The sequence below is a fragment of the Bufo bufo genome, chromosome 4 (genome assembly GCF_905171765.1).
Source record: "Bufo bufo chromosome 4, aBufBuf1.1, whole genome shotgun sequence".
In the NCBI taxonomy this organism is placed as follows: domain Eukaryota; kingdom Metazoa; phylum Chordata; class Amphibia; order Anura; family Bufonidae; genus Bufo; species Bufo bufo.
Genome location: NC_053392.1, coordinates 602,038,805 through 602,182,983, shown reverse-complemented (window position 1 = coordinate 602,182,983; position 144,179 = coordinate 602,038,805). Strand labels below are relative to the sequence as shown.

Here is a 144,179-nt window from a genome sequence, read left to right as displayed (position 1 = left end):
GACACTACTGTGTGTGGGGGGCAGTGTGGGGGACACCACTGTGTGGGGGGCAGTGTGGGGGACACTACTGTGTGTGGGGGGAAGTGTTGGGGACACTACTGTGTGTGGGGGGAAGTGTGGGAGACACTACTGTGTGTGAGGGGCAGTGTGGGGGACACTACTGTGTGTGGGGGGCAGTGTGGGGGACACCACTGTGTGGGGGGCAGTGTGGGAGACACTACTGTGTGTGAGGGGCAGTGTGGGGGACACTACTGTGTGTGGGGGGCAGTGTTGGGGACACTACTGTGTGTGGGGGGCAGTGTTGGGGACACTATTGTGTGTGGGGGGCAGTGTTGGGGACACTACTGTGTGTGGGGGGGGGGCAGTGTGGGACACTACTGTGTGGGGGGCAGTGTGGGGGACACTACTGTGTGGGGGACACTACTGTGTGGGGGGGGGCAGTGTGGGGGACACTACTGTGTGTGGGGGACACTACTGTGTGTGTGGGGCAGTGTTGGGGACACTACTGTGTGTGGGGGGAAGTGTGGGAGACACTACTGTGTGTGAGGGGCAGTGTGGGGGACACTACTGTGTGTGGGGGGCAGTGTTGGGGACACTACTGTGTGTGGGGGGCAGTGTTGGGGACACTACTGTGTGTGGGGGGCAGTGTTGGGGACACTACTGTGTGTGGGGGGCAGTGTGGGGGACACTACTGTGTGGGAGACACTACTGTGTGGGGGCAGTGTGGGGGACGTTGCTATTGGGGAGGCACTGTTGGGGCCATTCTATTATTTCTGGGGACACTATACAGGGATTATTACCTGGAGCACAGTATAGGGTGGTATTATTACTGGGGGTCTCTAGGGGACATTATAACTGCTGTGGACACTATAGGGACATTTGGGGTAATTTATTAAACTGGTGTAAAGTAGAACTGGCTTAGTTGCCCATAGCAACCAATCAGATTCCACCTTTCATATTTGACAGCTCTTTTGGAAATCCAGTTCTACTTTACACCAGTTTGATAAATGACCCCAATTATGTCTATTAGGGTCACAATTTTTTCACCAGTATATTACCTGGGGGAATTGGGGGGCACGATGGGCACAGTATTGGGGGTGGCAGCAGGATGACACTGTGGGGACACCAGGATGGGGAGGTTGATGGAAAAATTTTGAAATCTAACATGTCTGTGTTACAAACTCTGTAGAGACGAGATGCGGCTGAAAGAATTTCTCATGGCGGTCTAACAGAGGAGAAGAGGAAAGAGAAGGACTACATGACAGGAGATGTCCCTGGATGTAAGAGGTATGTGGTCAAGTATTGGGGGGGGGTGCCAGAGAAATGACCCGCCCCGAGTGCCAAACACCCTGGGCACGCCACTGTATAAGTATATCACACCTATCGATAACACACATATACCAGTCCTTAAAAGGACCTTTGTGGCCCTATTAGCTAGCATTTGGTGTCCCTAACTGTCCCTGCTCCAAAATGCAACCTCTCCCTACACTGGCAAAACACATAATGTAAAATGGCTGCCAGATCGGGTTCTCTTATAGGGTTGGGGGTGTGTCCATGTGCTGAAATGTCTCAATTGGCTGTCCTGTCCCACCTGATGGATGTGTCATGGGTCAAAGTTTTGCGCTATGCAAAAAAATATGTTGCGTGCGAATATAGCGAGCAAAGTTCGCTGCGAAACGACTGCCGGGCGAACCACAAGGCCATCTCTATTTAGGAGTGCCGGGACACGAATGGATAATTGATATAGAATTGTCCTTATTCACTAGAAGCCTTCCGGGATATATTGGAAAAATAAAACCTGAATTCTTCAGGAGAGCATCCTGCAAATAATGTAGCAGAAGACTGATGCTGCCACCAGGGAGAACGCCCTTATTGGATAGCTCAAGATAAATAGAAAACAGTATATTTAGTACCAGAGTGCTATAGTTTGGAATAATTACAGAAGTCTGTAAAGTGTCAGCCTTAAAGAGAACTCCTCAACTGACAATTACCTAAACCTGATCAAAGGAATACTACTGAACCTATTTCTGAGTCATCACTCATGCCATACAAATGAATTGTATCTGTACTGACTACCTGAAGACAATTGATTCGGTAACTGTTCAACTGTTTGATTACAACCGACTCCTCATCATTTCTACTACTACACTCAACATTTGCACCTTACGGTGCTGGTGTCACGAACACAAGGGCCCAGCCACCAAAGCACCTTAAACACCTATACCATCAAGGGCACCTCAACTTCTCCCTGGCTAGTGTTCCCTGCAATAGAGAGTGCCCCGGAGGATTTAGTGCTGTCTTCCCGGCCCAGGGAGGCTCTGCGGACCGGCTCACTGCAATTTGCTAAAAGTTGTTCCTTTAGAGGGTAGAGTCCATACATACATTACATTACTTATCCTGTACTGATCCTGAGTTACATCCTGTATTATACTCCAGAGCTGCACTCACTATTCTGCTGGTGCAGTCACTGTGTACATACATTACATTACTTATCCTGTACTGATCCTGAGTTACATCCTGTATTATACTCCAGAGCTGCACTCCCTATTCTGCTGGTGGAGTCACTGTGTACATACATTACTTATCCTGTACTGATCCTGAGTTACATCCTGTATTATACTCCAGAGCTGCACTCACTATTCTGCTGGTGCAGTCACTGTGTACATACATTACATTACTTATCCTGTACTGATCCTGAGTTACATCCTGTATTATACTCCAGAGCTGCACTCACTATTCCGCTGGTAGAGTCTCTATGTACATACAGTGTCTCACAAAAGTGAGTCCACCCCTCACCTTTTTGTAAATATTTTATTCTATCTTTTCGTGGGACAACACTGCAGATCTGACACTTTGATACCATGTACAGTAGTCAGTGTACGGCTTGTATAACAGTGTAAATGTGGTGTGCCCTCAAAATAACTCAACACACAGCCATTAATGTCTAAACCGCTAGCAACAAAAGTGAGTACACCTCTAAGTGAAAATAGCCAAATAGTGCCCAATTAGCCTATTTCCCTCCCCGGTGTCATGTGACTCGTTAGTGTGACAAGGTCTCAGGTGTGAATGGGGATCAGGTGTGTTACATTTGGTGTTATCGCTCTCACACTCTCTCATGCTGGTTACTGGAAGTTCAACATGGCTCCTCATGGCAAAGAACTATCTCAGGATCTGAAATAAAGAATAGTTGCTCTACATAAAGATGGCCTCGCCTATAGGAAGATTGGCAGCAGCCTGAAACTGAGCTGGAACTGAACGGTGGGCAAGACCATACAGCGGTTTAACAAGACAGGTTCCGCTGAGAACAGGCTTCGCCATGGTCAACCAGAGAAGCTGAGTGCGTGTGCTCAGCGCCCACATCCAGAGGTGGTATGAGTGCTGCCAGCATTGCTGCAGGAGGTTACAGGGATGGGGGTCAGCCTGTCAGTGCTCAGCGTCATATCCAGAGGTGGTATGAGTGCTGCCAGCATTGCTGCAGAGGTTACAGGGGTGAGGGGTCAGCCTGTCAGTGCTCAGTGTCATATCCAGAGGTGGTATGAGTGCTGCCAGCATTGCTGCAGAGGTTACAGGGGTGAGGGGTCAGCCTGTCAGTGCTCAGCGTCATATCCAGAGGTGGTATGAGTGCTGCCAGCATTGCTGCAGAGGTTACAGGGGCGAGGGGTCAGCCTGTCAGTGCCCAGCGTCATATCCAGAGGTGGTATGAGTGCTGCCAGCATTGCTGCAGAGGTTACAGGGGTGAGGGGTCAGCCTGTCAGTGCTCAGCGTCATATCCAGAGGTGGTATGAGTGCTGCCAGCATTGCTGCAGAGGTTACAGGGGTGAGGGGTCCGCCTGTCAGTGCTCAGCGTCATATCCAGAGGTGGTATGAGTGCTGCCAGCATTGCTGCAGAGGTTACAGGGGTGAGGGGTCAGCCTGTCAGTGCTCAGCGTCATATCCAGAGGTGGTATGAGTGCTGCCAGCATTGCTGCAGAGGTTACAGGGGTGAGGGGTCAGCCTGTCAGTGCTCAGCGTCATATCCAGAGGTGGTATGAGTGCTGCCAGCATTGCTGCAGAGGTTACAGGGGTGAGGGGTCAGCCTGTCAGTGCTCAGCGTCATATCCAGAGGTGGTATGAGTGCTGCCAGCATTGCTGCAGAGGTTACAGGGGTGAGGGATCAGCCCGTCAGTGCTCAGACCATACGCCGCACACTGCGTCAAATTGGTCTGAAGAAAGAGCCTCTTCTAAAGATGATGCACAAGAAAGCCGCAAACAGTTTTCTGAAGACAAGCAGACTAAGGACATGGATTACTGGAACCTCGTCCTGTGGTCTGATGAGACCAAGATAAACTTATTTGGTTAAGATGGTGTCAAGCGGCTTTTATTAAACATTTTCAGCTTCTTTCTCTGTACAGTCGTGAGATTCTCTGGTACCAGGCTCTGTGTTTATACGCTTTCCCATCAGGTAGCTCAGCTGATGGCTCCTTTTCGCTGCTCTCCTGACCTCATAAACACTCAGTATAGCTCAATTATTTTCTTACAGATAAGAATATGGCTTAAATATTTTTTTTTTTGAGCTGTTGGTAGATAATGGCTCAAAGTGAAAGTGAAAGCAAGATGCTCACAGCTAGGCAAAGAGTTAACCCTTTGTGACCAAAACTGCTGAAAATGTTTAATAAAGACCAATTGAAAAAAAGATTTTTAGGCCAAAATGAGTAAAATGCAAATATATTTTAAAAACAATTTACCCAAAGGTGTTTATGCCCTTTAAGTCCTAGAAATAATGTGGACCCCACACCCTATTGGGAGGGAACACCAACAGAATATACCGCACAGGGCATCATCCAACCGGCCCTGCACTATACTTACAATTTCCATGTGACCCAATGATCCAGATAATTTGATAGCCCAGTACCCATTAGGGCCCGTTAATGGGGGATTAAAGGAATTTTACTGTATTAAGCTTTATAAATGTTGTACTGCTGTCGAGTCGCAGCTCGGTTTATACTCCACTCACATCCAGAGCAGCATACAGAGTCATGCTAGTTTTCTCTCACCAAATGGATGATGGGGATTCAAATGACAGGCTTGATGCACACAATAAAAGTGTGTGCTCAGACCGTGTACAGGAGCAAACAGAGTCCGTAAATCTCCATCTTCATGGAATTCGGAGGTACATTAGAGGCCCATCAGTCTGCGGGTCACGTGTCTCAGGTCTATAAGATGACCATGGGCACAGAACTAAGGTGTAAAGTCACATTAGTGACTGAAGAAGATCAATTGCCACCTGAAGGATTCTGAACGTATGTAGCTTTGGATGTAACCAGAGCATAAGAATGTAAAGTCTTCCAGATTTATGTCATATTTTATGTACATTATTTTAATCTATTTTGTTCTTAATGTAAATTGTTGGAGCACGTTACGTTTGTCCAGCTTTACAGATGCTTTGATGTCTCCTTGGCATGGGCTGTCTACCGTCATTTATAATGGATATAAGGCCTCGGCACTCCGGATGTTTGGACAGAATATGGACAATCTGCTCTTCGCAGAGATGAAGTCCTTCTTCCTGTGTTTGAAGTTCAGAACGTATTGATCGCATATTATAGCACTCGAGGGTTTTATGGCAATTCTTCTTCACAGCTATTTATACCTCCCGACTCAAAAAGGGCAATCTCATTAGTGGCACGTAGCAGCCCGCCCGTGACTTTCATCATGACTTTGAGAGGGCGAGATCTTTCTCGTTTGGAAAGCTCATTTTCGGATACCCTATCTTTCTGTTGTCTTCAGCTTTGGTGCATAGACAGAGACAGAATGAACAGAGTCATCTCATTAACATAAGAGCGTAGGTGATTTAGAGGGGTTGTCTAATGAACCTCTTTTTAGGGTAGGGGTCAACCACGTCCTCATGCACTCCAGATGTTGTAAAATTATAACTCCCAGCATGCTAGATTCAATGCCATAGGAGTACCGAGAATAGCTGACCAAGTCTACATGCTGGGAGTTGTAGCCCCACGAGAGCTGAACTGCTGGAGGTTTGATATATTGCAGTTTTTACACTAGCCACTATGACAGACACATATTTCCCATGTTCTTCATCTCACTTGTCAGCTGGGCTGCGTAGACAGAGACAGAATGAACAGAGTCATCTCATTGCCATAAAAGTGTAGGGGATTTAGAAGGGTTGGCTCATGAACCTTCTATTTGGGTAAGGGTCAGCAACCTCCTGCACTCTAGCCGTTGTAAAACTACAACTCCCAGCATTCTTGATTCAGTTCTATGGGAGTTCCTGAGAACAGCTGAGCGAGTGTGCAGGCTGAGAGTGTAGTTCGACGACAGCTGGACTGGCAGAGATTTCTGACCTTTCTGTTAGAGCAGATGAGGGAACTACCACACTCAGTACCCCGTACTTCCTCTATGAGGTAAAATGGATAGCCAAATCTTGTTCTGGAGGACTTTAGTCCTTCTTCAATTGAATGGCCACACGACCAACTTTTTTTTTGCGGTCCGCAAATTGAGGATACGGAAAACACAGATTCCGGCCGAGTCCATTTTTGTTTTTCAAAATCCACAAAACAGTCAAGAATAGGACTTCTTCTTCTTCTTCTTCTATCATTTTTGAGGGGCCATGGAACGGACGGTGTGCTGTCCTCCTCTTTTGCTGCCCCATTGAAAGGAATGGGTATGTATCTGATCCGCAAAAATACGGATCAGATGGGGACCGAAAATACGGTCAAGTGCATGAGTCTAATACTACATTTCCCCTGCAGCGGTGACTGCAGGAGGAATGCCTGGCTGGTCATTGATTGCCACAGCAAAATCAGCTGTTTGCTGGGAGTAGGGGGACGTGATATTTGGCGTGCAGCTGCCGATCATACTCTAAAAGGGGTTATCTGTGAAGAGACCACTCTCTGTTCTCTGGGGGAGGGGCTTTACTCCATCATTTCCTGGACACTGTCATAATCTATGACATTTCACACCGCAGCTGCCATAAAGCACGTATCCTACTGCCTATACAGACAATACAGGAAGTCTGTCCCTCCAATATGGCCGCCAGAAAAGAGTTTATAGCTACAACCTTTTTTTTTTTTTTTTTTGTTACTCATTATTTTTCGTGTACAGTCTGGCAGCTAATGATGAAACTAAATTCACATTCATGAGACATTTCCTTTAAGTGCAGCACTTCTACCATCAAACAGTGGTGTACATAGAGACATAAGGGCTCCATAGCAAGGATCAAACCAGGCCCCCCTCACAGGACAGAAGGGTTTCTGCCTAAACACTTTTCAATGGCCCTTGGGCCATTTTTCCACTGCCTCATTTGCTAAAAGTTGTTCCTTTAGAGCAGTGGTTCTCAACCTTTCTAAAGCCGTGACCCCTTAATACAGTTCCTCATGTTGTGGTGACCCCCAACCATTACATTTTTTTCCTTGCTACGTCATAACTAATTTTGCTACTGTTATGAATTGTAATGTAAATATCTGATATGCAGGATGTATTTTTATTGCTACAAATTGAACATAATTAAAGCAGAGTAATTAATCACAAAGACATCCACAGATCCCCCCCTAAACAGTGCCATCCACAGATCCCCCTTAAACAGTGCCATCCACAGATCCCTCCTCCCCTAAACAGTGCCATCCACAGATGCTTCCTCCCCTAAACAGTGCCATCCACAGATGCTTCCTCCCCTAAACAGTGCCATCCACAGATCTCCCACCTAAACAGTGCCATCCACAGATCCCCCCTAAACAGTGCCATCCATAGATCCACCCTCCCCTAAACAGTGCCATCCACAGATCTCCCCCTAAACAGTGCCATCCACAGATCCCCCCTAAACAGTGCCATCCACAGATCCCCCCTAAACAGTGCCATCCACAGATCCCCCCTCCCCTAAACAGTGCCATCCACAGATCTCCCCCTAAACAGTGCCATCCACAGATCCCCCCTAAACAGTGCCATCCACAGATCCTCCCTCCCCTAAACAGTGCCATCCACAGATCTCCCCCCTAAACAGTGCCATCCACAGATCCCCCCTAAACAGTGCCATCCACAGATCCCCCCCCTAAACAGTGCCATCCACAGATCCCCCCTCCCATCATGGCACTGTTTAGGGAAGGGGGGATCTGTGGATGGCACTGTAGGCGGATCTGTGGATGGCACTGCCATCCACAGATCTCCCTCCCCGACGCTCACAGCAGTATATTTATAAACTAATCAGTAACTACTTTAACTTTAATCATTGCTCATTGCTGAGCTCTTTACTTGGATTATAATTTATTTGGATATGGGATATCTTACTTTGTCTTAGCTCCGGTAATAGCAGGCGGTGCGGGGGGCGGCGCTCACTCACTGACGTCACGCGCCTGCGCCGCCTAGTGGGAGGAGCAGGCGCGTGATGTCAGTGAGTGAGCGCCGCCCCCCGCACTGCCTGATATTTCCGGAGCTAAGACAAAGTAAGATATCCCATATCCAAATAAATTATAATCCAAGTAAAGAGCTCAGCAATGAGCAATGATTAAAGTTAAAGTAGTTACTGATTAGTTTATAAATATACTGCTGTGAGCGGCGTGGCCCTGTATATTCTAACCCCCAGGCAAGCGTCCCTGTCACCATGGGAACGCCTGGGGGTTAGAATATACCATCGGATTTGAGTTTTTACGATCTCACTGAGCTCGTAAAACTCAGATCCGATGGTATATTCTAAACCCTAGGCAAGCGTCCCCGTCACCATGGGAACGCCTGGGGGTTAGAATATACCATCGGATCTTCTGAGTTACTCAGCCGCAAAACAAGCACCGGCTCTGCTTGGCCAGCTCGGGGCCCCAACCAGCTCAGGGCCCCAAGCAATTGCTTGTTTTGCCTGTCTGTTAGCGACGGGCGTGGACCCACAATAGGAAGCCTCGGGCGACCCCCCGGAAAGGGCCGATCGACCCCCAAAGGGGTCGCGACCCCTAGGTTGAGAACCGCTGCTTTAGAGGGTAGAGTCTTGACCTAGTTTTCATCCCCAGTAGAAGAGGAGATGATCCCAACTGGGCCCCCTCTTGCCCTGGCCTCCATAGCAGTCGCATGGTCTGCCGCTATGGTAGTTACGCCCCTGCCAGGAGGACATTGTCTCAGAATCAACATCTGCATGGGGTTTATATGTTCTCCACACGCTCACGTGGGTTCACTCCCTCCATTTACCAAGATACGACATTGGACCTCCTGACTGAGTGCCCTAGTGGTGGGCGAGCATAGCATCAATAAATGCATTCTACATAGGGCTGCTGAGCACAGATAAACATGGGACATGACATCTCTGCTCTACTTATTAGTTGTGCTGTGGCCATGTTTTCCCGAACTGGTTTTAATTTATTTGTAGATGGGAGACAGAACAAAGAAAAGGCTCCTTCCAAGTTTTCTCATTATTTTCTTCTTGCAGTTCAGATCCCACCCGCTTTTTGCAGACTTATGCCAGCGGACCACTGGAGTCTCAAGTTGCCGGACTCAGGGGAACTTCATGGCTGATGCTGTGATCTTCTCTGTGGAACAAGATGTTCCTCACACTACACAATGCATTCGCATATGTACCAGATATCACTAGGAGTGAACACTGAATCCAGAGTGTTCCAATATGGCGGTCGTGAGGAATGAGCAGATGTAGTGTATTAGCTGCCACCTACCAGATACTTCATTACGTCTTCCAAGTGTCTTCTGCTGGCTATGTCTCACAAGGTCAAGACACATGGGACAATGAAAGAGACACGGCTGAAATGTTGTGACTACATTATTCCATAACGCAATATGTACTGCCGTAATTCTGCAGAATTTGGTGATTTATTGCATTCACTAAAATATAGTGCATCCCTCCTGGGGTTCTGTGCACTGTCCATGGTTCCGGACAGTTTTTTGCCTGGTTGCACTGTGCATGCGCCATCCATTGACCTGCGTAGTAGAAAAGAAACTGGATGAATCTTGTGTCCATCTTTGTTTTGCTGCCATTCCCTTATTCGTTGGAGTCCTGTAGCTCCAGGTCCTCCTCTGCAACCCAAGCCTGCCGCAATCCATTGGAGGAGCCAACAATGGTCCAGATCGAGCCTGTGGTCTCAAGCTGAGCAGTAAGGCTACCATATGAGGAAGGAGGGGAGTTGTGGAAGCTGTGCACCTCAGCGAGAACTTAGACCCCAGAATTTGGAGCCTGGGGTCTGACTTTTATTGGGGTCAAAATTAATGGGGAGTTCTGACAAATGGGACCTGAATCAATTTTGCTGTGTCTTGGGTATTACTTGTTTGAGACCTTTTTTTCTCTTTAGAAAAGGAATATTTGGTTGGGGGTCCTAGAGATGAGGATTTTTTTCCCCCAGAGGTTCCCCAGTGCCGAAACAGTTGAGAAACCTCGGCTAAAGGTATGAATAGATACAAAGACTGTGAAGAAATGGTACCCACGAGGAGAGCAGTGAATGGTGCAAATGTTTCATCTGTAGCGTTGTGTAGAACATTGATGTGTTTTTTTTAATTAGATTTTTTATTTATTCTAAAATGACAACAATTTTGGCCAAAATTTGTACCTATTTGCCCCAGGTATGAAGATGGCAGGAATCACCCTGGAGTCTTACGTAAGTGTCCACCTATAATAAGATGGCAGAGCTACTAATATCCTTAGTGCTTTGTATGAGTTCCCTGGACAAACAAAAAAGAAATGTCCGTTATTCTTCATATTTATTAAAACCAGATGACAGGGGGGCTATAGATTTCACAGAAAGGAATGCTGCAGGAAGTCACGATCTGAAAGCTGTAGGATAAGAGCAAAGTGCACAAGGGAACAGCGCGTCTACAAATGTGGTTTATTACATGGTGAGAGGAAATATCTACAGTATTATATATATACCAGTATAGTGGCATGTTGGGCACTCCTGGTCCAAATTACTGTTACTCTGAACAGTTAAGGGGTTAATCCAGGAAAGGATATATAGAATGTCCATCAGGATAGGTCATCAATATCAGATCTATGGGGGTGCGACACCCAGGACTCCCCCCAATCAGATGTTAGAAGAGGTCTTGATCATCGCAGCCTCTTCCTAAGCCAGTGACATCACTGTACATTGGGAACATGGCCTAGTTGCAGCTCAGGCCTATTCAAGTCAATGGGTCTGAGCTGCAATACCGAGCACTGCCACTATACGATGTACGGCGCTGTCCGGTGAGCACAGCGGCTCCCTGAAACAGCTGATAAACGGGGATGTCGGGACTTGGACTCCCGCTGATGTGATAATGATGACCTACCCTAAGGATAAGTCATCTTTATCTTTTCCAGGATAACCCATTTATGCAAGTTGAAGATGAAATAATCTCCAAAAGGTATAAAGTTAAGGATGAAACACCTTTCAACTTTTTAAGCAATATCAGTGTATTATTTTGGTTTTGTAGAATTTTAGAGTGAAAAAAGGAAAAGGAGTATCTTGCAAAATTATGGGAACCCAAGGAGATTTGCACGCTCAGATAACTTTGACCGAGGTCGCAGACCTTAAATAGTCTGTTAGGGTTAAGGCCTGTTCATAATTAGTGATGAGCGAAGCGAGCTTCGGATACTACATCTGAAGTTGCTTCGTTCAAAACTTTGGATTAATACTGTACGGAGATCTTGTCCTGCTTCCTGCCAAGGGAGGGGTTGTAGGGAGCTATAGTTAGAAGAGAGGGAAGTTGAGAATTGGAAGGAGAGCAGACATGTTGCAGTGAGGGGAGCGCCCCTCCTCCTGCAGCAGGAGTCTCCCAAGAGAAGCAGCTTGCAAAGCACCCTGACCCCTTAAAGACAGAGCATTATGAGGGGGTCAATGGCCAAAGGCACCCCGCTCAAAGGTACCAGAACTGTCAGAAAGTCCAGCTACCAGACCGAAGCTATCTGGAGCCAAGAGAAAGACCAAATATTGTCTGAATGCAAGTGTATTCAAGTAAAGCTATTGAACTTTTACCAAGTCTCGCAGAACTGGAAGACGTCTGCAAGGAAGAATGGATGAAAATCCCCCAAACAAGAACTGATAGACTCTTGGCTGCTCCAAAAAGCATTTACAAGCTGTGATACTTGCAAAAAGTAGTGCTACTAGGTACTAACCATGCAGGGTGCCCAAAGTTTTGCTTCAGACACTTTACCTTTTTTGTTGTTCTGAAAAAAAAAAAAAAAATTCTTAAAATAAAAAGGGAATTTATATATATATATATATATATATATATATACAGTACAGACCAAAAGTTTGGACACACGTTCTCATTCAAAGAGTTTTCTTTATTTTCATGACTATGAAGGCATCAAAACTATGAATTAACACATGTGGAATTATATACATAACAAACAAGTGTGAAACAACTGAAAATATGTCATATTCTAGGTTCTTCAAAGTAGCCACCTTTTGCTTTGATTACTGCTTTGCACATTCTTGGCATTCTCTTGATGAGCTTCAAGAGGTAATCCCCTGAAATGGTCTTCTAACAGTCTTAAAGGAGTTCCCAGAGATGCTTAGCACTTGTTGGCCCTTTTGCCTTCACTCTGCGGTCCAGCTCACCCCAAACCATCTTGATTGGGTTCAGGTCCGGTGACTGTGGAGGCCAGGTCATCTGGCGCAGCACCCCATCACTCTCCTTCATGGTCAAATAGCCCTTACTTTCAAAGTTTTCCCAATTTTTCGGCTGACTGACTGACCTTCATTTCTTAAAGTAATGATGGCCACTCGTTTTTCTTTACTTAGCTGCTTTTTTCTTGCCATAATACACATTCTAACAGTCTATTCAGTAGGACTATCAGCTGTGTATCCACCTGACTTCTCCTCAACGCAACTGATTGTCTCAACCCCATTTATAAGGCAAGAAATCCCACTTATTAAACCTGACAGGGCACACCTGTGAAGTGAAAACCATTTCAGGGGACTACCTCTTGAAGCTCATCAAGAGAATGCCAAGAGTGTGCAAAGCAGTAATCAAAGCAAAAGGTGGCTACTTTGAAGAACCTAGAATATGACATATTTTCAGTTGTTTCACACTTGTTTGTTATGTATATAATTCCACATGTGTTAATTCATAGTTTTGATGCCTTCAGTGTGAGCCGGTAGACTCCTCAGGCACCAGGGCCCAGATGCAACAATTATCTATACTGCTGGATCCCTATGTGATGTATGGACATGTTGGGTACTCCAGAGTCACTTTCTGTATTTATTCTCGGTTAAAGAAGAGGGTCCTAAACTGGGAATCTCTTTCTATTAGGTCAGAATTCCCAACTAGACTGTAAGACAACCAATTTTCTGTACCAGTCAACCCCTATAGCATTGCCTAATTGGCGTGGGTGTCGAAAGTTGCATCACATGGGTCATCAGTATAGAAGACCCAGAAAACCTAACACCAGAATGCAAATGTGCATGGAGCCTAATGCGATTGTAGTCCTTCACGGGCCAATGCACCCCATAAGGGTTTACCAATATGTGACCCATCGGTGCCACCTATAGTCCCCTACCATGGTTTATGCACCACACAAGGGCCATAGACACTTCAAATACTATCCATTTCTTGCAGGCCCAGCTCAATATCATGGAAGTTTTCCTCGGGAAGTCCTTGAAGTAGCAGCCATGTGACCTCCCTGGAACCTCTCCAGGATCAACTCCCATAATTAGATATCATAATAATTCGGCTGTCGTGATTTATTATAAGTCCTCCTGGATATTTTAACAAGTCTGATGTGTGTGTTTAAGGATAACGCTTAATTGGAACCTCTCACGTAGCATGTGCGTCCTGAGCGGGACGCGGCGCTCACATGTGGAAGACATTTGCTGCTTCTTACCTACCGTCAGCAAAGCGGATTAAGGCAAAGCACATTTTATTTTAAACTGCTAAAATGGTTAGACGATCTCGCCAACGGCTTTTTTGCAGGATATTTTATTTTTGTTTAACTAAAAAAGGTTAGCAGAAGAGAGGGCTAAGGGTATCCTCTAATGGCAGACTTTCAAAAAAAAACATTAAGGAACTTTGTTGCAGATTCTGCACCAAAAAAGCCAGTGATGGCCGTGCGTTATAAGGCCTCATGCAAACCACGGACCCTCAAAACATGGATACCGGCCATGTGCGTGCAGCCATTTTCTTTCCTCCTTCATTTTCTGCAAAAACGGACAAGTATAGGACATGTTCTATTTGTTTGCGGCTCGGACATACGTTGCGCTTTGCGCATTTTCTGTGGCCCCGTTGAAATTAATGGGTCTCCACCACAACAACCTAAGGGGTTAAAACTGGAGTTGGCTTCTGCTTCCCATGTCATCACGCTGCAGAGGTGGGTCAGTAATAACTTGCATCCATCGGCAGATGTCAGGAAAGGGTTAACAGTAATGTAGAAAACAGGAGCTGCGGGGAGAGAGGACTGCTTCATGTCAGCCGGACCCCTCTTATCAGTAATACCGAAATCCATCTCTAATGAGGTGAAGGCTGAAAAATGGAGACAGGCAGCCCTGGACAGACACACCACATTCCTGCGCTGTGGATACGTTCATCCTGATCCTCCTGGTTCACAGACAAAATGCACTGATGGTAAATGAGTTTCAGCGTGGATAAATATGAGGTCATGGATTTAGACCAAGTATGCAAATGGCAAAAAAAAGTGGTCACTGATGGGCAGTCACTTAAAGGGGTTGTCTCCTCTAAGATATAGGGGGCATATCCTAATGTCAGATCGGTGCGGGTCCCACCTTCGGGACCCTGTACAGAATGAGACCTCCGAGCCGAGAGTCGGCTTGGTTATTTCAGGCAGTCCCATAGAAGTGAATGGAGTGGTGGTTGCGCTTGCGCTGCGTGCTCTCCATTCATTTCTATGGGACTCCCAAAGAAATTAATGGAGAGCGTCCCCGCGCCATGCCGCGCAGTCCTTCGCTTTCGGGGGCCTGTTTTAGAAATAGGTTCCTATCGCACCTATCTGACTTTGATGGAATATCCTAGCGATAGATCTTCAAATTCCCAGATAACACAACTCCTGCAACTTTAGTGACCAATGCCAGGCAGCTGCTGCCAAGGCCAATAAAATAATAGGACGCATCAAAACACGCTCATGACATAGTTTTGCCTCTATACAGACCACACACAGTGCGTTCAGTATTTGAGGTCTGCCTAAATGATACAAAGTACCAAATCCTCTGCATAAAAAGAGTTCAATGAATGAATTGTATGTCCGCAGTCACCACTAGGGGGAGCTTACTGCATGCTGTTGATACATTGAACTCAGTACTAACATAGTAGGTAGCTCCCCCTAGTGGTGACTGTAGGCTCCAGGATTTAGGTTTTATTTGGCTAGTAAAATGAACTACTTAGGCCTCATGCACACGACCGTTGTTGTTTAGCGGTCCGTTTTTTCCGTATCTGAGGGTTTTTTTTTCTCTGATTTAGGTCTGATTTTATTCCACAAAACATATCCGTATGGTTTCCGTATGCGATCCGTTTTTTGTGGAGCGGAAACGGAAACAGTAAATTATTAATCACCAAAAACATGAGCAATATGGACTGGGCATAACATTTCTACAGTATGGATCCGGAAAATACGGATGACATACGGATGTGTTCAGTGTGCATTCTGTGTTTTTTGCGGACCCATTGACTTGAATGGGGCCTCGGACCGTGATTTGCGGACAATAATAGTGCATGCACACGGAAACGGAATGCACACGGAGTAACTTCCGTTGTTTTTGCGGACCTATTGAAGTGAATGGTTCCGCATACAGTCCGCAAAAAACGGAACGGAAGCGGAACGAAAATACGTTCGTGTGCATGAGTCCTTACAGTATTTCATGTGTTTTTGCAAGTGTTTTTTTTTCAGATTTTACCATGCATTTTTCATGTACTTGGAAAAAAAAAATTAAAAAAATCGCCATATCTGGAGCGTGCTGCAAAAAAAAAAAAAAAAATCTTAATTGAAGAAAAACTATTGTCTTTCATCTTTCTTTGTGTCAGCCTTCGTTGCAATCTTGGCAGTCAGGAGGCTCAGGATGAACAGTTTTCTAAGCACCAGCCCAGGAATGGCACAAAGAGCGAAGTGAAATAGTGGCGCGCGCCTCTGCCCCAGTACACACCGCGCGGTGAGCTGGAGCGAGCCCTGGATATGCCGCCTCTTTCTTTAACCACTTATCTTCCGGAGAGTTTCATCTACTATTATAAATTGAGATGAGCGAAGTTTGCGAAAATTCGATTCGGCTGCTTCATCGACGTACACAAAGAAATTCGATTCTTGACGAATTACTCCGTCACGCATCACATTCCACTGAATGGAATCGCACCGTCCCCCGTCACTTAACCTCTCAGATGACGCGTTGAACACTGATCGCGGCATCGGACGGTCACATTTAGGCCTTTCAGGGGTATGAAAAAAATATATATACTCACCTCATCCATTTACTTATGGAGAGGCCATCGCGGCCATCTTGAAGAAAACGCGCACGCGCTGCCATGTGACATCGTCGCGGTGGTTGGACGCAGTGATGTCATTACTGATTACGTCACCGTATCCGGTCAGTGTGGTGACGTCACATGGCAGCGCGCAAGATTTTGCGTGCTTTCTTCAAATTAAGATAGCTGCGACTCCGCGAGCCAATGGATGAGGTGAGTATATATATATATATTTTTTTTTTTATTACCGCCATTTCAGGAAAAATTGATTCGGTCCCACAAAGCTCCAGGAAATTTGGCTTTGTGGCGAATCGACGTTTTCCTGAAATTCGGATCGAAGTCAATTCTCTCTACGCTAATTAGAAGTCATCCCCCCTGCAGTATATATATATATATCACCGCAGCGCAGGGACTTGGGTCACGTTCAGTTCAGCGGTAATGGAGCGGCCCCACGCGCCGCGCAGCTTCTGGGAGGAATTTATCATCTCCTGCTGGGCAACATCAGCCTGCAAGGAATGTGAGGAGAATAAACAGGGAAGGAGACGTCTTCACTCCCAGGAGCCGCTGCTGCCGGTGCAAACCGGAGCAAGGCTGCGGCTCAGACTCCCCCTTTATCTTCAGACCGGTCATGAATAATCATGTCTTCTCCCCCCCCCCCTGTACCCTGGACTACAGACCCCCAAAAAAGTGGGAGAGTTATTCAGGGGTCTCTGTCTTGATTTATGAGGTTTGTTCCGGGGACCCTATTTATTCAGGGTTCTGTATTTATTAAATTTCTGACATTATGGGTGTTACCAGTTGGGAGTGTCTAACAAAGCAATGGGTCCAGATGGCGTTCACCCCAAAGTCCTTACAGGACTCTGATCTGTGGTTGCTGCTCCTCTTACTGACTGGCAGGGGATGTTTCTGACGATTGGAGAATGGCCAACGTTGTACCTATCCACATGAAGGGTAGCAGAGAAGACGCTAGAAATAACTCTGGATCATCTATTCTTAAATCTCTATGTTGTGCCATTCCTCTATTATTCCTGATAGAATTTATGAATGAATTATTAGCAGCTTGCAATGAAGGTTCAGATGGGTGTTACCAGTTGGGGGTGCGACCTGCTATTTGGACACTATCCAATCAGTGCTACCAGTTTCAGGCTTTGCAGGGACACCCCCCCAACTTGTAACACCCATCTGTACCTTTACTGCAAGCTGCTGGCAATTCATTCATAACTGCTAGTAGGAATAACAGAGGAACTGCACAACACAAAGTCATAAGAATTATGCCTCATTCACACATCAGTGTTCGGTCAGTGATTTCCATCAGTGATTGTGAGCCAAAACCAGGATTGGAGTATATACATTCATAAGGTATAAGGGAAAGATCTGCATCTGGCCTGTGTGTAGAGCCGCACCTGGTTTTGGCTCAAAATCACTAATGGAAATCACTGACCGAACACTGACTGTGTGAATGAGGTCTTAGATGTTCCAGAGTTCTTAATATATGAGGAAAGTCTTTAAGGATGCTACCTATGTATTATATAAAAGAGGCACCATTTTGGGGTACATACAATGCACTGAAAAACTTTTTTTATTATTTTTTTTTATACATGGAGGTGGAAAAATTCGGCACTTTTTGGGTTCTGTTCATCGTGCAGTATCATGCGGTTTATTCTGTGGCCAATATGATAACAGCAAAAACACAATTTATTTATTTATTTTTCACGTCTTTCTACTTTTAGAGAATAAAAACACACAGAAGAACGGTTTGTGCCGGCAGCGCTGTAGTCTGACATCCATCATTTTTTATTTTTCCGTGGATGGAGCCGTGTGAGGCTTGTTTTTTGCAGGAGGAGGAGCTGAGGTTTTCAGGTGGCACTTTCAAGTTTTTTGTAACTTTTTGCTTCCTTTTTGTGAGATGAAAGAAAAACAGCAGTTCTGTCATTGGTTTGTACGGTGTTCCCTGCGGGGGTTAAATAACATGATCTGGTCTTACGGACACAGGTCTGGGGTCTGTATTTATTTAGGGGGTCTGTATTTATTTAGGAGTCTAGGGTCTGTATTTAGGGGGTCTGGTCTGAGGTCTGTATTTATTTAGGGGTCTGTATTTATAAAGGGGGACTGTATTTATTTAGGGGGTCTGATCTAGGGTCTGTATTTGGGGGTCTGCATTTATTTAGGGGGTCTATTCATATAGGGGGTCTGATCTGGTGTCTGGATTTATTTTGGAGGTCTGCATTTATAAAGGGGGGTCTGAATTTATTTAGGGGACTAGGGACTATTTATTTAGGGGGTCTGATCTAGGGTCTGTATTTGGGGGTCTGATCTGGGGTCTGCATTTATTTAGGGGGTCTGTATTCATATAGGGGGTCTAATCTGGGGTCTGGATTTATTTAGGGAATCTGATATGGGGTCTGAATTTATATTGGGGGTCTGGTCTGGGGTTTATATTTATTTAGGGGGTCTGGTCTGAGGTCTATTTATTTAGGGGGTCTGTATTTATTTAGGGGATCTGATCTGGGGTCTGTATTTATATAGGGGGTATGATCTGGGGTCTGGATTTATTTTGGGGGTATGATCTGGGGTCTATTTATTTAGGGGGTCTGATCTGGGGTCTGTATTTATTTAGGGGGTCTGATCTGGGGTCTGTATTTATTTAGGGAGTCTGGTCTGGGGTCTGTATTTATTTAGGGGGTCAGATCTGCTCTAAGATCTATACTTGGCAGTCTAGTATGGGGACTATTTATTTGTGTCTATTTTGGGGTCTGGTCTGTATTTATTCAGGGGGTCTCTTTATTTCAGTGCATTTTGGGGGGGTCTAGTCTAAGGTGTGTATCTATTAGTAATAGTATAACCGTCTAATTTGCTTGTACATTTTCTTTTATTTTGGAGTATACTGACATGCCAGCCTGGCGAAGTACACTATTTTGGCAGGATAGGTGGATTACAACAATGGGAACGGGCAGTACCGCTCTCAGCCATCGCCATCAGTCCCATAGAGGAGTATGGGGAGGTGGTCACGCCTGTGCGCTACCACTTTGCTCACACAGGGGAATCTGAACTGTGATCGTCCCAGAGCTCAATTTATCAGTAAAACATCACTTATCCCGTGGGTGTTCGTGGACATCCCCTTTAAGTGTATTTTGAGGGCTCAGTTTGGAATATCCCCATGACGCTGAAGTGAAGAGGACAAGGACGGCTTCATTTATTTTTAAAATATCGCTCTAGCGTTTCCATGCAGCACAAGTCCTACTTACACTCGCCATAAAAGCGCACTGTCACTAATTGCTGCCTTTGAACGTCGCTGCTGACCACACGGGACCATTAATTGGCCGCGGCGGATCGCTAAAGTCACCACTTACAGACTGGAAGCTCTTGTGTTAGTGGAGAAGGGAGCAGCCAAATGTTACGGCACAAAAGCCCTCATTGTCACACAAAGGTCAGTACACAACGCGTCTTCACAGAGGCCAAATGGAAGGGCCACGAAAATATCCCGGGTCCATAACGTGCTGTAAACAGGACGTGGGGGAACATTTATAAAGGCCAACATATTCTGGGCTGCAGGAAAACAACCACAGCTTCATTTTTAAAACCATGTTACCAATCTGATTTAAAGGGGAACTCTGGTCAAACCCATCCTTGGATATTTCAGATGACAGGTCAGAGCAAAAGGCGACATCCGAAGAGCTTTTACTTAAAAAGTCATTAGAAAAACTGTGATTCGATAACTACAGATAGGCATTTTTGTAATTAAATACTGCCCATTAAGTGCCTACATAATGCCGTCATATGACGCTCAAATAGCACCTTAAAGGAATATTCCCCTGCTATAAAGTGATGGTCAATCACTAGGATTTGTCATCACTTTGTGATGCTACGAGGGGTGGACCTGGTTTTGTAGACAATGGTCCCCTGGCTGTACAAGGACCTATTTACTTAAAAGGTGTCATACAGAAGTTCCCTGCACAGGAAGGTGGCACAGAGCTGAATTCATAATGCAGCCTTTCAACCTGCTGTATAACATTATCAGTTCTCTTATATTTTTTGGAAAAGTATAAAGAATAATTATTGTTTAATAAATTTAGATATCACATCAAAAAATGTCTTGTACGTAGGAGGCGGCATTATGGCAGTTTTATTCCTGTACATAGGAGGCAGTATTATAGTAGTTATATTCTTGTACATAGGAGGCAGTATTATAGTAGTTATATTCTTGTACATAGGAGGCAGTATTATAGTAGTTATATTCCTGTACATAGGAGCAGTATTATAGTAGTTATATTCCTGTACATAGGAGCAGTATTATAGTAGTTATATTCTTGTACATAGGAGTAGTATTATAGTAGTTATATTCTTGTACATAGGTGCAGTATTATAGTAGTTATATTCTTGTACATAGGAGCAGTATTATAGTAGTTATATTCTTGTACATAGGAGCAGTATTATAGTAGTTATATTCTTGTACATAGGAGGCAGTATTATAGTAGTTATATTCTTGTACATAGGAGACAGTATTATAGTAGTTATATTCTTGTACATAGGAGCAGTATTATAGTAGTTATATTCTTGTACATAGGAGGCAGTATTATAGTAGTTATATTCTTGTACATAGGAGCAGTATTATAGTAGTTATATTCTTGTACATAGGAGCAGTATTATAGTAGTTATATTCTTGTACATAGGAGGCAGTATTATAGTAGTTATATTCTTGTACATAGGAGGCAGTATTATAGTAGTTATATTCTTGTACATAGGAGGCAGTATTATAGTAGTTATATTCTTGTACATAGGAGACAGTATTATAGTAGTTATATTCTTGTACATAGGAGCAGTATTATAGTAGTTATATTCTTGTACATAGGAGGCAGTATTATAGTAGTTATATTCTTGTACATAGGAGCAGTATTATAGTAGTTATATTCTTGTACATAGGAGCAGTATTATAGCAGTTATATTCTTGTACATAGGAGCAGTATTATAGCAGTTATATTCCTGTACATAGGAGCAGTATTATAGCAGTTATATTCCTGTACATAGGAGCAGTATTATAGTAGTTATATTCTTGTACATAGGAGCAGTATTATAGTAGTTATATTCTTGTACATAAAAGCAGTATTATAGTAGTTATATTCTTGTACATAGGAGCAGTATTATAGTAGTTATATTCTTGTACATAGGAGCAGTATTATAGTAGTTATATTCTTGTACATAGGAGCAGTATTATAGTAGTGATATTCTTGTACATAGGAGCAGTATTATAGTAGTTATATTCTTGTACATAGGAGGCAGTATTATAGTAGTTATATTCTTGTACATAGGAGCAGTATTATAGTAGTTATATTCTTGTACATAGGAGGCAGTATTATAGTAGTTATATTCTTGTACATAGGGGCAGTATTATAGTAGTTATATTCTTGTACATAGGAGCAGTATTATAGTAGTTATATTCTTGTACATAGGAGCAGTATTATAGTAGTTATATTCTTGTACATAGGAGCAGTATTATAGTAGTTATATTCTTGTACATAGGAGCAGTATTATAGTAGTTATATTCTTGTACATAGGAGCAGTATTATAGTAGTTATATTCTTGTACATAGGAGCAGTATTATAGTAGTTATATTCTTGTACATAGGGAGCAGTATTATAGTAGTTATATTCTTGTACATAGGGAGCAGTATTATAGTAGTTATATTCTTGTACATAGGAGCAGTATTATAGTAGTTATATTCTTGTACATAGTAGGCAGTATTATAGTAGTTATATTCTTGTACATAGGAGGCAGTATTATAGTAGTTATATTCTTGTACATAGTAGGCAGTATTATAGTAGTTATATTCTTGTACATAGGGGGCAGTATTATAGTAGTTATATTCTTGTACATAGGAGGCAGTATTATAGTAGTTATATTCTTGTACATATGGAGCAGTATTATAGTAGTTATATTCTTGTACATATGGAGCAGTATTATAGTAGTTATATTCTTGTACATAGGAGGCAGTATTATAGTAGTTATATTCCTGTACCTAGGAGCAGTATTATAGTAGTTATATTCTTGTACACAGGAGGCAGTATTATAGTAGTTATATTCTTGTACATAGGAGGCAGTATTATAGTAGTTATATTCTTGTACATATGGAGCAGTATTATAGTAGTTATATTCTTGTACATATGGAGTAGTATTATAGTAGTTATATTCTTGTTTATAGGGGTCAGTTAAAATATTTGTTATATTCTTTTGCATAAGGGTTAGCATTGTCTCCTATAACTGTACAGAATGTCGATAATCATACACTACAGCAATGTTGCACAGTCACAGTCTATATGTAACATTACAGTGACATCAGTGGCACGTCCTCCACCCCTGGTATTGTGATGGCAATGGAAGTCCACTGACAAAATAATGCCACAAAGAAAAATTATATCCTGTTGTTTGGACATATCTTGTCTGCTAGAGTCGGTAATCAGACAATGACATCGGAAGGAAGGTTCCAACATGAAGTTAAATGAGTCTGCAAGGAAAAGTGCTGTCATATGGACGCTGCTGCAGGATCAAGATAACATCTGGAATATTTGCATTCAACAGGAAGCAGAGATGTTTGGCATAAATAGAAACCAAAGATACGATAAGGAAGTTTCCTCCCACGGTCACAAGAATGAAGTTTATAAATAACAATATATATTGGCACAAAGGCAACTGAATGGTCAGTCCAGTAATGTACTGCCAGATACTATCTATCCATCTCTCGTCTGTGTGCTTCGTCTTAATATCTCTGCTTGTGTCCTCTAGACCAGGGATGCTCAACCTGCGACCCTCCAGCTGTTGCAAAACTACAACTCCCAGCATGCCTGGACAGCTTACAGCTATGAGCCTGCAGCAGGGCATGGTGGGAGTTGTAGTTTTACAACAGCTGGAGGGCCGCAGGTTGAGCATCCCTGCTCTAGACAATGCTTCTTGCTCCTATGATCACCATAGACAGCAGGTAATGATGATGAGGATGCCAAGTTGTCAGAGCAGAAGAAGGCATAGAGTTGTCATGGGGGACACAGACACGGTGGTTTGTAATTTCTCCAGATGATACGGCTGTTTGGTTACTTCTAATACTTTTTGGGCCTCATCTCCATGATGTCTCCCACTGCGGTTGCGCACGTTCTGAGACCTTTCTCTACTACGCTCTTCTTTTACCTCCTCTTCTCACTATCTTCTGGGCAGATGGAGTTGTCTTCCATCCAAAATGACAATCTGTGATATGTGATCTGCAACATGATATATTGTGATACTCCTCAAATTAGATCTTGGTTTATAAATATATCATAATTTTTTATTTATTTTTTTTAAATAATTTTTAATGGCGCCCTGCCTCTTCCATGTTCACCTAGCAATTTGTCTTTTTCTCCCGTCATATACCTAGTCGGCTTTGTACTTTTACTAGACGCGTTGTCTTAGGTGTTTAGTTCAGTTTATATTATTTTGCAGATGCTCTGATCCCTGTACTGGTTTTTGGTTTTATTTGTATATATTAAAGGCCACGAACAAAGGTCCAATTAATGCGACCAAAACACTAGCGTCGGCCGTTTTCATGTATATTTTGGAGCACCTTTAACAGAGACTAAAGACACTGGGGGTCATTTATCAATCTGGTGTAAAGTAGATCTGGCTTAGTTGCCCATAGCAACCAATCAGATTCCGCCTTTTGTTTTTGACACCTCTTTCGGAAAATGAAAGGTGTATTCTGATTGGTTGCTATGGGCAACTAAGCCAGATCTACTTTACACCAGTTTGATAAATGACCCCAGCGTTTGCTTCTAAGAGAGTGTCATGGTGTTTTGATTTAACTTACGACGGATGATCCCTAACAACCTATCCGGGGCGCCTTCCAGTCTTTTCCTATAGGATAATATATGTCAGGGTATCACTGGACTGGGGTTTCTTGAGTCCAGCAAAATAGACGATTCTGAGGACCCTCTTCTAGCTACTTCACCCCCCCGTACTTGGCTGGTCCGCTGCGCTCCATGGATGTAAACTTCCTGTTTGACGGCGCCGCAGTCAATCACTGGCCACAATGGTGACCTGCTCCCCTTGTGCAAAATTTACAGGTCACTGCTGTAGCCAGCGATTGGCTGCAGCGGCGCCAAACAGGAACTTTACATCCATGGAGCGCAGCGGACCAGCCAAGCCCAGGGAGAAAAAATGCCAGGAGCCAGCGTCGGGAAGCAGTAAGTATGCTTTCCTTTGCAGGTCTGTCCAGGAGGGGGGAGTTTACAACCTCCTCTACCCCCCCCCCCCCCAAAAAAAAAAAGTGCACAACCCCTTTAAGACACTTCCCGATCCCCCCTCCCCTTTCTCAGTTTCCTGGTCCACACACAGAAAATGACCGTTGAGCCAATCAGTGGTCACAGCGTGGGACTGGGAAGCATCGGAACAGGAGTGGTGGGGGATTCATTTTCAGATTCATGGGGGGGGGGGGGGGGTTAGAGTTATGCCCCTCCACACACACTGATAAGAATATAGTGTATTATAGCAATATTCCATAGAACTTTAATACCTTTTAAAGGGACTCTGTCAGCAGTTTTGATAATACTGACAGCAGTAAATAGGGCCTGTGGACAGCAGTATAAACATACCTATGGTGAAGCTTTTCTCATCAGGAGTAGTGTGAATATGAACTTTTATTCTGCCAGATTCTGCTCCTGCAAGTGCCCAGGAGGCGGAGCTTCACTGTGAAGTGCTCTCTGCATTAAGCTATGCGGTGAGCGACAACTATAGTGGTCTCCTACTTGGAAGCTACACCTGTTACTCAGAGCAGAGGAGAGGGGCTGTGAAGCAGCTCAATACAGAAAGCACTTCACAGTGAAGCTCCGCCTCCTGGGCACTTGCAGGAGCAGAATCTGGCAGAATAAACATTCATATTCACACTACTCCTGATGAGAAAAGCTTCACAATAGGTACGTTTGTCCTGCTCTCACACACCCCTATCTACTGCTGCCGTCAGCAGTTTAGCACGGTCAAAACTGATGACAGACTCCCTTTAAGTTATATTCCTATCTTTAAATGCTATGGAATATTGCTATATCCTATGCTCACTTGCTATAGAAGTAAAATCACCCCCACATCAGTATTTCCTCATTAAGCAGAACTCTGAAGCATATTTTCTTAGGACAAATTTATGAATAAATGATAACTGGGTGTAACTATATACAAAATATCAGCGGCTCACCCCAAACACTCCCAAAGGACAAGGTGCTCACTCCACGGATCCACCCAAATCCAGAAAGAGGGATGCAAAATGTGTAAACCATTGGAGGGCACTCAATAGTGTAACTATTGTAAATAGTGATACACCTAGCGATTTGTGGCTCCATTCCAAAGAAAAAAAACAACAACTTTTAATCGAAAGGCAAATGAGAAGTGCACTGAGGGCGGGCCTAACACACTCTGTGCACCCTAGCCCCTTCTGCTAGCCCCTCCCTCTCCTCCTTCATTAACAGGTCCAGGTGAGATGGCCATGAATGAACCTGCCCCTGCCAATCAAGGGTGCACAGTGTTCATTGGGCCCGCCCTCGGTGCACTTAGCGGCTCATTTGCATATGGATTAAAAGTACTCTCTCTCTCTCTAAAATAGAGCAACGGATCGCCAAGTGAAAGGTTTCTATACATTCTGCTGAGGTAGCCCTAGGAGGCATTGTGCCTGGTTTATCAGTGAATTTCCTGGCGACTCCCTTTCCAGGTCCAGAAAGAGAGAAAACAGTTTGGCTTTACATTTGCAAAAAAATAAATAAAAATAAAAAAAAAAACATACAAAAACACAGTAAAAATACACAATACTCTATATGGTTTTATTGTCATAAACTTTGATATCTCTCTTAATACAGCAGGCACGTCGGCATCAATGTTTGGCATAAGACAATCACTCAATACAATTGCACTTGACCATGACAGAGTTACATCACTTGGTGGGTTGTACAGATTTAGTGTCAGGTTCCCGACATTGTGGCCTAAACAGACATTCAGAATTGAAATGCGAGGGACAATGTACATTACTGTTGCTCTGAAGTGCTATTTGATTTTTGCGCACGTTCCGTCTCCCCCTACACTCACGTCCTTCTAGGAGCATTGCTTTTATGGGCTGAGCAGGCAAAAACAAAAAGATACATGTAAAAAAAAAAAAAAAAAAGTAAAAATTAAAATGGTAAAAAAATTCTAAGTATCACCATAGTGTCACTTGGTTATGCTGGCTCTTTATGGTCAATTCAGATGCCAATAGCACTCTAAGGCCCTGCACTAGATTTAACTAAGCGTGGGGGCGGAAACAGGTAAAATTCTACTACCCGCCCCTGGCCACCCTCAGTGAAAAGCCTTTGAAGAGTGCCACATTAGTCCATGGGTTGTGTCTGGTAGGATAGCTCAGTTCCCTTATAGTGAATGGAGGCAAGTTGTAATACCACACACAACCTGCGGACAGGTGGGGCACTGGTGGGTAATCTTATAGTACATGCCACCTTTCACTCAGCTCAGATGATGGGCATCATATTATTGATGATTAGGTTTCACCAGGCAATTCCAGAGTGTGAGCCAACTAATGGCTACAGAGCTGGACATGAAGCAAGGATGGGGATGCAGTAAGCAATGGACCACGCAGGCATATGTAAGGCTAGGCTGGTCCAAGAACATACAGTCTGCCAAGACTGTTACAATACCGTGTACAATTTGTAAAGGGTGCAGACGCAAAACTGTGCGCGCAAAGAATATCTCAACAAGTTCCTTGCAGCGAGTTGTCCCTCACGATGTGCTACTGTTATGTGACGCTAGAGGTTCCAGTTCATAATGTTCATGTTCCACTTCCGACTTTGTACCTCGTGTGTCTAACTGATACTTATTACTGTGGTTCGCCTTGTTCTGTCCTCTTTCGGTCGCGCTTGACGATAAGGCTTGTGAAAAGGCTTTGAACTGCAACTTTTTTGGCAAAGGAATCTGACCACAACTTCCCTGCGGCCCTAGACAACGGCACATACATTGGAAGAAGAAGGTAGCAAATGCCCAGCTAATGCACATAATCAACATCATGAAGGTACCCAACTGGGTGTAGGCCAGAACAGTTGAAGGCATCATCATTGCTCCGGCCACGAAGGTCGTCAGTGCAGCCATGGCTATAGCAGAACCCATGCGACTCAGAGAGAAGACAACTTTCCCTTCTCGATCTGGATCTGGAGCAAGACGATAGGCGACGCCATAATGTACGGCAAAATCCACAGATAGACCGACAGCAACGGATATTGTGACAGATTCTAGAACGTTGAGTTCCCATCCGAGAAGAACCAAGGAGCCAACAGTAACAAATATAGTGCCCGCTATGGAAACTATGGCGTACAGACTTATAAGTATGTTCCACGTAGTAAGGAGCATGACGCTAAAGGCTACGGCAACAGATAATCCCATGGCAATCAAGGTTCCATCAGAAAGGCTGTCTTGGAGATCGTAAAATTCAAGGTTGCTGACAAACCATCCGTTGCTAAGACCAACGGGAGCCGACTGGAGTTCCTTTGAAATCCAGGCGTCAACCTCCTTGTAGAAGTGGTGCATCTTTTCATAGGCAAAGGTGAAAAGGTAAGCACTTTTGAACTGTAATACTACAGCTCTGATGGTGTCATTGATGTCAAACCGCGGGCCAGGGGTCTTGCTGTCTAAATGGTAACCGGTGCTCCTTTCGAGCTCCATGATAGCTCTTTTGATACAGAGCTCAAACACTTCCTGCTTATAAGGAAATCCTGACTGGCTGCAACAGGGGTAAAGTGAAGGTTCGTCACAGTCTTGATTTTCCATCCACTGTTTGAAGGTCTCGATGAAGCAACTGGTAAAGTCCTGTTCATTCGTTTGATAGTAGAAAGTTTGGTTTTTCAACTTATGGCAAAAATTCAAAATCCACTGTTGTGAGGCAGGGCTGGCAATATTAAAGCTACTGTCCAGTTTGAGCTTGCCTTTGCTTTTTGGATTCAAGGGATCTCCATTGTCTTCTGGAGAGATTCCCCAGATGATAGTAATGGGCATATGGAGCTCCTCCCCATGATGGACCCGCTCAAATATAAACAACTTTTTGTACTCTGCATCGTATCGCTCAAATGGATGGGAAGACCTAAACACTTGGAATTCCGAAAGTTCTAACGATGGGAGTTTCATCTTTGGATTGACACATACAATATAGGCTCCACCAATAGTTATGGCCAGAAAGGCAAAGACCCAAACATATCTGAATTTAATGACAATACATGGCAATACTTTCTCAAAGAAAATCCTTGATGCTTCGGAAACCGTGAAGAGAAACTCCTGTAGCTTCTGGCACATTACATTCCAACAGCTTTTGTTATTATAAGGTCGTTGTGGACTTTTCAAACAGTCAAAAATATTCAAGAGGTAACGTTCATGAAGGACAACTACGGCAGGTAACCACGTAACCATGAGAAGATAATTAACCAATATGGCAGTGCCAGCATAGACTCCGAAACATCTGATCGCGGTGATATTGCTGACGTAGTTGGCGTAGAAGGCCGCTGCGGTGGTAAAGCTGGTGACAAACATAGAAAGAGCAGCATGTTGAAGGGTGATGCTGACCGTCTCCGAGGTCTCCGCATGAGGTTTGTCAAATTTTGTGTAGTTCCAGACATCACACAAGACAAAAGCATCGTCCGCCCCGATTCCGACGAGAATGATCAGTGCAGTGAGGTTCATGAAGGGGAAAAACTCAAAGTTAAATACGACACGGTAGAGGAAATAAGATACAATCAGTGAACTAATTATGGCGAACATGGTCATCAGTGTGATAAACATTGATCTTGTGTATATACACATGACCAAGAGGACAATTAATATGGCGATTGCCGGATACACAGTATCCATTAAGAGATAGTCTTGAAATAAGCTATGTTTGATTCCAAACTCAATTCCCGTGACGGTCGTTACACCATCAGAACAATTCCAGTTCTCAAAATGATCTAGATAAATGTTCATCATCGACTCCCCTTTTTCGGTCGGGGAGAAGAGCATACTGTGCCTCAGAACTGGACTGGAGATATCCACATTCTTTGGATTGAAGAAGTCTTTATCTACCAAGTAATGGAGAATCTGGTACACAGCATTATACTTGGTACATTTTCGAGGCACATTTGTACACTTCAGCTGGTCCTTCCTCTTGGCCACCATGTCCCAGCAGTCTGGTCCCAAAGTTCCATTATGATAATATTTGGCACAGTTACGAATTAGTTTCAACGTGTGAGACACGTCACGTTCTACAATCTTATGGCATGACGATCTGTTGTTAAGAATGGCAATGTAGTTTCCTAAGGTCCAGCTGGGGCAACATGAAGCTGCGGTGGTCCTCTGGCACAGGTCTGAAAACTGATGGTGGGATCTGATCTGTAGGGCGGAAAAAAAATAAAAAAGAGAAGAATGAGAAGGAAATTTCAAACACTCAGTCTTAAGGTTCCTTTATATGGGCCAATGATCAGGGCAATTATCAAGTTCTCCTTCCTGATAATTGCAGTGTAATGGTTCTGCCAATCACCCAGTAAACGAGTAAATGATCACCAGTTGAAAACACAGCTAGAGCAGTCAACTAATCATAAGATGACAATTTATCTGCCGGAGAACAAAAGGATTGAGCAACTGAAATCCAACACGTCCAAAAATCTCCCTCAACACCTGCCATCGGGAGAGAGTCAGCCCCCATAAACCTTACATGGTCAGCAGGTTGGGCCAACAAACATCTGATGTGTTTGAAGGCCTCCATACCCATATCATTAGTCATTTTCCATGGGATCACCTGACTATCTAATGTTTATGGGGAGCTTCCAACTCTCCCCTTACAGATCATATTGGGGGGACACAATAAATTTTAATGCCCAAAGAGAGATGCAGCTACCAGAGATATCTGCCCATGTTTTTTTCTCCACTTACTTTACTGAAAAAGCACACACAGTCAGCCATTGAGAGAGATAGAGCTGCTGAAGCTACTTAAGGTGTATGGGACGTTTATAACATGGGCGACTGCCGCCCTCCCCAAAACATTATCCCGTCTGCCAACCCTGCTGAAATAAGTGGGTTTAGCAGAATTTTATCTAATCTGTACTAAGCATGACTGGCAAAAGTGACCATAAAAAGATGGAAATCTGTCCAAACTATTGGCCCTATGGTTGTAGTTTTGACCCAATTCCCTACAAAAATGTCACACCATGTAGAGCCAAAAATAAATCTAAAATATCAGGACTTCCTCCCAAACAACAAGTGATGATAAGTTCAACCGTTACCATAAACTTCAAAAGCAAGGTCCACCTAACAAAAACCCAACACAGCAGGTCAGACAACTATACGATATAGGGTGTAATCAGTGGCCACAGTTCTGGCAAAGCGGGATTTAAATGCTGAATGATGATTGAGAACTTCTCAGCCATAAAAACTCCATTACTTGCTCGGTACTCGGACGCTGCCGTCACGTTAAGTTACTGTACAAACGAGGGGGTTTAACTATGTCGTCCATAATTAGATTACGGCTCCAGCGCTCTCGGTAATGAGGTCGCTTTTACGGCTTGGCGTGAACCATAACTAAAGGGCCTGAGCAGTTGGTATTACATGTCTAATTGCCTGTGTGTTCTACAGTGATTAAGAAAAGCTAAATTAGGAATGGTCTGCGTCTGAATTCCATTAGTCACTCGCCCATAATTACCCGGGAACACAAGCCTGGGAATTGAGTGGTTTCTTCTTCTTGAGATGAACTCCTGCCCGCTTTAAATCGTTTAGAAGGAAAATGAACCCGAAGTGAAGTTCGGATTAGAAAGATACTAAAAGCTGGCCATTCACATAACACTCTCCCTTGAGGAGAGAAAGATCGGGAAGTTGGTTTTCAACATGCCTGATCACCATGTTCTCAGGGAGATAAGCCACTGGCGGAGCCTTTCTCTCCTCTCCCCATTCAGAATGCATACACGTTGGGCCAAACACATGTATGAAGGGTAAGGAGAGATAGCCAAAAAGGTGTTTTATTTATATTTAATTTTTGTCAAAAATGTAACCCTGAATAGGTTTTACTTTAATTTAGCACACATGGAACTAGAAAGGTTCTGGATTATCTCACACTCCAGATTATCAGTATGGTTTGGAGACGTCTTTCCCAGTGGGTTAAAGGGGTTATCTGAGACTTTGATAATGATAGCCTATCCTCAGGATAGGTCATCAGTATCTAATTGGTTGGGGTCCGACTCCCAGCCCCCCGCCAATCAGCTTTTTGAAGAGGATGCGGAGCACCGGTGAGCACTGCGCCCTCTTCCTAGGTCAGTGACATCATGTTAATTGGTCACATGGCCTAGGGAGCTGAGCTGCAATACCAAGCCCGGCCGCTATCCAATGGATGGTGCTGTACTCACCAGAGCGCCACAGCCTCCTCAAACAGCTCACCCCCGCGGATATGATATAGATGACCTATCCTGAGGATAGGTCATCAATATCAAAGACCAGAAAAAACTCCTTCAACTGTAATCTTATTGGCCCAAAGGGTTACAAAATTATTTGTAATTTTATTTATATTTTTTTTATTATTTACTTTTTTGCCAACATTTTATTGCTTTGTATCATAAGTGACTCTTCCCCAGCCCCCAGCTTTGCCCTAGGGAATCACTGAGGAATGCCGCATCCTAGTGTGAATTTTCAGGATTTCAGCAATTTAAATGGGATTCCCCAAATCACGGTGGGAATGACACGTTTGTCACTCAGCTCCCATTCCTACCCCGGAGACATACAGGAAGATTTGTAAAGGAAGCTGACACCAGCCCTACCCCCCTGTTGACTCTCAAACATTATTCATGTTCCCCATACAAATACGGTAGCTCAGCTTAGAAAGATTGCTGCCTCTGGTATTCTGAATGTGATGTCCTAGCAAGAGACTTATACAAATATCCCACCCCACCCCCTGGATACTCACTGAAAGAAAACACTATGACTAGGAGATGGGGTGTTTGTTTCAGAATCTCGAAACTTAATTTAGAGAATTTCAGGAATGCCTCAAATATTAGAAGTTTTTTGGACTTACCCTTATATTGTCTATATTGCACATGGACTTGATGGCTTGCAAGTTCCACAGACTCTGTCCATTCACAGAGGTAAAAACAATTCGGGAATAGTGGTCATCTGAAAATAAAAAATACAAATAAAAATGAGAAAAATAGTAAAAAAAATAGGAGCAAATGTTATATTTATTGAATTTTGCATCATAATACAGCCTTTAAACCTTTAAAGCCCTCTCACAACAGAGGTTAAATAAAATGCAGCGCCACCTGGTAACAGATTATTGCCTGTTTAAGGCTACTTTCACAGCTGTGGCATGGAGATCAGGCCGTCTGATCCGGCAGAGAATGCCGGGAATCGGCCGGACACAAACCACAGCAATTTTATACTTAATGGGGCCGGCGGGCATTCAGTTTGCATCCGGCAGTGCCGGAATTCGATGCCGCAAATGTGAAAGTAGCCTAACTTTGGGTTAAAAAAAGCAAAAAAAATAAAAAAAGTCAATTATTTTTTTTCCCATTTTATATGTGTCCGCTGGTTTTACCTATCACTTTGATGTTAACCATCAGCGTTTTCTAAACCTCATCATTCCCAAGTGACCAACCTGGACCGGAACCATTCCCTTCTAAGAGACTAATGATAGCCAACTTTTACACCATATGGGAATATTTTACCTGGAAAACATTCTCCCATCCTGAAGAACCACAACTGATTTTTATATTCCCTCTTATAAAACTGTACAATATAACAGTGGTCCAAATTGACAATGCTGGGCCAACACAAATTGACGTAGCATTTCCTACATGGATCATCGAAGCAATGCCCTCGGAAGTCATGGCAGGAGAGTTCAGTTGAGTTAACCTAAGTATATTTGCAAGTTGTGATGTACACAGTTCCATACATCTCGGCAAAATGTTTTGTTTTACCCCAGGGCAAGGCTGGCCATACACAAAATACCCTATGAGCATTCAGCCAAAAACTCTCTCTCCTGATCCTCAGTACACAGGTAGGCTTCCTTACAAATTCAGTGTTCAAAATCGGTGGGTTTGGCCAACATACGCTTGACACTTAAGAGATCCAAACATGGAAGACAGACTTACTTGGCACCTCACAGAAAAAGCTATCCTTATGGAAGTCCCAGTCTACCTGTCTTTTCTCCCTTTCGTAGTGATCTTCTGACCATCGGTCGGCCTGTTGACTGTAACAGAAGACAATACGATAAATACATGTTATCAGAAAAATATCAAACTAAACCATTAATGTTCATTTTATCCTGTATGGCCAGAATGAGATATAATAATGCGTCTCCATCACTTCTATAGTCTTCAAAAGAGAAATTGTCCACTTCAACCCAGAACTTGGTTCAGGAAGGAAAGTTAAAAATGTGGTCAGTTTCGAAACCGGTACCAGTGATGGGGTTTGGTAGGAGACTTTTTGGAAATGTTGTTGTATTTATAAACTCTTGCATACCCTGGAGAGGGGAGCGGTTGATGTCTTTGTTCTCTGTTTTGGCAAGAAGCTTTTGTTTGCCCTTGGGCAGTGTTCTCCTTGTTTTGAGAAGCTGCCCCCCTGCTGATAGTCACAAGAGTCTCTTATTGCAAGACTCAGCATGAATCGCAAGGCACTGAAAAATCATTGATATGGATGAACGTGGACTACAAAGAGGGAAATTATCATTATGAATTGACTTTGCATCTCATGCCAGAGAAATCTCAGGAGTCAAGAAGGCGGAAGCTGCTGCCAGAGTCCTCTGGCAGTGGTCTATCGTCCCAATAACAAATGTGTATGGCCTGCTTAATAGAGTTAAGAACTAGAAGTAGTCCAGATGCATGACAATACCAATGTTGGCCGGAGACTCTGCTGGTAGACCAGGCAGTATGTGATCAGGGCCACCTCTCAGGCAAAAATCCTACGTAGGAAAGGCTTGGGCGTTGTATGATTGCTTCAGCATATTAAAACCATCCAATGCCAAATATAAAAAGTGTATAAAAAAATATAAAAAAACATTAAAAAGATGATAAATAAAAACGACTTAACTATTTTTTTGCTTGCTCATCTGCATACTTGAATGGATAGTTGGCCAGTGTTGCCTTGTATCCCGTGTTCTCCACCATGTTGTTCCAGGTCACTAGTCTTTGGCCAATGGCAGTCCCCCTAGGCTCAAACCCCTGGAAGATAAAAGAAATGTCACTGATGACAACAAAAGAATCACAAACAAGCTAATGCACAGAAAGAGGTCAGAGCACAAAGGTCATGGGTTATGGACTCCTAACAGGTGGGTGACAACTGATGACTCCAGGCTGGAGATTAAGTGCTCAGTAAATGCCTGGGGCTACAACTGCTCATCATCTAAAATGCTTATTATGCTAACTTGAACGTCTACTCAGTCAACACCCCAAGGACATACTGTAGAAGATTTCACCATCATCTGAAGTCCACCTATCAAGCCCTACATAAAATACACCCACAAGAACCACACTGAAAAACATAACCAACAAGCTCAAAAACATCTGCTCATCACCAAAGAACAGCTCAAGAATCTGATTTCTGTAGGTTGTCTGATTCTGAAACGATTATTCTTTCAATATATTTTGAGGTAATTGGTCACCTTCATCAAATGTTTCTGGCCAATTAATAGGTGGCCATCCATGTTACAAAGCTGTCAGCTTAATGCTTGGTTGGCTGCCATTTCTCCTTACCTCATACAAGATGAGACTGCATGCATTCTCAATAAGGAGAGTGGAATAAGCCTTTGCCAGGGACCTTTAGCACTGGCTTATAAAGGATTGAACATGCTGAACACAAACATGGCCGATCCTTCCTTCCCTCTGAAATCTGCTGTTGTGGGAAATTTGGGACAACACCACCGACGCTTGTCTAATGTGTATGGCCAACTTTAGGCCAGTCTAGGATTGTTACAGGCAAGAGTGTCAAAGAGGCTATATCCAATTGGGGTCTCCTCTATTCTTCTGCTCTCTCTCTGCTGCCCTTTTAATGTGCCAACGATCATACAGGTAAATACAGATTGGCTCGATAATGCGAACCTGAAAGGGCTCACTGGTCGGCCGCACATCTCCGCCTGTAAACAGAGGATGTGCTACCGGCAAAGTGTAAAATTATGGTGGATGAACCAACAAGCGTAGTAATGATCGTTCGTCCCCATGCACTTTCCGTTGGCCTGTGTAAAAGCCTTTCAAACAAGCACCAATCAACTGGTTTGATCGTTGCTTGTTCTGGTCCAGAATCGGGCTGTGTAATATCACCACTTCACAATGTGACTGGCGGATGGGAAAAAGCCACCTCCCGGTCAACCCAACACAATGGCACGTTGTGCCACTGATGTGGTAGGGACAAATATTTAAAGTTCTGCCAAATATACCCATCTATTGGGAGAACAAGGGTCCCATGAACAAGCGTGCTTGGCTACTTCCATAATTCCAATAGAATTGCATGGGGGGAGAAAAAAAAAAGGTTGTCAGAAGTTTGAAAAATTTCTACACGTAAATGGACCTTAATGGGGAGGTACAGCGTTAGGAAAACATGGCTGTTGTCTTCTAGAGCCAGCGCGAACCTTGTCCATGGTTTGTGACTTGTATTGCAGCTCAGCATCATGTAATCATATACACAAACCATGGCCAGGGGTGGCGCTGTTTTTGGAAGGCAGCAGCCATGTTTTTCCAGCCTTGCATCTCCTGTTACAAAATACAAGAAAATAACAAAATTCAAGAAATATTGCAAGATTTTCATTCCAAAAAGTTTTGGCCAAATAATTTTAATTTATTTATAATTTCTAGTTTCATTTGTCTCAAAGCAAACAAATTCCACCTATGATCAGTGGTGTAGCCATAGGAAGGGGGGGTGAAGAGGAAGCAGTCGCACCGGCGGCACCTGGGCCCTACTCCCACATAAGACGACACTAGTAACAAGTCTCATGCACACGACTATAGGGGTTTTGGGGTCTGCGAGTGCATGCTACTATTTTTATTTTCACTCCTGTAGAACAGTCCTATCCTTGCCCTCAAAACGGACCAGAATAAGCCATGTTCTATCTTTTTTGTGAGGCCGCGGAACAGACATACGGATGTGGCCAGCGCACGGTGTGCTGTCCGCATCTTTTGCGGCCCCATTGAAATGAATTGATCTCTGCATCTGATCTGCTAAAAACGTGGATTGGATGCGGAACGAAAATACGGTCGTGTGCATGAGCTCTTATAAATAGGTTAGGGACCCTATTACAGATTATTGCATTGGGGCCGGGGAGCTCATGCTGGCATATTGTTCTACATGATATAAGCTGCCGTGTTATAACATATAAATGGGAATTTCTATGTAAAAATCAGGATTTTTTTTTTAGACATCAGAAACACAGGCGATATAAAATTATCATCTACTGTACACATTGAGGTATCGGTGGCAATGTGTACAGACATACGTACCAGGAGCGGATCAGAAAAGTCTGGGAGATCAGGCACGAGGATGCCAATCAGGGCACAGACGACGATCAGCACGGTGCACATCCCGAGAACCACCACGGGCCAGTCTGCTATTAAAGCTGCATAACTAGAAGAGAATAGATGATGTCATCAAATGTTTAGTCTATCTGGCCAACTAAAAATGTTACATTTAAGGCGCCCCATCTGAAAACCCCACTGTCTATGACCTATTAGGGTATATGGACGTCATGGAAGGGGGGCAGCTACTCAGGACTGCCCTCTTGGAGTCACTGGAAAGAGGTCCCAACTCTAGTGGGTTCAGTATAACCATATATTACATGCTCACTATTTTATTCTAATGGCTGCCGTGTAATGAGCAACTCTAAAGAGCTTCCCCTAAAATCAGGGCGGCGCCATTCCATTAATCAACAGGATCCGCCAGGGACGGGAACGGTTCTGGCCCCATCCACAGTGGAAATGACGCCCTGTCCATAGTCTAGACTGGAAACCTGGTAAAGGACGTAACGTCGTGGAAGATGGATTTTCAGAAGAGGAGCGTCACATGACCAGAAGGCTGATCCATGCAACCTCAGAACGGTAAAGTATATTACAAACTTTCTCCTAGAGGCAAGTTATGTGTAATTAAGGGGTCCCAGAAAACCCCTTTAAAATGCAGCACCTGAGAAATAAGTGTAAGAGGTGCATATGATGGGTTTTCTGAATACTAAAATGACCCCCGCCTTACGTCAACCCAGTTTTGGAAAACAACACAAGCTCAGGGCTTTGCAATAACTTGGCAATAGCTTGTCGGTGGTGATCTCATCCAAGGGATTGAGTGTACGCTGCACCGCTCTAATACAGACATTTATTAAGTAGACAGAGGTGAAAGCTACAAATTCCAGATGATTGAAATGTGAGGATGGAGCAGCCAAAGTACAGATCAGACCGTTCACAATGTGAGACCCAAATATAGACTATTCAGTAAGCAGCAACTCTGGATGGAGCGCAGACACGGCTTATTCCGCAGTATGGGTTCTCCGACATGGATGGAAGGATAAACTGATCGATACGACATAATTCTATAGGACATAAATCGATATGACAGAGGACGGCCGGAGAGACAGAGGGCGGGCACAAAGACGGAGGGCGGGCACAAAGACGGAGGGCGGGCACAAAGACGGAGGGCGGGCACAAAGACGGAGGGCGGGCACAAAGACGGAGGGCGGGCACAAAGACGGAGGGCGGGCACAAAGACGGAGGGCGGGCACAAAGACGGAGGGCGGGCACAAAGACGGAGGGCGGGCACAAAGACGGAGGGCGGGCACAAAGAGGGAGGGCGGGCACAAAGACGGAGGGCGGGCACAAAGACGGAGGGCGGGCACAAAGACGGAGGGCGGGCACAAAGACGGAGGGCGGGCACAAAGACGGAGGGCGGGCACAAAGACGGAGGGCAGGCACAAAGACAGAGGGCAGGCACAAAGACAGAGGGCAGGCACAAAGACAGAGGGCAGGCACAAAGACAGAGGGCAGGCACAAAGACAGAGGGCAGGCACAAAGACAGAGGGCAGGCACAAAGACAGAGGGCAGGCACAAAGACAGAGGGCAGGCACAAAGACAGAGGGCAGGCACAAAGACAGAGGGCAGGCACAAAGACAGAGGGCAGGCACAAAGACAGAGGGCAGGCACAAAGACAGAGGGCAGGCACAAAGACAGAGGGCAGGAACAAAGACAGAGGGCAGGCACAAAGACAGAGGGCAGGCACAAAGACAGAGGGCAGGCACAAAGACAGAGGGCAGGCACAAAGACAGAGGGCAGGCACAAAGACAGAGGGCAGGCACAAAGACAGAGGGCGGGCACAAAGACAGAGGGCAGCCTTGGGGGAGAGGGAGGGTGGCCAGGGAGATGGAGTGCTACTAGCAAGACAAAGCACTTCCCCTTCCACTTTGATTGACTCTGCTTGGCTTTTCGAACGTGTAGACTACAGATCCATAGAAAGTATATGCGATCCATATTCCACAGACTCTAAAAACCGAGCAGAGCTGATGAAAGCCTAAGAGCTGGAGTGCTCCAATGCTTCTGCCCTTTAATTTTCAACAAAAGTTTAGTTCCCCATTAACTGTGGATCTCCCGAGTTGCGGAGAACAGATCCTCCTCCACGGCCAACCCTCTTTAATGCATTACTGTGCTTTAAAGTTTAAGAAACTTTTTCAATCCTACCAACTTTGAGAAGCTGTTGAGTCAGTGGATCTCAGTCTACTCTACACACAGCCCTTTGTTATATATAGGCCACAAGCTTCCGATCGGATCCCACACACTGAGCTCGGAGAACAGACCCGGCAGTCACAGCTTGTAATCGCCTTCTTCTCTACAAACGGAACAATTTCCATTAGGAAGCGACATGGATTCAGATCTATAAATAAAATGGAGCAAGAGACGTCCAGAAGCGTGACGGAAAAAAGTGACCGCACCTCTCTCTTCTGAATGAAGAGCGTCTATAATATACCTGTGTTTTTGACGGATGCACTAATTTCAGGACCACATTGGCTGTAGGAGACAGGGGTGGTCCGTCTGCTTAGGCAATGCCGGAAACATTAAAATGAAGAGTCATTAAAAACTTTACTTATACCGACACAGAGAACCTCATCAATGGTGAAGGTTGTGTACTTTTTAAACATTTCCACAAAATGAGTTGAACACAGGTTGCGTTTGTAATCCCTACAATTATCTGTAATCTACGTGGGATCGGTAATCAGTGCTCAAATTCCCTGCAGCGCCAAATATTCCATTACATGGTGTCCATGGAAATGAATGGTCTTTCTAAGAAATGTAAGGACATGATGGGTCCTCCAGAAAGAGACCCTCTTTGTAGTCACTGATAACCGTCCTGAATGGAGTTGTACAAATTGTAATCTATTTAATGCTTCAGCTCCGTACCTTTCTATGAACGTTCTTGTTTGCATATGTATACATGGCCAGTCTTCCCTGGGTTCGCCTGCAGCCTCATGGGGCATGGACAGTGTCAAGAAATGAGCTGCCGTGCCAGGTAAGGAGATCCCAGCCACCACAATAGAAGGAGAGTGGAGGAAGCAATGGCGGGTTACCCGGGCTGGTGGCGGCCTACCAGATGCCAGGAGTGGAGTGAGTGGAAGGAACCTGTGAAGAGTGGATGGTTCGGTTGGACAGAGAAAGGGGTGTGATGGGAAGTGCCGTGGAGGTGTTGGGTCAGAGGGAGATAAAGTCAGGACCCTCTTACTACCAGAGAGCAGTGAAGGATTCTGGGGCAAAACTGATGGGCTTCGAAAGGGACAGGCAATATGGAAAGGTGTTGCCGGAGGGGCCCTCACTCACCAAGCCCACAGGTACCATGGGGGGACTAGCCTCTCACAAGGGGGGCTGATCTGGGGTCTGGATATATAGGAGTATATCATACAGTGGAGGTCTAGGGCCTGTATACAGGGCTAGGATCTGCATACATGGAATCTGACCCTGGGGTCTATATCACTATTGAGGAGGTCTGGTGTGTGGTCTGTATCCATTCTGAAGTCTAGTGAAGGGGGTCGTACAGTATGTACTAATTGTGATTCAAATGCCTTCATCTCAGCCCAAGATGGCTAACCTCCGACACTCCAGCTATGGGAAAACTACAACTCCCAAGATGCACACTTGCTTGGCTGTTCTCAGAACGCCATAGAAATGAATGGAGCATGCTGGGAGTCGTAGTTTCACCACAGCTGGAGTGCCGGAGGTTAGCCATCACTGCTCGAGGGTGTGTCCTATATAAATGGATAGGGCCTATTGAAAATAAATTCTGTATAGTGCCGGACCGGTCATACAACAGACACTGACAGGTCCCAATAACCTAGGCCATATCAGTTTTGTGGTCCGCAAAGCACAGATTTCCTTATACTGTAGAAATGTCAATTCTTGTCCACAAAATAGACAAGATTAGGACATGTTCTACGTGTGGCGACCATATTTTTTTTGTAGACCCACAGAAATAAAAATGGACCTATGTGCGATCTGCAAAAATAAACACATCAGCGGCAGCAGCGGCTACAACGTATCAGCCTGTAGTCCAGCACTGTCCACACCGGATGCAATGTATCAGCCTGTAGTCTAGCACAGTCCACACCGGATGCAATGTATCAGCCTGTAGTCTAGCACAGTCCACACCGGATACAACGTATCAGCCTGTAGTTCAGCACTGTCCACACCGGATGCAATGTATCAGGCTACTTTCACACTAGCGTTCGGGGTTCCGCTTGTGAGTTCCGTTTGAAGGCTCTCACAAGCGGCCCCGAACGGATCCGTCCAGTCCTAATGCATTCTCAGTGGAGGCGGATCCGCTCAGAATGCATCAGTCTGGCTCCGTTTGTCCTCCGCTCCGCTCAGCAGACGGACACCTGAACGCTGCTTGCAGCGTTCGGGTGTCCGCCTGGCCGTGCGGAGGCGAACGGATCCGTCCAGACTTACAATGTAAGTCAATGGGGACGGATCCGTTTGAAGTTGACACAATATGGCTCAATTTTCAAAGGGATCCGTCCCCCATTGACTTTCAATGTAAAGTCTGAACGGATCCGTTTGCATTATCATGAACAAAATAAAAAAATAAAAAATGTTTTTTTTTTTTTTTTTTTTTGTTCATGGTAATGCAAACGGATCCGTTCTGAACGGATCCAAGCGTTTGCATTATAGGTGCGGATCCGTCTGTGCAGATACCAGACGGATCCGTACCAAACGCAGGTGTGAAAGTAGCCTCAGCCTGTAGTCTAGCACAGTCCACACCGGATACAACGTATCAGCCTGTAGTCTAGCACAGTCCACACCGGATACAACGTATCAGCCTGTAGTCTAGCACAGTCCACACCGGATGCAACGTATCAGCCTGTAGTCCAGCACTGTCCACACCGGATACAACGTATCAGCCTGTAGTCCAGCACTGTCCACGCCGGATACAACGTATCAGCCTGTAGTCCAGCACTGTCCACACCGGATACAATGTATCAGCCTGTAGTCCAGCACTGTCCACGCCGGATACAACGTATCAGCCTGTAGTCTAGCACAGTCCACACCGGATACAACGTATCAGCCTGTAGTCCAGCACAGTCCACACCGGATACAACGTATCAGCCTGTAGTCTAGCACTGTCCACACCGGATACAACGTATCAGCCTGTAGTCCAGCACTGTCCACGCCGGATACAACGTATCAGCCTGTAGTCCAGCACTGTCCACGCCGGATGCAAAGTATCAGCCTGTAGTCTAGCACAGTCCACACCGGATACAACGTATCAGCCTGTAGTCTAGCACTGTCCACACCGGATACAACGTATCAGCCTGTAGTCTAGCACAGTCCACACCGGATACAACGTATCAGCCTGTAGTCTAGCACTGTCCACACCGGATACAACGTATCAGCCTGTAGTCTAGCACTGTCCACACCGGATGCAATGTATCAGCCTGTAGTCCAGCACTGTCCACGCCGGATACAATGTATCCACTTCTCTGTCCGAGAACATAGCCTTGTACAGGTTTACCGCCTCTGAATGGAAACAACAGTCTTCTCATTCACTGACAACAAGAAAGATGTAGAGCTGAATTTACATAAAACCAGGATTTCCAGACCCCCAAAAAATTTCAGGATAATTCTGAGTCTTTTAGGCCGAAAAAAAAATAATTGTACCTCAAGTGACAACTTGACGGGATAAGTCAGACCCATCCTGGAAAAATGATGACAAATGCTGAAATAACATTACAACTCAGCGGTGTAATGACACGACCAAGTGTGAATTCCGGCGGGACGTTACCAGTTCCCACATAAAACGCTCAGCTGTGACGCCCGCTCATGGGGGGAGACTCTCAGCTGACATTTACAGGCTACGCTGGTTATGTTAGTCACAGATCAGCGGCAGGCAAAACATAGCCCTGAATGGCTCTAAGTCAATATTAGCCTGACTCTCGCATAAGAAAATATCTTTAGGTGATGGAGTGGAAGGCATCGCAGGGGAACGCCACAGACCAGCGCTCCCTCCAGCTGTGAGGATGGAATTTGCAAAAGCTGGAGAAACTCAGGTTGGGGGGGGGGGACGCCGAAAAATCAAGCACAACGGACAGGCGGTGAAAAGGACAGGCGTCTCCCCCACTGTAGTATTTATTTATTTATTTTATGCACTTCTATAGCGCTACTATATTCCGCAGCGGTTTACAGACATTAGCATCCAGCTGTCCCCAATGGGGCTCACAATCTAAGGTCTTTGGAGTGTGGGAGGAAACCGGAGAACCCGGAGGAAACCCACGCAAACACGGGGAGAACATACAAACTCCACGCAGATGTTGTCCTTGGTTAGATTCGAACCTAGGACCCAAGCGCTGCAAGGAAACAGTGCTAACCACTGAGCCACCGTGCATCTGCTCTATGTGGAACTGCAGCATCTGCACTACGTAGAGGGCCAAAAGCTGCAGGCCGACAGGCAGTGGAGAGAATAGACTAGAAGAAAGAGGCGCTGCAGCATCTGTGAGATGTAGAGCCGTGCACTAGCAGTTCTTTCTACAATAATGAAGACAACTGGGTGACAATTTGGATGAACGGAAAGCGATCAACAAGGATATTTACTAACAAATATGTGAACCCCAGCGACACTCCGCAGCAATAAAAAACTGCGCAGGTCCACGATACGTTTAGCGCCACCATTGCTTAGCCACACCACTTTTATTAATGTAACTTTAGTTTTTTTATAAGGGTACGTTGTAAAGATCCGGCAGGATAGCATTTGTAGACTGATCCGGATGCAAATCCGTCTAACAAATGCATTGAAACGCCGGATCCGTCTCTCTGGTATCCTCCGGAAAAACGGATCTTTTTTTTTTTGCATTTTTAAAAGGTCACGCAGACCGGAAAACCGGATCCGGAATTAATGCATTTTAATGGAAAATAATGCCGGCATTCCAGCAAGTGTTCCGGAATTTTGGACTGAGAAAATACCGCAGCGTGCCGCGGTATTTTCTCCAGCCAAATACCGTAAAAGTGACTGAACTGATGCATCCTGAACGGATTGCTCTCCATTCAGAATGAATTTGGATAAAACTGATCTGTTCTTTTCCGGTATTGAGCCCCTAGGACGGAACTCAATACCGAAAAGTGTGAAAGTGCCCTTAAATAGGTCATACACCTCACAGCGCGAGTTTAAAAACGCTGCACATCTCATACAAACATGGCGCACGATACCTAATTGCCACATTCTTTTGGAAGTCGAATCACCCGTTTTATATGTTGCTCTCTGTGAGTCGGGCAGACCCGAGGTCAAGCAAGATGTGGCTCTCCTTGGGGGCTTGCCTTTAAAAAGGGGATAGGAAATAAGTGTCTGATGAGCTTGTGGTCGGACCGCTGGGGCCCTTGCATTTTACCATTTGCACGGTGCAGCGGTCATGCATGGTCGCTGCTGCTCCATCCAGCTCTTGGGGACTGACGAAGATCATGAGGCGCTCGTATCAGGCTCTCTCACAGTCCCATACAACCGATTGGAGCAACAGCACACATGTGTGACCGCTGCTCCATTCAGTGACACCGATCCCGGCACTCGCCCTTCTTCATTCACCGATATACTTCATCCAGTGTCCACTGACATCAGGTATAGGACGCGTTTCGGGCCATCCTTAAGCCTGGCTGAGAGGCTGAAGATGGGCCGAAATGTGTCCGAATACTGAATATAGTATGATAGGACACATTTTGACCCATCCGGAATCTCTCAACCGGGCTAAGGATGGCCCGAAACGCGCCCTATCAGAATTGTCAGTGGATACTGAATGAAGTATAACGGTGAATGAAGACGAGCGAGTGCCAGGATCTGTGTTACTGCAAGAGACTGGTGGGAACCTATCCCGTCCATGTGCACCGCCACTCCGAGTGCCTAGAAAATCATTGCACCTCATTGCCGCTCCAAACAGCAGTCAGAGGCCCATCAATTGGACAATCAGCCCCTATCCTGTGGATAGGGGATACATATCAATAAGGTGACGACCCCTTTAAAAGAACTGGTGCCAACTGGAAGGGAAGACGGGGGCCAGGACAATAGCCCACAATTGTGTGCGTTACTAAACAGGTTTAGAAGGGTCTGGGCAACAAATAGGGGAAGGATATTCATAATCTGGGTAAGGTTGTGACAACAGAATGAATGTCGCCATAAATAAAATGAAGGAACACAAACTTTTACCTTTTGGGAAGCTGGAATGGTTTCGCAGTTCTGTGAAGAAAAGACAAAACTAAAATCAATATAAAATCCTACAAATATACAAAATTACTGTAATTACTGTCATCACAAACAAAAACACTAAACGAAATTATATTCACGATCTCCAGGACCAGATTTAAAGGCGTTTTTCGAAAAAAACATGGCTGCTTTATGCCAGAAACCAAAACGCCAAACTTGTCCAGCTCCGTTGGAGTGAATGGGGATGAGCTGCAGACAGGTGTGGTGGCGTTTTTGGAAGAAAGCAGACACATTTTTCTAATCCTAGACAAAGCCTTTAAAGTTGGTGGAGCCCCGGTCCCACCCTTAAACCAGGCCCATCATGATTCCATAGCCCAGACACATATGGCACGCGTGTGCCCTCTCCGCTGAAGTCTATGAGACCCATGCACTCCTTCTATCCCATCCGTGAGGGAGCTTGTACCCTATACGTGAAAGATAAGGCCCTCAAAATGGATCTTGAAATCAGCATCGTGTGACCCTCCCACCCCTTCACAACATTCAAAGGGAAGATAACACAAAGGGTTAACCAGGCATCTGCCACCAATAGATATTATGCAGCTTGTTAAAGTCATCCAATACCGTGGAAAGTTTTTGCAAATGTCATTTGTGCTTCACGGCACCAGTCACCAATAAATCCCAGCTGCCTTCCATGTCACAAACCTGTTGTGTTCCCAGCAACAAATGGAAGGTCGCAGCCTGGGAATGACATTGTGTAATTATGTGACCCCCTCCCCCCCCCCCCCTTCCTTTCCCTGGGACTTCAATGCAAACAAAACAACACGCTAGTAAACCAAGGGAGAACCTGGAAATGTGCCCTCACGTGCCAGGCTAGTAATCTGCATGGGCACCGGATCAATGGCGGCCACTCGTTACACAGGTAATAAAACAGACAGCACATATGAGATTCATAACCATACGGAATAACCCCGCAGAGAGCACAAACCCCTTTGAAGATTTCAGGGAATTTGCCAACAGATGTTAAACAGCTTTAGGTGGAACTGGAGGATCTCGTTTCTCCTAATCATTTAAGTTTCCAAACCTAAGCACTTTGTAGAAGATCCAAATGGCTACTCGTGTGCAGATTATGCCATTAGTTCTGCAATCCCAGCGGGGCGGCTCGTCCAACGGCACGGAGCAGTCACATCGTCATCAAATGCCTCCAGACAAGTCAAACTAATATAAAAATATTATCTGCAGTTCTATGTAAAAAAAAACAAAAAAAAAACTAACACAATCAAATATGAGAAGCTCAGCCCTGATACGTCGGCATATTCCTTTAATCTGGCACCCAACAGTCCAGAAATCCAATCCTGTTGGAAAATCAGCATTTACCGGACCTTAGGCGGCAAAACAAGTGGAGGCTGGACAGGAAATAAAGCCAAACTAGCATTCTACAAGGAACCAGGGTCAAGATCTGACCAATGTGTACCCAATCAGAACTATACCGGTCTAATACGTAATAGTCCATTGCACGGTACGCTGCCATATTCCTATAACTGGAGACCCAACAGGCCAGAAATCCAATCCTACTGGAAAAGCAGCATTTACCAGACCTCAGGCGGCAAAACAAGTGAAGGCTGAACAGAAAGTAAAGCCAAACTAGTATTCCACAAGGAATTGAGGTCAAGATCTAACCATGTGTTAATGGTCCATTGCACGGTACGCTGCCATATTACTATAACTAGAGACCCAACAGTCCAGAAATCCAAAAAGCATCAACAACTGGAAAACCAGCGTTGCACTTCCTGGACCTTAGGTGGCAAAACATGTGGAGGCTGAACGGTAATTGGACCTCAGGCAGCAAAACATGAGGAGGCTGAACGGTAACTAAAGCCAACATAGCGGCCGACGAAGAATCAGAGGTCAAGATCTGACCAATGTCTATCCAACCACACCGATACCACTCCGATTATTAAATGGTCCATTGATCAGACTGAAATCTGTCAAATCTTGGGACTGCTATCGCTAGGCAAAGATCTCCCGTCAGGTAGAAGAAGCTTTTCCAATAATCGTACGGATAGAAAACGCCCATCGGATTCTCAAAACCACTGATTTACCAAATTCTGCATAAAAAAACACTTCTTGCACAAGACAAGATCTCAAGAAGAAAATTCTATATGGACAATAAAACAGGTCACTGCATTTTCTATCTATTGGGTCAGACCCTATTTTGGCCCCCAAAAAAACATATATCTGGAACTGCCATAAACTTTTAAAGGAACTTTCCACATTGAACATTATGCCATCTCTGAGCGGCAGCATATAGAGCGGGAGGAGCTGAGCATAATGATATATAGTATGGTGGGAAAAGATTCAGTATAATTTGTAATTATTTTCATTTAGGAGTCCAGTGGGCGGGCTGACAACGACTGACAGTCCTCAGTAAGACCGCCCACTGGACTTCACCACCCCAAGTGATCAGGGATTTAAATGAATGTATTACAAGTCATACTGAAGCTTTTCGCACAAAACTGTATATCAATCTGCTCAGCTCCTTCTGCTCTATAACATGCTGCCCGCTAATTGGACAACATGCCAGGTTCCTATTAAAGAGTTTCTACTGATGTCCTAACCTCAGGAAAGGTCATCAGTATCTGATCGGTGGGGGTCTGACTCCTGGCGCTCCTGTCGATCAGCTGTTTGAGTAGGTTGCAGTGCTCCGGTGAGCGCCGCAGCCTGCACACAGCTTACCCAGCACAGTGCTGTCCATTGTATAGTGGCTATGCTTGGTATAGACCATGTGACCAATGAACGTGTCATCACTAGCCTAGGAAGAGACCGAAGCCCTCTGGCCTCTTTAAACAGCTGACTCGCGGGGGTCCCAGGTGTCGGACACCCACCAATCAAATACTGATAACCTCTCCTGAGGATAGGTCATCAGTATAAAACACTCAAAAAACTCCTTTAATCATGGCCCCTTCCAACAGGTACACAAAACGTGTCAGAGTATCATGGTCTATCCTTTCGATCACAGATATTTAACGTTGATTCTGGAAACATTTTGGGGTTCTAGAACCTTAGAAAGCCACAGGTTGCAGCCTGAAACAGTACACGAGCAGTTTCTGCATTTGACTTCACACACAACATTCAATAAAAGCAGATTATACAGATGCCACCACAATCAAACAAAATTACAGGGCTCAGAGCAGAGTGTAACCGAGATCTAAATCTACAAAACCACCCGTGACACTGCAAGAAAACCCTCCGAGAGATAAATACTGTTTTGCTTTACATTTAATCAGAGCTTTAGCGTTCTGGGATTTTTTATTTTTTTTTCACTGCATTTTATTTCTGGGAAAACAACAGAAGTGGAAGAGACATGAGACGAGAACGTCAACTTCTACAGTTTCCAGAACACTGTCCCTGTAGTGTAAGGACGAGAGCTCAGACATCAATATCCGACTGCTGGACGGGGTCCAAGTGGTGGAGCGGCTGGAAATCTTACACTGATATTCCCACTGATTCCCGCAGAGAGTAATGGCCAAATGATGGACTACAGAGGTCATACCATGAAGATAAGTGGTCAGAGGTAGTTTGATTTCAGCAGTATCCATAATACACATCCACATTTATATTACATTACAGGGTTCTTTTTAATTTTAGGTTCCAATTTGACATGTCAAAAGGAAAGAGAATAAAGGGCTGAGGGATGCTAACAATTTCTGACCCTTCAACTTCAATATGTAGGTTCTCCATAACTTTTAAGAGGACCATATTCTTGAGATTCCAGATGGCTGTTTTCTAGATGATTTTTGATTACGGTTGATTTGTGACGGTTCTCCTTCTGGACCGAAACCATGGCTGATCAATCTCTATCGTGATACATAAACAAAAGCCTTTTGTAGTCCCATCTTAACTGGTATTCCAGCATTCTCTATGGTGCACATCTGTCATATGGCATAAAAAAAACTTTCTAAGAACGCCAATGACTACACCCAACAACAACCAAATAAAATCCAACATGATAGACCTTTGGGTAGAATTTTCCACAAGCATCTACCAAGGTCTTTCAAGTCAAAAAACATTGTATGCATCATAACAAAGGGTCCGTGCAAGGCTTGACAAATCCTAGGAACCACATGGTCAATGTGCCACGTACATTGCCGATGGCACCTAACTTTTGGGTTCTTTTTTTTTTTTATTATTGTCTATGGCAGTCTTATTGCCTGACAACATGTTAGATCCTTGACCGGTACAACCTGCTTCCAAACATTTTGGCCATCTCCGGTCTAAGGTATTTTCTCAGTGTCTGGAACTAGATGTTAAGAGTACATTCATAGGACAGTGAAACACGTTTTCAGAACAAGGACCATCTACGGTAGTATTTACAGGTCCGTTTTTTAATTGACCGTGAGTGTCGGCTGTTGAAAAATAGGACGTGTCCAATTTTGTTTGTTTTCATGGACCAACAGTCCCTATACAATTCAAGGGGCTTTTTTTTTTTAAGAAAGGGGTCTATAAAAAAATGGCTATCAAAAATATAACCTTTTGCCGTTTGAATGGCCATCTCCATTGTGTGAAGTCCAAAGCATGAATCAACTTCATAAATATAGCTAAAACCTGCGCTGTGCTGACGAGGCCAAGACAGTTGTGACTGCCACACCACTACAACGTAGACGACTTGCGGGTAAACACTGAAGAGAACACAGCTCTCACACAAGAGAGCCACAGCTCCTTCAAACTGCTGCTCATGGGGGTGCCGAGGGATCACGTGTTGCATAGTAGCCTCATGTTAGGGATGTCCTCAACACTAATTAAATGATCCCAACCGATTGGCAACAAGCAGAATTATGAATGCAGCTTTGGATGGAGTGAAAAACGTACAAGCAAGTTCATTATCAATGTTTATTTCAAGTCCATCCACATTAGCTGTGAGATTCAAACATCTGCACGCTACAAGCTAAAGGGACAAAAGTGCTAAGGGCGTCTTCATCGTAGAGAGTCCGGACCCCCACCTATAGGTGATGACAACTATATTGCGGATGTTTGCTCTGGTGATCCTCATTGACATGTTGTGAGGAGCACCCGGTCTCCACCACTGTAACCTGTATGTTATAGATTAGAACAAGCCCTGACACTAGACGCGGGGTCAGAGGTCACACCTGCTATCGTTAAAAATTTTTGCTTCTAAAAGGACGCATAACAGTATGTGCGCACCAAAGGCATTCCAGTCGAGAAACCAATCCCCTGCAGCTGTTATCATGAGGCCTGGACGATGCCGCTCAATGAGGAATATTATCCCCTGAAAACATCTCGAGAAATTATTTTGCTATGCTCTTAGGCTGAGAAATGCAAAGCAACGTCCGTCTCCTCCTCCTGCACAATTGAGAAATTTCCATTGGGGAAGGGGGAAGTACGGGCAACCCGGCAATTTGGCTTCCGGTAATTTTGGAATTAGCGCCTCTGTGAGTCCTCGCTCATTACAGATCTATTTAGGACATGAGTAGAAGGGAATGACACCAGATAAATGCTACGGGAAACGTGTTCGCTAACGACTGTTTTACAGCAGGCCGCCATAGTAATTTACGGCAAGAATGCACTACTTAGAAGGACTTGCCAGTGTTCGGCATGTCAGAAGGTTATATCTGTGGGAGTCCAGGAACAGGAACCCCCCCACACATGCCCTTCACATCGGTTCCTGGTACACGGACAGACCTCTAGACCTGGGTTTTATAGGAATTTGGATGGGTGTATTCACAACTTAAGGTCCTACAGAGGCACCTGCTGCAGATTTCAGTGAAATCATGGTGATCTTTCAACAATTTTATGAAAATTGCCCCAAAGCCTATGACATCGCCATAACATATTATCACAGGCAGTGGGTGTGGACCCACTGTACCAACTAATCGGTATGGCTTTGGGATAATTCGTTATTATGGTGGTTCCCTGGTTTTCGCCCTTTAACCCCTATATAGGGATCTAGTCTTTGCTGCAGGGAACTCACCAGGATGGGATAGTCCTGGTGTAGTTGGCGGCTGACCCAAGAAGGTCTGAGACACCAGTGTGAAACATCGAGGGGTCAGACAATACATACGTAGTCAGGAGACAGGCCTAGGTCAGGGAGGACAAAGCGTTAGAGGTTAGAGAATTGGCTGGAGTCATTTGTCAGGCAGAAGTTGAGGACACAGGCAGTCAGACCGAAGAATGAACCTTCACTTTTTAACTAGAGATTAGGAACCTAAAGCTCAGGCATCCTCCCACTGGGGAAAGTGCCCTAAATACCCGTGGGTAGCCAACCATAGGTTGGGGGAAGGATTTGAATGTGCATTTACTGGCCCTTTAAGAGGCTGGGGACGAGCGAGCGCAAGCCCTATACGACACGCCCAGCGGCCTACACAGTGAACACAGACTGCAGAAGACACAATAGACACTGGTGGCTGGTAGAGGAGTGCATATGGGACTGGGCCAAGGGCTGACTGGAAGTCGGCTGGATGAGTAGCACACGCATGTGACATGTGGTCGTACCCTTAGTAAGGGGTCGACAATGAGCACACGAGACCTGTGTGCCGAGGAGAATTATCTGTGCTCCACACTGAGACATAATGGGACCAACATAACAAAAACCTCAAAGATTAATACATTTTAAAAAAAAGGATTTTTATTTACTGTGCATTTTCGAAACGTTACCGCATCTTTAATGTATGGGGGGCAGTCAGGTTACGTTTGAGAAGTCTATTTCGCTTTCAGAAAAAATAAATAAATCTGGACCCCGGGACTAGGAGGCCAAACTGTCGGAAAAAATAATGTAATGATCTAATATACCTTAATGTATAGCTGCTAAGCGAGCATTACATCATGCTGCGCGCCAATGCCAAGTCCCCGCTGCCTCGTGTGAAAAGATTGCATTGCGACATCTCACACATTTTTACGAGCTGTGAACAGGCCACATAAACCAGGTTTTAGCCTCTCGCATAACATGACATTGTCCCAGAAACTGGAGGCTCCTCAAAATCTCCACCTGTCAGGACCCTCGTTACATCTGGTGGGAAAACCATTCCCCCCTTCCATGTCTCTGGATCTTGAGAAGTCTGCATGGACAGCAGATTGAGTCCTATCGGTCTGGTCAAGCATCACTGACCCAAAATCTTGAGGACAAAAAATTCTTAAAGGGAATGTCCACTTTGAACAAAGCCTTTCATTCTGACACATTCTTCAACAATGATCACTGAATTCTTGCCGTAGGAACCCACCACAAACAGCTGCGGGAAGCAACCGGACCATCCTTATTTCCTAGGCAGCAACTCAAACTGTGCAAGCCCTTAAAAAAAGCGTCTGTCAGCAGGATTAACCCTATTAAATGGCTGGTTTAATGGGGTTGATCCTGCTGGTACGTGCTATTTAACTGCCAGCCCGGCATTCAGATGGATGACTTCTATTACATGTATTACATAGATGGGCCAGGTCCATCAGAGCTCAGCTTCACCCAACAGTGGGGGCACAGAGGGGATAACATGACCAAATAGGACACGGAAAGGGGTCATCTCCCAGGGACAACCAATTTAAGTGATGAGAAAGCACCTATCATTGTTGGCACCGCAGAAAAATCTGCAGTGGGACTATCCTCATCACATGTTTGTGCCAGGTGACCCCAGAAGACAATCTATCAAGCCAATCCTATCATCATACTGTTCACAGCATAACAGAGTATTTCAGGAGTCTGGTGAGTTTGTGGGAGCCAATGATGAGTCCACTTGTGACTACAAGGCCCATTGCGACAAGGGAGTACTTATTAAGTGGTCCAGGATAGAACAATTTGTAGGCAATCAAGCCATGATGATGAGGACGATGATGAGGACAGCAGCAGGAGAAGAGTGTGGCGATTTGGAGGAAGGCAGTGACCTGTCCACCTGTGACTAGAAGGCCCATTGTGACAATGGAATAGCTATTAAGTAGGCTGGGTCAGAACATCTTGTAAGCAATCAGGCCATGATGATGAGGACAGCAGGAGAAGAAGAGTGTGCTGATTTGGAGGAAGGCAGTGACCTGTCCACTTGTGACTAGAAGGCCCATTGTGACAATGGAATAGCTATTAAGTAGGCTGGGTCAGAACATCTTGTAAGCAATCAGGCCATGATGATGAGGACAGCAGCAGGAGAAGAAGAGTGTGCTGATTTGGAGGAAGGCAGTGACTTGTCCACTTGGGGATTAAAGGCTGATTAAAAAAGTTGCACTAACAATAAAGGGGTTGTCTCATCATGGACAATGGGGGCATATCGCTAGGATATGCCCCCATTGTCTTATAGGTGCGGGTCCCACCGCTGGGACCCGCACCTATACCAAGAACGGAGCCCCGCAAGGTGGTGGCTGGAGGACTCCGGTCTGGCCACCACCAAGCCGGCTCCCCATAGAAGTGAATGGGATTTGTTTCTATGGGGCTGACGGAAATAGCCGAGCCGGCGCATGAGCAGCAGCCCTCCTTCACTTGCGGGGCTCCGTTCTCGATATAGGTGCGGGACCCCCACCTATAAGACAATGGGGACATATCCTAGTAAAATGCCCCCATTGTCCATGATGAGACAACCCCTTTAAGTTGGCAGGGGCAGACCACTTTGTAACCAATTAGATTATGATCAGAACAGCAGGAGAACAGTGTGCTGCTCTTGCGGGAGGCAGTGACTAGTCTACCTGTCATTACAAGGCCGATTGTGACTGTGGACATAATACTGATGACTGCAGCAGGAAAGCAGTGCGCTGACCATGTGGGTATTAAGTGGACATGATGTAGTCAATTAGATACTAATGGCAGCAGCTGGAGAGCATTGTGCTGATCTTGTGGGACACAGTGACCTTTCCACTTGGGACTACAAGGCCCATTGAGACCATGACATAAATCATTAAAGCGGGGTTAGAATTTATTGTAACTGATCAGATGAGGAGAATGATGACAGCAGAGGGGGAGCAGTGTGCTGATCCTGACAGAGGCAGTGACCTATTAGTAAGAACAGGCCACATGTAACATGGTCATGATATTAGGCCAAAGGCTCATCCACGATGAGAACAAATGGAGGCACCTTTAACCAGAAAAGGCACAGATAAAAATCGAAGATCATAACCGCTTCTGCCACAATAGTCAAATCCCGCCAGCGACCCAACACATACATCACAGTTCCATGCATGTTCAGATCAAAAAACACATTTCCAGTAAGGCCACTGAGTAAAGTTAGAACGACTTAGGCCTCTTGCAGACGACCGCATGGCTTTTTCAGTATTTTGCGGTCCGCAAATACGGAACGGAACAGCTGGCTCCTGATAGTACTACCCTTGTCCGTTATGCAGACAATAATAGGACATGTTCTATCTTTGAACGGAAAAACGGAAACGGAAGGCATACGGAGTACTTTCCGTTTTTTTTTTTACGGATTCATTGAAATTAATGCTTCCGTATACGGAACGCAAAAAACGGAACCTCTATTATGAATATATAGTCGAAAAAGGTCCCCCCCAAAAAAAGTCAAAAAGTTGCTAAGCTTAGAATTCACCATTGCGGACAGTCAGCTGTCACATTCCTTGCCATGCCCCCAAAAGCACTCTTCCTTTCCTACCCTTTGGCATCAAAGAGCTCAAGCTAAATTAGAGGGACAGAAATGCGAGTTTCTAAATTAAATTCCTTGCGAGCAGCGAGCCTGAGGCGACCATAAACTTTTGTTTACAGGTTGAATGGTCACAGCAAGACGAGCAGAGGGGATGAGATTACACAATGCGGGATCAGTCCCAGGATTACGCTCCTTCTCCTCTTCGATCACCACATGGTTTTCATTTGCTTATGTTTTGGGTTGTCCCACAGTATTGGAAATATCAGTACATGTGGGACCCAATCTTCTCATCTCATCATCTGGGCCGTTTCAGAGGCGGCGGAGTGCGATCACAATCGGCCAAGGTGTGGGTGGGTGGTGAGGCCCTTGGTGCCAAAAGTTCCTGATATTGGTCTCCAACAGGAAGCGCAAAAGTATTGATACCAAGGAGGGGGACATTTAATTAATATCAGGCATATGACAATTGGTAACATCTGATAATCTGGGGTGGTGGGAGGGCGGGGGGGGGCGTGGAGACATACTGTAGGTCTACATAGGGACTGCAAACACAAAATGACAGGCGATTTTTAAATCCAGACTATTTCATTTTTAATTTTAGACGCATTGGAGTCATAAAAAGAAAGCTTGCAAGAGTTCTTGCCCTTTTATGAACATACGGTTATTCTTAAGGGGACTGTAATATCTAAAAAGCACTCTCTTTTATCCTGAAACTGCCACCATACGCCCCCCCAAGCATCCCCCGCCAATATAAGAATTATTTCTATTCTTTACATTTATGTGCACAGAGAAAAGTTTCATATTTCAAAAAAGGGCTGAAAATTTATACCGCACATTACAGAAATGTTTCAGCGAGCGGCGCTGACAGGCTACACAAGAGGCAACTTTTTGGCTTTGTCTAAAATTGTCCAATTTAAGTGAGTGCACAATAAGAGAGTGTTACGTGCCAAACTCCCCTGCAATGCAGCAAGCCCGTGTTCAGACAAGGACAGAATGACAACACACCAGGAATGACTAAACCGAGCGAGGCGCCGCATTAATGTAGAAGCTTCTACAGGAGGCCTGCACTTACTGATGTTTTTAATTAAATATATAGTTAAAGTATGTATGGGAGATGTAGAATTTAAATGAAATACTAAACTGGGTTCTTGGATAGTCTGGACTTTAGGATACTACTTTATAAGGTAAAAAAAAAAAAAAATATTGCAGTCCCCTATGTACAAGAATATAACTACTATAATACTGCCTCCTATGTACAAGAATATAACTACTATAATACCGCCCCCTATGTACAAGAATATAACTACTATAATACTACCTCCTATGTACAAGAATATAACTACTATAATACTGCTCCTATGTACAAGAATATAACTACTATAATACTGCCTCCTATGTACAGGAATATAACTACTATAATACTGCCTCCTATGTACAAGAATATAACTACTATAATACTGCTCCTATATACAAGAATATAACTACTATAATACCGCCCCCTATGTACAAGAATATAACTACTATAATACCGCCTCCTATGTACAAGAATATAACTGCTATAATACTGCTCCTATGTACAAGAATATAACTACTATAATACTGCTCCTATGTACAAGAATATAACTACTATAATACTACCTCCTTTGTACAAGAATATAACTACTATAATACTGCCTCCTATGTACAAGAATATAACTACTATAATACTGCTCCTATGTACAAGAATATAACTACTATAATACTGCTCCTATATACAAGAATATAACTACTATAATACCGCCTCCTATGTACAAGAATATAACTACTATAATACCGCCCCCTATGTACAAGAATATAACTACTATAATACTACCTCCTATGTACAAGAATATAACTACTATAATACAGCCTCCTATGTACAGGAATATAACTACTATAATACAGCCTCCTATGTACAGGAATATAACTACTATAATACTGCTCCTATGTACAAGAATATAACTACTATAATACTGCTCCTATGTACAAGAATATAACTACTATAATACTGCTCCTATGTACAAGAATGTAACTACTATAATACTGCCTCCTATGTACAAGAAAATAACTGCTATAATACTGCTCCTATGTACAAGAATATAACTACTATAATACTGCTCCTATGTACAAGAATATAACTACTATAATACAGCCTCCTATGTACAGGAATATAACTACTATAATACTGCCTCCTATGTACAAGAATATAACTACTATAATACTGCTCCTATGTACAAGAATATAACTACTATAATACTGCTCCTATGTACAAGAATATAACTACTATAATACTGCCTCCTATGTACAAGAATATAACTACTATAATACTGCTCCTATGTACAAGAATATAACTACTATAATACTGCTCCTATGTACAAGAATATAACTACTATAATACTGCCTCCTATGTACAAGGATATAACTACTATAATACTGCTCCTGTGTACAAGGGTATAACTACTATAATACTGTTCCTATGTACAAGAATATAACTACTATAATACTGCTCCTATGTACAAGAATATAACTACTATAATACTGTCTCCTATGTACAAGAACATAACTACTATAATACTGTCTCCTATGTACAAGAACATAACTACTATAATACTGTTCCTATGTACAAGAATATAAGTACTATAATACTGCTCCTATGTACAAGAATATAACTACTATAATACTGCTCCTATGTACAAGAATATAACTACTATAATACTGCTCCTATGTACAAGAATATAACTACTATAATACTGCTTCTATGTACAAGAATATAACTACTATAATACTGCCTCCTGTGTACAAGTATATAACTACTATAATACTGCCTCCTATGTACAAGAATATAACTACTATAATACTGCTCCTATGTACAAGAATATAACTACTATAATACTGCCTCCTATGTACAAGAATATAACTACTATAATACTGCTCCTATGTACAAGAATATAACTACTATAATACTGCCTCCTATGTACAAGAATATAACTACTATAATACTGCCTCCTATGTACAAGAATATAACTACTATAATACTGCCTCCAATGTACAAGAATATAACTACTATAATACTGCTCCTATGTACAAGAATATAACTACTATAATACTGCTCCTATGTACAAGAATATAACTACTATAATACTGCTCCTATATACAAGAATATAACTACTATAATACTGCTCCTATGTACAAGAATATAACTACTATAATACTGCCTCCTATGTACAAGAATATAACTACTATAATACTGCTCCTATGTACAAGAATATAACTACTATAATACTGCTCCTATGTACAAGAATATAACTACTATAATACTGCTCCTATGTACAAGAATATATCTACTATAATACTGCCTCCTATGTACAAGAATATAACTACTATAATACTGCCCCTATGTACAAGAATATAACTACTATAATACTGCTCCTATGTACAGGAATATAACTACTATAATACTGCTCCTATGTACAAGAATATAATTACTATAATACTGCTCCTATGTACAAGAATATAATTACTATAAGGCCTCTTTCACACTGGCGTGTGCACCCCGTGGCGGTATTGTGGGCCGCAATGCACGAGCAAAGTCCGTGGGGCAGCCGCAGCGCATTGCGGGCCCATTCACTTGAATGAGTCAGTGATCCGGCCGTTCCGCAAAAAGATAGGACATGTCCTATCTTTTTGCGGAGCGGAAGTACGGCACGAAACACCACGGAAGCACTCCGTAGTGCTTCCGTTCCGTGGTTCCGTTCCGCACCTCCAGATTTGCAGACCCATTCAAGTGAATGGGTCCGCATCCGTGATGCGGAATGCCCACGGAACTGCACCCGTGTATTGCGGATCCGCAATACGGCAACGGGCCGCAAACGCCAGTGTGAAAGAGGCCTAATACTGCTCCTAACTACAGGAATATAACTGATACAATTCTGCGCCACACAAGAAAAAGTAGCCAGATAGATAGGAAATACATTTCACTGTAATAAACTATATAAATAATCTACAATGTTACAATTCTCTCATTGTTTCCTGTATTTCCACCAGAACTAATGTCACGTAGTCTCAGGGGAAACTGATAAAACAAAGTGCAGAAGATTAAGGAAACGGACATTTGCTTCTTGTCACTTCTCAGACCCAGACGTCACTGGCTGTAAGTCCACACAGGAATGTTCCTCTTCTAAAACACTTTGATTTCAACGGGAAAGCTGCTTTCTGCTTCGAGATTCAAATAAAAGCTTTCAGAAGGAACAATAAAAAAAAAGCCTTTTTAAAATGCCTCCATGAGTCACTTTTTGAAAAGAAGCCAAAAACTGGAGCAGAGGGCAACGTAGCACCGGCAGAATCTTTCACAATTTACAGTAAAAAAAAAAACAAAAAAAAAAAAAAACACTCAAATCTTGGACTTATCCAACAGAAATGAAACCCTGCATGACGAGGTGTGCGCTCTGTGCAACAGATCTGTTTAAGATCAGGCGCAAGTTGTAAGTAGATATTGTCAAGAGAAAGCCCCGAGGATGTTCTACTAACTAAACCATCCCGACGGGAGGCCAGAACGGGTCGTAGAGAGTTGGGATGGTGCGTAAATAAAACTAAAAGGGGTGTATTTAAGTATGGCGCTTAAATCCAAACCTATATCAGGGATGGCTGAACTACAACTCCCAGCATGCCCAGACAGCCTACAGCCATCAGCAGGGCATGGTGGGAGTTGTAGTTTTACAACAGCTGGAGAGCCGTAGGTTGGCCCATCCATGAGCTATATCGAACGGTCATCCCATTCAAGTCTGACCAACTTGTCCAACTTTTTACATCTCGAAGGCCACAAGGTATCGGCACTAATCTACGGATATTGTAAAGACCAATCACTTGGCCACAATGATGCTCCTGGCCCAGATCACTGGAAATGAACTTTCAAACCACCCATTTGTTGACCATAAAGAGGGTCTTTTGCAAGTTGAGTGATATGACCATTCTTCCTGGCTGGCTCACCAAAAATAAAGGATTAAAGGATCGTTCAACTGACCCCAGATGTTTTCTGAATAGATTTGCCAAGAAAAGTCTACAGTCTATGGGCGTCCCGTCTGACACAGACATTGTTTGATTTCTGCAGCCAATCAACCCTCATCCCTCCTCAAAGTATGCCAGGTTCCAACATCTTCCATCTTCCGTGGAAAAGAAGGATCAGTCAACATGTTGTATTTCAAGGTTTTATGGAGTTTTATGGATTATCAGTGTTACGGATCAGCGATTGTGGACCCACTCTGCCAACTTTTTCCGGAGCTCCCCTGGTATTCACCCTTTAAACCTTGTACAGGGATCTGGCCTTCATTGAAGGGAAGCAACCGGACTGCTACCTCCTGGGATAGTCCTGTGTAATTGGCAGGAGCTCTGGATGCCTTCTCTGCTCCATTTACCCGCACGCCGCAGCAATTGCAGTGGTGAGCAGTGTACTTACAAGTATGGCGTCCCCATTCACTTTTACGGGACGGCTCCTTCCTTTGCACTTGAACGCACCCTTAAAGCTCAGGCGCCCTCTGCATGGAGAGAGCACCTTCAACACTCAGGGACCCGCAGGATTTGGAAGAGCACACTGAAGGTGAGGGCACACCGACACTAAGGCGATGGAGGCAGTACATCTGTGCCCACAGCGAGGAGCAGGGAAGCGGCGGGCTGCAGTCCTAATAATCAGGACTTCCAGACTATCGGTGGTAGAAGATTTAGTAGAAGTTCCTTGTGGAGCAGAATTATGGGAAGAAAACGCCTTTAAAATCGGATCATTCCTCTAACAAGTCCACAATTACTGTAACGTTACAGGACTGGATATCTGACCCTCCTAATTATCACTGCGCCGTCTGTTACTCGTCTGCCAGGATAATTGCGGTACAAGGCTTGGACGACAACCAACAAGAGGATTCTGCTGCAGCAGATGGAGAAATGGAGATCTTCTACCATATTAGGTTCCTAGTAATCTCAGAGGGACATTATCCCAGGAGCCGGGTCATCCGCCCCAGGCTCTGAACAGATAAATATCAGGTCTGTTTTATTTGTATTCACCCATGGAAAAAACAATTCTACTTTGTGTTTTTCCTCTATTATTCCTCTTGGAAATGTATAAACTGCCAACTGAACCTCCTCATGAATGGTTTGGTCTGATCCTGTAGGCACTGACTGGACAAGGTCAGACTGGGTAGGGACACGAGGGGAATGCCTCCCCCAAAATCAGTTTGAAAAGGTAAACATACCGCCAAAAGGTTTGGGGCTGCTCCGTTAGGGGCACCTGGCATCGCCCGTGCCATTGCTACCAGCTCTGAAATCTCGGGGGCTGTCAAACAAGGGGGAGGCTCTGGGCTGTGTCACTAGAGGAGTGACGGTGCACCTGATTTTCATAGAAATAAAAAAAGGCATTTCCTAAAATTATTTTAAAAATGGTTATGTTTCATGGAACCTAGGCTACACGGCGGCGTGTTTACAGATTGGAAATTATTTTGAAGGCGACAGACTCAGTTTAGCCTGTTCGTACATTTCCTGGAGGAGCAACAGAGGATTGACAGATCACAGAGTTAAGAAAACATGCAAATATTTACTAATCCAGACATGTCAGGAGAGTTATTGATCCTCTTCTGGGATAAGTGATATGGCATATTCAGTGTCGGACTTGGGTACTTAGGGCCCCCCAGTGTAACTGATTCTGGGGGCCCACCGTAATGCTCCTGCACACTAATTTTAATTTTTTTCCATGTCTGTACTGTTCACTTCAACGGGGCCGCAAATTATTATTTTTTTTAAATGACTGACCCCTTTAAGCATAAATGTCTGGCATGAAATTTACCAAATCTTAACCTCCTCAAATTGTACATAATCTACATTATAATTAAAAGGGATGTCCTACCTATTGCCCATCTACAGGATAGGTGATAAATGTCAGATTGGTCGCAGAATCGGACCCCACTAATCATAATTATGCCCTATGGTGTGGAGAGGATAACTTGAAAACCTGGGTAACCCCTTTAAATCCTTCACCACTCCACCTCCACTATCTCTTTACATGGCAGCAGTGATGCCTGTAAATACAGAATATCCTCACTGCCGCTATGTAAACCGTACGTGTCAATACTGGAGAATGTGACGCACTGTGCAGAATTTTTCAGTCATAAGGTCAACCCCCTTTGCAGGTCACAACCTTTAACAAAGCCCAAGCAATGGCGCTAGAGGAGCAACGTGAGCAAAGGGCACAAACGGAGGGTCATAACTGAAACAGAGGCATTAGGGTCACCTGAGGCAGGGTAATAGTGGGGATCCTGGAGCAGAGGTATTAGGGGGGGCCACTGGAGAAGAGGCAATATTAGGGGTGCATTTAGAGTGGGGGCATTAGGGGGCATCAGAGGAGTCCTTCTCTCCAGCGACCACAGTTTTCTGACAGCAGGGAGGGCAGGAGGATGGCCAGACATGTTCTCTCCTCCTTCACAGCCAGCAGCCCTAGAAGTCTAGAAGATACTGCGGGGCCTCCTGTACAATTTACACAAGTAGGAGGCTGCATCACTGTGCCATAATGCCACCAAGTGGCTTAAATAATTCTCTCTCCTGAGAAACGAGAGATAATTACTCCTCCATCTTATCTCCGGGCACAGGAGACTGGGGGCCTATCGAGGAATCCCCCACCTCCCCAGTGGGCCAGTCTGAGCTTGGGCATATTTGGAATCCATATTTGCAGGACATTTTTATTTCCTCCCCTCCAAATGGTCTGGTAACGCCCCTTTTTAAATGCAAATATCCATAAGCCCCTCCTCTCTTATAGTCCTGGGGGAAAAAACAAGAATCTTGGCGGTTATAGGTTACGTAGAGCAGATGGGTGATAACACTACGGCGGCCATGTCGGTTGTGGCCTACTTTTCTTAAAGGGGCGCATAACTAAGAAATGGCAGAACTTGACGCAAGAGGGCGACTCTGGGCGATCTGTAGGGGCTAGATGCTGTGGGTTCAGGCCCGGCTGCCTATTCTCATATCATTAAGGGTTTCTTCTCTACCATAATGAAGCTAATGAGTGGACATCCTCCAGGAATGATCCCGTTCTCCGGGGGTGGGGGCATCACCCGGCAGACGGTTCCTCCAGCGAGGACATATCTATTACACAAAGGATCTGTTAACATATTTTGTGTACTGTAACCGGAGGCACGGGATTGTACCTCTCCACGCTTCACAAAAGCCCCATTACTAATGGTCCTGAGAATTCCCAGAGCAGGAGGAGGACGGAGGAGCAGGGAGGCCTCGCCCACACAGGGCAGGATCGGGACTCCTCAAAGAGCGGGATCGGGTTATCTGGAGCTTTGTTCAGGGAGAATGAAGTGAAATCCGATTTTAACTTGTAATTATCCGAAAGAAAGTCTTGGCCTCAGCGTCTTACAGGATGGGAGGGAGCAGAAGGAAGCAGGGTCTGAAGAGCGGGTGTTATCTTCTCGAGAAGACATCAACCTGACAGCAGAGGCTTCTCCAAGGGATGAAGATGGGGAACTAAAACCACTCGCCCCCAATCAGCAGCACATCCCCTGGTTATACAGAAACTGCCATCTCTAATTGGTCAGAATGTGCGCAATTCATTCATAAACGTCTAGTTGGAATAATAGAGGAATAGCACAGCACCTATTCTTATTCTAGGGTGTGACATTCCTCAGAATGTGCCCCCAATCCTCCAACTAGTAACACCTCCCCCGCCCCCCCAAACTGTGTCCCTACCCAGGCTGACATTATCCAATCAGCGCTGCCAATGTCATTCTGTACCAGGACACACATCCCCAACTGGTAACACCCAGATGGACCTTCATTGCAGACTGCTGGAAATTCATTCATAAACTTCTAGTAGGAATAATAGAGGAAGAGTACAACAGAATCATAAGAATTATTATCACAAGGGGAACCTCTAAAGGTATCACAACGTAACCAGTAAGACAAACACATTCTCTCTTCTATGGTTACCTCTATTTTACTTTATAAAGTGCATTACACAGCAGGGGGCGACAAAGAGCGCGGTGGAAAGCCCCTCCCAGGACGAAAACGCAGAATCTGCATTTGAGATGACAATTTACAAGATGAAATACCTGTCTGTAAGGCCTATGCTCTGCAACTTCACTACCACGCAACCTGGAAAGGATATCTGTGCGATATACATGAATACGGCCCATAAATGGAACTGCCCTTTAAATTCGAGACATGCTGGTCAACCCCCATAGACCACCGAGGCAGCAGAGTGTGAATACGGTCATGAACCCTGTCAAGAAGGAACGAGCTACTGACCTGATGTTCACCAAGTGAGGCGGCACTTGCTGGTGCTGAAAATGGTCGCGCCACTGGTGGAGGCAGAAGGAGGTGGGTGGCTGCACGCAGCAGACGGGGTGATACACGGGTGGATGGTTGGGACAGACGGAGGTGGGAGAGAAGTCTGAGTGCTGCTGGGAACAGCCCGAATTCAGCGCGCAAGGCACGGTCCCTCCGTTGCGGGGGGCACAGTCTGGCCGGCTGGTCAGAGGAGGATGATAGGAGCAGTGGTGGCAGCACTGGTGGACAATCGTCGGCCTCTGGTGCTCCGGGAACACAGGGCCAGGTTTGGCGGCACCATTGTGAGAGATGCATCCGTTGGGGCTCCCTTGAAGTCTTGGTTCCTCGGTGGTCGGAGGAGTCTGGTCTCCATCGCCGGATGGGGGTTGACCCGTAGAATGCGTATTAGATGGGAGGCTACCATTGCCGAGGGTCACACAGTCGCTGTTCCTGCTGTTCACCGCCATCATGTCAACGCCGTACAATCATGGAAGAGTCTACGGAGGAGGGAGAAAACAAAGACGACATTAACAAGAAGTACTGGGGATAGGCATCGCGTCTTATGCACAAGTTACATCCAGAGCTGCATTCATAATTCTGCACTGCGTTTACAGAAAGGGCACAGGGTTTTGGTGCATTGTGGTATATGCTGCTTTCTTGCATTAGGACACTGTCCTGCTGTGAAGCAGGGAACATACAAGATCCAGCAGACAGAGCTGACAACAATGCAGAAGAATCTTGAATGCTGCTTTGGCAGTGACTGGAGAAGAGGACTTTATGTAGAACACATTGCTACCTGTCCCTTCAATGGTCCCTGTCCCCCTATCCTCTGGACAGGTCATCAGTATCTGATTGGTGGGGGTCCGACACCTGGGACCCCCGCCAAACAGCTGTTTGGAGAAGGCTGCAGCACTCCTGCGGGCGTCGCGGCCTTCTCGCAGCTTACCTCCGACACTCCAGCTGTGGTAAAACTACAACTCCTAAGATGTACACTTGCTTATCTGTCCTCAGAACTCCATAGAAATGAATGGCGCATGCTGGGAGTCGTAGTTTCACCACAGCTGGAGTGCCGGAGGCTAGCCATCACTTCCCCTAGCCCATGTGAAGTCACATTTATCGGTCACATGGTCTAGGCGCAGCTCTGTCTCATTCAAGTAAATAGGACTGAGCTGCAATACCATGCATGGTCAGTATCCAAAGGATGGTGCTGTGCTTGGTAAGCTGCGAGGAGGCAACGGCGTTCAACCAGCTGATCAGCAGGGTTCCCGGGAATTGCACAACCACTGATCAGACGATGACAAATCCAGTATAAAAAAAAAAAAAAGGTCAGGAAACCCCTTTAACCACCCCCTCCCCACCTATTTCTAGCAATTTTCCTATCCGCAAAGTATAAAAACACTAAAACAAAAGCAAATTCTAGAACAGAAGCGATAAAATGTGCGGGGATCGGGGAATGCCAAGTATGTCCACTTTAAGGGCAAATGGAGAAACAGCGCACTAGGACATACCCCGCATTCCTGATGGATGTGCGGCCGTCTCCCACACCCCGCACCAAACACCTGTTATCCTGCAAACTTTTACAATGCAATAATACCCAAAAAACACTACTTTCCCAGGATTCTGCGGTGGTGACGGGTCCCAGCCGCAACTAAGCGGGGGGTATCCTATGTAAGCAGAAGGTTTGAACTAGCAGGTCATCCTGTCCATAGGGGGCAGCAGTACGGGAGTCTATCTAGTCCAGTCGATGGCTGAATCCACGCAAACTCTGACATCTATTTCCCTAAACTAGAAATTAGTCTAAGGCCTCATGCACCCGACCGTTCCCTTTTTCGCGGTCCGCAAACCGCCGATCTGCAAAAAAACGGAAGCCGCCCGTGTGCCTTCCGCAATTTGCGGAACGGAACGCGGGGCCCCTTGTAGAAATGTCTGTTCTTGTCCGCGAAACGGACAAGAATAGGACATGTTATATTTTATTTGCGGGGCCACGGATGAGGACAGCACACGGAGTGCTGTCCGCATCTTTTGTGGCCCCATTGAAGTGAATGGGTGCGCATCCGAGCCTGCAAAAAACGCGGCTTGGATGCGGACCACAACAACGGTCGTGTGCATGAGGCCTAAGGCAGTTGTCAGTTCCCTTCCCCCCACTTATTTCAGAAGGACAATGAGCACAGAAAAATTAAAATGAAAGTTGCGCTCTGTCCTAAAGTATGATGGGGGTGATGGGAGATGCTGGTGTAGTAGTATCAATAGATGAAAATGAAAGCTGACGACTTCGGCCACGTTCTGACATGTATGGAAACAGCCGCGCAAAGATAAAGAAAGATGGGCCTCGATGAGTTAATCTAGCAAGGGGGGAGATTTATCAAAACTGATGTAAAGGAAAACTGGCTTAGTTGCCCCCAGCAACCAATCAGATTCCACCTTTCATTTTTCAGAGCTCCTTTGTCAAATGAAAGGTGGAATCTGATTGGTTGCTATGGGCAACAGAGCCAAGGGAGACAGGCAGTGCTTGATGTGTCAGGCAACCGCTTATCTCCCGACTCCACTGAGACGAGCAGGCATGCTCAGCTGATCCAATGCTTGCGGGGGAGTCAGGAAGGCTAGCTGCCAGCCAAAACGAGGGCCGACGGCTACGTGACGGGCGTATAGAAGTGTCATTTAATATTTTTTCCACTTATTTTTGGGTGAGAAGGGGACACCTCCCGGTGATGATGATGTCCCTGTGGGCGTAAAGATTCAGACATGACAAGTCGCCCAGACGTGTGGGCGGGCGGGTCCGAATTTGTGTAATCTGCAATGATTTAGAAGCCAGGGCGGACACATCCCGAAGCCAGAGAGAAATCGGAACGCACTTCTGAACGGTTCCTGGATTTTACACGGTACAATGGACGCTCGGGTCTACGAGAAGAGCCGAAAACCTTCCGATGCAAAGAACGGGGGTTCAGATCCCCCGATGGGTGTGATAGTTCACAGAACTAGACTTAAAGGGGTTGTGTTATCTCAGACCTTGATGACAGATCGCTACGACAGCGCTGAAAATGGCAGAGCCCTCAGCCGTTTACGGAACTGAGCATGCAGCGCAGGCGCGGCGTGCTCTCCTTCACTTTCGGAGGGTTGCTCTGGAGATTGAGAGGGGGAACGTGCACCTATCTCCAGAGCGACCCTCCGAAAGTGAAGGAGAGCACGCCGCGCCTGCACTGCATTTCCGAAAAACAGCCGAGGGCTCAGCCATATTCTCTTCCATAGAAATGAATGGACGGCAGTCGCACGTGTGCAGTTGCTCTCCACTCTCTTCGGGGGTCCTGTTCCGTAGATCGCTGTGGTTCCCAGAGGTGGGACCCGCACGAATCTGACATTGGTGGCACATCCTAGCGTGTCTAAGATGAGACAACCCCTTTAAGGAGGGAACTGAAAAACTCAAGATTGAGTTAGTGTGATCGTCCCTTTTAAAAGAGTAGCTCGCACCTCTACTGACATGTCCGTTTTATTAACCACTCGCATCCCCCAAATATTAGCAATCCTGGAGCATCTATTCTTATGACTCTATGTTGTGCAATTCCTCTATTATTAGTGCTAGAAGTTTATGAATGGCTAGCAATTCGTTAATAAACTTCTAGTAGGAATAATAGAGGAATGACCCAACATAGAGTCCTAAGAATAGATGCTCCATAATTGCTATTACGAGGGGGATGCAGGTACCTCCTAAAAGAGACATGTCAGGAGAAGTGAGAGCCCCTCTTTAATTAAAAGGGGACGGTCACATTAACTCAAGGATGAGTTTTTCAGAAGCCAAGGAAGAACTTTCAGTAAGAAAACCAATAACCTCACCCGTGACATTTCTAGGCTCGTCAGCATTTTGGCTCCGAGGATTTACCCCCCCCCCCCCCCCTCCCTCCCCGTGCTTTATAATATTCTTTATTCTATTTGGCCAGGAATGGTACAAGGGAGATCAGCCGGTACTGGAGCTGAGCATTGGTGCCAAAGTGCAATACCAGACTATGCCTGTAGACAAAAGTGGCGCTGTTTTAGGAGGAAAAAAAAAAAGTCAATTTTCTGCAATCTCAAACAATTCCTTTAATTGGGGCTGGGGGGGAAGGTCTTCTAGGTCTATCTAACAAGACAACTTTTAGAAGGATGTCATCTTTAAGTTAAACATGCACGTCCCTTTAAAAAAAAGGATCTGCCACTTCTCCTGACACGTCTGTTTTACAGTCAGTACTTGTGAGATAATAATTCTGGAGCATCTTTCCTTATATTGCACAGTTCCTCTGTTATTCCTCTAATAAATGTATAATAAAATGTGACCACTGTGTGAGTGGGGGGCAGAGTCCAACACAATGTAATCAGTGCTGGCTGCAGCGCGCTATATAGGAGCAAGGGGACTGGTAATGCCCTGCGGTCGAGTTATGTATGCATTTCTAGGAGGAATAACAGAGGACTGGCACAACAGAGAATTACAAGAAAAGCTGCGGTTTGTAACCGAGGGTTGATGTGCTCGCTCCCGGCGACAGTGAATGCAGGGCAGTGTTGAGTTGCTCCTCTGGACGATACGTGTTTGTTCTGCGCACAAGACGCGAGCACATTCCTGTCTCAGAAATGAATGGGGTTTCTGTAAGGGAACGGACGAGCGATCTCCGGGTACACGTCTGGCCTCTTTCAAGTGAGAAAATCTCCTCGCAGCCATCGGCCTGAGCAGACTTATAGAGAAGTTACCTTAAACCTTACATCTCCTCCTGGCGCCGCGCCAGCGCGTCTAGTGCTTTAAAATGATTTAATTTCCTTCACTGGCAGCCAGAAGAAAACGCCAAGACCTATGACGGGGAGTTTTCCGTAGAAAAGAAAGATCCCGCAGCGTCTCCAACCCACTGGAGAAAATCACCTTAAAAAAATAAAAAAATATCACATTTACGTATGCGATGTGTATTTTTAAGGCTTGCGCTACAAAGTTAGTAAAATTGTGGTGAAACCACGAGCCGTGGCTTCTATGTTTTCAGATTGAAAACCATTCCATAGGGGGACACTGAGGCTGCATCATTACAGGGACCACGTATTGTAACCCCCCCCTAGCCAAAAGGGAATTCACCCCCAGACATTAAGGTTTGCAGCCCTGAAGTGCACACTGGGGTAAAGGGAGTATTCAGGCAATCCATGATACTGCTTTGTGGCCCCTGAGGAAAGCTGTACGGGGCCCCGAAATGGTAGAGAATCAACCCAAGGATCTTGGAAGGGGTGCACCTAAGGCCTCATGCACACGAACCTTGTTTGGGTCCGCGTCCGAGCCGCGGTTTTCGCGGCTTGGATCCGCATCCGTTGCTCCGCAAAAAAAAAAAAAATATATAACCTGTCCTATTCTTGTCCATTTTGCGGACAAGAATAGGCAGTTATATTAATGGCTGCGCGTGCCGTTCCGCAAATTGCGCAACGCACACAGACGCCATCCGTGTTTTGCGGATCGGCAATTTGTGGGCCGCAAAACACACAACGATCGTGTGACTGTAGCCTAAGGGCGAGGGAATTGCTGTGGCACCCCGCATCTCCATATACCGCCCTGCATGTACTGGATGCAGAGGCGGCTAATCTCCAGGTATGGGAAGATTTAGATTTCCATTCACTGAAAGCAAACAGACATATTTACAGATTTAGATGTTGATCTACAGTATGTTCATGATTTTTCGCAGGAATAGGAGCATCTGAAGATCTAAAGGAGATTTGTGATTTGATATTTTGGCCACTGATGTCTGTACCTCACATGGATCCAGAGATCTCCACATTCATTGCACCATGTCTACTCCTCTCTTCAGGCTGACAGCTCAGGGGGCTACTCCTTTCTGCTGCACCTCTCTCTATGGATAGTTAAGGGGTGTGTCCTTCCTGCTGCAGCTATCTCCCTATGGCAGCTCAGGGGTGCATGTGCTTTCTGCTGCAGCTTTCTACCCATCACAGCTCAGGGGATGTGTCCTTTCTGCTGCAGCTCTCTCATCACAGCTCAGGGGATGTGTCCTTTCTGCTGCAGCTCTCTCATCACAGCTCAGGGGATGTGTCCTTTCTGCTGCAGCTCTCTCATCACAGCTCAGGGGATGTGTCCTTTCTGCTGCAGCTCTCTCCATCACAGCTCAGAGAGTGTGTCCTCTCTGCGGAAGCTTCCTCCTTATCTAGGTCTAACAGTAGATATGGCTGGTGGCAGTTAAATGACGGAACTAAGCACGGGCGGCTATGCTGATCCAGCTCAGTAGGTGGGCGTGCAAGAGAGCATTTTCGTAACAGAAAGTAAACTACAAAAGTAACTATTTTTCATCCTAAATTACATCAACATTTAATGGTGGCAAAACTACTTTAAAGTAAATTTTGTGTCTGTGCGTCTCCATTCACTGTAGTGTTAGGAAGCGAATCGGAAAAAGAGAAGAGACTAAAACTGGCTGCAAAAACAAATAAAACGGATCATTTACTTCCAGCAGCAGCTCAAGTGACTCAGCGCCAAGACGAAGGAGAGGAATCTATAGACGGATCCTAAAGACGAAGGAGAGGAATCTATAGACGGATCCTAAAGACGAAGGAGAGGAATCTATAGACGGATCCTAAAGACGAAGGAGAGGAATCTATAGACGGATCCTAAAGACGAAGGAGAGGAATCTATAGACGGATCCTAAAGACGAAGGAGAGGAATCTATAGACGGATCCTAAAGGAGGAAGGAGAGGAATCTATAGACGGATCCTAAAGACGAAGGAGAGGAATCTATAGACTCATCCTAAAGACGAAGGAGAGGAATCTATAGACGGATCCTAAAGATGAAGGAGAGGAATCTATAGACGGATCCTAAAGGAGGAAGCAGAGGAATCTATAGACGGATACAAAGACGGAGGAGAGGAATCTATAGACGGATCCTAAAGACGAAGGAGAGGAATCTATAGACTGATCCTAAAGACGGAGGAGAGAAATCTATAGACGGATACAAAGACGGAGGAGAGGAATCTATAGACTGATCCTAAAGACGAAGGAGAGGAATCTATAGACGGATCCTAAAGGAGGAAGGAGAGGAATCTATAGACGGATCCTAAAGACGGAGGAGAGGAATCTATAGACTCATCCTAAAGGAGGAAGGAGAGGAATCTATAGACTGATCCTAAAGGAGGAAGGAGAGGAATCTATAGACTGATCCTAAAGGAGGAAGGAGAGGAATCTATAGACTCATCCTAAAGGAGGAAGGAGAGGAATCTGAATTCCTTATGTATTACTACAGTAACAATAATAAATGTATCATTTCCAGCTCATCGAGTCTTAGTAACCTGCAGCCACTTAGAAATCTACGGCCGTGTGCGGTGTAGAAGATGTGGCATTAAAGGAAGTATTAATAAATAAACAAATCCAATTAGCGAATTCCCAGGATCTCACAGGACCGCGCTCAACTCCACATTATGTTACATGCAGGGAAAAAACTCACACACAAGAACAGCATAAAATTCTTTCAAACTAATTAAACAAAAAAAATCATAAAATAATTCTGTAAATGTTGTTGATGATGACAGTATAATTGGGGAGGGGGGGGGGCAGGACTCTAGTTCAAGGGATCTTCCTCTAATACACCTCGGAGATATAGAAACAGAGAGAGCGAGGAGCACAGACTGGCAGCAGGTACAGAGCGCAAGTGTGGTGGAAGAGAGTCTAGAGAGCAAAAAAGTTCTAAAAAGATAATTACAGTAAATTATCATTTCTTTATGTATATACAGGAGAGAGAGTGATATATATATATATATATATATATATAGCGAGAGATATATAGAGAGCGAGAGAGAGAGATATAGATAGATAGATATATATATATATATATATATATATATATATATATATATATATATATATATATAGCGAGAGAGCGATATATAGAGAGCGATATATATAGAGAGAGAGAGATAGATAGATATATATATATATATATATATAGAGCGAGAGAGCGATATATAGAGAGCGATATATATAGAGAGATAGAGCTATAGATATTAGATAGATAGATAAATATATATATATATATATATAAATAATAGATAGATATGAGATAGATAAATATATATACACACACACTGCAGCCCCCCATTCTGCCCCATATATATATACACACACACTGCAGCCCCCCATTCTGCCCCATATATATAGATCTCTAGAATAACCCTCCGTCTCCTCCCCCCCCAGCAGAGGCAGAATAATACCAGTGCAGCCAGTACATTCCTGAAATCTTTCCCCCTTGGCTGCCAGCAATCCGGGGTCTGCTCCTGGCCGATCCTGGGATACAACCCCTCAGCTACACAGTGGTCGTACCTTGGAGAGCCCCAGCGGCGGGCGGTCAGGGGCCCATCCTCCAGAGGGGTCCCATAGTCAGCCCTGCAGAAGTGCGGTGTCTTCCTCCTCTGCAGCCGGACTGACAAGCACATGCTGAAGCCACAGGCTGGTCATGGAGGGATGGAGAATTGGAGGCGACCAATGGGGGCGCAGAGGCCGGCCTGCTCTCCAGAGGAGCCCGGGGGGCTGTGCGCTTAGTGGTAACAGCTGGGAAGAGCCTCCTGAGAGCACAGGGTCACCCAGCCAGGATATGGAGGTGACATGTCATTTCTAGTCTCTTCCTGCTCCCAGAGAGGGGGGTCCGCAGAGCTGCTTGGTGTGATTTTCTGCCTTTGATCTGTTTCTCTACAACATTTCATTTTCAGAGTTTCCCCCAAATGTGAAGATCCAATGGGCGGCCAGAAAATGATAAATCCCCGGGTCCCCTGGGTGACAGCCCCCAGCAGAAAGTTGGGTTATATTTGCAGATGCCCAATGGGCAGGGCCGTAAGTCTAATTCATAGGGCCCCAAGGAAAAATAAGATGGGCCCCACCAACTAGTGCAAAAAAGAAATAAAACAGCAGCAGAAATGAAAAAAGGGATGAATAATAATAATAGCACCAGATTTCCGAAAACCCACTTTATAGCAAAAAGATACAAGGGGAAAATCTGCAACAATTCCGTGACCAAACTGCGACAAGAGCCGACGCGTTTCAGGTTGAAAAATCCGCCCCACCGTTCAGTCAGGCTGAATGCACACGATCAGGATTGCGTGCGGATTTTCCGTGCAGAATATCCGCAGCGTAGGTCACGTACATTGTATTCTATCAGAATTTGAAATTCTCAATGCACACGATGCAGAGCGTTTCCGAGCGGATTTTCTTCATTCACTTAGTAAAATCCGCACCGATTGAAGCGGACTGACCGCACGGATTTGCCTGCGAGCACCTGCGGATTCTCTGCACACGAATACTCAACGTGCGCATGTACCCTTAAAGCGACTTTACGCAGCGTGCGGAGGAGGTTAACTAACATCTCCTCCACATGGCAGCTACGGATTTTCAGAAATCCACAGTGATCCCTTAATGTGTGAACAAGCCCGCGCCCAGGGTGAAGGGGGCCCGCGCCCAGGGTGAAGGGGGCCCGCGCCCAGGGTGAAGGGGGCCCGCGCCCAGGGTGAAGGGGGCCCGCGCCCAGGGTGAAGGGGGCCCGCGCCCAGGGTGAAGGGGGCCCGCGCCCAGGGTGAAGGGGGGCCCGCGCCCAGGATGAAGGGGGGCCCGCGCCCAGGATGAAGGGGGGCCCGCGCCCAGGATGAAGGGGGGCCCGCGCCCAGGATGAAGGGGGGCCCGCGCCCAGGATGAAGGGGGGCCCGCGCCCAGGATGAAGGGGGGCCCGCGCCCAGGGGGAAGGTATCACTGTAACCTCTATACTGCGTATCATCAGGTGCAGCATCTCATGTATATCATACAGACCCATGCCATCTGCTGGCGCTGGTACTATGCCCAGGGGGTGTTACCTGTATGACTTCAGAAGGACCTCCTGACAGCTACAACAAGGGCTTTTCACCCGATCAGAACCTGGTCTGAACCGACGAGGGGCAAGACCCCCCTCTACAGATGGGCGTCTACAGTCAAGTTTGACGGCTCCTATATCCACCAGACACTGATTTGCAGGGCAGCTGCCTGTGGGGGGCACTAGAGAGGTTTCCTTCCTTCCCTCTAGAGGAGAGCTAATTTGCATAACCTTTCCCAGGTTGCATTGCTCCCTGCATCAGCTGGTGGTCTCCACAAGACATAACACATAAGACGGAGTCACTCCCTGTGTTTTGTGTGTTAATCCCGCTGTGGCGCCCCCGGCAGGGCACTGACTGGCGCTGGGCTCCGCAGTGAGACGCTCCACCTGGCAGAGGGTGTCAGATTCCAATTAGTGACCAAAGCTGGAAGGAGCTCAGGACGTTCCTTCACCCAGAGCTCAACTTGGGAGGTGATGTTTGTCCGGTGGGAAACCAACAACATGAAACCACGGGGGATCTCCTCGAGACACCAACAGAGCCACGTCATCTGTCCCCCCCAAAAACAGCAGCACAGAGGAAGAGAGTAAAACCGTCCTGCGACGCAAGTCATGACCCCACTGCGGTGACAGTATAGCAATGATTATCTATTAGAAGCAGCGTAACCGATCTATCCTGAAGGTTTGTTACAATGTATCAGTGCAGCTATTTAATACACAGATTTCCCATACAAGATGCAACTGTATCAAACCCTCTGCTGTGAGGTGTGTAGATCTTTAAGGCTAACTTTCACACTAGCGTTTTAGTTTTCCGATACTGAGATTTGTCATAAGGGCTCAATACCGGAAAAAAAACGCTTCAGTTTTGTCCCCATTCATCGTCAATGGGGACAAAACTGAACTGAACAGAACGGAATGCTCCAAAATGCATTCCGTTCTGTTTAGTTGCGTTCCCAGACCGCAACGTGTTGTATTTTGCTTTCCGTCCTGGGAAAAAATTAAAAAAACGGATCCAGCATGACCCCCAATGCACGTCAATGGGGACCGATCAGTTTTCTCTGCCACAATAGAAAACGGATCCGTCCTCCATCGACTTTAAATGGAGTTCATGACGGATCCGTCTTGGCTATTAAAGATAATACAACCGGATCCGTTCATAACAGATGCAGACGATCGTATTATCAGTAACGGAAGCGTTTTTGCTGAACCCTGCCGGATCCAGCAATAACGCTAGTGTGAAAGTAGCCCAAATCCTCCCCAGACTTTTTTAATAAAAGCTTCCCATTCCCAGGCCTCCTGCACACGAACCCGGTTGCCGTATTGCGGACCCGCAATACACGGGCGCCGTTCTGTGGGCATTCCGCATCACGGATGCGGACCCGTTCACTTGAATGGGTCCGCAAATCCGGAGATGCGGAACGGAAGCACGGAACGGAACCCTACGGAAGCACTACTGAGTGCTTCCGTGGGGTTTCGTCCCTTATTTCCGTTCCGCAAAAAGATAGGACATGTTCTATCTTTTTGCGGGACGGCCGGATCGCGGACTCATTAAATGGAATGGGTCCGCAATCCGCTGCCCCACGGACGGTGTTTGTGCATTGTGGCCTGCATTTTGCGGGCCGCAGCACGACCACGGGAACGCACACGTTCGTGTGCATGAGGCCTTACAACTACATTCTGCTTTCCCTCTGTTATTCCTCCTGGAAACGTGTGGAGAAAACGGACAACAGTGCACCATCATTCCATTCATCAATAGGGGACAGGGTCAGACTGCGTAGAAACCACTCGCCTGTGGGTTAAAACAAGCGCGATGCCATTCAGGCCTCATGCACACGACCGTTGTTGTTTTCCATTCCGCGAAATGGGGTTCCGTTGTTCCGTGATCCGTTTTTGTTTCAGTGTGTCTTCCGTTTTTTTTTTTGACGGACCGCCATAAAAAAGGAAGGTAAACAAAGTGTCATTTTATTATCCCCACCCAGGATACTGATTCTACAAAAAACGGACGCGGACGACAGACGGTTGCGCATCCGCACTTTTGGCAGTCCCATTGACTTGAATGGGTCCGCGAACCATTTTTTGCGGACAAGAATAGGACGGGTTATATTTTTTGGACGGACTCTGGAACCACGGACGCGGATAACAAACGGTGGACTATCCGCATTTTCAACGGCTCCATAGAAATGAATGGGTCCGCATCTGAAACGCTAAAAATCGGCGGAACGGACGCGGAAACAAACAACGGTCGTGTGCATGAGGCCTTACTGAAAGCAAGCAGAGTTCTTGAACATAAAGAGGAAATGTCACACAAAGATCTGCAGACCCATGGATCCCCACACCCGGCCATGTGGTTGTTGTCGCCGGTTTCTCACGTACACAGCGGTTCACACCACAAGCCCCATCCATCATTGTCTACTCCAAACACATCCGAAGATACACAAGGCGGGGGGGGGGGCTCACATCTACGTCTTGTGAGGGGCTTCAGCTACATGTGGCAGAGGCTTGTAGGAGACGTCGCATTCCTCTCTCCTCCGCCATTGTTGTGTCCCTGGTAAATATTGATCCTCCCCGATTGCCCTGTGTACTGGAGATGCCAGGAGACCAGTGGTCACACGGCCGGGGGGGGGGGGGGGGGGGGTATTCACAGGAGATTCCTCTGCCCCATCCCCCCCCACCCACCCAAAAAACACTAAGTCAATACAAACAAAGCAACATGGAGGCAGCAAGTATCTGGGCTACAACCTGAGATAATACCGCAGTATCCTACGGTTTTATCTCCGTTCAAAATTCCGGAACACTTGCCGGAATGCCGGATCCGGCTTCTTTTCCCATTGAACACCCCGAGTGTTCCGGCAAAGCGGATCCGGCATTGCGGTCTGCGCATGATCAGACCGCAAAAAATTTGAAAAACAAATGCCAGATCCGTTTTTTCCGGAAGACACCGGATAGACGGATCCGGCATTTTCAATGCATTTCTCATGCAGATCAGGATCCTGATCCGGCTGGAATCCTCTGCCGCGAGTGTGAAAGCAGCCGAAGCCGACACCTGGGTGTTACCGGCGAGTGTCCCTACGCAATCCAATCAGGGTCGTCAGCGCCAAGAGGAATAGTAACAACCTCTGTCAAAATAATCAGACATTTCCCAAGAGGAATAAGAGAGGGACAGAGCCATAACGAGTTCAGGGATAGCAGCCGTTTATGGGAAATACAGGAAGCGGTTCTATAACGGACAGGTCAGGAGCAGGTATGGGGGGGGGGGGGTTAGATTAATATAAATAGTCCTGTATGGAAGGTGCAGGAGGAGCGGTAGAGGAGAACCCCTCCGGATATAATGAGGTGCTGCCAGACGTAAATCCTTAGGCTGCGAGATCAAACGCTGACCTGTGACCCCGTAGATCAGATATTGTGCGATGATACTTCGCACCTATTACCCGGCTGCTCATTAGGAGGCGCCGCTTCTCTCCACTAAATCATTTTCCTTTACCTTTTAGATTACATTTTGTAAAAATTGATTTTGGTTACAATATTTCACCCTTCTTATTCCCCCCCCCCCCCCCTTCCCCAAAACTGATAACAGATGTTAGTGAATACGACCACAGCGGCAGTGGAGACTGGCACTGCATGCGCTTTATTAACCCCGTAATGTCAGCCCAGACAAACACAATGTGGTTTTGTTACACTGCACCTCTGCTGCTGCAAAACATATCAAGTGAATGGGCCCCTTACCCGAGCTACACCCTGTATAATACTCCATTCACTTCAAGAGCTGCATTCAGAATTTGGCTACTTTTTCAGCTTTGGAAACTGTCTGCGGCCCCCATGCTGCCACTATACAGCACGACAGACTGTACTTCATAATAGGAATTCAAGAAGCAACGGTTAGATTTTTTTTTTTTTTTAACACAGCTCTGGATGTGAACAGAGTAAAAGATATGACATAGCCCAAAAGTACTGTTACATTTTTGACAGCAGCTTTGGAAGTGAATAGAGTAAAAGACACGACGTAGCCCAGAAGTACAGTTCGATTTTTGAATGCAGCGCTGGATGTGAATACAGTAAAATACATAATATAGCCTACAAGTACGGTTAGATTTTTCAGTGCAGCTCTGTATGTGAATACAGTAAAATACATAATGTAGACTAGAAGTACTGTTAGATTTTTGAATGCAGCTCTGGATGTGAATACAGTAAAATACATAATATAGCCTACAAGTACGGTTAGATTTTTCAGTGCAGCTCTGTATGTGAATACAGTAAAATACATAATGTAGACTAGAAGTACTGTTAGATTTTTGAATGCAGCTCTGGATGTAAATACAGTAAAATACATAATATAGCCTACAAGTATGGTTAGATTTTTCAGTGCAGCTCTGTATGTGAATACAGTAAAATACATAATGTAGCCTAGAAGTACTGTTAGATTTTTTTTTGTAATGCAGCTCTGGATGTGAATACAGTAAAAGACAATGTAGCCCAGAAGTACGGTTAGATTTTTGAATGCAGCTCTGTATGTGAACAGAGTAAAAGTTATGTTGTAGCATCTAATGCATCTACTGTTAGATTTTTCAGTGCAGCTCTGGATGTGAATAGAGTAAAAGACATAAGGCATAGGAGAATATATAAACGGGCCCCTCAATAATTAAGAGCCAGGATAAGGATGGGGGGGGGGGGGGGGGGGGGTCAGAAAGCTGCGATAAGACCCATTATAGGATTAGTAGGATGAGGTCACTATGACAACTATGCTGGATCGGGCCTGTGATAAATCTTACTACTCATTTTAAAATTCTTCTTAAAGGGAACTATCATCTTTTAGAAAAAAAAAACACACGCTGACAGATGAGGGCCGACCACACATGGGGCTCGCATCCCAGGATCCAGACAGACAAGGATTCCTGCCTCTGCCCCGAATACCGTACTACTGCCCTCATAAAAACAAACATCACTTAAGGCCCATGGACTTCTATACTTCCTAAGACCCATAACAGGAGGTAGGCATTTTTTGGGGGGCTCCCAAAAGGTAGTCAACAACACACCCCTTGTGGCATATACTGGTAGGTGCTTTCTACAAAATTTGTAACTTGTAGTACCACTTTCCACCACTGCCAGAGTCAAAACATTTTCACATAGGCATCCATGGAACAGCGCCCCCATTTACATTTAGCATGAAAAGAAGATTGATAATTCAGTAAATTTGGAAAGAGGCACCTCTTGTAAATGTACGGTGTCCGGTATAACGTTTTTATGGATTTTATATACATACACACAAACAATTAAATGACAAAAGGAGGTGTTTGGGGACATGATTCTAATTCTTTTTGGACGGACCTAATGAACCACATATTTATTTAGCAGCGTTTTGAGGGCAGCTACTTTGCCCCCATTTCCTCTCGCCAAAACCTGTCTTCAATTGCTGGTAAACCATATGCATGAAGCCAATACCATGAAATTATACACATCTGCGAGCCAAGAAATCTCTTATTGTGAATTTTTACTTTATTCTCAATTATTTACAGCTTGCAAACTTTTCCGAAACCATCCCAAAGGGCGAGGGGAGGGGGGGGACCGCGGTTTAGCGAAAACGCTTTGCAGCATTCTGTCCGATGTATTTCATTAGCATTCACTTCAATGCCACATTGACCTTGCTCGCAAGTAGTATAAAAGCCATACATAATAGGTTAAGCATGTTCACCCGCTGCCGGAGGAAGAACAAACCCAAGACACGATCCAGCTGCTTCTTGTCTCCGCCTACTTGTAGAAGGCTTTTATTTCTTTTTTTCACTTAAAAAGGTCAATAATCAGCTTTACCAACCCTATTAAACCAGATATATAGCTTGGTAGGGATGATTCTGCTGATTAAAATGATACCTGTCTTATGAAAATCGGTTGTAGCGTTCCCAAGAAATAAGACTGTTAGGCCCCTTTCACACGGGCGAGTATTCCGCGCGGATGCGATGCGTGAGGTGAACGCATTGCACCCACACTGAATCCGGACCCATTCATTTCTGCACACGAGCGGTGATTTTCACGCATCACTTGTGCGTTGCGTGAAAATCGCAGCATGCTCCTCTTTGTGCGTTTTTCACGTAACGCAGGCCCCATAGAAATAAATGGGGTGGCGTGAAAATCTTAAGCATCCGTAAGCAAGTGCGGATGCGGTGCGATTTTCACGCACGGTTGCTAGGAGACGATGGGGATGGAGACCCGATCATTATTATTTTCTCTTATAACATGGTTATAAGGGAAAATAATAGCATTCTGAATACAGACTGCATAGTAAAACAGCGCTGGAGGGGTTAAAAAAAATTAATAAAATAATTTAACTCACCTTAGTCCACTTGATTGCGTAGCCCGGCATCTGCTTCTGTCTCCTTTGTTGAATAGGACCTGTGGTGAGCATTAAGTACAGTTACAGGACCTTTGATGATGTCACTCTGGTCATCACATGGTACGTCACATGATCTTTTACCATGGTGATGGATCTTGTGATGGACCATGTGATGAACGCAGTGACGTCATCAAAGGTCCTATTGCTCACAGATGAAGACAGAAGAGATGCCGGCTGCGCGAACAAGTGGATTAAGGGGAGTTAAATTATATTTAAATTTTTTTAACCCCTCCAGCGCTATTGTACTATGCTTTCTGTATTCAGAATGCTATTATTTTCCCTTATAACCATGTTATAAGGGGAAATAATACAATCTACACTACAACTAACCCAAACCTGAACTTCTGTGAAGAAGTTCGGGTCTGGGTACCACAGTCGGTTTTTTATCACGCGCGTGCAAAACACATTGCACCCGCGCAATAAAAACTGAACATCGGAACGCAATCGCAGTCAAAACGGACTGCAATTGCATACCTACTCGCGCGGGTTTGCCGCAGCACACCGGGACGCATCCGGACCTAATCCGGACACGCTCGTCTGCAAGAGCATGTCCGGATAAGGTCCGGATGCGTTGCGGCAAACCCGCGTGAGTAGGTACCCAATTGCAGTCAGTATATCGCACGGGTGTTTATATCGCACGGGTGCAATGTGTTTTGCACGCGTGTAATAAAAAAACGACTGTGGTACCTAGACCTGAACCCGGACTTCTTCACAGAAGTTCAGGTTTGGGTTCGGTGTGGGGTAGATGTTATTATTTTCCCTTATAACATGGTTATAAGGGAAAATAATAGCATTCTTTAATACAGAATGCTTAGTAGGTGGTCAATTGAGGGTTAAAAAATAAAAAACAATTAACTCACCTTCTCCTCTTGATCGCGTAGCTGCCGGTCTCTTCTTACTTCTTTAATCATGAGCTGCCGGCTAAAGGACCTGTGGTGACGTCAGATCACATGGTCCAATCACATGGTCTATCACCACGCCCCTCAGTGCAGTGAAGCCCTGACTTGTAGAAAGAACAAAAAAGTCTTTTTTCTCGGGAACCCCGCAATCGATTTTCACAAGACAGGTATAATTTTAATTAGCAGGATCAACTCTACCAGGCAATATATCTGGTTTAATAGGGCTGATCCTGCTGACAGCTGCTCTTTAAGGGGTATGTGGTGGAACTGTGGAGCAGCGTATTACAGTACCCAAATAGCAGATGATTGTTCATGGTTTATGCAGCGGATTTGATCCCTTGCTCTGGAAATCCACCAGCGAAACCGGATGTAAACTGTGCGCATTTGTCGTGGATTTTTCCAAAACGAATTCTGGCGGATAGATCTGTGATGGTAGTCAGACCCCCCCCCCCCCCCCCACTAATCAGATATTGATGAGCTATCCTGAGGATAAGGCTACATGCACACGAACGTTGTTTGTTTCCGTGTGCGTTCCGTTTTTTTTTTTGGCGGATAGGATGCGGACCCATTCATTTCAATGGGTCTGCAAAAAATGCGGACAGCACACCGTGTGCTGTACGCATCAGTATGTCAGTCCCGTAGCCCCGCAAAAAAAATATATCATGTCCTATTCTTGTCCGTTTTAGGCATTGTTACAATGGATCTGCAAAAAACAAACAAACAAAAGAAAAACGGATGGCATCCTTTTTTTTTTTTTGCGGACCCCAAAACACACACGGTCGTGTGCATGTAGCCTAAGTCATCAATATAGGAGGAAATGAAAACCCCTTTAAGAAATTCAGCAGAGAAAGGATCTTCTATTGTAATCTCAAAAGGGGTGTGTCCTAATTTAAAGGGTGTGTCCTAGCTTGCCTGGTCTGCACTGCAGGCAGAGTACTGAGGTAAGGCCTCTCCTGTTGCTTTCTCTATGCCAAACATGGCTAAGTCCGTGTCATATTTTAGGAACTGCATTAGCGGTGGAAGAAAGAAATATGGAGGGGCGGGGGATGGGGGGCTGATATAAAATGGACGGGGTCCTGGAAACATATGGAGATAGCCTGCATGAAGATAATTATGTATGTGAGGTGCACAAGAGTCAAAAAAACAAAAACAAATCAGATCCAATCGGAGGAAAAATTTTAAAAAAAGAAGCCATACTCACCCTCACCGATCCCCCACTGCTGCCGTTGCGATTCTGCTCCGGTCCCCGCTGCTCTCCACTTCCTGGTCCTGGCCAGAAAGGATGGGAAAAGCCAATTATCCAATCATTGGCCGTAGTGGTGACTCGCCAGAGCCTGTGATTGGCTGGACAGGTCTTTCCTGGCATTTCTGGTGTGTAGAGCCAGGACCAGTGAGTGAAGAGTAGCGGAGACCAGCGCAGCATCGAAACGGCAGCAGTGGGGGAGCAACGAGGGCGAGTATAGCTTCTTTTTTATTTTTAAACCCCCTTTAAAAGAGGGTCCCTACTGCTTTCTTCCAAAAACAGCGCCACTCTTTTCCACAGATTGCTTGTTGTATTGCAGCCCAAACCTTTTCACTTCGACAGTGCTAAACTTCACTGCGCACCCCAACCCACAGACAGGCGCGCGCCCAACCCACAGACGGGCGCGCCCCCAACCCACATTCCTGTAAGAAAGCAGCCATGTTTTTGAAAACTTGCTCTACCCCTTTAAATAGGACTCGTAAGAGTTTTAAAAAAAGAATGGTTACTTTGTTCCAGCGCCTCTCTTATCCTCAGGCTGGCTCTGATATTGCAGTCTGGTATTCACTTAAAGTCCATGAGTAAAAGTTCTAACATTCTTACCCATTTTTTTTTAAACTCATAGGACCCCTTTAAAACAGAGGTGTGACCATGAATGTGTAGACCTCAGCACTTCTCTGGGCTGTCCTCCTATGTAGCATGACATCATCAATGGCACACTTAGCAATATTCGGGGCCTCTAAAACTCACCCCCAGAAACACCACGACTCCGCCCAGTAACACCCGTTTATGGGTGATGTCAATGCTGGCCCCGCACAGCCCAAAATTGCCGAGTCAGTCTCTGAAAATCGGGGACAGTCCCGTAAATTCAGGACAAATTCAAGCAGGAAGAACATGTATCCATCACTGAATCATGTGATCCTTTTTTTATGCAAATTATACAGAGGGTCACGCCCCTGAGGAAACCAGTCGAGACAGCCAATGAGATGTAATCATCACAGGTAAGTTTTTCGCACTGCAATATCACCTCTAACCCAATAAGACAACATTGCTGATATGCAAAAGACGAAAACGGCGTATTTAGATACCGTAGTCACTACAAAAACGTATTAAAGAGTCCGAGTGGCTAGCCCTTCCCCTTCTCTTTTTGAAAAAAAAACAAATCAGGCTTTTGTTCAATACTCGGAGACCATCTCTAATTAGTTAAGAATATTATTTTGCCGGCACAAATTGTAACATTTGCAGAACATTAGCGTTAGACAAACAGACATTTGTCAGGGGGCCAGCTTTATTTTCTCAGTATTGCGCGGCTCGGCTGGAGAAAGATTTAAGCGGTGTTCGCCGGGTAATACCGAGCGCCTGCCAAATCCTCCGAGACGTTCTATCCAGCACATCCCAACCCTGGAAACCCATCGCGCCTTTATTTATCAGACTTATCAGAGACACAAAAGAACAATGACTTGACAGACGCAGACACGAGACGCGTTTCAGCCATCTCCACAATGGCGACATGTTCCAGCATCGCACATTCTACCGAATCTAATCGAAGGGACCTTTTCTTTTTAAATTTTTATTATGACAACCATTCAGTCCGAGGAATTCACAACAAAGGAGACGGAGAGGAAAAAAAAAGTTTTCACTTTTGTAACCTAATCCTTTTGCCTTGCAGCAAACTGGGAAAACACAAAAAAAAAAAAGCTGAGCGCTCACTAAACACTCCGTGTCAGAGCATCTGTTCGCGGCGGCGCAAGTGGAGGGGATGGAAAAGATGCGGCCCTCGGGGAATTAGCCAAAGTCAAAAGTTGTATTTGATATATCTGCTTACTGTATTATCCAGCACAGCGCCGCTCCTGTGGCTGGGTCCGGTACTGCAGCTCAGCACCATTCACTTAAAGGGGGTATTCTGGTACATTACGTTATCCCCTATCCACAGTCCTACCACTGGGACCCTTAGCGATCACGAGAACGGGGGGCCACATCCCCCTGAAATGAACGGAGAATCCGGTTGGGCATTCACGTGGCCGCTCCATTTATTTCTACAGCGCTCACCTACCATAGAAATGAAGGGAGCGCCCGCAAGCATGCCCAACCAGCCGCTCAGTTTACTTCAGGGGGTATGGGGCCCCTGTTCTTGCGATTGGTCTGGGTCCCAGCGGTCAGACCCCCACCGATCTAATAGTTATCCCCTATCCTGTGGATGGGGGGATAACTTAATGTAACCAGGATACCTCCTTAAAGGCTATGGAAACCTTCAGGGCAATTTTTTTTACGATTGCATTTTACTAATTTTGGGCTTAAAAATAATTACAATTTTATTAAAAATGTTCAACTAAAAGTAGTTAAAAATCAGTCCGTTTGCAAGTTGTCACAGTCTCTTTTCTTTGAATCCCATCATCTGACAGCTCATGTGTAGCTCTGATCTCCTGACCTCAAACACTCATTAGAGCTCAGTTCTTATCAAACTGATATAAATATATGGATTAAATAAGTGTTTATGAGGTCAGGAGATTACAGATAAGAGCTACACATGAGCCGTCACATGACGGGATTCAAAGAAAACATACTTTGACAGCTTGTAAACAGACTGATTTTTAACCCCCCGTCTCTCAGAAAGGGCTGAATGATTTGTTGCCCGAAATGAGTAAAAAACCATTATAAAAATACACCCCTGAAGGCGTCCATAACCTTTCATGGAGAAAGGGACAATCACGCAGACATGGACGGTTACTGCAGGGACATGTAGCACTTTGGTCTATGTTTTATGGGCCCCATAGATGAAGGCCTCCAATATTAACACTAGAGGACTATGCCCATCTTAGGCAATCAAAGTATTCCCAGTGGGAGTCCCACCTCCGGTACAGCTGTAGAAATAAGGGGCCATGTGTCTTTCATTTACGCACACAGCGCCACTCCTGTTCTATGTGTGGTACTGCAGCTCAACCTGAAATTGGGGCTGGGATGCAGTAGCGTCCGCAGCCACCTCAAGGGTGCTGTACCAGTTGGTGCAGTAAATGAGGGGAAGCATTTTGTACTGGTAATCAGTGGTGGTACTAAAAGGATGGACCCCCACAGCTCACATATTGGGGGCCAATCATAAAGAGGCAATCCATGCTACCATTAATGACTGCTTTACTGTAGTACGCAACACAGCGCCACTCCCATTGATGTGTCTGTGTGTGGTACTGCAGCTCAGCACCATTCACTTAAAGGGGTTGTCCCATGACTAATGTAAAAAATAAAAAGCATATATAATCTAGCACATGACAACCTCTTTCTAACAAAGCTAGGACCAGCCCTGTGCCTCACATGGATCCAGAGATCTACACGTTCATTGCTCTGATAGATTTATATCTGTCAGCTTAGCGGCATGTCCTTTCTGCTGCAGCTCAGGGGGCGTGTCCATTCTGCTACAGCTGTCTACCTATTGCAGCTCAGGAGGCAGTTGAAAGATGGAACTGAGCATGTGCGGCCATCTCAGTGAGGTGGACAGAGAAATAATAAAAACAGCAAACAGCAGGTGGCGCTGTACAGATACATTTTACTGAATAGCTCAGCGGTTGTGGTAAATTTTTAATTACAGGCAATTAGAAAAGCGTTCAGATCCAGGTGGCGGTTTTAAAACTGCAGAATATTTTTCGTGGGACAACCCCTCTGAATGGGGTGGAGGTGCAATACAACACACACCACCACAAGGAGCCGCGACCCTCCAGCAAGAGTCCGTCAGGGCATGATGGGAGTTGTGGATTTACCAAACCTATAGGGTATTAGAAGAAGCCATTTGCAAACAAATAAATAAAAAATACATTTTTAAATGAAAAAAAATCCGAATAAGAAATTCTTCACATTCCTTGCAGCCCCCCCCCCCATCCAATATATAGGACTGCTGCTTCCCTTATCCCAGACTCATGAGATCAGGAAATCTCTACCCATCCTGTCCAGGGGGCAGGAAAGACACAAACCAGACGACCCCGCCGCGATCCATACGGGTCGCACAAGAAGAGGAACAACGCACACAAGTTTTGATGTATACATGTTCCGGTAAAGAATCCTTCCCAGCTCGGCAGAACACGTCTGTGCATTATATGGGCCGAGCGGAGACAACGGGTTATCTCCTAGCAGAACAGAGCGACCCGACAAAAATATTTATTCCACCTGATCCGTCTCTCCCCAAGTATTATCTGTCGGGGGAAGGCGCTCCTCACATACATTACACTAATGTGTATTAGCCGCCCTCCTTTCTGATCAAGAGCTACGTATCCTGAAAAGACACCCCCCCACCCCCAGAATCCTTTAAAGGGCATCTGTCAGCAGTTTTGTCCCTATGGCACTGGCTGACCTGTTACATGTGCGCTTGGCAGCTGAAGGCATCTGTGTTGGTCCCACGTTCCTATGTGCCCGCATTGCTGAGAAAAAATACGTTTTAATATATGCAAATGAGCCTCTAGGAGCAACGGGGGCGTTACCATTACACCTAGAAGCTCTGCTCTCTCTGTAACTTCCACGCCCTCTGCACTTTGACATTGCCAGGCAAGCATGATGACATTTTCACTGCCTGGTCCTGTCAATGAAAGTGCAGAGGGCGCGGCAGTTGCAGCCTCTAGGTGTAATGGTAACGCCCCCGTTGCTCCTAGAGGCTCATTTGCATATTCAAAACCATCACTTTTATCAGCAATGCGGGCACATATGAACATGGGACCAACACAGATGCCTTCAGCTGCCAAGTGCACATGTAACAGGTCAGCCGGTGTCACAGGTGCAAAACTGCTGACAGATGCCCTTTAATAAGATGCATGAAAAGGAGTTTTCTAAACTGGACAATCCCTTTAACAAACATCTGCTGCACCGATTTGTAGCTAAACCTTATTCCTGCACATCCACGTGGCCGAGCAACAGACACCACACGCGTTTCTACCTTCAAAAGCATCACGTATGCCCCCCGAGTTACCAGGATTTCCTAATGCCCACCATTACTCCGTCTATAGTTGTTGCCACAGAAATCTCCATGACTTATCTTGGCAACATCCCTCCCCCTGCTGCTCTGCTTCGATACCCGTCACAGTAAGACATGAACCAGGAAGCCCTGGATGAACAGCATCCCTTCTAAATTAGGCAAAATGCTAAAATTTTATTCACATGAAAATTCAACATATTTATAAGGGTTTTCCCAGATTTATTTTTTTACTACTGACCTATGCTCTGGATAGGTCATCAGTATCTAACACCCGGGACCCCCGCCAATCAGCTGTTTGAGAAGGCACCGGCACTCGCAGTAGCCGCTAGATCAGGCAATGTCATGTTCATCGGTGACTTGGCCTAGGCGTAGCTCAGCCCAATAGAAGTGAATTGGGCTGAGCGCGATACCAAACATGACCACTATACTATGTATGGCGCTGTGCTCGGTGAGCAGGGAGAAGGCCGCAGCGCAACTGAGAACACCGCTGATCGGCCGGAGTCCTGGGTGCCGGATCCCCACCGATCAGATACTGATGAGCTATTTAGAGGATAGGTCATGCGTTAAAAAAATCCTGTAATACCCCTTTAAGTCGAGAATAATGGCTCAGATAAATACGGATTTCGTCTTTCCTCTCTACGTTATCTAATCTGCTCTACGTGTGCAGTCCACATGGGCCGCAGGGACACAGGTCTTTATCTGTACACGGTTTTCCCCTGTAACATCTGATCCCAATATATTGTTTGCTGTCCGATAACGAGCAGCATAGGCAGAGACCGCGAGGCGATAAGGCTGGAATGAGGCGTGGAGCGACCTCCGCAGATGCACCTGGCAGATTTACGCCGAGAGCACTTCACCGGGATCAGCAAATACCGTAGACAATGGTCGCATGGGGATTGTAATTCATATGGCAGAAAGCATTCCGTACCTGCGAGGAATGTCTGTGGCGTATTCGCAGCGAGGTGAGAGTCCGCACAGAAGCTCAGAGCAGATCAGTCCGCCAACAGCACGTAGAGAGGGCTCCTGCAAGACACATGGGCAAATATTTAACACCATGAGGTGGGGGTCAGAATATTTACCTGCAAAATTCAGGGTGGCACTGGTTCTGTGACGTCATCAAGAGGACGAAGCGCGGACTACGAACACAGCGGTATCGGAATCGATGAGGAAGAGGGATGGTCTGTGGCTCCAAAAAATTTAATTTTCCCTAAATTCCCTAAACTTCAGCACACTCGTTTAGAGGGCTCATAGACACGACCGTATGTATTTTGCAGTCCGCAAAGCACAGATCTGCAAGGAAAAAAAAAAACGGACGACATCCGTGTGACCTCCGTTATGCATCCGCTTTTTGGCAGATCCATTGAAACAATGCCTATCCTTGTCCGGAAAAAAGGACAAGAATAGGACATGTTCTATTTTTTATTTTTTTTTGCGGAATGCACACCGAGTCATTTCCGTTTTTTTCAAGCCCCATTGAAGTGAATGGTTCTCATACGGACCTGTAAAAAAGGAGAACGGAAAAAAAAAAAATATATATATATATGTGTTCGTGTGCATGAGCCCTTAAGCTTTGTTTAGACAGTCTACGTCAGAAATCCGAAACCGGTTCTCAGATTTCCTCCGCGAATTTGCAGTTTGACACACCGCGGATCCGCACAAGGATTTATTCCCATTCAAAGAGGTCTAATCCACATGTGTCGATTTGCTATGCAGACTTCAAACAACAACCGCGAGCGTGTGAACTATCGTGGGATCAAAGGGGCGCAATTGGTGGAAGAATTTCATGTGAATTTCAGCCAGGAATACACGTTGTCACCCGTGTAAAAAATGCAGCTGTTTATGGTAGTCTGCATTCAGCCAATGTAGCAGCAACGCCAGGCTGCCATAAAATGCTCTGTGCTATATTTTTTAAGTGTATTAAGGAATCGCGGTGTATGCAATTGCCAGACATAAGCTTTTTTTGGGCTTCCCTGATGTCTTTTTCAGCCATAGTATTCAGGTGCACAGCTAGATGCATTTCTCTTACAAGCAGGAGGCTTCTCCCTTCTGTGAAATCTGCCAGCACTATACTGCTGTGACGTCCTTTCTCTTACTTCCCACTAGGTTTGTTTTCAGCTCCGAAGCTCACAAAACACATAAGAGGGGGGTGGAAATCACACTTAGGGCTCATGCACACGACCGTATGTATTTTGCGGTCCGCCAAAAAAACGGATCCGCAAAAAATACGAATCCGTATGCATTCCGTATTTTGAGGAACGGAACAGCTGGCCCTTCATAGAACAGTACTATCCTTGTCCGTAATGCGGACAATAATAGGACATGTTCTATTTTTTTGGCGGAACGGAAATACGGACATACGGAATGCACACGGAGTACCTTCAGTTTTTTTTGCGGACCCATTGAAGCGAATGGGTCCGCATACGGTCCGCAAATAAAACGAAACGGCTCATTTGTGTGCATGAGCCCTTACAGAAAGGCAGGACGCCCCTGTCCTGGAGAACATTACTCCGGACCCGGCAAATTTACTAACATTTACGCCTGCAAAAAGACGTAAATGTTGTGGATAAACTACTCAGGGGCTGGAATAGATTTTCTCCTGCCGTAGATGCGCCTAATTTACGACAAGGTGCACGCCACATCATAAATTAGCCGAATCTTACAGCAGCGCAAGGGGGGGGGGTAAAAATATGGTCTTAGTAAACGACTCCTAGTGAATGGTCGGTGGGGCACATTTACTAAGGGATTTGCGACACTTTTAGACTTTTCTGTCTGGCCGTGCAACCGTATTGTGTCGCGCAGCCGAGTTTGGGTGCGATAGGGGCGCATCGAGCGTGGTGCCCTGGCAAATTTACTTACCTATGTGCCTGGAAACAAGTACTCCAGGCGCACGGACTGCCGCAGATTAGCTTAATTTATGACGAGGCGCACGCTTTGTCATAAATTAGACGTATCCAACGGCGCCCCAGTAATTGTGAGCCAAAACCAGGAGTGAAGGCTACAAGGAGATAAGGTATAATGATCGTATATATTAAGCGGTCCGCAAAACACGGATAACGTCCGTTTGCATTCCGTATTTTGCGGAACGGAACAGCTGGCCCCTAATAGACCAGTACTATCCTTGTCCGTAAGGCCTCATGCACACGACCGTTGTTGTGTTCCGTGTCCGTTGTTCCGTTTTCCGTGGTTTTCTGCGGACCCATTGACTTTCAATGGGTCCGTTGAAAACTCGGATAATGCACCGTTTGTCATCCGCGTCCGTGATCCGTGTTTCCAGTCCGTCAAAAAAATATGACCTGTCCTATTTTTTTCACAGACAACGGTTCGCAGACCCATTCAAGTCAATAGGTCAGTGAAAAAACACGGAGGCACACAAGATTGTCCGCGTCCGTTTTTTTCCTATCATTTGCAAGGCAAACTTGACTTAGATTTTTTTTTCACTTTTCATGTCTGGTGATCCTCCAAAAATCAAGGAAGACACACGAAAACGGATCAGGGAACAGCTTTTTGCGGACCGCGTCGTGTGCATGAGGCCTAATGCGGACAATAATACGACGTTCTATTTTTTTGCGGAACGGAAATACGGAGACAGAATGCACACGGAGTAACTTCCATTTTTTTTGCGGACCCGTTGAAATGAATGGTTCCGCATATTGTCCGCAAGAAAAACGGAACGGTCACGGAAAGAAAATAAGTTTGTGCAGATCTGCCTGGGTCAGTGGTGGAAAAACAACAGAGACGTCGTGCACTACCTGATGTGAACCAAACACGCCCATCGGCGGTCTACGGGGGGAGATTTATCAAGACCAGAATTTCTAGCCTAACGGCGCCAGAGGATGCACTTCATTTATGACGAGGGACACGCCCCATCTATCTGCTGGCGGTCCGTTTGCCTAGACCGCCAGCAGATAGATGGGGTAAATCTCAATCATCATTTACGCCAGTGATGGTAAATGTGTCGGGGCGGATGAACCCGAGCACACCGTGTACCCTCTTTCCGGAAAGGGGCGAGGGCAGCTTAAAAACGCCAACTGCAACTAATGTTAGGCACAATGGCGATTAAAGAGTCACAAACCAGCGATTTGCGACTTGTTTTACACCAGAAAACGGACATGGGGGGGGGGGGGGGGGGGGGGAGTAAACGGCCTCCACATTCAATCTGTTCCGTCAAAGACTGCAACAGTGCACATGGAATACGGAGGAGAAAACGAAACGAACATACGGACCAAAACATGGAGGAATCACTGACGGACTTGGCCTTAGGCCTCACACTTTATTTTTAAGTGCATTTCAATTTTTTTTTTTAAATGGCGACCAATAAATTTATTTTATTTGTTTTTAGTATTTTTCCCAGTTTAAAACTAAAAAGAGAAACAGAAAAAAAAATCTATATATAACTGACCCAAAACAATGACATGAAAAACTATTTTGGTAACTTAAAAATAATAGAGCTCTGCGCAAAAGTCGCCGAAAATTGTCATTTAGAACAAAAAACACTCTGGTTGCTGACTTGGGCTGGTAATCTTTTCAAGCATAATATCTGTTTCAGGGAAAGCTGGGTGACAACCAATTCAACAGGCAACACCACACTGAGTGGGTTCATGCTAGGGATCGACCGATTATCGGATTTACCGATGTTATTCGCCGATATTCATGATTTTCTAAGTTATCGCTATCGGCATCTAAGGCTACTTTCACACTGGCGTTTTGATTTCCGTTTGGGAGATCCGTTCAGGGCTCTCACACGCGGTCCAAAACGGATCAGTTTTAGGCCTCTTTGGCCTATGGCTATTTCAGTGTTTTGCAGTCCGTTTTTCACGGATCCGCTGTTCCTTTGTGTTGCCATTCCATTTTTCCGTTCCGTTTTTTTCCGTATGGCATATACAGTATACAGTAATTCCATAGAAAAAAATTGGGCTGGGCATAACATTTTCAATAGATGGTTCCGCAAAAACGGAACGGATACGGAAGACATACGGATGCATTTCCGTATGTGTTTGGTTTTTTCTGATGACCCATTGACTTGAATGGAGCCACGGAACGCGATTTGCGGGCAATAATAGGACATGTTCTATCTTTCGACGGAACGGAAAAACGGAAATACGGAAACGGAATGCATACCGAGTACATTACGTTTTTTTTGCGGAACCATTGAAATGAATGGTTCCGTATACGGAACCCAAAAAACGGCCCGCAAAACGAAAAAAAACAAAAAAAAAAAAACGGTAGTGTGAAAGAGGCCTTACCCTAATGCATTCTGAATGGAAAAGGACGCGCTCAGAAGGCATCAGTTTGCCTCCGATCAGTCTCCGTTCCGCTCTGGAGGCGGAGACCGCTTGCAGCGTTTTGGTGTCCCTCTGACGAAACTGAGCCAAACGGATCCATCCTGACACACAATGTAAGTCAACGGGGACGGATCCGTTTTCACTGACACAATAGAAAACGGATCCATCCTCCATTGACTTTCACTGGTGCGCAAGACGGATCCGTCTTGGCTATGTTACAGATAATACAAACGGATCCGTTGTGAACGGATGCAGGCGGCTGTATTACCTGAACGGATCCGTCTGTGCAGATCCATGACGGATCCGCACCAAACGCGAGTGTGAAAGTAGCCTAACCTTGCCGATAATACGTCCCGTAATAATTTGGCACTAGTATATTATAAATTAATAAAGCAACCATCCTAAAAGATAAGAAGCAAGCAGGCCATGGTAGTCAGTGAGGGGGGGAGGGGTGGCGCTATATATTATTATAAAGCTCTGGGCGTAATTGTTTGCATTAGATTTCGATTATAAAACAGATTTGTGCAGGAATTTTTGTTTTTTCAAAAATGACAATGCACAGAATATCGGAATAAGTTATCGGCCTGAACGCTCACAGGTTATCGGGATCGGCTCTAAAAAATCTATATCGGTCGATCCCTAGTTCATGCACATAAATGTATTTTCTTACCGTGTCCGTTCTGTTTTTTTCGCGGACCGTATGCGGAACCATTCATTTCAAAGGGTTCACCAAAAAAAAAAAACGGAAGTTACTCCGTGTGCATTCCTTTTCCGTATGTCCGTATTTCCGTTCCTCAAAAAAATAGAACATGTCCTATTATTGTCCGCATTACGGACAAGGATAGGACTGTTCTATCAGGGGCCAGCTGTTCCGTTCCGCAAAATACAGAATGTACATGGACGTCATCCGTATTTTTTGCGGATCTGTTTTTGCGCACCGCAAAATACATAAGGTCGTGTGCATGAGTCCTATCACAGAACAGGGAGAAGCAGGGTGACAACCGAATCCACAGCCAAAACCGCCGCCACCCAGCGTTCCCACCACACTGACGGGCAGAGCAGGGAGAAGCAGGGTGACAACCGAATCCACAGCCAAAACCGCCGCCACCCAGCTTTCCCACCACACTGACGGACAGAGCAGGGAGAAGCAGGGTGACAACCGAATCCACAGCCAAAACCGCCGCCACCCAGCGTTCCCACCACACTGACGGGCAGAGCAGGGAGAAGCAGGGTGACAACCGAATCCACAGCCAAAACCGCCGCCACCCAGCGTTCCCACCACACTGACGGGCAGAGCAGGGAGAAGCAGGGTGACAACCGAATCCTCAGCCAAAACCGCCGCCACCCAGCGTTCCCACCACACTGACGGGCAGAGCAGGGAGAAGCAGGGTGACAACCGAATCCACAGCCAAAACCGCCGCCACCCAGCTTTCCCACCACACTGACGGGCATAGCAGGGAGAAGCAGGGTGACAACCGAATCCACAGCCAAAACCGCCGCCACCCAGCTTTCCCACCACACTGACGGGCAGAGCAGGGAGAAGCAGGGTGACAACCGAATCCACAGCCAAAACCGCCGCCACCCAGCTTTCCCACCACACTGACGGGCAGAGCAGGGAGAAGCAGGGTGACAACCGAATCCACAGCCAAAACCGCCGCCACCCAGCGTTCCCACCACACTGACGGGCAGAGCAGGGAGAAGCAGGGTGATGAGGAAGGACAAGAAAGCAGAACACGGCTTCCCCTAAAGGTTTCTCATAAATCACTCTCCGAACCTGAAATCTGCATCTCTCCGCCTGTTGTAAAACTACAAGTCTCAGCCGCAGAGTACCACGACCCGATGGGAGTTGTATTCCCACAATTGTCTAAACATGGTCTTCCCAGACAATAATATTTGGGAGATGCCCCCATGGTTTACAGTGCAGCCTGCAACATTGTATCCGGGAGGGAGGACAAGAAACTTCTCACCCTGAGACAAAAGGAAAAGTTCTTCCTGATCCCCTCCCCTCCTCCAGCCTGTGCCAGGGGCAGGTGGCTCTGCTGGCACTTGTAGTCCCCCCTCAGGGCTCCCTACCTGCTGTGTCCTGTGGGTTCATGCTGCTGGCTGCTGTGTGGGCTCATTGCAGAATGTCTGCAGCTTCCCCAGCTCCTCCTCTGATCCCAGCACAGGAAGCTATGGAGAGAGTGCTTCCTGTGTCACTAATCCCTGCATTCTCCTGCTGCAGCCTGGGGACATGCACAGTGCATGCACATTAACCCCTGGGGCTCTGATCTGCCTGGGGGCCTGCAGCAGGGACATGGGGGGTTATTGGGCAGGGTTGTCACAGTGCACAGGAAATAGGAAGTATCTGGGGACACAAAGCTCTGTAGAAGAAGCCATCATCATCATCATCTAATAGACTGACTGTTATTACTATTAGAATGCGCTGTATCCCGGCCAGTGCTGGGAGCTGCTGGACTCTGGTGACATCTAGTGGTAGGGGAAGGAATTGACCATGTTTTACAGGAACTTTATACAGTATTAGGGGGGCTCATGCACACGAGCGTGTTTTCTTTCCGTGTCCGTTCTGTTTTTTTGCGGACCGTATGCGGAACCATTTATTTCAATAGGTCCACAAAAAAAAAAAAAGATGTTAGGCTCCATTCACACATCTGCAAAATGGGTCCGCATCCGTTCCAATTTTGCGGACCCATTCTTTTTCAATGGGGCCGGAATGTGCTGTCCGCACTTCCGCCAAAAAATAGAACATGTCCTATTCTTGTCCGCAATTGCATTTTCCTACGAGAGTGTCAGCAACGCGCGGTCTGCAAAATGCGGAACGCACATTGGCGGCGTCCGTGTTTTGCAGATCCGCAAAACACACGCGGACGCGTGAATGGACCCTAATTACGCGTGCATTCCGTTCCCGTATGGCCGCAAGTCCGTTCCACAATGAAATAGAACACGTCTTATTATTGTCCGCATTACAGACAAGGATAGGACCGTTCTATGAAGGGCCAGCTGTTCCGTTCCGCAAAATACGGAATTCCAAAAAATCCGTTTTTTTGCGGACCGCAAAATACATACGGTCGCGTGCATCAGTTCTTAGGGCTCATGCACACGAGCGTATTATAATTTTTTTGTCCGTGTCCGTTTTTTGTTTTTTTGCCCATATGCAGAACCATTCACTTTAATGGGACCGCAAAAAAAGGGAAATGACTCCATGTGTGTTCCGTGTCCGTATGTCCACTTGTCCGTTTTGCAAAAACGAAACATGTCCTATTATTGTCCGCATCAGGGCTCATGCACACAACCACATGTATTTTGCGGTCCACAAAACATGGGTCCGCAAAAGAAACGGATGCGTCCGTATGCATACCGTATTTTGCAGAACGGAACAGCCGGCCCCTGATAGAACAGTCCTGTCCGTGTCCGTAATGTGGACAATAATAGGACATGTTCTATTTTTTTGTAGAACGGAATGCACACGGAGTAGCTTTCTTCTTTTTTTTTTGCGGAACCATTGAAATGAATGGTTCCGCTTACAGTCCGCCAAAAAAGCGAAACAAAATACGTTCACGTGCATGAGCCCTTACAAACAAGGACAGGACTGTTTTATTAGGGGTTGGCCATTCCGTTCTGCATTTTGCTTACAAACGGATCCGTCCCCCACTGACTTTCAATGAGGCATTTTTTAGGATGTTCTGCAGCAGCTGAGGCATTTATCAGGATGTTCTGCAGCAGCTGAGGCATTTATCAGGATGTTCTGCAGCAGCTGAGGCATTTATCAAGATGTTCTGCAGCAGCTGAGGCATTTATCAGGATGTTCTGCAGCAGCTGAGGCATTTATCAGGATGTTCTGCAGCAGCTGAGGCATTTATCAGGATGTTCTGCAGCAGCTTTGGTGTGTGTTGTGAGGTTTTGCAGTAGCCGGGGTACTGAGCTCCAGGCTGACTGCAGCGGCTGAAGAAACGCTCTCTAGGGCCTCGCGCACACGGCCGTATTATTTTACCGCATTTCATTGGGACCACCGTCTACCTCCCACTTTTCTATGTATGATCCGCGGCCCTGCAAAAAAAGATAGAATTTGTCCTATTCTCGTCCATTTTGCGGAGAAGAATAGGATGTTTCGACAAGGATTTTAAAAAAATAGCGGTCTGCACATGCCCAGGATCCGTGTTTTGTGCACAGTGAAACGGATACGTTCATGTGCATGAGACCTAAGGGCTAATCCAGATGGCGCAGCTACAGCCGTAGTCCACCGCAGGAGACGGACCGTATGCAATCTTCTGCCCTACCGCCATCACTCAATAGTTAAACTCAATAAAAGGGCTCATGCACACGAACGCGTTTCATTTCCGTGTCCGTTCCATTTATTTATTTTTTGCGGCCCAGGAAACATTCACTTCAGTGGGTCTGCAATAGAAATGGAAATTGCTCCGTGTGCATTCCGTTTCCGTATGTCCGCATGGTCGTTCCGTAAAAAAGATAGAATGTGTCCTATTATTGTCCGTTTTGCGGACAAGGGTAGTCATTGTTACAATGGATCCGCAAAAAAAAATGGATGCAACACGGACTTCACATGGACGTCATCTGTATTTTTTGCGGATCCGTGTTTTGCGGACCAGAAAATTCATACGGACGTGTGCATGAGCCCAAAGGGGTATTCCCATCTTTGGACATTGGGAGCATATCACTACAGTATGCCCCCATTGTCTCATAGGTGCGGGTCCTTAAAACGGAGCCTGGAAAGTGGCGGAGGGCGCACAGCGCATAAGCAGCCGCCCTCCATTCATTTCTACGGAAGTGTCAAAAACAGTGGAGAGGCAGAACCCGCGACTTGGGGCCCCCCGTTCTAGTGATTGTGAGGTTCCCACTGGTAATCCTAAACCAGATACTGCTCAGAGAGGATAAATGCACATGGCCGCTGCCTTGCCGTGGCCGTATTACGTTCCGCAAACAGCGGGTTCGCAATATGTGGGCACCGGCCATGTACTCCCCGCATCACAGATGCAGACCCATTTACTTGAATGGATCTGCAATCCGGAGCTGCGGTGCAGAACAGAGACCTCCGCACCGCAAAAAAATTGAACATGTTCTATTCTTTTGCAGTGAGGACGGATCACGGACCCATTCAAGTTGAATAGGTCTCGATCCGTCCTGGCCGCATCACGGACGTTGCCCGTGCATTGGGGAACGTGAATTGCGGTCCCCAATGCACGGAACGGCTGCACAATGTCCGTGTTCATGAGGCCCTAAAGAAGTCCTCTCACCTCTCCTGACATGTCTGGTTTAGTAAGGCTCCATTCACACGTCCGCAAATGGGTCCTGCATTTTTGCGGAACGGGTGCGGAGCCATTCTTTTTCTATGGGGACGGAATGGATGTGGACAGCACACAGTGTGCTGTCAGCATCCGCATTTGCGGAGCGCAGCCCCAATCTTCAGGTCCGCAGCTTCGCAAAAGATAGAACATGTCCTATTCTTGTCAGCAGCTTGCGGACAAGAATAGGCATTTCTATAGGGGTGCCGGGCGGGTGTGTTGCGGATCCGCAACACACCACGGACGTGTGAATGGAGCCTAACTACTTGCATTCCCCATGTAATAATTCTGGAGCGTCTATTCTTTTGACTCAATGTTGGGACATTCCTCTGCTATTCCTGCTAGAAGTTATGAATGAATTGCCAGCAATTTGCGATGAAGGTCCAGGCCAGTGTTACCAGTTGGGGGGGGGGGGGTCCCTGTAACAGTCTGACACTATCCAATCAGTGCTGCCCGTGGGACACACCTACAACTGGTAACACCCAGCTGGACCTTCATTTCAAACTGCTGGCAATTCATTCATAACTTATAGCAGGAATAATAGAGGAACCGCAACATAGAGTCATAAGAATAGATGCTCCAGAATTTTTATTACAAGGTAATCCAAGTAGTTACTAAAACAAACTTTTTAGGCTCAAATAAGTGCGATCGACATAAACAGAGCGTTTACCTGTTTGTCGGCTCATCACTACCATGTTCATGAACGTTTATTGGGACAAAGAAGGCTACTTTCACACTAGCGTTATTCTTTTCCGGCATTGAGTTCCGTCACAGGGGCTCAATACCAGAAAAAAACGTATCAGTTTTATCCTAATTCATTCTGAATGGAGAGCAATCCGTTCAGGATGCATCAGTTCAGTCCCTCTTACGTTTTTTGGCCGCAGCACGCTGCAGTTTTCTCTCCGGCCAAAAATCCTGAACACTTGCCGGATCTGGCATTCATTTACATTGAAATGTATTAGTGCCGTATCCGGTATTAAGTGTTCCGGCAGAACGAATCCGGTTTTCCGGTCTGCAAATGCACAGACCTTTAAAAATGCAAAAAAAAAAAGAAATACCGGATCCGTTTTTTTGGATGACACCGGAGACACGGATCCGGTATTTCAATGCATTTGTCAGACATCCGGATCCCTCTGACAAATGCCATCCGTTTGCGTCAGGATTGCCGGAACTGCCTCCCGGAATCCTCAGCCGCAAGTGTGAAAGTACCCTAACGCCCTGTGTAAAATGTCTTTAAAGGGGTACACTAGCCAAATTTTAAAAACGTTTGCAGTGGGATATAAATAATATAACAATATAGCATCTTCTTCTCATGTCACCACTAGGGCTCATGCACACGAACGTATTTTCTTTCCGCTTCCGTTCCGTTTTTTTTGCGGACCGTATGCAGAACCATTCACTTCAATGGGTCCACAAAAACAACAACAGAAGGTACTCCGTGTGCATTCCATTTCTGTTCCGCAAAAAAGTAGTGCATGTCCTATTATTGTCCGCAAATCACGGTCTGAGGCCCCATTCAAGTCAATGGGTCCGCAAAAAATACAGAACGCACACGGAACACATCCGTATTTCATTCATATTTTGCGCATCCATACCGTAGAAATGCTTTGCCCAGCCCATATTGCTCTTGTGTTTGGTGATTAATAAGTTACTGTTTCCGTTTCCGATCCGCAAAAAATGGATCGCATACGGAAACCATACGGATATGTTTTGTGAAATAACGAAACGGAAGAGGACTTAAATCAGAGAGAAAAAAAACTCTGATACGGAACAACGGATCCTGAAAAACGGACCGCAAAACAACAACGGTCGTGTGCATGAGCCCTAACAGCCAGATGTGGCCAGCTGCGCTCCACTTCCTGCTGACATCCCAACGTGGCAGGAAATGGGCGGGAATGCCGGTCAGCCAATCACAGGCTAAGGCGAGTCATTGCTGCAGCCAGTGATTGGCTTAATGGCATTCACTCCTATTTCCTGGCGGGTTGAGAACAGGAGCAGTAAGTGGAGCTCAGAGGAACCTGTCAGAGCGGCAATGGTGAGGGATCGGTGAGGTGAGTATAAGTTATGCTATTTTTTAACCCATTTGTATCCAACTGCAACCTTTTTTTATTTAGTTGGAATACCCCTTTAAGCTGGGCTAATTTGCCTTTTTCAAGTGGTATTCCCATTTTATGAAGTGATGGATATGCCCTCGCTTTATGATCGATGGAGGTCCGGCGTCTAGGATCCCAACTGTCCTAGAGTATCACACCGCATACAAGTGGGATAGGGTCGGCTTCATCCACTGCTGTTGTCCAGGGGAAACTAAGAAGGGGAGACAGCTCTGCAGGATTAGTGGGGGTCCCACAGGTCAGACCCCACCAACCATCGCATATCCTATCACTTTAATCCTTTAGGCTCCTTTCAAACAAAAGTTTTTGCTAGTTTTTCTGTCCTTTTGCATTCTTTGCCGCATTTTCGGCAACTGCATTTTTTTTTTACTGGAAAAGCACCGGCTCCAGATGTTAGCTGAAGGTCTATCCTTCTTTCCTCCTGGCGTTTTTGTTCATTAGATGTCTTCATTTTTTGTCTTTATTCTTTCTTTTCTAAAACGTAACTTGGAATTTTTTCAAGTGTTTTTACATCTCTTTCACTACAGGGAAAGAAAGCTAAAAAAAAACTGTTCTCAAAGCAATTTAGAAAAAAAATGCTTCTAAAAAAAAATCCCCAAAACATAACCATATTCTGGTGTTTTACTGGTAAAAAAAATATTCCAGTGCAAAATTCACGTGTCTAAGGACCCTTAAAGGGTTTGTCCCACGAAAAATAGTCAACAGTTTTCAAACCAAAACCTGCATCTGAATACTTATCTTATTGCATTTAATAAAATAAAAATTTTTGTAAAGCTACCAAGTTATTCAATAAAATGTATCTGTATAGCGCCCCCTGCTGTTTGTTCTTTTTCTTATTTCTTTGTCCTACTCACTGAGATGGCCGCACATGCTCAGTTTCATTCTTCAACTGCCTTCTGAGCTGTGATAGGGAGAGCACGGACACGCCCCCTTTAGCTGCAGTAGAAAAGACACACCCCTTTAGCTGTCAGCTTGATATAAATCTAGCAGAGCAATGACTCAGGAGATCTCTGGATCCATGTGAGGTGCGGGGCTGGTTCTAGCATTGTTAGAAAGAGATTGTCATGTCCTATATGATGTGTGATTTTCATTTTGTACATTAATCATGGGATAACCCCTTTAAAGATTGTCTGGAAATAAATGACTTTTCGAGGGGCCCACGGCCTGCCTCCGCTATGGAAATAATCATACCTTCTCCCCGTCGCTCTGGTCCTGCGCGCTGGCTCCTGTGTGTCTATCTTCCAGTGCGCAGCTTTTTATTTCCTCCCCGCCATGGGCATGATCATCTGCTCCACTGAAGCCAAGCCCTGGCTTCAGAGACGACAGGTCTCTTGTGGAGAAATCACTGCTGAAGTCAGTCATTAGCTGCAGCGGGAGAAGGTGATGTCGGGGAGGAAGTAAACAAATCACAGACCAGAAGATGGACAGCTGCAGGACCGAAGCGGTGGGAAACAGGGAAGTATAATTCTTTCCATACTGAAGACGGGCACCTGTGAAAATTCATTTATTCCCAGACAACCGCTTTAAAAACTATGTACACCTTTAGGGGCAATTTTTTTTTATTATTACATTGTATTCATTTTCAGCTAAAAATATATATTTTTCAATTGGTCTTTATAAAAAAATGTTGAGCCCTTATCTTTGTGTAGCCTTGAGATTCTCTAGTAGCAGGATCTGAATTTTCACTCTGTTGCGTCAGGCAGCTCATCGGACAGCTACTTATCTCTTATCTCTGACCTTATAAACACGTATTATAGCTCAGTTCTTATCTTACTGATATATGGCTTAAATAAGTGTTTGTGACCTTTTAGTAATTTAAAGATAAGGTTTATTAGCACAAAGTGAATGAAAAAGTACCATTCACACAGATGAACAGTTAAAGGCTATGTACTCCTTAGGGCTCTTTCACACTTCTTTTCTTCCGGCATAGAGTTCCATCGTCGGGGCTCTATGCCGGAAGAATCCTGATCAGGATTATCCCCATGCATTCTGAATGGAGAGAAATCCGTTCAGGATGCATCAGGATGTCTTCAGTTCTGGACCGGAACGTTTTTTGGCCGGAGAAAATACCGCAGCATGCTGCGCTTTTTGCTCCGGCCAAAAATCCTGAACACTTGCCGCAAGGCCGGATCCGGAATTAATGCCCATTGAAAAGCATTAATCCGGATCCGGCCTTAAGCTAAACGTCATTTCGGCGCATTGCCGGATCTGACGTTTAGCTTTTTCTGAATGGTTACCATGACTGCAAGGACGCTAAAGTCCTGGCAGCCATGGTAAAGTGTAGTAGGGAGCGGGGGAGCAGTATACTTACCGTCCGTGCGGCTCCCCGGGCGCTCCAGTGTGACGTCAGGGCGCCCCACGCGCATGGGTGACGTGATCACATGGATCACGTCATCCATGCGCATGGGGCGCTCTGACGTCATTCTGGAGCGCCCCGGGAGCCGCACGGACTGTAAGTATACTGCTCCCCCGCTCCACACTACTACTATGGCAACCAGGACTTTAATAGCGTCCTGGCTGCCATAGTAACACTGAACGCATTTTGAAGACGGATCCGTCTTCAAATGCTTTCAGTTCATTTGCGTTTTTCCGGATCCGGCGGGCACCTCCGGCAAATGGAGTGCACGACGGATCCGGACAACGCAAGTGTGAAAGAGCCCTTACGGGACAAATTTTGTTTATGTTGTATTTTACTCATTTGAGGCTAAAAATAATTTTTTTAATTATTATTTATTAAAAATATTGAGCTATTCTTTCACAAAGGGTTAACTGTTTTTCTAGCTGTGTGACTGGTACTTTTACTTTCACTTTGTGCCGGTCATCTAATAAATCTTCTCTCTAAATCACTAAGAGGTCATAAACACTTATTTCAGCCACATTCTTATCAGTAAAATAAGAACTGAGCTATAATCGTTAATTTCTAACGATAATTTGTTTTCCCTTAGTCCTAACAGTGGCAGGTGGAAATGTATTGACAAATGAAAGTAATTAAATAATTAACAAGACCCTCCCACCCTAATAAAGAGGGGGATCAACCCCAGTCCCCTTGTGTAGTTACAAGCAGAAAAAAGGCAACACTAAAGTATAACTAGGGGGGGATATTTGTGTGCCACTGTTAGGACTAAGGAAAAACAAATTATCGTTAGAAATTAACGATTCCCTTGCGTCCTAACCAGTGGCACAGATGGGGATTAGCAAGTAGAAACCCCCATGGGAGGGCTCTCATGCCTGGCAGAAGATAATACTGTCTGGCGAAATGAGGAATAGCTATCTATCATAGAATCCACTCTATAGTTGTCACGGAAGGTGTACAGGAAACAAGACAATGCAAAATAATCTATGACTCACTGGATCCACAACTAAGGAACAAAAGGGAGACCCCTGCATGAGACCTGGCTCACTCTCCCTGACTGCTCAGCCTATGCGAACACCCCAAAGGTGGATGGTCGCATATCCACGTACCTCGACTATCTAACACCTGAAGACCCTACAATAGTGAGGAGACACGACCACCGGCTCCCTACACTAGACACGGAGGGAGTCAGGGTCACCTGGATCCAGCAAACAGAAAATCACAAATAAATGAACAGCAATTATCTTGTAGAAGACTGGGAAATAGGAACAGCATGCACACATACTCCAGGAAGTTGTATAAGCCGCACACTAATGCATTATGGGGAGGAATTTAAAGGGAAGCAATCAGTCCAACTGCATGACAGCTGAGAGAGGCTAACGAGATGAGGAACTGAAAACCAAAACAAAGAAAACTCAAGGAGGAGGTTCTGAAAGGCTTCTGTCAGAGCTTCTCAGCTGTCTGGTTGTGACAGTACCCCTCCCTCTACGAGTGGACTCCAGACACTCAGAGCCCACCTTCTCAGGATGGGACCTATGGAAAGCCCTGATGAGACGAGTGGCCTTAATGTCCATCACTGGGACCCACATCCTCTCCTCAGGACCATAACCCTCCCAATGAACGAGGTACTGGAGAGAACCGCGGACAAGACGAGAATCCACAATCCTAGAGACCTGAAATTCAAGATTCCCATCAACCATAATCGGAGGAGGAGGCAAAGGCGAGGGTACAATGGGTTGAACATAAGGTTTCAATAAGGACTTATGAAAAACATTATGGATCTTCCAAGTCTGAGGAAGATCAAGACGGTAGGCAACAGGATTGATGACAGACAGGATCTTGTAAGGCCCAATAAACCTAGGACCCAACTTCCAGGAGGGAACCTTCAATTTGATATTCTTGGTAGACAACCACACCAGATCACCAACATTCAGGTCCGGACCAGGCACACGTCTCTTATCTGCCACACGCTTATATCTCTCACTCATGCTCTTTAGATTATCCTGAATCTTTTGCCAAATAGATGACAAAGACGAGGAGAATCTGTCCTCATCAGGTAAACCAGAAGACCCCTCTCCCGAGAAAGTCCCAAACTGCGGATGAAACCCATATGCACCAAAAAATGGTGACTTATCAGAGGACTCCTGACGACGGTTATTTAAAGCAAACTCAGCAAGGGACAAAAAAGAACACCAATCCTCCTGATTCTCCGCCACAAAACAGCGCAGATATGTCTCCAGATTCTGATTGACGCGCTCTGTCTGGCCATTCGACTGCGGGTGGAAAGCAGAAGAGAATGACAACCGAACCCCCAAGCGAGAACAGAAAGCCTTCCAGAATCTGGAAACAAACTGCGTGCCCCTATCAGAGACTATGTCTGAAGGAATACCATGCAATTTGACAATGTGGTCAATAAATGCCTGCGCCAGCGTCTTAGCATTGGGCAAACCAGGAAAAGGGATGAAATGCACCATTTTGCTAAAACGGTCCACCACCACCAGAATCACAGTCTTCCCTGAGGAACGAGGCAGGTCCGTTATGAAGTCCATGGACAGATGTGTCCAAGGACGGGAAGGAATGGGTAAGGGAAGGAGAGGACCTGATGGACGTGAATGAGGGACTTTGGCACGAGCGCAAGTCTCGCAGGCTGCCACAAAACCCTCAACCGACTTACGAAGCGCAGGCCACCAGAATCTCCGAGCGATAAGATCCAGTGTGGCTCTTGCCCCCGGGTGCCAAGCAAGGACCGTATCGTGGTGTTCCTTAAAAATCTTGTGTCTCAAAGCGAGAGGCACAAACAACCTCCCAGGAGGACAAAGATCAGGAGCTTCTGACTGGGCTGCCTGCACCTCTGCCTCCAATTCAGGAAAAAGAGCAGAGACCACCACACCTTCAGCCAAAATGGGACTCGGGTCTTCAAAATTCCCACCTCACGGAAAACAACGTGACAGGGCATCTGCCTTCACATCCTTAACCCCAGGGCGGAACGTGACAACAAAATCAAACCTTGAAAAGAACAAAGACCATCTGGCCTGTCTCGGGTTTAGACGCTTGGCTGACTCCAAGTAGGCCAGATTTTTATGGTCAGTAAACACGGTAACAGGGTGTCTGGCTCCCTCTAGCCAATGGCGCCATTCCTCAAAAGCCAACTTGATGGCCAACAATTCCCTATCTCCCACATCGTAATTTCTCTCTGCGGAGGAGAGTTTCTTCGAGAAAAAGGCACACGGTTGCCATTTGGCAGGAGAGGAACCCTGAGACAAGACCGCACCCACACCTACCTCAGAAGCATCAACCTCAACTATGAAGAGTAAAGAAATATCAGGTTGTACCAGGATGGGAGCGGAAGCAAAACTCTCCTTGATATTAGAAAAGGCCTTACGCGCCTCTACCGACCAGGAGGAAAAATCTACCCCCTTTCTAGTCATATCAGTGAGTTGTTTAACAACAGAGGAATAATTCAAAATAAACTTCCTGTAATAATTGGCAAAGCCCAAAAAACGCATCAGCGCCTTCTGATTCTCATGAAGCTCCCACTCAAGCACAGCGCGGACCTTCTCGGGGTCCATGCGAAAACCAGAAGCGGAGAGAAGAAACCCCAGAAATTGAATTTCTGGAACCGCAAACACACATTTTTCCAGTTTCACGTATAATTTATTCTCCCGCAGGATGAGCAAGACCTGACGTAGGTGTTCCTTATGAGTTTTTAAATCAGGAGAAAAAATCAAAATGTCATCCAAATACACTAAAACAAATTTTCCCATTAAATGATAAAAAATGCTGTTCACGAAATGCTGAAAAACGGCTGGGGCATTCATCAAACCAAAAGGCATAACCAAATTCTCAAAATGGCCCTCAGGGGTATTGAAGGCCGTCTTCCATTCGTCTCCTTCTCTGACCCTGACCAGGTTGTATGCCCCTCTCAGGTCTAATTTGGAAAAGACTTTAGCCCCAACAACCTGGTTAAACAGGTCCGGGATCAGAGGAAGCGGATAAGGGTCACGAATAGTGATACTGTTCAGCTCCCTGAAATCCAGACAAGGTCTTAAAGAACCATCTTTTTTCTTAACAAAGAAAAAAACAGCGGCAACAGGTGACTTCGAGGGTCGTATGTGTCCTTTTCTCAGACTCTCAGAGATATAAGCACGCATAGCGACCCTCTCAGGTTGGGAAAGATTGTATAAACAAGATTTAGGCAGCTTGGCGCCTGGGATGAGATTAATAGGGCAATCGTACTCCCTGTGCGGGGGCAAATCCTGAACTCCACTCTCAGAGAAGACATCCGAAAATTCAGAGAGGAAAGGTGGTACAATCTTAGTAGAAACCTCAAAAACAGATGTCGTGAGGCAATTCTCTCTGCAAAAGTCACTCCAACCATTTATTTGCCTCGCTTGCCAATCAATGGTGGGGTTATGTTTAGTGAGCCAGGGTAGCCCCAACACTAGAGGGGTAGGCAAACCGCTAAGGACGAAACATGACACATCCTCAACATGAGTATCACTCACAATTAAACGGATATTGTGAACTATGCCCTTTAATGATTTCTGAGAAAGTGGAGCGGAATCAATAGCAAAAACAGGAATATCCTTTCCCAAAGTGCATACCTGGAAACCATGAGTTATTGCAAATTGACTATCAATGAGATTGACAGCTGCTCCACTATCCACAAAAATCTCACAAAAAATGCTCTTGCTCTCTAGCGCCACCCTAGCAGGCAGGACAAAACAGGAACTACAAGCAAACAGAAAACCTTCAATTTCCGCCTCAACCCTGCCAATAGTAACAGACGGAACATTTTTAAAAGATTTTTTCCTTTTTGTTTCTTTATTACTCCCAGAAAACTGCCTGTATCTCCTAGAGGGACAAACATTTGCCAAATGATTTATACCTCCACAACAAAAACAAACCCTCCCATGCGGGCTGAATCTTCTATTGTCAGAGGCAATCAACCCCAGCTGCATGGGCTTCTGCTCAGAAGGGGCTGACAGCGACTGAGACCCCTGCGCACAGAATGAGACCGCTGCACTGTCCTGGGACTGAGTATGACAGGAAGGAGAGATCTCTCCTCTCTCTCTAAGACGCCTGTCAATACGAACGGCCTGAGACATAGCAGAATCCAAGGAGGTAGGTCTCTCATGAAAGGCAAATGCATCTTTCAATCCCTCTGAAAGACCATGGCAAAATTGACTTCGGAGTGCAGCATCATTCCAACCAGTATCAGCTGCCCATCTCCGAAATTCTGAGCAGTATGTCTCTGCGGATTGTTTACCCTGGCATAAGAGACGTAGTCTAGACTCAGCCAGAGCAATACCATCCGGATCATCATATATCTGACCCAGGGCTAAAAAGAATTCATCCACTGAACGGAGGGGCCGTGCCCCCTCCGGCAGCGAAAAGGCCCAGGACTGAGCGTTACCCCTGAGCAGCGATATAATGATCCCCACCCTCCGTTCCTCATCACCAGAGGAATGGGGAAGAAGGCAAAAATGGAGTTTGCAAGCCTCTCTAAAACGCACAAAATTCTCACTACCCCCGGAGAACGTATCCGGGAGCGAGATCTTAGGCTCCGAACAAACTCCATGAACGCAAGCTGAACCGGTCACTTGAAACTGAGAAAAAGTCTTACGGAGATCAGCTACCTCCAATGAAAGACCCTGGAAGCGTTCAGCCAAAAGTGAAACCGGATCCATGCTTGAGACGGTTTTGGCGGCTTATAATGTCACGGAAGGTGTACAGGAAACAAGACAATGCAAAATAATCTATGACTCACTGGATCCACAACTAAGGAACAAAAGGGAGACCCCTGCATGAGACCTGGCACACTCTCCCTGACTGCTCAGCCTATGCGAACACCCCAAAGGTGGATGGTCGCATATCCACGTACCTCGACTATCTAACACCTGAAGACCCTACAATAGTGAGGGGACACGACCACCGGCTCCCTACACTAGACACGGAGGGAGTCAGGGTCACCTGGATCCAGCAAACAGAAAATCACAAATAAATGAACAGCACTTATCTTGTAGAAGACTGGGAAATAGGAACAGCATGCACACATACTCCAGGAAGTTGTATAAGCCGCACACTAATGCATTATGGGGAGGAATTTAAAGGGAAGCAATCAGTCCAACTGCATGACAGCTGAGAGAGGCTAACGAGATGAGGAACTGAAAACCAAAACAAAGAAAACTCAAGGAGGAGGTTCTGAAAGGCTTCTGGCAGAGCTTCTCAGCTGTCTGGTTGTGACAATAGTGTGAGATAAAAGTGTAGTGAGAACTCCAGGAAACCGACTTACAGATGACATCCAGCGGAATCGAGCTTCTTTCTGCAATGGAAGTAGCCACCGCTTGAGTAGAGTGGGCCTACATGAACTCAGGTGGCTCCGAACCCTGAGACACATAAGACTCCCGAATTGCCTCTTTGATCCATCGACTGGAGGGTTTAGAGGCTTTCCTACCCTTGTGGGTACCGGAAAAAAGGATAAGGAGGTTTTCACCCTTCCTAAATACCTTGGACCGTTCCAGGTATATCCTGAGACATCTCGAAAAGTCAAGGGTATGGAGAGGAGAGGGGAGAGGAGCCAAAACTGGAAGAGAAATCACCTGGTTGATGTTGCTGAACAAAGGCACCTTTGGAATAAAGGTAGGTAAAAACTTGAGCAGCACCCGATCTTGCAGGAACTTGGTGTACGGCTTAAAAGCAGAAAAAGCTTGGAGTTCCCCAACTCGTTTTGAAGAAGTGATAGCTAAAAAAAAGTAATTTTCCAGGTTAGAAACTTGAGCTCCACCTCCTCTAAGGGCTCAAAGGGGGGAGATGATAACCCCCTGAGCACGACCATTAAATCCCATACCGGGATAGGTTTATTTATCGTAGGCTTTAACCTTGAATCTCCCCTAAGGAACCTCTTGATAAGGAGTTCTTGAGAAATAGACCTGTTGAGATCGCAGAAATTTGCACTCTGAGGGTCGAAGGTGACAACCCTTTATCCAGACCATCCTGCAGGAACTGTAGGATGGTAGGTATGGACGCATCTGTGGAGGACAGTTGACGACTGGAAAACCAAGTTGAGAAAATCTTCCAAATTCTTGAATAAGATCTGTTGGTAGCCTCAGATCTGGAGTGCTCTAGGGTTCTCAAGACAGACCCCGATAGCCCTTCTATTCTTGGAAGGGACTGATCAACCTGCAGGCTGTCAGGTTGAACATTTGAAGATTTGAGCAGGTCTGAGTCTCACCCGACACCAGTACTGTTTCTGGGGGAAGCCTCCAAAATTGCCACCGACTCATTTGAATGAGTTGGGTAAACCAAGCTCTTTTCGGCCAGTATGGAATGATGGCGATGACTGACGCTTGGTCCTGCCTGATTTTCATCAATAACCTACCTCGGAATCAAGGAAATTGGACGGAAGATATAGGCAAGCCCTAACCTCCATGGGATTGACAGTGCATCTATTGCCACCTGGTTGTCCTCCCTATAAAGGGAGCAATACCTCTCCACCTTGGTGTTGAACCTCGTTGCCATGAGATTGATCTCTGGCATTCCCCACATGAGCGTTATCTTCTTGAAGATGTCTGGATGGAGAGACCACTCCCCGGTTGGAAGACCTCGGCTCAGGCGATCTGCTATCATATTGTGAACTCCACGAATGTGGACGGCTGATAAGTGGGTGAGGTTAAATTCTGCCCAATCCAATATCACACCTATCTCTCTCAGGAGACTTTGTGACTTCGTGCCTCCCTGCTTGTTGATGTGCATTACAGCTGTCATGCTGTCTGACTGTACTCTCACCGCTTCGCCCTGATTTCTAGGAGATTCGATGATAACTTCTCCTGAGGTGTCCAGGTTCCTTGGACTGTCTTGTCTAGAAAATGTGCTCCCCAGCCTACTAGGGATGCATCTGTGGTAAGTATAATCCACAAGGGTTGGATCAGGGACTTGCCGTCCTCGAGACGGGTCCACCATCTTAGGGAGGACCAGGCACGATAAGACAGGGAGTGCACGGAATTTAGTCACAATAGACTGTGATTCCACTTGGCTAGTACCTCCGATTGTAGCAAACGTAGATGCCATAATGCCAAAGGAACCGCCTCTGCGATTGATGACATTAGTCCCAACATCCTCATCAAAGTACGAATGGTTACCTTCCAAGGTACTGAGAGAGAGCGGGCTGAATTCTGAACAGATAGCCTTCTTTCGGGAGTAAGATGAATAGTCATTTCCACTGAATCCACCAGGAATCCCAGGAACTTCACTGAGGTAGCAGGTAGGAGCTGGGACTAGTGGTAAATGTCTGTGGAGCAGAAGAAATTCCAAACGGGAGGGCCACAAACTGAAAGTGTTTTAGGACTCCCCTGATTTGCACCGCGATCCTTAAGAATCTTCTGGACCCAGGATGGATGGGAATATGGAGGTAGGCATCCTTGAGGTCCAAGGTTGCCAGGAAATCCCCTGACAAGAGAAGATTGGTCACTGACTGGATAGTTTCCATTCGGAAATGCTTGCGTTTGATGAATTTATTGAAGTATCTCAGATCTATGATCATCCGTCAGTCTTCGGTCACCACCTTGGTTACCAGAAAAACTGGGGAATAGATACCTTCTCCGTGATCTAGAAGAGGCACCTCCTCTAGTGCCCCTTTCCGAAGATACTCCAGAACGTAGTTCTCCAGAATTCTCTGTTTTTGTTGGATGGAAGCAATTTTGTTTGAACAAACTTGTCTAAAGAGGGACTGTCCAAGTCTACCAGGCATCCCTGAGATATAATACGGAGAACCCACGGGTCTTGGATATGAGTCTGCAAAGACTCTAGAAAATGTTGTAGGCGACCGCCTATGGGGAGCAGGGAGTTCTGGAAATCCAGTCAGATCGGCAAGGTACAAAGAGCCTCCAGGAGGCCCGCAATCAGATTGTCGAGGACTTCTTGGGGGCTTAGAGACTCTGGAAGATCTTCCCCCTCTAGGGAAACCCCAATATCTTAGGGCTTTAGGCTGAGGTCCCAAACTGGACCCATACCTCTTGCCCCGAACGCGAAAGGACGGGAAGGGAAAGGGACTTGCCCTTCTTGTCCGACAGTCCCTCCATTATTTGATCCAGCTCTGTTCCAAACAGTCTGCTGGTTTCATACGCCATGGCACAAAGATTGTGTTTGGAAGTAGTATCCGCCTTCCAGGGTTTTAGCCAAAGCAGGCGCCTGCCCGCGGTAGAGAGCGCCATGGACTTGGAAGCCAATTTTAGTCGTTGTGGAGCTAAGTCACACAAAAAATCAATGGCTAGGCCGGCCGTCTTACAAGAGGCCAAAATGTCATCCCTAGAGACCCCCTGGTCCAGGTCAGACTGAATCTGGGCGAACCTGGTTTTGAGGAAGTTCACCACTTCAGAAGACGCGATAGCGACAGAGGCCGAAGCTGAAGCAGAGGAGTAAACATGCCTAAAGGCGCAATCAGCCTTACTGTCCATCGGATCCTGGAGACTTGAACTGTCGTCCGATGGTACTATAGTCCTCTTGGACAACTTAGAAATGGCCATGTCCACTTTTGGAACTGGCCCCCACGAGGACAACTGATCTTCTTTTATCGGGAAGACCGACTTGAACCTTTTGATCAACACGGGACCCTTTTCCGGTTTCTTCCACTCCGTCTTCATTAGAGATAGGAGGGAAGCGTCCGCTTTAAAGGCCCTAGGCCACTTAGAGGCGGATGTTGAGGCTTCACCCTGATCAACATCCTGGTTCCCCGGCCGGATGGATTTCAGCAGCCGCTGGGCCTTTTCGGGAGGGAAGAAGTAGGCAAAACCGTCTTCATCCTCGGAAGAAAAGGAGATAGATCCCTCTCTGGTATCCTGACCCGACACCTCCATGGCCCGATGAGAAGAGGAAGGTCTCCGGCGCTTGGATATAAGAGCCTGCTTCAGCTCCTCAATGGAGGAGTTCACTTGACTCATGTTGAACTCCATATAACCCTTCACCCAGTCTACTACATCATGAACCGTAGGTTCCTGCTGGGGAAGAAGCTTAGCCCTACAGGGTGGACATTGGGAATACGCATAGTTGTTCTCCAGGACAATATGGCAGTCGTGGCACTGGAGATGACGTCTCTTGCTAGGATTCTTCCTGCCAGGATCCCGATCACCGTCCCCAGTAGACGACATGGCTGCCAAAAGAGAAACAGAATTAACTTCCATGAAGCGGAGAGCGGGGGCTCGGCACTCACATGATTCGCACTCCTGCTCTAACAGCCTGGACCGGCATGAGTGCTGATCCGGGCTGTTTAACCCAGGATTTTTATTGCACAAAAGTAGCAAAACATAAAAAAAAAACAACAACATGTATTTGGTATCACTGTAATCGTACTGACCCAGACAATAAAGATGTCATGGGTTTTATGCAGAAAAATTAACGCAGCAAAATTTATAACGTAAAAACTCAGTGGCAATATTGCCGTTTTTTCCCCATCTCCCTCCCGGAAAAAGTTAATAAAAAGCTAATCCGAAAGTTATGTGTACTCCAAAATGGCACAATTAAAAACTACAACTTGTTCCGCAAGAAAACAAGCCCTCATACGGTTACATAGATGGTAAAATATAAAAATTATAGCTCTTGGAAGGCGTCAATGAAAAAATGAAGAAAAACACTTGGTCAATAAGGCCCAAAACAGGCTGGTCACTAAGGGGTTAAAGAATAAACCTGCAGTACTTGCTCTGACCACCAAGTGGCAGTGTTGAACCCTTTAATTTCTATTATTTTTGTCGCCTGTTGTTCTTATGGCATCACCATATTTTATGCACTGACTGGTCAAACCCATGCACGCTACATACACCTGCTGGCTATTGACCCCCTTCCCATAATTTGAGAAGACAATCTGATGACATTATAGATCAAATCCATGTATGTAAGACCCGAGGAGCGTATCCGCGTACATGAATTGATCTGACAGAGGGTCAGTGTGTTCCTCCAGAACAAATACTTGGCTGTGAAGACGTAATCCCAGTGATGAAGAAATAAAGACCATCTTGATCTGGGTAAATAGGACTGAGATATTCGCTCCCACCAGGAACAATGCTCGACACAATGCTGGAAAGAGGAGTAACAGTATCTATGACATAGAAAAGTACAACAGACTTACGAAAATATTCTACAAGACCCTACGTATGTGGAGGTTATTCAGATTTCCTAGTGAAACGTTACCTGAAGGGGCGTGTCCTTGACATATCCTTCTCATATCGCTTACTCAGCTCTGTGTGCGGAGAGGGGGAGTCTGTTTCTAAGTCTAGTAATAGGCATTCTCGTCACGTCATGACACAGCCCTGTCCTCACTATCGTAATCACACAAGTGCACAGGTCCCTACTTAAATAGTCTGTGCTGCTGGGGACAACATTTATGGTAGTGTGAGATCTTCCATCTTCTCCGTACGCATCCTCACCTCAATGTCCACGTCACATCCATAGATCATAATCAGCACATATTCAATAAAAATCTTACCACTAAGGGCTCATGCACACAAACATATTTTTCTTCCGTTTCCATTCCATTTTTTAACAGGTCCGTATGCGGAACCATTCACTTCAATGAGTCCGCCAAAAAAACGGAAACTACTCCATGTGCATTCCGTTTCCGTATGTCCGCATGTCCGTTCCGCAAAAAAAAAAGGAACATGTCCTATTCATGTCCATTTTAATTGTTACAATGGATCCGCAAAAAAAAAAACTGATGCAATACAGATGTCACACAGATGTCATCCGTTTTTTTTTTTTGCGGATCCGTGTTTTGAGGTACCCAAAATACAGGGTGGGCCATTTATATGGATACACCTTAATAAAATGGGAATGGTTGGTGATATTAACTTCCTGTTTGTGGCACATTAGTATATGTGAGGGGGGAAACTTTTCAAGATGGGTGGTGACCATGGCGGCCATTTTGAAGTCGGCCATTTTGAATCCAACTTTTGTTTTTTCAATAGAAAGAGGGTCATTTGACTCATCAAACTTATTGGGAATTTCACAAGAAAAACAATGGTGTGCTTGGTTTTAACGTAACTTTATTCTTTCATGAGTTATTTACAAGCTTCTGACCACTTATAAAATGTGTTCAATGTGCTGCCCATTGTGTTGGATTGTCAATGCAACCGTCTTCTCCCACTCTTCACACACTGATAGCAACACCACAGGAGAAATGCTAGCACAGGCTTCCAGTATCCGTAGTTTCAGGTGCTGCACATCTCGTATCTTCTGAAGGCAATCGTCTATGCTGTGAAGATACGAGATGTGCAGCACCTGAAACTACGGATACTGGAAGCCTGTGCTAGCATTTCTCCTGCGGTGTTGCTATCAGTGTGTGAAGAGTGGGAGAAGAGGGTTGCATTGACAATCCAACACAATGGGCAGCACATTGAACACATTTTATAAGTGGTCAGAAACTTGTAAATAACTCATGAAAGAATAAAGTTACGTTAAAACCAAGCACACCATTGTTTTTCTTGTGAAATTCCCAATAAGTTTGATGTGTCACATGACCCTCTTCCTATTGAAAAAACAAAAGTTGGATTCAAAATGGCCGACTTCAAAATGGCCGCCATGGTCACCACCCATCTTGAAAAGTTTCCCCCCTCACATATACTAATGTGCCACAAACAGGAAGTTAATATCACCAACCATTCCCATTTTATTAAGGTGTATCCATATAAATGGCCCACCCTGTACATATGGTCGTGTGTATGAGCCCTAAAGCTGGACATAGACCAGAGGCATGTGGACAAACTCGACAATTTCAGCAGGACCGGACTGCTATCTGTATGACAGTATCCACACATCTGCCATCGTGGTAGATGAGGATCAGGCTGTTGGATTTAAACTGTCCAATCCTTTTGGGAGATAAAAGTGTCTGGCAGCGGATTTAGGGCTCATGCACATGACCGTATGTATTTTCCAGTCCGCAAAAAACGGTTCCGCCAAAAATACGGATGACGTCGGTGTGCATTCTGTATTTTGCGGAACCAAACAGCTGGCCCTTAATAGAACATTCCAATCCTTGTCCATAATGCAGTCAATAATAGGACATGTTCTATTTTTTTGCGAAACTTACAAACGGAAACTGAATGCACACGGAGTAACTTCTGTTTTTTTTTGGCGGACCCAATTGAAAGACTACAGGGTTCAGCTATTCCCAGAACTTCCATAGTGATTACTGGAGTGGCAGTGTGCATATTGCCCGACCTGCCGCTCTGTTCATTTTGGGGGTATGGGGGCCTCCATTTTCAGCAGGGCGTCCCCCAGGGCCCGGTCGGGTCGCAGTGTTTAGGAATGCCAAGTGGTATGTTGTGGCTCTAATAGTTGGTGTTACGGTGCTCCTACCTGGATACTATTGCTCCCTGCGATTGGGCTCCGCAGCAAAGAAGGAGTTGTATAGTTGGTGGAGTAAGTAGAGTCCAGACTTGTGCAAGTTTAACGGTTTTTACTTGAATAAATTTGCAATAAACTTGTGTCATCCAAACAATACTTGATCTTTCTCTTGGCTCCAGCAGGCTAAGGGTAAACTGGCAGGTATTGACACGTTTTATTATGTTTTGAGATAATAATAGGTCCTCTGATCAATATTATTCTCTCTCAAGTCAGCTTTGGACCCTTATAAAATATACCTTTTATTGTCCTCTAGGACAATATGGCAGTCGTGGCACTGGAGATGACGTCTCTTGCTAGGATTCTTCCTGCCAGGATCCCGATCACCGTCCCCAGTAGACGACATGGCTGCCAAAAGAGAAACAGAATTAACTGTTGCGTTAGGAGGGCAAAAGGAAATTCCAAGCAATAAGTGCAGACCTCAGGCCGGCTACTTATTATTATACATATAGCATCTGCCACAGTTGTAACGTAGAAACAATACACAAACAGACATACACAGTGTACAGTACGATTGGGGAGGTCATCGGTTAGTATCCTTGTATGGGAATTCTTTCCCTAACACAATCCTCCTCTAACCTTTGCCCAGGGGTCACCCCTGATGGTGGGGTTTCCCTGTCCTCGTGCCTTCCCTACTTTCCCTGTAACACCCTAACAGTGATAATGTGAACAATTAACATATAATAAATGATACTGCCACAACAGAGATGATTGTTGTCTATGAGTCAGGTACCAATGTAGTACCCCACAACACAATGCACCAACGTGTTTCGCCCCCATTCAAGGGCTCCTCAGGGGGTCTCGGTTCCAGTGATATATATAATAACACTTATTACAGTGTTTACATGGACAAGTAAAATTGATACAATCACCGTATATATATTATACCATTTCTCGTCTTGAAAGAATACTGCGGAAGTCACAATTAATAATAATAAAACAGACCTTATCAGATGCGAGCTGGGGGCGTCTCGCTAGCTCCTATTTTAATAGTGGGGATGCTACCTGTAATCCAAAGGATACAATAAAAAATAGATGCAAGAAATATATATACAGAAAAGCCCTTCAATCGGAGGGCATACTGTTCGCTTTCACATGCAAAGACATTCAGGTAAACTTACCAATTGCTCCCAGCTCCTGTCATGACTGCCTCCTCCCAAGGACTCGATATGGCAGTGGCGTAGAGGTGGCTTCTGCTCTTTAAAAATGTGCGTTCCTCGGGCCCTTCAGGCCCGTGGAACGCATGCCGCAACCTTACTTCTGGTACGGTGGAACGTAGACGTCACTTCCGGTTCCGCGGATCGCTAATATGCCAGCCTCCAGCGGTTGCTATGGATGGGTAAGGATGCTAGCGCTCCCGGAAGCCGCGCGGCAGATAGTTTAACCCCTAATACGCCTCCTGTATGGCTGAAAAAATGCTATAGTTCATTTGTCCTTATAGTAAATGGGACAAAAGGAATTTTGGTACCTTAAAATAAAGATCCAGGCTCTAAAATAGTGACCCTGATAGCGTCACCTTGTACTAATTTGAGTGCTTCTCGCACTCATGACCACTATTTGAACTGTCAGTAGTATATCAACAAAAGCTTGAGGGGGTTGTTTCTTTTTACAGGGTGATCTTTATGTATAAACTGGCAGGTAAACTTGAATACTTTGCTTTATCTCTCTGTTGCTGTGCTAATCTCAGGCTTCAGTTACAGTTTTTTATGAGAGTGAGGTAACCTGTGACCCATTTTACTGAGTAGGGGTCTTTGGCTCCGTTTTGCCTCTCAGAAGTACTAAGTCAGGAGTGGGCTGCTCTCTGAGCTACTTCCCCAAAGCTCCTGCAGCAGTGAGGGGAAATGCTCCCTCACCACACCGTGCTACTTCACTCTCTTGCTCCAACTCTGAACTCCATTTCTCCACTGTATCTTCCCCCAACCCATCCCCTGGTAGGAAGCAGGACTAGCCTACTTCTGCCCAAAAAGAGGAGAATGGAATGGTAAGTTCCACTCCATCTAATGGTACTTTCTGCCAGATACACTGCCTCCTCCTGGACAACCAGGCACATTATATGTAATAACAGTAGCATAACAATATTATTAAGGCACAGAGGACCTGGAATTAAATACCCAGATGACATTCTTTGGTAGCCATTAGAGACAGTAGCTAGGTGTAAGAATGGTAGTGCCCCCTCTGGGGTACTACACATTCTCTTGATCGGTGGAGATCCCAGCAGGAGGATCAACACAAATCTAATAATTATCCCCTATCCTTCTAGGTTTTCTTTATTCATTTTCCGGTATTGTATATACCACCCTTGACGGGAGCCATCGTCACAAGATGACCCGTTATTCACTTTACCTAGTTTTAATGTTATGACTGATCGGTGTGGATCCTTCGCTCTTAGTACAGGGCCTATTTAAAGGAATACAAAAAAATCATAAGCAAGACGTAGAAACACTAGGATCCTGATGTCACATAACGTCTGTACAGTCAGTGATATTTGCAGATTTCTAGATTGCACAATTGAGGTTTTCCTGCTTATTACACAAGAAGCCCTGGGCTCACACACAATCAGTTCATTGTCTCTCGTGGCAGATAATCCGTTTGGTGATCACTCCTTGGTCTTTCCAGCTGCTATGAACAGGGAAATCTCGGGACATGCTGGGAGTTTTAGTTTTGCACGGCTGGTTAGAGATCCCTGGCTTATGGCCAGTGGTAGCCTGGCCTACTGCGGCACCAGAGAATGTGTATGGGTGATGGGAGAGCGCCCTCCCAGAGACACCTTGGTGAATTTAGTGGGCCCACCCTCCCAGAGACACCTTGGTTATTTTAGTGGGTCCACCCTCCCAGAGACACTTCGATGAATTTAGTGGGCCCACGCTCTCAGAGACCCCTTGGTCACTTTAATGGGTCTACCCTCACAGAGTCCTCAATAAATATAGGTTGTAGAGTATCTGTGTAAGGCTACATGCACACGACCGTGGTGTGTTTTGTGGTCCACAAAACACGGATGGCGTCCGTGTGCGTTCCGCAATTTGCGGAAAGGCACGGACAGCCTTTAATATAACTGCCTATTCTTATCCGCAAAGCGCGGACAAGAATAGGACATGTTATTTTTTTTTTTGCGCGGCCATGGAACGGAGCAACGGATGCGGACAGCACACGGAGTGCTGTCCGCATCTTTTGCGGCCCCATTGAAGTGAATACACGTATGTTTTGGTTGCACCTCCTGGACCACCCGCGGCTCATCTGACCTGAGCTCCTAGCATCATCCATCATAGAATTTTATGATGCCTGAACGCTCTGGATCAAGCCCATAAATTCCTCCCCTCGGCTGGCTGGCTCGTTTCCTAGAAATGAAAGGTCTGTCATAGATCTTATCTTGCTCTACAGAAGGGTCACAGAATGGTGCTTTACCCAACCTCGGAATGTTTTAGGTTTCACTCTCCCGATGCTAAATTTATTTAGCTGCCTAAGGTCGTGCCCGTTTATTAAACCCTTCTGGACACAAATACGACAGTTTACTGACAAATTTTGCTCCTGATGGACATCTATGGGCTATCTTCGGATATTTAGACCTGAATAAATATACAAGTTCTCTGGGAGCTCGTAAGCTTTAACATTTTGTGGCAGCAACTGGTATCAAGTCCATTCCGCAGGTATGAATCCACGATCGTGATCTATTTAAAATGGATTGGGCTCAGGCTTCTCTAGGTAAAGAAGGAAAGGTGCGGTGCTTTTTTGAAACTTTGGAAAAGTTTCATCTCTTTGCTTCCGCAGATTATTGTCAATGATATACTCCAGGGTGGCATCTCTAAGAAAATACTCATATATTTTACCCACAATGGTGGTTAAGCTTACCTGGCCTATAGTTTCTAGGCTCACTTTTTGATCCCTTTTTGAATACTGGCACCACATATGCTAGGCGCCAATCCTATGGAACAGACCCTGTCATTGCACAGTGTTTAAATATTATAAATAAACCTCTTGTCTGTCACATTACTTAGTTCCCTTAGGGGTGTATGCCATTTGGACCAAGTGATTTGTCCATTTTAGTGCTTTTTAGACAGAGCTTCAATTCTTCCTAGGTTAAGCAGGCAACATTTAATGTAGAATTTATATTATTCCTAACCATGACATGTGTTATTGGTATTTCCTGTGTAAAAGGCATTTCATAGATTGGCCTTTTCCTCAACCTCTTTACACCCAGATTATTTTTGAGTGGGTCTACTCTTTCAGTTTTAATTTATTTATTGTATGCACTTACTGTATATAGCACTAGGGTTGTCCAGAATTTTTTTATTGGGCTTTTCAAGTACATAATCCTATTCGGTCCTGCTGGAAGCAGAGACTAATAAGCTGTGTCAGCTGTATACTGACAGACTGACATAATATACTGTGTTCCACCGCTTCATTCACGTAGGGAACTCTGGAACCACTGTTCTCATGATTGTTAATTCTCCCAGCAGTCGGACCCCCTGACAAAGGACACACCCCCTGAGCTGTGAAAAGGAAGAGCTGAAGCAGAAAGGACATGTCCCCCGAGATAGAATACACCCCTCAGCTGCCAGCTTGAAATACATCTAGCAAAATTATGGAAGCAATGAATGGGGAGATCTCTGGACCCATGTGAGGTAGAAGATTGGTCCTAGCTTCAATAGAATGAGACTGTCTAATGTACAATGAAAATCACATAGTACATTCCTTTAGGGTGCAAGCATGACCACCACTGATGGAGTGCAGGGTGGTCATAACCATGGAAACGAGCAGTGTATAATGTGATGGAAAAATGAATCCAGCCAGCAAAGGAGGCAATATGGAGAATCACAATACATTAGTAAGTGGCTTGTATTAACTTTTCTCTACATGATAAATGTCACTTGCTGAAGTGAGACGACCTCTTTGATAGCTATGAACACCTTCAGGGGCAATTTTTCATGATTACATTTTCTAATTTTGGGCTAAAAATCAATATTTCAATTGTTCTGTGTTAAAACTTTGCAAGGGGTTTTGTCCTACAGGGTGAAAGGCTATGGACACCTTTGGGGACATTGTTTTATTATTATTGTATTCTCCTGATTTTGGGCTTAAAATAATTTTTTTCAATTGGTCTTTACTAAAAATAACTAAATAAAATAAATAAGTATGAGCTTCAGGAGAATACAGATAAGAGATTCACATGAGCCTTCAGATGATGGGATTCAATGTAAACACAGAACAGAACCTGGCCGCTCTGCAAATACACAGATTACACTGTTATGCCGGGAAAGTGGCTGAGATTTTTTTTACAAAGGCCAAAAATGATTTTTAGTTCAATTCAATAATGCAATATTTAAAAAATTGCTCGCCTTTAGGTTTCAGCCTGTCTGTAGAGTATCTTACTTTCAGTTTTACACGTATTAGTCAGCTTGCTTCTCTGACGGCTGGATGTGTAGCTCTTATCTCTGAACTGCTGACAGCTCACAAACACTTGTTATAGCTAAATTCTTAGCAAACTGATAAGTATATGGCTTAAAGGGAATTGGTCAGCTCCAAAACACCCCAAAACTACAGTAAGCCGTGTATAGTGTAAGGGATGCTGAGTCCGATTATGTCATTTTTATCTTCATACTCACATGCATTCTGCAAACCAGCAGCAAAATGCAGAGACATGGCTCCTCTTTAAGTCCTCCCCATTATGTGCATCAGCTCAGGAGTCCTCTCCATGCAATTTACTGCTGGTTTGTCGAAGCACAGTGTCAGAATGCATGCGAGTATGAAGATAAAAATTATATAATTGGTCCCTGTGTCAACTACACTATATACCGCCTAATCTAGTTTTGGGGGTGCTTCAGAGCTGACAGATACCCTTTAAATGAGTGTTAGGAGCTGTCAGAAGTTCAGAGATAAGGGCTGCACATCCAGCCGTCAGAGAAGCAAGCTGACAACTAAGTGTGAAACTGAAAGTAAGATACTCTACAGACAGGCTAAAACTTAACAAAAACTGTTGAAAATTTTTAAAGCACACCAATTGAAAAAAATATTTTTTATCCCAAAATGCGTAAAATCCAAATCATAAAAAATGCTCCTGAAGGTGTTCATAGCTTTAATAAACTATTGATTTTCTTGATTATTTAGCCACTAGTTGGACTCTTTGGTGGATGATCTCTGACTGAATACCATTTCCAAGCATACCGATAGAACTACAAAATAAAACCAACATTATATATATTTTTTTACAAATAGATTTTATTTGTCATTAAACAACTGAAAAAATAAAATGTTGAATTTCTTTGGTCTATACTATAAAATAAGTATTTAAATCTTTACAAAACTTGAAATTTCCTAAATATACTAAATTGTCCCCATCATCCGCACATAGAGGAAGCAGCCATTGCATATACTGGACCAGTATCAGTGACAGGGTTAATAGTATGATCTTCTCCCACAACCTATAGTTATACCCCTGCACATATACACAAGGAGCACCTACATACACGTATTACCTCCTATGTATATTTAACAGGATTAGCACAATTTGTTAATAGAGTGGGGTTTCAATGTAGACCTCCATCAATCAGAGCAGAGGGCAACTTTAAATAGCAGGTATGTGCAGTGTAATGCTCCATTTCCCCTGTGCTGGCGCTGTAGGGGAATTGAACCCTTGTGGATAGGTTGCCCATCCAGATTATGGCTGGGGAAACTATTAGCAGTGATCATCTTATTAGCAGAGGAGCCTTCCAAAGTACCCATTTGAAATAAAAGCTGAAGGAGGTTGTCCTCTTTGGACAATCCCTTTTTGTTAGAATCTGATCACAGGATGTCCCACTGCTGGATCCCTCACTGATCATCTGTAATCTGGGAAGGACCGCAACGATACGTGTTCAATTCCCTGCAGTGCCACCGCAGGGGAAATGAAGAATTACGCTATTGAAATCAATGGGCTGTCTATGTAATGCATGGGCTTGCTGGGTCCTCCAGAGCGAGAACGACTCTCTGCAGGCGCCCTCTGCTTTGGGTGATAGATAAGGGTCTGAAACTGGGAGACCCCTCTATTCACTGATGCTTAAAACCCTTTATGTTTAACTATCCAGTCAGTGCCAAATAGATGGCTACTCGTCCAGTTAATATGGCTGCCTCCGCTGTGGGATAGAGAGGTACATATTGACCAACACATACAAAACATTCAAAGTGAGATAAAAAATGAGGTATTGTATAGCGCAGTAAAAAGACAATAAGATTAATACCCTTTTAAGTCATGGAGTGATCTGAAAATTGCAGTAACGGAACAGCATAGATGCCCCAGCTTTGGGCTGGTGTCACTCTGTCAAGTACCATGAACCCCCCACAGGTCCAAATTTCAAATGCAAACTTGTAGACAACATCACATATATCCAATATCTTGCAGATTCTTTATCTGACCCACCTGCAGTGTGATAACCACATTTTGGCCCATAATAGTAGCAGAACTTTTTTCAAGGATACCAGACATGTCGTCTACAAGTTTGCCCATGGAAAGACTTATCATAGTGGTCCACAATAGTAGGATCCAGACTGAAGCATCTTCCAGATTCCCAATCATGTTTTATCTAGTGGGCACATCGCACCACTATCTACTTAAAGTAGGTCACATGGTGATCTTAGTTGTCCAAAGGAGAGGTACAAGGAGTGCCAGGACCTCCAGCCCAATGGTAAGAGACAAAATCTGGGGCCCCATGTAGTGGCACCACCAGATGTCTGGGTAAAGAAGCAGGAGTACCATGTACCAAGAGTTTGTGAGACATCTATTCACCTTAGAGACTCTTTTGGTTTTACGTAGAATGTGGTGTCTAGCCATGTGACATAATGCTTCTCTTCATAAAGCTTAAACGAGTTGTCCAGGATAGGACATCAATATCTGATCGTCAGGGGTCTGACGCAGAAGGCAGCGCCAGAACTACACAGCTACTACACATCACACCACAGAGCTGCGTAGTTCCAGCGCCAACTTCTTCGCCTGACCTACCACAAAGTAGCTGATCTTTGGGGGTGTGGGATCCTCGATGATCAGATATTGATGGCCTATCCTGAAGATTGTAAAATCCTGGACAGCCTCTTTAAAGGGAAAAACCAGGAGTGATTTAAAATGGCCGCAAGAGAGCTATCCTAGAATGTGGGCAGGACTGATTGCCTCCACTTGCAGAGCTGCCTAGCGGGGTCATGATCCACTGTAGCGTAAAGTAGTCAAATAAGTGTTGAATTGTGTGATACAACTAGACTAATAAAACTCATTATCTCATTGCATACAAGAATGTATGATATAAAATACAAATTATCCCTTCCTGATAATTGCCTGCTAGGTCAGGCAGTTTATATGCAGAATTAGATTTATCTCCAAACCTCCACCAAAAATATGCATTGACTCCATTATTGCTTGTATTGGTAGAGACAAGCTGGAGCCGGATAGTATGGCAGAAGATTATCTTCAGGCTCAACAAAACGGTTTAACATATTGAAATGCAAGCTGCCCGATTCTTGTTTCCCGTGATGGCAGACTGGGAGGATTTAGATTCAAAGAAAACCTTCATATAACAATTCCAAGTATAAAATACTTCAAGAGGAGAATATTCCAGAGGAGAATACTCAAGATATAGTTTATATAAAAATTCACATTTGGCAAAATACTTGACTCATAGAAACCCAACCGTATCATTGCCAAATACCCCCATATTTTTTATATGATGAAACTCTGCGAGACAAACGGTTATATGGGAGCATGGTTCATCTGGTGGGTGGCTACATGTGATCATGCAGAAAAGTATGATGCTCTTTTTAGGAATGTTGTGACTTGTCAATGAATGTCAAGTGCTGGACGTCCATGAATTCAAACATGTATTTGTTGTAATTCTATAGTAGAGCTTACTAAACTGACTTTTATGTCTCTGTTTTTGACTTTTTCTTCTTGTAGTATTTTATAGGAAAGTCTGTTTAGAAACCATTCTACATCTTGATCGTCCTCAGGCCACGTCAGGTACGCGCATCTCTGTAAATATGCCCGGATGGGCTTATATTTCCTCAGTTGGTAATCGGATAGAGACCCTACCACAACCATGATAAGAACGTTTTTGAGTTCGGTAAAGTATCGACTGTGGGCATAATTAAAGGCCTCCACGCACCATCCATCCTGCAGGAAATGCTTTGTCACAACACAAATCGTTTTCTTACTATTCCAAATAGCATCGCGGATATTTACAATATGATCTTCACCAGGAATGAAGTTTCTTTCCTCAAAACACAGATTGAAGCGGTTCCGCTCACCGTAGTCGGAATCTAAGTTTTTGAGGAAGACATTTTCAACCCACGTGAAATCTTTTTTGGCATAACACAAATAAGCGTCATGTTTGAAGGTTTTTTCCTCTTGATGCTCTTCCCTAGGTACAGATTGTATCAGTCTCTTGTAGAGTCCAAAGAAAAACCCTCGGAAATGGTTATATAGAATCACAGTTGTCATAAAGGTCACAATGACAAATGACATGAACACATATAAAGCGAACATGAGTGGCCTTAATACAGTAAGGTCATCGCAGTCAGAAAATACAAGATCATCAAGCGGTATAGACTTTAGGTAGTCGGGATATGCACAGGAGATGTCCTTCCGGTCACCCAATACTGTAGTATTAGTTTCATTCAACCATATCAAAAAATTTGTAAGGGGGCATAGACAGATAAATTGATTATGTGTTATGTCAATGGTTCCTAAACGAAGAAACACATCTGGGTTGGGCGAAAACAGTTGGTTCCTAGATAGATCCAAAGTGTGAAGACTGACTGGCAAAACGTCTGACGGGACATCTGTGAGAAAGTTGTATGACAAGTTAAGAACTTGTAAGGATGTCAGGCCACCAAAAATCCCATAAGGTAAGAATCGAAGATGATTGTTAGATAAATATAAAGTCTGAAGAACACTAAGGTTCCTGAACATCTCCAAACATTTGCCTTCTTCCCAAATCAGCTGAATCATGTTATCAGATAGATCTAAGTAATGGAGTGAATTTTCTTTTGGAAGACTAACTTGATAATTACAGGTTGCCAGTCGATTCTTTCGAAGGGAGATATTTTCAATGAGAGAGTTCTTAAGAAATTCAAAGACATCGTCAAGACTTGCGAGTTGGTTCTCAGAAAGATTAATGGTTGGAGTCTTCACTTTGGCAGCCTTAACTGATTTAAGTTTATTTTCCTTTAAACCTATAAACTGCATCAATGGCAGAGACTCACAAAATTGAAGATTTGCAATGGCGTTATTAGTTAAGTCCACAAACAGCAGGTTCGGGAGGTTTTTAAAGGCATCATTCTGTATTGGTCCAATATGATTGTTGTTCAGATGAATCTGCTGTATATTGGGGAGACCATCAAAAGCATCATTATATAATTCACCCAACAGGTTGAAGGACATATTCAGGTATTGTAAGTTTTGAAGACCATGGAAGGCATTCTTCTGAATGATGTTTATCTTGTTTTGGGCAAGATTAAGAAGTAAAAGCTTAGAAAGTTTTCCAAATACGTCTGACTGCAGAGTAAAAATTTTTCCATCTGATATGTCAAAGATTGCGAGGTCACTGTTCTCAAGTCCAGCAAATGTTGAATTATCTGGATCCTTGAGGTTTTTGAAGCCAAAACCTGGTCCCATCCCGTGATTACGTAGTTTTAGATGAACAATTTTGGTTCCATTCAAGGCGTTGCACAATGCTTTTGTGGTCGGTTCACTGAATCCGTGTCCACCTAGATTTAATGTATTAAACTCAATATTTCTAAATGGATTCCCACAGCGTTCCCAATCAGTGGCATCTAATTTATAAAGCATATTCATTGAAATATCAAAAACTGTAAATGTTTTATATTGGAAACTGTGCAAATCTCCTTCACAAAGTCTCGATATTTGATTTCCCTTTAAATCTAATAATTCAAGTCTGTATAAATTATAAAATTTGGGATGGGGTTTGAGATACGTGAGGCTGTTATATGACAGGTCTAAGAATACCAAGTTGGTCAAATCCTTGAAATAATCGTTTTCCAGAAAGGATCCGTTCAACTGATTGTAGTACAGCACAAGATCTTCTAGATGTGATAAGCCGGTGAAGGCATCTTGATCGAGCACCAGGATTATATTGTAGGACAGATCCAGGTGAGTCAGCTTTGGCACATTTTTAAAACTATCCTTGCGTACTATTAACCTTCCAGTTATCTGACCATCCAGTTTTAACATAGTTAAGCTCAGCAGTGGTGGAAATGATGTGGCGTTCACTTCCAGAATGTAATTATTACTTAAGACCAGTGACGTAATATTCATTGGTACCCAAGGAATTTGAGTCAATTTGCAAGACTGAAATAAGGCGGTTCGACTAATAGTCTTGCAGATCGGTTCACCATTCTCCAGGAGGAATGAGTCGACAACAAACAGAAGCATCAGGAGATAAATGAGGGTGTTCCTAAATAAAAGAAAAAGGACAGTTAGCAACTTCTTCAATATTAAGAGTTAGACTTCTTCTTAAATCATTAACGGAACCATAAGACAGCCATGGTTACAAAAAGTCTCTAAAACGCAATGGGTAAGGATTGACAGGGCTCCTGATATAGTGGCAACATATTTGGCCATGGGTGGACTGGCCAAAGACCCTACAGGGAAATTTCCCGGTGGGCTGATGCCCAAGGGGAGCCTGATCCTCCTTATGGCCGGCCAGTGGCAGTTTTTGGGGATGTATTTTGTGCTGCTTGGGCAGTATTTGTAATGCACTGTGGTATTTGGCTCTGTAGGGGTGGTATAATGTGCAGCAATAGGATATTGCTGGCCCCGACTACTCTCAACAAAAAATTTCCCAAGGCCACTTTAAGTTCCCAGTCCACGCCTGTATTTGGCAGAGTTCTCCTAAATTGCTGCAGATAAGGGAAATTGACCTATGAATAACAGAATGTTCTATGTATATAAGAGTAAGTTTGGATATGTGGTGCATTTGATCACCTTCTTCAGGTAAAGCAATTTTCCTAAAGGGCATCTGTCAGCAGATTTGTACCTATGACACTGGCTGACCTGTTACATGTGCGCTTGGCAGCTGAAGGCATCTGTGTTGGTCCCATGTTCATATGTGCCCGCACTGCTGAGAAAAATTAAGTTTTAATATATGCAAATGAGCCTCTAGGAGCAACGGGGGCGTTACTGTTACACCTAGAGGCTCTGCTATATATGCAACTGCCATGCCCAAGGCATTTTCAATGACTTTAGGAGAAGTCAGGGCCAGGTGTGATGACATTTTCATTGCCTGCTCCTGTCAATGAAACTGCATAGGGCGTGGCAGTTGCAGAGAAAGCAGAGCCTCTAGGTGTAACGACAACGCCCCCGTTGCTCCTAGATGCTCATTTGCATATATTAAGACTTTATTTTTCTCAGCAATGCGGGCACATATGAACATGGGACCAACACAGATGTCTTTAGCTGCCAAGTGCACATGCGACAGGTCAGCCAGTGTCATAGGTACAAAACTGCTGACAGATGCCCTTTAGGAAAATTGCTTTACCTGAAGAAGGTGATCACATGCACCACATATCCATTTAAAGGGGTTATTCCATTGGTACATTACAGAGGGTATAGTCTATCGTCAGACCCTCAATATAAGTGTAAGGTTGCTGCTAAGATTGGCTTTGGCTCTGGAGGACTTGTTACAAGTAGGGTTGTCCCGATACCGATACTAGTATCGGTATCGGGACCGATTCCGAGTTTTCTCGGCGGTACTCAGCCGCCGATACCCCGCCCCGATACATAAATAGAATACTTTTTTTTTTTCCCGCAATGAATATTTTTGCGGCCCGGCAAAGATGCAGCATCGGGAGAGAGGAGGGGCTGGAGTCCGTAACTATGGGCGGGGCCCGGTGCAGTCACTGTACTCTTACACCGGGCCCCGCCGCTCACCAAAGTATTTATAAACGTGAATCCTTATCCTGTTATTAAGTTGAACTAACGCTGCGCTCTCCCATGTTCCCCTGTATCCCCCTGTAAGCTTCAATAGCAGGCAGAGCAGACGGCAGCAGTAACGTCACTCACTGACGTAGAGCGCCTGCTCCGCCCACTTTATGAATGAAGCAGGCGGAGCAGACGCGCGACGTCAGTGAGTGACGTTACTGGTGCCGTCCGCTCTGCCTGCTATGGAAGCTTAAGTAAGTGCTGTGGGGATACAGGGGGATACAGGGGAACATGGGAGAGCGCAGCGTTAGTTCAACTTAATAACAGGATAAGGATTCACGTTTATAAATACTTCGGTGAGCGGCGGGGCCCGGTGTATTGGGGGACACTGTTATGAGGGGGATCTGTGGATGACATATAGCAGTGTCATCCACAGATCCTCCCCATAACAGTTCCATCCACAGATCCCCTATAACAGCACCATCCACAGATCCCCCACCAAATAACAATGCCATCCTCAGATCCCCCCACCCCATAACAATGCCATCCACAGATATCCCACCCCATAGCAGTACCATCCACAGATCCCCATAACAGTGCCATCCACAAATCCCCATAACAGTGCCATCCACAGATCCCCCATAACAGTGCCATCCACAGATCCCCCATAACAGTGCCATCCACAGATCCCCATAACAGTGCCATCCACAGATCCCCATAACAGTGCCATCCACAGATCCCCCATAACAGCACCATCCACAGATCCCCATAACAGCGCCATCCACAGATCCCCATAACAGTGCCATCCACAGATCCCCCATAACAGTGCCATCCACAGATCCCCCATAACAGCGCCATCCACAGATCCCCCATAACAGTGCCATCCACAGATCCCCCATAACAGTGCCATCCACAGATCCCCCATAACAGTGCCATCCACAGGTCCCCCATAACAGTGCCATCCACAGATCCCCCATAACAGTGCCATCCACAGGTCCCCCATAACAGTGCCATCCACAGATCCCCCACATGACAGTGCGTCATCCACAGATCCACAGATCCCCCAAAACGGTCACATGACATTTAAAAAAAGTATCGGTATTCGGTATCGGTGACTACTTGAAAAAAAGTATCGGTACTTGTACTCGGTCCTAAAAAAGTGGTATCGGGACAACCCTAGTTACAACCATATAATACTTGGTGTCCGTCAGCAGTGTTGTCCATGCAAAACTGCTGACAGACATAGGCAGGGACAGGATGCAAGAGGTAAAACGTACAGTATCTCTGCCCTACTTTTAATCAATGAGTGCTGCAGGCGCCATTTTCCCGGGAAGGACGGCGGCTGCAGTGCTTCAGGCTCAGTCTATGAGCAGCTCCGAAGCCCCTCACCTCTGCTGTGAGTAAAGGCTGTAGCATCCAGCCAGGAGACCCCTACAGCCAGTCTAACAGTATGCAGCTCCAATACGTCTCCATGATTACCGGCTACAAAAACACCCTGTGTGTAGTCTGATCCTGCAGTCTTTCTTCCATCAGGCCCCTCTTCTGCTGTCTGTAGGTTATCAGGAATAGGGGGCAGAGAGAGTGGAGTACAACAGACTATTTATTATAGACTTATTTTTTATTTTTTTTACTTTATTTATTTTAGATGCCTTAGATGAATACAGTCAAGGACTTGTTGAAAAAATACATAATGCTTTAAAATCAAAACTGGCTCTTCAATTGCCCATTGGTAATATTTCTCTTGAAGCCAGTCAGGACAGAAGAACAAGTAGTCATTCTCCTAAATTATTTTAGCAAACACCGGTATAAAACAACGTACAGCCAAGCATCGGTCATGGTTGTTTTAGGACGTCTGCATAACTCCCTGCATTGTAGGGCTTCTTGATGATGCCGTAGATGGGTCCGGCCTTCCATCACAAGTCAGTAACATTTCACCACCTGCTTTGTGTACGGTTCTCAGTCTCACTTTTCAGTTTCCTACAAACCCTGCCAATTCACTCTGTCAAACATCCAAAACAGGGAACAATCACTGTTCTTATTGTCCGCTCTCTTACAGCCAGTGACACATGTATGACAATAGTCCTCTAACCAGAGGATATATCCTTCCTCCAACATTCTTAGAGAGGGCAGACACACTCACCTCTGAACATCATTTATCAGTTTCCAGTCACTTTGTTAATACTTACATTACTTATCCTGTACTGATCCTCAGTTACATCCTGTATTATACTCCAGAGCTGTACTCACTATTCTGCTGGTGCAGTCACTGTGTACATACATTACATTACTAATCCTGAGTTACATCCTGTATTATACTCCAGAGCTGCACTCACTATTCTGCTGGTGCAGTCACTGTGTACATACATTACTTATCCTGTACTAATCCTGAGTTACATCCTGTATTATACTCCAGAGCTGCACTCACTATTCTGCTGGTGCAGTCACTGTGTACATACATTACTTATCCTGTACTAATCCTGAGTTACATCCTGTATTATACTCCAGAGCTGCACTCACTATTCTGCTGGTGCAGTCACTGTGTACATACATTACATTACTAATCCTGAGTAACATCCTGTATTATACTCCAGAGCTGCACTCACTATTCTGCTGGTGCAGTCACTGTGTACATACATTACATAATTTATCCTGTACTGATCCTGAGTTACATCCTGTATTATACTCCAGAGCTGCACTCACTATTCTGCTCGTGGAGTCACTGTGTACATACATTACCTCTCCTGTACTAATCCTGAGTTACATGCTGTATTATACTTCAGAGCTGCACTCACTATTCTGCTGGTGCAGTCACTGTGTCCATACATTACATTACTTATCCTGTACTGACCCCTGAGTTACATCCTGTATTATACTCCAGAGCTGCACTCACTATTCTGCTGGTGGAGTCACTGTGTACATACATTACATTACTTATCCTGTACTGACCCCTGAGTTACATCCTGTATTATACTCCAGAGCTGCACTCACTGTTCTGCTGGTGCAGTCACTGTGTACATACATTACATTACTTATCCTGTACTGATCCTGAGTTACATCCTGTATTATACTCCAGAGCTGCACTCACTATTCTGCTGGTGGAGTCACTGTGTACATACATTACATGACTTATCCTGTACTGATCCTGAGTTACATCCTGTATTATACTCCAGAGCTGCACTCACTATTCTGCTCGTGGAGTCACTGTGTACATACATTACCTCTCCTGTACTAATCCTGAGTTACATGCTGTATTATACTTCAGAGCTGCACTCACTATTCTGCTGGTGCAGTCACTGTGTCCATACATTACATTACTTATCCTGTACTGACCCCTGAGTTACATCCTGTATTATACTCCAGAGCTGCACTCACTGTTCTGCTGGTGCAGTCACTGTGTACATACATTACATAATTTATCCTGTACTGATCCTGAGTTACATCCTGTATTATACTCCAGAGCTGCACTCACTATTCTGCTCGTGGAGTCACTGTGTACATACATTACCTCTCCTGTACTAATCCTGAGTTACATGCTGTATTATACTTCAGAGCTGCACTCACTATTCTGCTGGTGCAGTCACTGTGTCCATACATTACATTACTTATCCTGTACTGACCCCTGAGTTACATCCTGTATTATACTCCAGAGCTGCACTCACTGTTCTGCTGGTGCAGTCACTGTGTACATACATTACATTACTTATCCTGTACTGATCCTGAGTTACATCCTGTATTATACTCCAGAGCTGCACTCACTATTCTGCTGGTGCAGTCACTGTGTACATACATTACATTACTTATCCTGTACTGATCCTGAGTTACATCCTGTATTATACTCCAGATCTGCACTCACTATTCTGCTGGTGGAGTCACTGTGTACATACATTACATTACTTATCCTGTACTGATCCTGAGTTACATCCTGTATTATACTCCAGAGCTGCACTCACTATTCTGCTGGTGGAGTCACTGTGTACATACATTACATGACTTATCCTGTACTGATCCTGAGTTACATCCTGTATTATACTCCAGAGCTGTACTCACTATTCTGCTGGTGGAGTCACTGTGTACATACATTACATGACTTATCCTGTACTGATCCTGAGTTACATCCTGTATTATACTCCAGAGCTGCACTCACTATTCTGCTGGTGCAGTCACTGTGTACATACATTACTTATCCTGTACTGATCCTGAGTTACATCCTGTATTATACTCTAGAGCTGCACTCTTTATGGAAACCTTCTCCATCTGTTAGAAATCTATGAGATCTTCCTCTCTAGTTATAGTTACCATTACTGCAGCGTGTAATGGGTATCGTTAGAGAAGAGGTTTTACACTAAAGATTCAGTTTGGACAGGAGGATAGTGGAACATGGAGACTTTACTGATAATTGTGTGTTTGGTGAGACTAATCCGACCCCTATATGTGATAATTAGAGACCAAGTATCTGTCTCTCACTCTACACTTGAGAAAACATGGGATCCTAAGGCCACCGTCTCGGACTTGTACAGTAGTGACATGATATTTGCAGATTTCTGGATTGCACAATTGAGGTTCTCCTGCTTATTACACAACACGCCCCCACACCCTGTGCTTACAATCAGATCATTGTCTCTCGCGGCAGCCAGCAGGTAACCCATCTGGTGATGACTACTTGGCCTTTCCAGCTGCTTATAATCCACTTCTCTTGTATTTACAAACGTGAAAGGATACATTTCCCCTTTAAAGGTGTTGACTCATGATGGAAATCGATAGACTCTCGCTAGGACATGAGATCTAGGTCTGATTGTTGGAGGTTCAACTATTTGACCTATGGAATTAAGTTGCCACAGTGCTAGGAAGGCGCCATCCCGCTTTGTGTCTTGTTGGTTCCATCCATGAGATCTCTGGACAAAGTCACTGATGGTACGTTTTTAGGATTTGTGTTTTAACCTTTCTGGTCTCTAGCGACATGTCATTGTCCGTCCTCCCACCGTATTGTGATGGGGGTGGGGAGTCAAGCAGGGGGGTAGCTATAGGGGGTGCAGAGGTAGCAGTCGCTACCGGGCCCAGGAGCCTGAGGGGGCCCAAAAAACCTTGTACCTCATAAGAAGACACCAGTAGAAAGTGCATGCTGGGAGGGCACTGTTATAGATTTTGTACTGGGGCCGAGAATCTTCAAGTTACACCTCTGGAGTCAAGGTAGAGACGCCAGTATAGATGGTTTTACCCCTCTTTGGGCTTTTAAACTTCTTGATGCCCCTGTCCTGAACTGACCTGACTTATCTGACCTCTATTCTGACTACTACACAGTATTGTTCTGTTTTTTTTAAACTATTTCCCACCCAGTAAGACCTGTGAAGTTAGTTATAGTTAGCTGCTTCCTCCCGCACGGTTTCAGCTCCAGGGCTGTCTTCATTGCACTTCTGATTCCTGCATGTGTGGATACAGCCAATAACTGGCCCCAGCAATGACGTGTCCCCAGATGGCACATGACTCAGCAGAGATTTTCTTCTTCAAAACACCTTACTGCTGAGTCCATGTATTGGCAGCAGCAGCGCATTTGACCCTGACCATGAAGGAAGTTTACATGCAGGGTCTGCAAGTTCAGTGAAGACAGACCAGGACCCATGAGGGAGTAGGTACCTAATTTGCCCTTTACAGGTCCCTCTAGATATGGGAAAATTAGTAAGTTTTTGTTTTAAAAACATGAAAAAGAAGGATTACTCACTGACCCCCTCCCCATCCCTGCTGCTGCTGCCTTGCCCATGAGGGCCCGGTCTCGGTTGCTCTCTACTTTCTGTCCCAACCCAACAACACACCATAAATGTCTGGAAAGGCTCACCTAACCAATCACACTCTGAGGTGGGTCACCACGATGGCCAGTGATTGGCTGAGCGGTCCTTTCCTCGCATTTTTTGCATGCCGACCTAGTATAAGAAATAAAGAGCAGTTAGGGCCGAAACAGCATCTGAAAGGAAGCAGCAGGGATTGGAGAGGGTGACTTCTTGGGACCAGCTGAGTAGTTAGATCCAAACCACAGTCTATGTTTTTATGTCTCTCATATACTCACCAACATATAAAATAAACCCTAGTTTTCTAATGGTCTTCTACTTGGATGACCATTGTAGTTGTCTGGTTTATAAATCCCATTTTCAAATACTAGTAGGGAATTCTGATTTATTAGAGGGGCTCCTCCGTTCAGGACCCTCACATGTTAGCCAGCATAAAAATCCTTAAAAAGAGTGTCTTTCTCTTTGTGACCTATAATATCAGTGGCAGCTAAAAAATGAGGAAGTCAGTGATTTACAACCAATATATAAAAGTAATATAAACTTACATGATGCTCCTTCGGTCAGTAATGGTGGCTTTGGCTGCAGTCGTTGTTGTTACTCAGAGGTTCCTGAAGACAGAGGATGAAAGATCGAGGGTTAGATCGAGGGTTAGATCGAGGGTTAGATCCAGGGTTAGATCCAGGGTTAGATCGAGGGTTAGATCGAGGGTTAGATCCAGGGTTAGATCGAGGGTTAGATCCAGGGTTAGATCCAGGGTTAGATCCAGGGTTAGATCGAGGGTTAGATCCAGGGTTAGATCCAGGGTTAGATCGAGGGTTAGATCGAGGGTTAGATCCAGGGTTACACTCACATAAACCATGATGTTACCCACTATTCATATTTTACAGGTATTGGTGCCAGGGACATTTTCACGAGTTTTGCAGGTTTACTGACGATAAGCAGACACTTGGGATTTCAGGCTTCAGCTGAGAACCAGCTTCTGATTTACACCGCGTATTATACTGCCCTACAATGCCTAATAATACTGCCATACCGTACATAAACCGTGCTGCTATACGTGAGCAAACACATGCTTGCGTATTACAGACATTGCCATGCAAATTTGTATGCCCATTACAGACATGCAAAAAAAAAGCATACGACACAACAAGCTACTTACAGGCACACATAAGCACGCTCACTACATACTACTGTACGTGTATATAAACATAAACATGCTCTTGCATGGGTGCTTATTCACATATATCACTCACTTACCAAATATTGACAAATTGTGACCTCAAAAAGTTACTGAGTAACTTTTAGGGGAAGTGTTGTAATGGGCTGACCACTGTGGGACATGGAGTGGGAAGTGGAAGGTGTGGGGCATGTCCTCTGTGGTTTAGAAGAGGCTCTGTCATGGATTTGTTTGCTTCTCTCCAAAAAGTGACTTCCTCATACAGTGAATAAATACGCTTCGCTTGCATCTCAGGAATGTCTTATCACCCTACTCTTGGCTCAAATCCTTACAATTCTTAGCAGTTTTTCAGTTCCAACTCCATCTCAAGATTTTTGGATTTCCTCTTAAAACCTGGTCACATATCTTAAAGCTAAAAAAAATTTACCTAATCAAATGTCCATGTCCATGAGGGTATCTTCTAGAAATGTATAATCACCCATTTCATCCCCCATCAAATCCAGTGATCTTCACCGTCAGGCTTTGTTTGTTAGGTTATAACAGTGACGTGCCCTTATACTCCACTGCTGCAGCCAATCGCTGACCTCAGCAGTCTTGTGTTATATACCAGTGAGGTCAGTGACTGGGTGCAGTAGTGTCTGGTGTAGACATCATTTCTTCAAGAAGATGACATCTTGGCTGCAGTGGCGGATAGAAGAGGCACTAGCAGCGTCGGGGGATAAAGTTTGTTAGTAAACAGTTTTATATTATTTTAAAAAAATTGTTGGACTGAGAGATTTTTTTTTTACTAAATAGGATAGCCCCTTTAGTGCACAGTAACATTCCTCCAGTGGAATGGCATGCAGAGAATCTGCAGCATTTAAAGTTGCAAAGAAGCGGATGTGATCTTCACAAATTTGATCCATGAGCTTCAAAGAGTGTCCGCACCGGATTCCGCATGTAACTTGACATGTGGTGTGGATTTCAAAGCAATACAATACCGAGGGTGAAATCTGTGAAAATAAGTTTCCGCATGGAAGACTACATCAAAATCTGCACGTATTTTGGCCAAATACACTGAGGATTGTCCACTTTAAAAAAAATGCAGCAGACATGAGCTTCGCTCAGTCATATAGTTTCTATAACATATATATAGGACTCACAGTTTCACTTCCATTCATTTCACTAGAGAGTCACCCCAACTTGTATGTAGGTTTGACAAGTTAAGTAGGTGGCCGTAGTGGTTGGACCCTCACCCATCGCACACTTATGCCCTTATCCTGTGGTTAGTGACTTTCAGCGCTAGAGTCCTAAATCTGACTAAGGGCATCATCTGTATGGAGTTTGTGTGTTCTTCTCGTTTTTGTGTGGGTTTCCTCCGGGTGCTCAGGTTTTCTCCCACACTCCAAATGACAAACTGATAGAGAACTTGGATTGTGAGCTCCATTGTGGGATATGTTAGCGCCATATAAGCAACAGAAATAATAATGTATTTCATAGGACATCCCCCTTAGGGCCCATTCACATGGCCGCAGTGCCTCGGTGCCCGTGTTGAGGACCGCACTTCGCAAAATATGGGTATCAGCTGTGTGAACTTCATATCGTGGTGCGGATCCATTGCCTTCAATGGGTCACCAATCCACAAGATGCGACTAAAGATAGGACATGTCCTATGTTTTGCGGAGCGGAGGGGCACGGACCTGGAAGCCCACGGAAGGGCTTTTGTGTGATTCCATGGGCTTCCGGGTCCATGCCTCCGCTCTGAAAAATACAGGGCATGACCTATCTTTATATACCTTATCTTGTGGGTCTGCAATGCAGAGTTCACACGACTGGTGCCCATGTTTTGTGGTCCACAACACGGGCAGGTTGGCACTAAGGACAAGTGAATGGGCCCGACATGTGTGTTTAGTATGACGATGGGGGATTTTTACATTTGTACTACCAGTAATTTGTTTACAGGAAGGTGCAATTGAAAACCAAGAGACAGATATACCACAGGCAGCAGGGTGACCTTGCAGTGGTGGAGACCTGGGTATGAAGCTGACCAAGGGAAAAATCTGCATGCACCATGTATGTTCTCTCCGAGTTTGAGTGGGATTCTTCCCACACTCCAAAAACATACACAGACAGGTTCCTTTGTAATTTAGATTGCGAGACCCAATAGGGACAGGGTGGCGACAACGTTGGTACGATGCAGCAGCATATTTGAGCGCTGTATAAATAAAAAACGTAACATCACTTAGAGATCAAGTCACTACCCTGTGACTAAACAGTACAATAAATAGTATATGAGTGACTGCTAATAATTAAAAAGTAAATGTCTAACTTATAGTTACATGTCCCCCATGGACAGCGTTGGACTGGTCCACCAGAGTACCAGAGGCTCTCATACTATAGAGGGCCCCAGAGGTCCAGGAGAAAGATCTCATTTGGAGCTGCCTCAATAACTTGCCACCTTCGACAATTTGATTCAAAATCTTTTAGACTTTATTGATGATGTTGAGGTTGAGTCCTGAGAATAATTTTCTCTGATGGCCAAAGAACCCCATTTCGACACTGCCCATGGATCTCTAGGTTGATTAGTCAGAAGTGCTCAGCCGAGAGCCAACTTGTTTACAAGATCACACAAAGTCTATGGCCTGTACAACTCTAGTCTTTCCCAGGATCATTGCTGATGGGGCAAAATACTTAGCTAACCTCTTCTGCCTCTTCAATCCAGGAATGGATGGTGGTCTGGATAAAAAGGAGGTGTCATTTGGGTCTTCATACAAAGAAAGACCTTTTATCATATCTTTAGTGGTCAAGGTAGTTGAATAATGCCAGCTTTCCTGATGGTATAAGTAATAGAGGGGTTAATGTCTACATCCCTGGTGGTCTTGTGCTTTGATGATTAACGGATGGTTAAAGAAGCATCACTGATGTAAGGGGTGGACTGGGAACTAAAAGTGGCCCTGGAAAAAAAGGTAAAAGTAGCCCCATGTTGCAGATAGGTCCAAATTGACAGTAGACAGGGCAACATAATTTGCAGTGGACAACAGAAGTAAGCAGGGCCAGCAATACCATAGTGCTGAGCAATATACCACCCCATCTGAACCAAATACCACAATGCAGCACAAAACACTGCCACCTGCGCCACAGTATTCAACTGTATCGCTGTCTTGAGGATGTTGATAAAGTTGAATTCAGGAGGGCACCTGCGGCTGCTGACCAGGGGCGTAAGAGAGAATCAGATCATTATGTACCCAGCTGGCGGCCATGAGGAGGGCTTGAGTGGCCCTCCTAGACATCGCCCACCAGGAAATTTCCCTGTAGGATCTATGGCCAATCCGCCCCTGATTGATGGTCTTTTTCAGGGAAGAGGTTACTGTAAGCATTCTTGGTGATATAGAGCTGTAAGGGATTAAAGGGGTTGTGCAGTGATTTATATTGATGACCTAACCTCAGCATAGGTCATCAATATCTGATCGGTGGGGGTCTGACACCCGGGACTCCCGCCGTTCAGCTATTTAATGAGGAGGCAGGGTTCCATGCGAGTGCCGCTTCCTGGTCTTTACACTACGCGGCAGCGTAGTGTAATTCAAATACTCACTCCATTCAAATTAATGAAGTGAGTACTCGTCATCAGTGATGGCCAGTTCGCATTGTTCGCCCGTGAACATATGCGGGCTGCCATCTTTTTTCACAAGTCCGGCGAGGCACAGGTAAGCCCTTACCTGTGCCTGTGCGCGAGCCGGTCTGAAAACAAGTGGGGTCAGCGGGAGCAGGCAGTTCCGAGAACAGCCACCGGGGGCCTTCATCGGGCTGTTCTCGAATCTCGTCATTACACTGCACTTCTTAAAATACCGAACGGTGCGAGATTTCCCCAGGGCACAGCACAGGCAGAAGGACGCGAATAATGCCGGGCCCTGTCAATCAACACTTGGAAGGCGTGACTTGAGGTGGCAGACGGGAGACTCCAGGTACACGAGCAACGCCCCCCCCCCCCCTCCTAGAGGCTCATTTGCATATTATAAAAGTAAGAATTCTACAGTAACTGGGGCACGGATAATCATTAGAATAGCAGAGTTAGGTGCAGCTGACATTAGCACATCGCTAATGTCAGCCAGATTAATACTGAAAATTCTAGTGACAGAAACCCTTTAACGAAGTGGAGTGTAATGAACAGGAAGCGGCGCTCAAATGAAGAGCTACCTACTCTTCAAAAAGTTGATCGACGGGGGTCCCGGTCATCAATATATATCGCTGCACAACCCCTTTAATGTCAGCATCCCTGGGGGTCTAAGGCAGTAAGAGGTTAATGTCAGTATCACTGGTGACCTTTTACTGTCTGATATCACTGGTGGTCAGGGGTAGTCTAGGGGCCAACTTTCCTGATGGTCTACGGTCAATACCTACATTACTGGTGGCCAAGTGTGAAGATGCCAAACTTTCAGTAGGTTGATGGAAGCATGGTTGATGGACTATTGCAGGGAAGAGATTACTGTAACCATCCTTGGTGATCTAGAGCAGTAAGGGATTAATTGAGGTAATGGCCAGTATCTCTGGTGATCTGGGGTCAGGACAGTCAAGAGGTTACTGTCAGCATATCTGGTGGTCTAACGTAGTGAAGAAGTTAATTATACCTGGTGTCTAGTGGATCATTCATCCCAGGCTCGAGTGATGTCACAGTAAGCAGCAGAAAAGGAGCGATTAGGAGGACCTGGTGACTGAACAGTAAATGTTCCCAGGCATTTATCATACTTTAACCCTTAGGTACCTGAACACGATGCGGATTACGTGCAGGTTTTTTTCTGTGTTGATTTTCATGCAGAAAAACAGCAGCGTAAAACAATACAAGCAAAGTGAATTAGATCTGAGCGATCTCATCTACACTTTGCTTTTCTCTTCCATGCGGAAACTGACCTGCTGTGAGGATTTTAAAATCCACATGTCAATTGGTTGTGCGATTCCGCACCTTCTGTAGAGGGGTTTTCCCTATAGACTCCAATGGGATTGTTAACATAAGCAGTAAATCCGCACCAAAAGCCGCATAAAAACCAAGAGTACGGATCTATGTACGTTTTTTTTTTTTGTGTGTTTGTGGTTTTGGTGCAGATTTCTTGTGGATTTTCTGCACACAAATCTGTACTGTGTGCAGGTATCCTTATGGACATGGAGTGTATTTCTTTTTCGACACATAAAATGACATATTTAGTTGTTTTTTTATCCGGTTCTGCTGCTTTTTTCCACATAGTTCTCCAAACACCTTAAAATGTGTGTTAAAGAGGTTGTAGTTGCAAATTCATATAATACATTTAAAGTGGTTGTCCGGGCTTTTACTATTGATGACCTGTCCCCGGGATAGGTCATCAATATCAGATCGGCGTGGGTCTGACACCCGGGAACCCCGCCGATCAGCTGTATGAGGAGACGGCGCGCGCATTACTGTTCTCCCTTCTCTCTTCCTGTCAGCTGCTGCTGTCTATGGTCTTTGCCATAGACATCAGCGGTGGACAGGAAGAGAGAAGGGAGACAGTAATGCGCGCGCCGTCTTCTCATACAGCTGATCGGCGGGGTTCCCGGGTGTCAGACCCACGCCGATCTGATATTGATGACCTATCCCAAGGACAGGTAATCAATAGTAAAAGCCCGGACTTCCCCTTTAAATGTATTATATGAGTTTGCTACGACTAATTCATGTTTTATGATTTTATTTAATAACAATTTATTATGTGTTTCTTAATAATTATGCACATATTTTTAAACAATTATTTTATTAAACTGTTTTAAAATATTTTTTTTGTCTCTCCACTATCAACGTTGTACAAGGGTGAGTCAAAAATTATCTGCACTCCGGCTGTAGAATTTTAATCAATTATTATTATTATAAACAACTGTAAAAAAAGAGAAATACATCATGATTATGTTTTTATTAGAATGCGCAGGAAGGCCTATATTACTGCCTGGAAAATGGGCAGGTACCGTATGTCTTAAGAAGGTTTAGTATAGGACAGCCCTGGGGGTCTTTGTTTGGCCTAGGGCTATCCTTTAAAATCCTCTGGGCCAGTCAGAAATAGAAGAACCTTCCCCCACATTCCTTGGGATGCTGCAACCACAGCCCCTACGAATGATAACTGTGCTCCCCGCTATTACGGCACAGCAACCGGCTACCAGCGCCATGCACTTTATGGCACACGTCACCAAGGGGTTAAATGATTAAATGCCGACACTCAAAACAAGGGAAAAAAAAGAGAGAAACCGTTATCAGAGCTGCGTCTGTAATGTAATGAGCCCTTCACATGACCGAAACAGATTGAAGGTTCTAACTGAATGACAGCAAGCTGAGATCCTAGAAAACAGGAAGGAATTGATACAGAAAGGATATTTAAAAAAAAATATATAAGCTCACACGGAGCAGGTTTTCTGCAAACGAAAATCAGTTCCATTTATTTGAATGGCGCTTGCAGAAATCCGTTAATATCAATGGAACAGAATTTCTGCAGTGAAGGCATTGTAAGGATGTACGCAGACCGTGTTTCGTGGATTGTGACCCAGATCTCACCCTTTGCATTGCACTGAAGCAATCGACATGCTGCAAGCTTCAAAATCCGCAGGTCGATTTCCACACGGAAAATTTCCGCACCGCGTACATGAGATTTCGAAAATCTAAGGGTACTTTTACACTAGCGTTAAAGTTTTCCGGTGTTGAGTTCCGTCATAGGGGCTCAATACCGGAAAAAAAACTCTTCAGTTTTGTCCCCATTCATTGTCAATGGGAACAAAACTGAACTGAACAGAACGGAGCGCTCCAAAATGCCTTCCGTTCCGTTTAATTTTGTTCCCAGACCGGAGAGCAAACCGCAACATGTTGTATTTTGCTTTCCATCCTGGGAAAAACTGAAAAAACGGATCTCGCATTACCCCCAATGCAAGTCAATAGGGACGGATCCGTTTTCTCTGACACAATCGAAAATGGATCCGTCCTCCATTGACTTTGATCCGTCTTGGGTATGTTAAAGATAATACAACCGGATCCGTTTATAACGGATGCAGATGATCGTATTATCAGTAACGGAAGCGTTTTTGCTGAACCTTGCCGGATCCAGCAAAATGGCTAGTGTGAAAGTAGCCTTAGCTGGTACTGTATCACCCTGCGGATTTTATGGCACAGAAAATCTGTAAGTAATACACCCCACGTGCATATACCAGCGGGTAAAGTTATGTGGGAGAAATTCTTTGCCCAAAATATTACTGATAAAAATGTGTAATAATAATAAAAAATGAATGTTGAGCGACTCAAACTTCCATCCAAATTTCAGGGAAAATTTCGGTTCACTGCGAAGCTGAATATCCTCGTGGTAGCAAATCGATTTTCCCTGGAGGTAAAAAAAAATTATACTTACCTCATCCGTTTGAGCACGAAGACCCAGCAGCTGCCACCTGGATTGAAGATCTCGCACGAAATCCCCTGCGCGGTGACGTATGAGGTCACCATGTCGGCTGACGTTATGACGTCATCATGGGCCACGTGAGATTTTGCACTAGATCTTCAATCAAGATGGCGGCGGCCGGCTCTTCGCGATCAAATAGACTATATAAGTATGATTTTTTTTTAAATGATAGATGCCCCCGATCAGCTATGAGGGTGTACACTGACTGGGGGGGGGGGGGGGGGGGGGCGGCGCAATCGGCGCTCCCTCTCATTGCGCCCACTACTTACAAAGAAATGAAGTAATTAGTCACAAAGCGAATTTTTTTGTAAAATATGCAAAGCAGCCGAATTGAATTTTTGAATACTTCGCTCGTCACTAATAACAATACATGAAATGAAACCAAACTAGGAAACCGTTTACCGCATCGAAAGCCAATGACTTCGTCCATGACAACATTTTCAAAAAGTTCAACTTTTTGGAAATTGATCTCCGTGATAATGGAATATACAGTGAATCAATTTCCGCGGGTCGAATGTGACGTTGAGTGTAGTCACAGTCAGTATTACATAACAACCTTCACACGCCCGGTGGATAGCTCGCTCTCCGCCCAGCAGTGTTTTGGACAGTAGCCACACTTACCTAATGCCAAGGATGGCAGGGCACAGATGTGACGTCGCTGTAGTAGCGTAAACCCAAGCGGAGGACATATCAGGACCTGAGAACAGCTCATGTCTTGAGTAGAGTGAATGTAATGAGAGAGTTCCAGTCTCCTCCCCAGACAGCCTCCTTCCTCCCCCTCTCTCAGCATGGGCACCGTGCTCTTCTAGTGACTCTCCAGGATGTTAGGACACTTCACCCTGATGTCACAGGCCCACACGTCAGTTCACGTCATGGTTGGATTCGTTTGTCCTATCCTCCAGGGTGGACTGAGCAGGTCTGGAAGTCGGCTGGGAAGGAATGGCGTCTGTGTAGAGCTGAAGGATCTCCCAGGGGTTAGATGGAATTACGCAAAGTACAGAGCCTAAGCTGAAACTGCATATATTAACTCCTCTGCTGGAAAAAAAAAAAAAGCAAGGAAGGGCTGGCCTAACCTGGGCCTTGGGGACCAAGAGATTTTTTTCTCATAACTTTTTTATGTATCTACTAGCATACTGTAGCTGGTTATTTGTGGGAAAAGTTGTGATTTTTATACGGTATCCACTTAGGGTTCAGATACTTAGTTGATTTAACCCCGTAAGTAGCGGGCCAATTTTTGCTTTTGAGTTTATTTTTTATTTTT

The 144,179-nt window shown here is 45.1% G+C and overlaps 2 protein-coding genes across 3 annotated transcripts; both read right to left on the bottom strand.

Annotated features, from left to right (window-relative positions):
• Window positions 1-26,169: 26,169 nt before the first annotated feature.
• DISP1 (dispatched RND transporter family member 1) lies at window positions 26,170-94,664 on the bottom strand. 2 transcript variants are annotated; one of them, XM_040430549.1, is made up of 9 exons: window positions 94,575-94,664; window positions 88,148-88,242; window positions 63,906-64,423; window positions 45,034-45,063; window positions 36,828-36,951; window positions 34,429-34,559; window positions 33,492-33,589; window positions 32,417-32,514; window positions 26,170-29,751 (listed from the first exon to the last, which is right to left on the bottom strand). In XM_040430549.1, the coding sequence occupies exons 3-9, from the start codon at window positions 64,394-64,396 to the stop codon at window positions 27,124-27,126; spliced, it is 3,600 nt and encodes a 1,199-aa protein (XP_040286483.1). In that variant the 5' UTR covers window positions 64,397-64,423; window positions 88,148-88,242; window positions 94,575-94,664; the 3' UTR covers window positions 26,170-27,123. The 2 variants fall into 2 exon arrangements, with proteins under 2 accessions (XP_040286483.1, XP_040286484.1); XM_040430550.1 differs by lacking the exons at window positions 88,148-88,242; window positions 94,575-94,664 and adding an exon at window positions 72,238-72,342.
• Window positions 94,665-122,433: 27,769 nt separating this feature from the next.
• Window positions 122,434-143,850, bottom strand: TLR5 (toll like receptor 5). The gene is made up of 3 exons (XM_040430548.1): window positions 143,540-143,850; window positions 134,875-134,937; window positions 122,434-127,083 (listed from the first exon to the last, which is right to left on the bottom strand). Coding segments are annotated over exons 2-3 (2,604 nt in total). The 5' UTR covers window positions 134,877-134,937; window positions 143,540-143,850; the 3' UTR covers window positions 122,434-124,481.
• Between the last annotated feature and the right edge of the window lie 329 nt (window positions 143,851-144,179).

What these genes read in the sequence shown, in the direction of transcription:
- DISP1 (XM_040430549.1), bottom strand. Translation starts at nt 64,396, where the DNA reads ATGATGGCGGTGAACAGCAGGAACAGCGACTGTGTGACCCTCGGCAAT. An exon ending in CCTCACTTGGTGAACATCAG is followed by an intron (nt 45,064 to 63,905) that starts GTCAGTAGCTCG and finishes TTTTCTTCACAG; the next exon opens with AACTGCGAAACCATTCCAGC. An exon ending in GCAATATAGACAATATAAGG is followed by an intron (nt 29,752 to 32,416) that starts GTAAGTCCAAAA and finishes TCCGCCCTACAG; the next exon opens with ATCAGATCCCACCATCAGTT.